Source organism: Solea senegalensis, linkage group LG17 (genome assembly GCF_019176455.1).
Source record: "Solea senegalensis isolate Sse05_10M linkage group LG17, IFAPA_SoseM_1, whole genome shotgun sequence".
Lineage (NCBI taxonomy): Eukaryota > Metazoa > Chordata > Actinopteri > Pleuronectiformes > Soleidae > Solea > Solea senegalensis.
In genome coordinates this window covers 10,908,206-11,042,635 of record NC_058037.1, presented here as the reverse complement: position 1 = coordinate 11,042,635, position 134,430 = coordinate 10,908,206, and the positions used below count along the sequence as shown (strand labels likewise).

At 39.3% G+C, this 134,430-nt stretch overlaps 6 protein-coding genes across 12 annotated transcripts; 2 read left to right on the top strand and 4 right to left on the bottom strand.

Annotated features, from left to right (window-relative positions):
- The first annotated feature begins 7,764 nt into the window (after window positions 1-7,764).
- On the top strand, window positions 7,765-17,165 carry acp1 (acid phosphatase 1). 3 transcript variants are annotated; one of them, XM_044049228.1, is made up of 7 exons: window positions 7,765-7,866; window positions 8,697-8,770; window positions 9,745-9,858; window positions 9,928-10,041; window positions 13,790-13,851; window positions 14,662-14,767; window positions 16,855-17,165. In XM_044049228.1, exons 1-7 carry the CDS (start codon window positions 7,824-7,826, stop codon window positions 16,930-16,932), a joined length of 591 nt encoding a protein of 196 aa, XP_043905163.1. In that variant the 5' UTR covers window positions 7,765-7,823; the 3' UTR covers window positions 16,933-17,165. The 3 variants fall into 3 exon arrangements, with proteins under 3 accessions (XP_043905163.1, XP_043905165.1, XP_043905164.1); XM_044049230.1 differs by lacking the exon at window positions 9,745-9,858; XM_044049229.1 differs by lacking the exon at window positions 9,928-10,041.
- A 50,585-nt stretch (window positions 17,166-67,750) lies between these two features.
- Window positions 67,751-70,016, bottom strand: tmem18 (transmembrane protein 18). The gene is made up of 5 exons (XM_044049665.1): window positions 69,749-70,016; window positions 69,474-69,591; window positions 68,596-68,650; window positions 68,393-68,486; window positions 67,751-68,282 (listed from the first exon to the last, which is right to left on the bottom strand). The coding sequence occupies exons 1-5, from the start codon at window positions 69,977-69,979 to the stop codon at window positions 68,184-68,186; spliced, it is 597 nt and encodes a 198-aa protein (XP_043905600.1). The 5' UTR covers window positions 69,980-70,016; the 3' UTR covers window positions 67,751-68,183.
- A 278-nt stretch (window positions 70,017-70,294) lies between these two features.
- On the bottom strand, window positions 70,295-73,595 carry LOC122784407 (uncharacterized protein C1orf115-like). 4 transcript variants are annotated; one of them, XM_044049666.1, is made up of 4 exons: window positions 73,208-73,595; window positions 73,075-73,085; window positions 72,151-72,172; window positions 70,295-71,151 (listed from the first exon to the last, which is right to left on the bottom strand). In XM_044049666.1, the coding sequence occupies exons 1-4, from the start codon at window positions 73,496-73,498 to the stop codon at window positions 71,014-71,016; spliced, it is 462 nt and encodes a 153-aa protein (XP_043905601.1). In that variant the 5' UTR covers window positions 73,499-73,595; the 3' UTR covers window positions 70,295-71,013. The 4 variants fall into 4 exon arrangements, 3 of the variants coding, with proteins under 3 accessions (XP_043905601.1, XP_043905603.1, XP_043905604.1); XM_044049669.1 differs by lacking the exon at window positions 72,151-72,172 and having other exon boundaries at window positions 71,088-71,151; XR_006362175.1 differs by lacking the exon at window positions 73,208-73,595 and having other exon boundaries at window positions 71,093-71,151; window positions 72,162-72,172; window positions 73,075-73,087.
- A 395-nt stretch (window positions 73,596-73,990) lies between these two features.
- si:dkey-119f1.1 (Structural maintenance of chromosomes protein 6-like) lies at window positions 73,991-83,787 on the bottom strand. Its single transcript, XM_044049552.1, has 26 exons — window positions 83,700-83,787; window positions 83,221-83,347; window positions 82,558-82,705; window positions 82,188-82,293; window positions 81,965-82,101; window positions 81,709-81,770; window positions 81,503-81,583; window positions 81,307-81,408; window positions 81,054-81,173; window positions 80,819-80,917; window positions 80,506-80,652; window positions 80,202-80,290; window positions 79,933-80,097; window positions 79,548-79,726; window positions 79,231-79,432; window positions 78,360-78,474; window positions 77,845-78,141; window positions 77,669-77,749; window positions 77,396-77,566; window positions 76,848-76,985; window positions 76,554-76,699; window positions 76,341-76,466; window positions 76,126-76,231; window positions 74,851-75,003; window positions 74,590-74,687; window positions 73,991-74,321 (listed from the first exon to the last, which is right to left on the bottom strand). Exons 2-26 carry the CDS (start codon window positions 83,344-83,346, stop codon window positions 74,225-74,227), a joined length of 3,291 nt encoding a protein of 1,096 aa, XP_043905487.1. The 5' UTR covers window position 83,347; window positions 83,700-83,787; the 3' UTR covers window positions 73,991-74,224.
- A 369-nt stretch (window positions 83,788-84,156) lies between these two features.
- On the bottom strand, window positions 84,157-95,248 carry ak9 (adenylate kinase 9). 2 transcript variants are annotated; one of them, XM_044048820.1, is made up of 37 exons: window positions 94,994-95,248; window positions 94,800-94,897; window positions 94,604-94,667; window positions 94,477-94,529; window positions 94,228-94,324; window positions 93,974-94,086; window positions 93,732-93,878; window positions 93,438-93,560; window positions 92,996-93,070; window positions 92,809-92,910; window positions 92,591-92,730; window positions 92,173-92,495; window positions 92,037-92,057; window positions 91,766-91,884; window positions 91,533-91,674; window positions 91,331-91,427; window positions 91,164-91,228; window positions 91,003-91,062; window positions 90,700-90,909; window positions 90,343-90,479; window positions 90,004-90,207; window positions 89,639-89,920; window positions 89,413-89,534; window positions 88,632-88,851; window positions 88,460-88,522; window positions 88,165-88,374; window positions 87,803-88,021; window positions 87,471-87,687; window positions 87,185-87,386; window positions 86,921-87,067; window positions 86,592-86,809; window positions 86,214-86,410; window positions 85,939-86,108; window positions 85,488-85,586; window positions 85,301-85,403; window positions 85,092-85,206; window positions 84,157-85,008 (listed from the first exon to the last, which is right to left on the bottom strand). In XM_044048820.1, exons 2-37 carry the CDS (start codon window positions 94,890-94,892, stop codon window positions 84,800-84,802), a joined length of 5,178 nt encoding a protein of 1,725 aa, XP_043904755.1. In that variant the 5' UTR covers window positions 94,893-94,897; window positions 94,994-95,248; the 3' UTR covers window positions 84,157-84,799. The 2 variants fall into 2 exon arrangements, with proteins under 2 accessions (XP_043904755.1, XP_043904756.1); XM_044048821.1 differs by lacking the exons at window positions 94,477-94,529; window positions 94,800-94,897; window positions 94,994-95,248 and having other exon boundaries at window positions 91,164-91,249; window positions 94,604-94,635.
- Window positions 95,249-95,331: 83 nt separating this feature from the next.
- On the top strand, window positions 95,332-131,974 carry fig4a (FIG4 phosphoinositide 5-phosphatase a). The gene is made up of 24 exons (XM_044048823.1): window positions 95,332-95,554; window positions 95,689-95,795; window positions 98,531-98,629; window positions 99,483-99,606; window positions 102,793-102,949; window positions 103,200-103,250; window positions 103,443-103,606; window positions 104,095-104,223; window positions 105,341-105,441; window positions 106,053-106,215; window positions 108,383-108,480; window positions 110,196-110,329; window positions 110,832-110,948; window positions 112,214-112,259; window positions 112,632-112,780; window positions 113,455-113,621; window positions 115,181-115,319; window positions 116,681-116,739; window positions 117,788-117,935; window positions 118,131-118,214; window positions 120,114-120,312; window positions 124,811-124,893; window positions 127,633-127,707; window positions 131,129-131,974. Exons 2-24 carry the CDS (start codon window positions 95,733-95,735, stop codon window positions 131,304-131,306), a joined length of 2,727 nt encoding a protein of 908 aa, XP_043904758.1. The 5' UTR covers window positions 95,332-95,554; window positions 95,689-95,732; the 3' UTR covers window positions 131,307-131,974.
- Window positions 131,975-134,430: the final 2,456 nt, after the last annotated feature.

Sequence of the window (134,430 nt, the reverse complement as noted above, 5' to 3'; positions counted from 1 at the left end):
ACTTATCACTCGGTTTACGTGTTCTAAAGACAGAGAGGGGCCACTCGGAACAAAAACTGTGAAAGTCGTCGGACTAAATAAGGCGTTGTGTGTCTTCCTTAGAAGACACACAACCTTAGAAGACGATTCAACTCCTCGACTCTGAGCGCAAAACCACATAGTGGATTTGTCACTCTGACCATCTAGCACCACAGAATAAGACATCTTTGTTGTCTTTCTGCTTGTTTGTTTAAAGGAGGACAGAGAGACGTCAATGACCTAAAGACATTGCTATTGATTCCACCTCAAATCAGTTAAGCGCACACACATTTTGTGTGTGTGTGTTATAAAACCACATCTGGGTTTTGTGTTGATTGCAATTATTTAACTGTATGACTTCTTTTGGCTGGATTCCCTAAAATCAGACTGAGCAGTCCATTTGGGGATTCAGCAGTGTTTACTTAGGCTTTGTCCTTCCTTCATCCCCGCTTCAAATGAATCCTGATGTTCTTAAAATTAATTTCAGATTTTCTGATACAGTAAAAGTCTGATCGCTTAGTTATGGTGCCATAAGCCAAGACTGCTGGGGGAACAGCCATTATGCAGCCAGCACTCACTCACTCACTCACTCTCTTTCATCTCTCTCGTCTTCTCTGTTTATCTGTCTGTCTTTCTCCGTCTCTCTCTCTCTCTCTCTCTCTCTCTCTCCCTCCTCCCCTTCTCAGCACTCACACTTTGTCATGACAATAACTTTGTTTTCTCTCCCTCCCCCTAGTTTGCGATCTTCCGGAGGGTCACACAAGGAGCTGGATGGAACCGATCCCAGATGACGTTGGGGCAAGAGGTGCCATGTACACATCTTAGACGAAATGATGAAGTTATTGATCCCAGTGGGTGACAAGGTTAAGAGGCTTTAAAAATATGAAGTGTTAAATGGCCAATAAATGGATTCAAATTCTAATATATAATTGATACAGGTGTGATCAATGTTGTATTTAAACAGTGAATGAATAAGCTCTATGAAACTACTTCTAACAGCCCACAACTTAAGTTCTTCCACCTTCACTGTTGCTTCATATTCAGCCACAGGCAGACATCTTTTTCCCAGCCAAATATTTCATAAAACCATCTGTACACTACCGACCACACAGCAGACAGTCCATTTTTTGGTATCCGGCCTCAAACTCTTTGTCAGAGGCTGGATACCAACAAATGGAGTGAATAAACACTGACTTTTTGTTCCTGAGGCCAAAACATGACTCCAAATGAATGATAATGTTGCTGTGTGAGAGATCTGTAAGTAGCCTAAATATATTTACTTTTCTCAAAAAACTATTACACCAGAATGCAACTTAATTTCTGGTTTAAACACTAATCCCAAACTAGTGTTTATGATAATGTTGATTATACTAAAATAATTTCACCTACACTTTCGACCACAAAATCCATGTTTTGAGTTTGCCCAATTAAACATTTTTTACATGTTATTTTCCACCTCATTATTTTCTTCCCTCATTTCTTTTTTTGGGAATTTCTCCATTGGTATACAGTTCCTTTTTAAAATGACTTGTCCTGAGGAGGAAGCTACAATAGCATGCACACACACCGTGACTTCAAAACCTCATGTGTCTCATCTTATGAAATATGTTGTTGGATGCTGTCTGACTGATGGCTGAAATCTTCTTAATTGGAAAAAGGGAGAGCAAGCAGCCTGTGCGAGCAGAGTAAACATGAACACTGACATATTTAGTCATTTTCCCATGAGCCCTCTCACTTTAATTTACTCCTTGACTCATGCTGCAAGTTGGAAAAATATATTCTACACTTAAATGCGGGAGTGCATCATCTGCTAATTGTGTGTTTATTGATTCATTCACAATAATTACCACCCATCCTTGAGACGTGAATGAACCTGGCTGACTCAAATAAAAATGAATTGCACATTATTAAATTTAATTGATACAGGCATCTTTTGCTTGCAGTTATTGTTTGAGTCTTATGTAAACTAAAGTGATAATTAGTCATTACGCATTCAACACTAATTTTACAGGAATATAAGGTCACCATCACCTCCCACTCAGTCAGCCACTATTTATCACAAGCGCATTTACTGTATTTCTGTAAACAACTGTGTGGATGATTACTGGACTTTTTTTAATGGCAAATTTTTTGGCCTGAAGGCAGAAACAACATAATAGTTTTTTACTCATAAACACAATTTAAAACTGATCTAATCAATATTTTTATACTACATGTACTATATACTACATACGTTGTGTCTGATGACACAACGTATGTATCACCTGATGCAGCAGAACTCTCTCAGCTCCAATGCTAACTTCAGACTGAGACACATCTGCAGAAAAGCCATCTCCTGATGTTTTTTTTCTGCCCAGACATGCAAAGCCAATCAGATAATGTCTGATTATGCAAAAAAAAAAAAATCAGATCTTTCCTGGCGGTTTGATTAAGGCGTATGAAGTTTTGTCTCACCGCTTGTATCACACACCCTTACCCTTACTTTTTGTTTTCCTCTCACTGCTCTCATCACCATTTGTTAAAGCCCATTGTGGGCTATACCACCTAGGCAGAGAACAGCAAACAGACTAGATGGTGATTCGGTTTGCTAAAGAGCCAGGTATTTCCCTTTTTATGAGTTAAAGGAAATTTAAAACAGAGTAAACAACATTCTTAAATTAAGGCCAGTATGACTTGTTCCGTTCCGCTACTTCTTTTAGAGATTCCAAACGTGTATCCACCTATGTGGACTGGGTTTCCTGTCTTTCATTCATTCATTCATTCATTCATTCATTCATTCATTCATTCATTTATTCAAAAATGCCCCTTTGGCAGTCTCCGACACAGAGAGAATAGTCCACACAAGGCTTAGTGTAGATGTCCGTGTATCCTCAAATTCGTCTGCCAGATATTGTGCTTCAAGGCTACCACAGTGCATGACAACTTGTTTTTTCCTGCCCATAATTTGTCAAAAAAGTCACTTGTAAATAAACCTGGGGTAATTAATGTGCAAGAATATGTATGGGAAAAGGGACTCAAATGGTTAAAAATCTAGCCTCTGACAATGCTACTTCCATTTCCAATCAAGGCCAACTGTTTGAAAGTAAAACTTATTCTAATTCCTGCCATATAAAAACTTGATGAAAAAATAAATATGCACTGTTGAAACCCAGTTATTGAAGATATTTGTTTTTTTTGCAGCAGGTCATTAATCAGATTCTTTTTCTTGGTGTTCACTGATGTCATGGTGTCGTCCACACAAATCCAAGTGTATGCTAATACATAACTGCTGCATTTAAAAAAGAAAAAGAAGGTGAAATCTCACGTCAGGGCAACACATGTGACATTTATCCAAATGTTGTCAGATGGTCTACAATGAATAATCCTTCCCAAAGCATTAAAATAGCATATTATTTAGATTTAAATTTTATTTTAAAGATGAATATGACACATGCACTTGATAAGATGTATACATGACAAATAACAAAAATAGAGTTTGTTAAATTGAAATGATTCAAATCTTTGATTGTGGTGATTCAATCAGATGCTTGATTGCAACAAACAGGGAATACATAAAAAAACTATAGTGCAATATCAAAAACAAACTTTGCAAGTATAATGAGAGCCAAACATGAAAGAACAAAGCCTCTCTTAAAAGAAGTCTTAAATTATTATTCATAGTAATTATTTCCTACATCTTAAAACATGGCAGGCCTGGAATTCATAACTGCACTTAATGTTTCTCTGGACAGTTCCTTTTTATATTAAAGAATGTTGTAAAGAAAAATTGTTGTTTTTGCTAACACCATACTGACCCCATCCATCACATCTGTAACTGTTAACACACCAAAACATCCTATTCTCTTAGAAAGTGGGAGACTAATAGTCACATGTTGTCCAGATTAAAACAAATCCTTGCATGAATAATGGATCAGCGAGCGCAATCGAATGGAAGCATGCCTTTTAGCCAATGGGATTTTCTGCACAAGAACATCTGTGACATTCATCATTTGAATTCTCCTAATGTGGAGCAAATGAAAAGAAAACTAAAGAATAATGACTGCGATGACTGTAAATGTCTGAGCAGAAGAGCTAAAGCCTGATGTGTTTTCCACTAATGAAGACAAATACAGATATTCAGTGAGCAAACTATTAACACTTACACTAAAAAAAGAAATGGCTGAGTGTAACCCCAACATAAGCATGGATGCTCAGGCACTGACAGGAGCAGCCACCTGTGTATGAGACACTACACTTTTTTTCATGACTCTGGTCTTCATGTGGTGTTTTTATCAAGTCGTAGTGTGGTGGTAGGGTTTGGCTTCCACGTGGAGACTGCATTCATAACATTTTGCTGAGAACACAAAAAGAGGGGGCCAGCAAATGTATTGAAATGAGATGACATCTTTTGGCAACAAATGTTTATGTTCTTTAAATTCAGAGCATGCAGAGGTTTTAGAGTGTTGATCAGAGGACGATTGTGGACGGGAACAAAGCTATTTTATTTTATGTCTCAGCAGCATTCTGTTCAGTGAAGTTTTATTATGATTCACTGTTTGGCCCAGACGAGGGTGTTGATCTTACAGCAGAGACAAGAGACAATGGACATGGTAATAAGGACATGAAAAAATAAAGACCAATTAATTGTTCTTCTCACTTGATTTGTGAGTTTTTCCAGGATTATGTCAATGTCCTCTCTGAAGAGCTCAGACAGCCAAACCAGAAACATTCCTTTTTTTTTTTCTATTGAATAGTGTGAATTATTGTCATTAGTGGGGAATTATAAAGGCTATGTATTTACCTCGAGGTATAGCCCATGGTGTAGTGGAAATGGAGGTTGACTTGTAACCGGAGCAAGGTAGGGTCAGGGAGGAAGAAAAATATGTCAAATCAAATATGTGGATCACTGAAAAAGCAGGTGTGGCGACCCCTAGAGATGGAGTACCGCAAAGAATACAAATGTATTTACTGTACCTCTATCTGTCTATAAATCATTAAACTTTAATTGTCTGCGATTGAGTAGTTTGTTCAACAGCATCTTAGGTGTGTGATAGGATGTACGATGTTCTCTGGGCCCATTTCTGGATCTTGATGGCCCTTTCTGATCCAGTGCTGGTGTTTATTGCAGTGGTCAGATATGGTTGATAAAAAGGGTATGCTGTAGTTTAGATTGTATCTATCAATCAATCGCTCTCTACACACAGCATGTGTCTTCTTGAGTTCAGCAAAATTTGTTAAGTCAAAAAGAACCTGTTGTTACGTACAAACACGAGCATGATGGTGGTCCTAAAGCAAAAATATCCACTGTCTCTCATGCCCGTCGGACACAGTGATGTCTGTCCTGCTGGGGTCAGTTATTTATTGTAGCGCTTCCAGTAGAATTACTCATTCTTAATCTTTTGTTTTTCTAGTACGAAGTGCGAAAAACGTCACCACTTATTTCCATCCACGTCAACAGGGTAGTTTAGGGATTAGCCTGCGCTGAATATAGGTGCTTTACTTGATCCTCCGCATCTGCGTCTCATTGTTGAAAGTAACAAGGTTTACCCCCGCCCTCAATCAGCATCACAGAACTCACAGACACAGAAACTCAATTAAACAGTTAGGATAAAAAAAACTGTTTTTTAAAATGTTTTTTTATGAAAACAGACACTAAGTCAAATGGTGATTTACTGGTCACATCATTTTTTTGTCAGCTGTTAAGAGACCTGCATGCCCCAGCACAGATTTTGTCTGCTTTCCGTCTCCAAACTTTTTATTTCTGTTCAGAAGGAATGGCCACCAGCACTTGAAAAGCAAGAGGTCAACACAGTGTATTCAGTCCTCACAGTTGCTGGACTTTATTCTCTTCAGTCTCTGCTAGTGCGGCAAAGCTTTGTTTGAGGCTTCTGAACGGCACTTAAGAACATCCTGAGAAAAAGTCTGCGGTATTTTTTTTTCTTCAGTTGGATCTCTACAGGTGTGACAAAACACTTCCTGTGTTTGCCTTTGTTTTGCCTTCCAGAAACCCAGATGTATGTCTGAGCATCATTAGGATGCTACGGTTACATTTACTCCAGAGGTGTTAAATGCTTTGTTTCTTTTCACATTTACTTTTCTTTTTACATTTGCTGGCATTGCAAACACCACAACCTGCTTATAAGACAAAACAATGGACAAGTGGAAGTAAAGTTAACACATCTGTGTAAACAGCTGTATTGTGATTGTGTGGTAAAGCTCTCATTCCATCTGGGTTCACAAACCCGGGTCTTTATGCTGCAAGGTAACAGTTCTAGCCACTTTGCCGCCATGTGATCCGTTTATGCGATAGTTATCACTTATATAAATTTTTGCATTCTAAGTTATCTTAGTGTTTAATTGTATTCTGAATTGTATTGCTGAAATTTTCCATAAATGTGAGACAATAGGTCATTGTAAAGAAAGAATGTAATGCCATGCAGCACTGTGTAATTACAAAAGTCATCTGTTTTGCTCCAGGATTTTCTCATGACCTGTGCAATTCCCATCCGGCCTCAGGAAATCACACCAGGAGTCTACACAAAAAGCAAACATAGCAACTTGAAATGTGCCGATTTGCCAGTATTGTTCTCTGACATCATAAGAAGTGTGGATTTCATCAATCATCAGTTTACACGTGTCTTCAACCCAGCTGTGTCTCTACGTCAACGGGTATCTTAGATGATAATCCTCCCTGTAACTTTAACTTTTGCTATCAACACTTCAAGGCCAAAGTTTACTAATCTGGTGATAAAATATAAGTGATTGTTACAGGCTGGTGAGCCAGATTTGCATGTGTTTCAGATCAGTGCAAATTTGTTCTTTCCTGTCAGGCAAACATATGTCTTTTTTTTATTTACCAAATACCTTGCAAGACCAAGCCATTGAAACAAGAACGAACCCATGCAGTTGACGAATATTAGCAAAATCAACCAAATTTGATATATATTTTTTTTCTTTCTGCATAATCCATATCACTACAGTGGACAGAGGGAAAACACAGGGAATCAAATTAATGATGGTTAAATTCCATTTTGCTGCCTCAGTTTCAGGGTGCATGCTGGATCACTGTCACAGAAATCCTGACTTACATAAACTGAACAGAGCTATTATGTTATCAGTAAGTGTATGTGTTTAAAACATGTTAAAATGTCTGTGGTGTACATCCCCCCACACCCAGTTACTGGTGCATTTACTTGTACTTCAATGTAAACAAGAATGCACCACATTTTATGAATGATGACATGGAGGATTAAATGAAAAATCTTATCTTCTAATTTTCTCGTGGCTCACAAGTAAAGATTATTTGAAGATTTTACATAGTATGTACTATGTCCAGTGATTTCCAGCAGGCTGTGCATTGAGAGACGCACAGTAATACTGTCCTCCACTTTAAGTTCTTTAAGGGAAGAATAGAATACCTCTTAAATCTTATTTTATTCCTTTAAACTTTAACCTTTAATGTTCGATTCATTTACACTTCAAGAAATGGGAAATTACAGTTTTTTAAATGTATTATCACAATAGCTGTAGTTATTATATCAGTAAATGTACATGTTGTGACCCTAGATCATTTTTAAGTTAGAAAATAAAACAATATGGAAAGTAATAAAATAAAGTAGCCGAAAGTAAATATACGGGAAGAACATTGTAGTACTACAGGAGAAACTTCCTTGACAAGACTGAAAAACAATCCATTATCCACATGTGTACTACCGACTCTCCGAGTTGCAGTTCAGTCCCAGACCGAGAGAGGCAGCAACGCGCCGCATTGCCGGAAACTAGACGGAGAAGACGAAGGAAACGAGGACAGCAAGATCCGCATCAACATGGCAGGCAGTAATAAGAAGTCTGTTTTGTTTGTTTGCCTGGGTAAGAAGCTGGTTTTAACCAATTACAAACTAAATTATCTATAACTATGTATAACATGTGTTTACAGTTCAAGGGTGTATTATTTTGTTATAATATAATCGAGTTGCGTTTCTCTTAACCGAAATGCGACTGACTTCCGCAAGTCAGTCGAATGAATGAATGTATGAATGACCTTTCGTAAAATATCGTTATTGTTTGATATTGTCTAGTGTGATAGTAGCACAAGCTACATTGTGTTTTTTTGTGAAAACTCAGAGTCACAGTTCATTGATGTCTTGTTACGCAGTTTTGTAAATGTCGCCCGGTTTATGTCAGCAGTCGGTTTACGGCAGATCAAAGTACATCCTGGAGGCTGGCAACTTCCCTGACTCACTAAAACAAAACACAGAGAAAACATGAATTAGTTAGCATTATTGCAGGTGTTTTCTCTGAGGTCAACAAAAACACCTCAAAACAAGCTCAGCAAAATAATGCTGAGGCGACAGACACAAAGAAATTTAACGTAACTTAAGTAAGACTGTTGATTAATGAAAAGAAATAAGAACACATTGTTCCTTGTCTTCCATAGGTAGTAAAATGTTACATTAGATATCACATGTCATTGTGTTAAATTAACATGAGTGTTAAATGTTAATGCAGTATTACTACTGAATGTGTGTATATATTTATATATATGTATGTGTATATGTATTATATTTTTTATCAGATCTAATGTGTAATGTGGCAGAACATAAACTAAGCGAATATGACACGTATATTGTGTATTGTAGGTGAATACCTGGTGTTTAAATGTTTAAAAATGTAAAAACTTGTCTGTGGCTTTGAAACAGGGAATATCTGCAGATCCCCCATCGCTGAAGCCGTCTTCAAGAAGATGGCAACAGATGCAGGCGTTGTTCATGAGGTAGTCACGTTATTATATTATTATTACATTGTGAAATACATGCACAAACCTTTTTCCTTGAAGTATGTTATTTAGTACAGCTATTAAATTAGCAACAGAAATAATAGTGTTGAGCACACAATAGAAACACTTAACAGTCAGAGCAGCTTTACAGGTTTTGTTTTTTATCTTCACTGGCAAGAAAATGAAAAGTGAGCCCTCATAAAGCATCAACGCACTGTGCTGACGCAAGTAACACTTTCATAAAAGTTTGCTGATGCTTTAGCTCAGATTTGTGCCTTGTTTGAACTGTGTATGATGTTGTTCCATAGCAGCTCCACTGAGTTATTGTCTGGGCTTTAACTGGTTCACTGAAAAGGCAGACTCCACTTGTGCCATAAGCCATAAGCCACCAGATTCACATACAATTAATTCAAAATGATGCAAATATTTGTGCGTGCAATAGATCATTTCTATAAAATGGTTCCTGCTTGTTCTTGCCACTACGTTTACATACAGTACATAATTAATCAAAGCAGGCCTGAGCAATATGCTCAGAAAGGTTATCGCAATAAACATTTTCAAACGTTTGATATTGATAGTTATAATAGTACGTGTAAGCTGGTAAAATACTTGTTTTTGTGACTGCATGTCTTATACCTCAAGATACATTAGTGCAATGCATAAGCATTAATATATGTTGAAACATTACACCAATAAATATTAGTCAATTATTTCACAGCCCTTAATCAAACCATACTTTTCTTGAGGTGATAAATAAATGAATGGTTATTGGTATTAAAGGTTGGCTGATGATCACTGTGATGTCATATTTATTGAGTGCCTGGTAATTTTCAGTATGTCATGGTTCCTACATGAAGTGCAGTTGAAGCTGTGAAGGACATTGCACAGTACTTTGATGTACTGTACAATGTCTGAACTTGAGTTGAACAGTTGAATCAGACTTCTTTTATTCTTCCCTGTGCTCTGACCAGTGGATAATAGACAGTGCTGCCACCTCCACCTATGAGTTAGGAAACCCTCCAGACTACCGTGGCCAAGCCTGCATGGAGAAGCATAATGTGCCAATGAGGCATATAGCCAGGCAGGTATGACCACCCGTCTCTATACTTGTTTACAGTAGTTAGCGCCCCCCTTTTTCCTCTCTGTTGTTGCAGTGGGTCATAGACAGTGGTGCCACATCTGACTGGAATACAGGCAACTCACCGGATGCCCGTGGTCTGGCTTGTCTCAGGAATCATGGCATTGAGACAAACCACAGGGCCCGACAGGTACAACCACATGTGTCATTGCTCTCCTCACATCACTGACATTGTGTATGAGTGAAGTTGGAAAACATTTTTTTTTTTGCTTTCTTTCCTTTTTTTTTCTTTTTGTTTTCTTTTCCTGCCAGTTTTCTGTTGCACCTTTGTCTTGTTACGTAATTAATTATTTTCATTGTAATTATAGCCTTGTATTTTACAGCCTTTTAAATTGCAACAGTGTGATATTAGTTACCGTGTCCTTCTTGTTTGTGCTCCTTGTGGTTTTGCCGTCACATTTTGACTGTTTTCATTTTGAATTTTGCACGCACCCCCTTATTGTGTTAGCACTGTTTGGACTTGCTTTTTACTTTTGCCTACTTTAACAGTATGATAAGCGATATGTGAATGCAGACTGTTCACCAGTTAAGCTGGTGTAGCCCAACCCTCAGATACAGTGACGTCTTGTGAGAGTTAGGTGAAGGTTTTATTGTAGCATGCAAGAGGAAGTGGAAATGTGGCCTTATCTGATGTTGATTTGGTGCATCCATACCTGTTCTTGGAGCCGTCTGTTTAGTGATCCGTCTGAGCATGGCCTTAGCTTCTGAGGACACAATCCTAGGGTTTAAGAGATCTCATGACTTGTTCCAAAAAAAAGAACCGGTTTGAATTTTCTTATTTGAGTTTTTCTTTAATGTGCTTTTATTTCTTTCCTTTTCAGTTCCTTATGTCTCAAAAGAATTCATATTTTTACCATGTACAAGTTATTTACTAGCTTTTTTTTAGGATTTCAGATCTTTCTGGCCAGTGTATTCGAACTCCACATTCTTTACATTTGGGCACAACACATTGTTGTTTAAATTTCCACCAGGAATGGCTGTAAATTTTTACTATAGGAATATAACTAGTTTTTTTCAGGTGATAATTGTATAAAGAAACATTTGTACAGCTGGTGTATATTTCATTTCAGAAATGGTTCAACACACAACAAAAACTTGCTAATGGCAAAGAGGACACATCCTGACAATTAGCTAGATGTGACAATTGATAGGACAAGTTAGGAATGTTTTGTTCACTGCCAGGTAAAATGAGACAATCTACAGTCTTAAAGGATTTAAATTGTTTGTTGCCTGACCAAATTGCTGCTGGTGTTTGTCGTTAAAATTCCTTGAAATAAATCTTAACGTCGGGATACATATTAATAAATACTCATAAAAACTATTGCTGCACCATCTTGTTCATATTTAGCATTCCAGCTCAGATTTCCCTCTTTGCTTGAAGCATAGCATACTCTTAATTAGTAAGGCAAACCCTTGCTGGCAAATGTTTGTGTTGGTACAGCAGATGATATGTATGTGATTCCTTCTCACCGCCAAGATCAATCTATAAATATGGTGGAAAGGGGATATGTTATTTTTCCAGTGGAGATTCCAGATCAGGTCTGCACACATTTGTAGTTTTGATTTGTCATCCATCTTTATCTCTTGTTGTATACTTGATTGTCTGTGAAGGACATTATGATCAGATTTAGGTCTACTTTGCTAAAATGATGGCATCTGTTTGAGGTGTGACACTGATGAAGCCAATCAATCACTGTATCACATTGCAGCATGTGTTCTAAATCCTGAAACGGGCCTGCTTTTACCCGAAGATGTTTGTCTGTGTAGGGCTTTAAACTGTTATAATGTGTTTTTATCCTCAGTGCAACTCCTACTCCCCTGTACACTTTCACACTCTCTTTATGTTTCCCTGAGAGATCTCACCCTATGCCTGAGAGCTCATCTAATCTCCTCAAAGCAGGGGAGAGGTTCAACCCTTGGCTTAAACCCAGCCAAATCCATACAATGAGCACTGACAAGCATTTCTCTCCCTCTTCTCCTTTATCACCACATGCATTTATGTCACTGGTGTTTGCTCCCATCCTCTATTTTTTCATTCTATCTATCTTTGTCCGTTTTGTCACCCAATTTATTTTGCCTGATTAAGTTTACTGAACCATTGGGACTGCCAGTTGTCAAGCCGAATTTCCAGGTGAAAAATGCTTGATTACAGATTTGATGGATTTTTGTTTTGTCCTGTGCCCAGCCAGACGTTAGATTTAGGACCAGTGTTTAGTGGCATCAAACTGCAACCAACTAAATGTCTTTGTCTAAATCATCCGTATCTAAATCTCTCATATAAGGATTTAGACAAAAATATAACTGAGGGTTGTCTTCAGGTAGCATAAAAAAGGAAAAGCCTTTCCTATTGAGCTTGTGTTTAATCTATTGATAAATATAACACATAAAACATTTATTACCTTTGTAAGAAAGTAGACATTTTAATATCAAACCTATGAGTAAATTATTTTTTAGTGAACTTCTGATAGATAGCCAGAGTTTTTGGTCTTTTTCCAACACCCTTACAAAACAGGTGAAATATTTGGCATTGATTATTTCTGACTATGGGCTATTTCCCATGGATCAATTGTCAATAAAAAAATAATGCTTTGAAAACACTGTTTCCCCATTAAGCATTTATTAGAAGTATATAGTGATAGTATTTAATGTAGGCGTTAGTGAAGTTGGAATAAAATAAAGCATCTCATTGAGAGGACCTGTCATTGTTGATGCATAATGTACTTTAATATGCACTCAAACATGATTATTATTTGCTGTTGTCTTTCAGTCTTTGACAATTTGTTTACTGAATCTAATCAATCGATTGGTTTGAGTCAAATAAGACAATTTGAGAACATCATCATTTTGAGGTTTGGGGAAACACCGATCTAATCGACATCAAAGTTTGACACTTTTTAGACCAAACCAACTAAATGATTGGGATTTATAAAGAAAATAAATTAACCGCTTTTGCACAAGAGCTGAGAAATCAACACCGTCTGCTGTGATTATCATCACCAGAGTTAACCACTGTGTGTGAGAGAAAGGGGCATGAGAGTGTTCAAATGAAAAATGCAATCATAGCCAGACACTAGGCATTTTACAACATAAAAGAGTCATAACAAACATCCGTTTACTCCACTGCTGGTAAATGAATGTCCATGATTGTCTCTCTGATTAAAAACATCTATAGTTAAACATCTGGAGCATTCAGGAGTTTTATTCATGTCTTTCTTTTGTTCTTCTCCTCTGTCATTTGTCCCTTGTTGCCCTCACTACTTTGGGGCATTCATTCAAATTGGCGCAGTGAACTCTTTGCACTACTCCCTTCTGCATCTTTCCAGATGTGTTACCTTTTGAGATTGCAGACCTGGGTAATTTGGCTACACCCATGGTTACTGTGGCAACAGCAAATGTGTTTTAACGCCAATAGTGTTTTCCCAGTCAACAAAAACAAAGTGGCATATCTGTTCACCACACAGCCAGACAACTTAATGCTCGTTGTACTTCAGATGGCCATAATTGGAACTGTGATCTGTTTTCATGCTGTGCACAGCTCAAATAGTTTTTCCACACAACAGCGGAGCAAAATGTCAGCTACCTTGCTGGTTAACAGCTCTTCATGGAACGGCGCACTGTGGCTGTGTCTTCTTGTTTCATTTACCCACTTTTAAAATTGACACACTGACAAAGAATGGCAAACACATTGTTCTGTCGGCTTTTGTAGACAAAAATGAAGTTGTTATTCAGCGGCACCAACCGATCAAAACCCATTGTGTGGGTCTTTGAGGTCTGATGACACATTTGCACAGCCACCTGTGGATCTTCGTGGTAAAGTGTTGAACTGTGTTTCTTCGCTAAGCCAAAAGTAATATTTGTCTTGTCTTCCCTACTTCCAGGTGACCAAGAATGATTTCACAAGCTTTGAATACATTCTCTGCATGGACGACAGTAATTTGAGGTACAGTATTTTATCTTGCTGCAGTGTTTGTTTTCCCAGAGTTTGGGTCACGGTGGGACACCCAGTTGCCGAAAACACTGGTGTCATGTGTTAAGTGTCTTTTCTTGTTGGTTAGTAGTTACCTTTTTTAGGGATCAAGGCTGGCGTCTTGACAGTGATTTGTGCTACTACCGCCACATACACACGAAAATGGTAGTAACATTGAACTACAGCTAACTTGAAGGTGAATGCCTCCCTTTAATGAGCAATATCCTTTCTTAAGCTCTTACCAAAGGTCATGGGTGGGGGTGGGGGGGAATTATTTTTTTTTTGCTACTTTGAACATTTAGGGATCATTTAGAAATCACATGCCCATGGCAGATCTGATCTGTAAGCAGCTTACTGAGTTCTTTGGATGCCTCGTCTATGCTCTTTGGGCAGTTTTTCCCCCTGTTTTCTCTCCCATAAATTTTTTTTCCCCTCCATAAGTGCTAAGCTGTCCAGACTGAGAAAATGAGACCTTGTCAAAGACAAAAGGCTAATATGTCCATGTTTAGTATTGTTTAACATAATGTCATCTTTTGTATTTTTTAGTGAATATTATTGTTCAAAAGCTGTGCTTTGCTAGGAAGTTTAAAAGGTGACAACAGCATTAGGGAAAATGGAGAAGTCACTCTTTTTCTTTTGAGAACAGGATAAAAAAAAAATTACATTTGACATTGCTTTGTTCCCTCCCTGTTTTTTCAGTCCAGACAACATGTGTTGCATCCTTGTGTTTATTTCCTTGTTGTGCGCTCTCATGAAGTAATGCGCTGTTGCTCGCCTTCACAGAGACTTGAAAAGCAAAGCGAGCGCCGTGAAAAACTCCTCAGCCAAGATTGAGCTTCTTGGTTTATATGATCCTCAGAACCAGAGGATCATCGAAGACCCGTACTATGTAAGTATTCGAGTTAAATACTCATGCCGATTTCATTTAAGCATAATAAATAAGACTTCCCCGTGTTAACAATTGGGACAATTGATTGAGTATTGTTGTTTGCGGCATTATTGTCCAGTGGAACGAGTTAAAAGAAATTGAATGAGTTTGGAAATTCACAGGCCAATAAATAAACATTTTCTCAGCATTTTTACCCCAAATTGATTATTGTGCACGTAAATAACAAAACCAGTTCTCAAACTCGGCTCTTGTTCTGATCTCGTGTTCTTTTATAATCCTGAACCTATGTGGTTTATTCTGAGTTTGTGTGTGTGTGAGAGCAGTGGGTTCACACACTCCTTTGACAGTGTCCGTTTAATTTCTGACAGAAAGAACAATCGTCTGACACGTGGAGCAATTAAATAAATCTAAATATTTAGTTACATCTGACACTTAAAATAAGCCCACGTAATGCATTTTATAAATAAGGAAGCTACAGCACAGACTATAACAGCTGAAAAGGTACCTACACTAATGGACAATAGGGAAATTTACAACTGAAAATAAAAGAAGTTCCACATTTATGTCAGGTTAAGAAATGAATAAGAATAAATGTCAAATAATACATATTAACACACTGCAATTGTCAGCGTTACAGTTGTAAATCGTCCTGAATTTTGAGGTGAAAAAATGTGTTCCATTTTTTTCCAATTGATCATTTTTGACATGTGTTAAAAGATTTGAATGATTGTGACCTTTCAGACATAATTGTAACTTAAACCTTGCTAAATTATGATTTGAAGTGTGGAGTTATTCACCTGTGTCTGACCCCTTTTCACCTGAGAGCAATGGGAAGAGATCAGAGGGAAAAATATAGGAAAATAAGACGTAAAATATCACAAATCTTCGGGACGTCCAAGGAGAGGAGTTGTTGGAAGACTCATTGCTCAAAGTTGGAAACCAGTTGAGAACTTATGCTTTAATAACCTAAAACTATTTAATGGTCCATGGCCAATGTAGTCTGTCAATTACCTTTGGATATAACAAAATGCCATTTTCCCCAGTGGATATGCCAAATACTACTTGTACTGTCCGTATTCCAAAAATGGTTTTAAGGACATATAATAGATCAGGATATGTTACACAGTAGGCGGTGGAGTCACTTTAAGTTTATCCCAAGTCCATGATTGTGAACAGAGCACTTCACTCCGCAGGTGCTTGTGGTGGCTGAGGAGTAAATTCACTCTCCATAGGGAGCGATGGGATGAGTTCTAATGAAATAAACAGCAACACAACAAACCGACTGCACTGTAGCTGTAAAATGGCAGCAGTCGTTACTTGCTCACACAATTTCCGCCACCATGAATTTGTATCACGGCCCTGTCAGCCCTCAAAACATCACTAAAAGTAACTGTTATTTAATTCTGTTAATATGAATGGACAAGTGCATTTTCTGGTATCAAATAGTTGTTTTCCTTTCCACGTTCCATGGCTCAATCATTGCTGTTGTGCCTTACGTGATTTTTCTGCAGCCAAATGATTTGGAACCAGGTCCTTGGCTGCTGTTTATCATCTTATAGCTTTCGAGGAGGAACAGTGGAGGGGAGTAAATGAAAGTTTGATTAGTGATGATAAGATTTAACTCCACAAACTCTCCCATTTGTCTTCTCTTTTTTTTTATACAACTCGTATAAATTAATCGTTATGTTGCTCGAAAAGTATTCATTTCCTGTGTGGTCTACACGCAGAACGTTTGGATAGAGCTTTGCGCGTAATACTTCATTTTGCCTCTTTTGTCAAACCAGGATCCCAAGATGTAAGTCATCACATTAGGGATGTGGCTAGGGGAAGAGTTTGTGGTTGACCCCGGTTTGTGACTGTAGTCATTTGTGTTAGTTTGTCTTATGCTTTTGACTTTGAACTCCATGTTTCTGGAAACAATATAGGCATGACCGTAATGTCGATCACCGTGATGAAACAATTTCAAGCAATGATTTTTTTAATAATTTAATCAGTCAGATTAATGGGAGTGCCCTGATGATTCTAGTGTCAATGAAATTAATTTTTAATTTCACTTTTTTTTTTTTCCTTTATGTTTTATCTCTTAGGGAAGTGCCTCCGACTTTGAAAAGGTGTATGAGCAGTGTGTGCGCTGCTGCAGCGCTTTTCTGGAGAAAAACTCCTAACAACGTGTGACCTGAAAAGGGTCCTTCCCTGAGTGCATAGGATACACATAAATAATCCTCACATGAGCTTTGTGGTGTGTCGCACAAGCACTCGGCAATACTGACCCTGGTGTAGCTGTCAATGAAAGTACTTGTAGTCATAGTGTTGTATATGTTGCACAAACCGCACATTGTGTATGATGACAACACCTCTGCGTGGGCAAGTTTGATTTAATAAAATAAATTAAACAGAATAAGTTTTGTGATTTTTGTACATGTGAGAAGATATTAACACCTATGTTTGATTATGCTTTTCTTACAAATGAGACAAATCAGCAATCTTCCACCGCCACCGCTGCGAATGCGGATTACCCCTCTGTGTGTTTCAAACCGTGTTAGTTTCACTATGGTTGAGGTGGAACATTGAGAAAGGGCTGTAAAACACAGAACATGGGTGGAGTTAAAGGGGAAGATGAATCAAATGGTGACTGGAAAGTTTTTAAGGTGCTTTCCAAGACCTTAAATGTGAATGATGTGTGAGGCAGACGATGACTCGGTTATAAATGGGTGATACGTTCAGTGTGAGTTATGGCAAATTAGTACTTTGATTTAAGGTAACACAAGCAAGTGTGGAGCTAGTTCATCTTCCGTACGTTCTCACTTTGAAAGAAATTTAGCAGATGTTTGTGTCAAAATGGCAAACTGTATCTTTAAGGCTCCACCCAGCACTGGATGTCTAGCGTGCAGGGATCTGGTGATGCATACAGTAGTGATGTTTCGACTTTGGCTTCAGTATGAGGAGAAGAAAAGTGCATTAGTTAAAAATGGCAGCGTCCCAGTCACCTACAGAGGCGTCCACAGGTTCAATCTGACCGAGATCCTTTGCCATACATCACCCCGTTTCCTGCCGTCTCTACTTTCACCATCACACAACCTTCAAAAGAGGCACGTATTAAAAGATCACATCAATCAAATTGCATTAAACAGCCAAATCTTTAACCCATTATTCAGTACGGCCGGCTAATCCACTGTGTTGACGATGATGTCGAACCTTCAAAAGAAACTTTTCTCTTTTCCCCCCACTGTGAAGATTTATGTGAGTGAAATATGTCATTCCAACAGGATTGCACATAAAGATGATTTTGCAACAACCTCCGTTTCAAGCAGAGCCTCACTCTGTCATTTGATCTTTTTCAAGTCTTTCTGTGTAAGCAGCGGGAATTTCACTGAATCATGCAAACGCTCATGCGCTCATTCATGGAGAATTCCCTCCTTTCAGGAAAAGTCGCCATGGAAGGGAGTACTACATAATATAAGACAACAAAGACCAGCCACTTTTGTACCAATCTTATAATTTATTGAAATATATTTAATTTTTAAATATACAGTATATACTGTATTAATGTAGTCAACACCCATTTGATAAATGCCAGTCACTTTGATTTATGGTAGTTAGGTGGAGTCCTCTTATGGTTTGCTTTACAGTTATTGTACATGTTTCTCCTGATTTAACTGGTCATGGCCGACACTGTGTGCAGTGAGACACTTAAAAATGAATAAATAGAGACTGTACCTCATTCTAAGATCCTCAGGAGGGCTGTGACTTACAACTGCCACTTATTCTTCAACATGTCTCACAAAGACGCAGAGAAATAATCGTGCAACTAACAATTCAATCACAGCACCGTGTCTGCCGACTGGGGCTCTGTGAGACCTTTTTTTTTGTCAGTGTCGTTAAGTAGTGCAGTAGTAAAACGTTTGGGCTCAACCCGATCAACTCGAATAGAGTAAACCAATCGCAGAAGGTGAATCATACTGAAAATAGTACATTTGATATTTGCTCTTTTCCTCAAAAAGAAATGAACAACATAAAACACATCTGCAATCCCTTTTTTTTTTTTAAACATCTTTTGGATGCCAGCAGGAAAAAAACAAAACGTCTCCATGTTTGTTTCTTTTGGCCTCCTCGTTTTCTTCTTCACTCTTCAGTTTCTTTATCTTTGATCAGTTCTTTTTTCTTTTGCTTGTTTGATCCTTCGCGGTGACAGCTAACCGTGGAGGCCAGGCAGAGCAGTGGGTGGCAGTAATCCACGCCTTAGCACAAGAGAGCTCACTGGATGACAATAGTGTGCATAATATCAGTTGGGAATGATCAGAGTACTTTAGGCTTCCCTCTTAGTGTCCAAGGCACTTTTTTTTCCTTCTTTTTGAGAACTGGTGTTTGGCTTCCTCCTGCAAAGACAAGCAAGTGAAATTCAGCGCGGTTTCCAACTTGGCAGCGTTTGAAAAATATTTCCTCTCCAAAAACAATTTTGAACAACAAATCAGGAAACCACAGATCTGCTACTCTCACTGTGCAGCTGCTGGGGCCTGTGTGTGTGTTGATTCTGCACGCATATTAGCCCCATGAGTGATTCTGAGTGTCTCCAGAAAAGCATGATCAGGAATCTTTCACCTTTTTTTTTTTTTAATTATTTTTCACCCTTTTAATTCAGTGAAAGTAGCTTTACAACACAATAAATCGGCAAAGTAAACATGTATTTAAAATTCAATTTAGGCACGAAAGGGTTTTTTTTATGTTATTGTGTGCAGTAATGGGTATGTAATAATCAGTGCAGGGCCACACAGTTTTGCACATGGCTAGGATTGTGGCGCTTCACAGCACAAAGGTTGCTGGTTTGTGTCCTATTCCTTTCTGTGTGGAGTCTGCATGTTCTCCCTGTGTTTGTGTGTGTGTGTGTGTGTGTGCGCATGTGTGCATGTCCCAAAACATGCAGAGGTTAATTGAACCAACATGTGTGAGTGAATGATTGTTCATCTCTATATGTTGCCCCTGTGATGGACTGGTGACCTGTCCAGGGTGTCCCCCACCTTTCGCCCCTATGTCAGCTGGCAAATAAAGCAATGTCATCTTAATCAGTAGTTTTTACTACCTTTACGACCTATAATACACAAGTGTATTTCCTCTCTCGCTGCTGCGTTAACTTGTATGTTGTGACCTCATGTCTCGTGTGCACATACTCCCTGGAGTTGAGTTGAGTTGAGTGTGCGTGATGTATATCATACCTTGTGTCCGCTACCCTTCTTTGCACTGCAGCTTGCCAGCTAGCTGTGTGAGAAGCCGTGCACATCTTTTAAAGACTGAAAGGAGGAGATGACATGGAGAGATGGATGAGCAACTGCATTTTCACACAGGGTCGACCCATTTTTCATAGTGAGAGGGTGATTTGTTATTTTGGAGGAGACACACACGTACACTCCCAAATAGCATGGTTTCTGCCTCTGCTGTCAGGGCACCGTGGAGATACACAGGGTTGTATCCACACCAAAGACAAACACTGTGTAACTGCATTGAAAGTTTGGGGGGACATTTGCTAAATTAACTTGTAATGCATACATGTTGGAAACATTTCCAATCTTTGAGTCTGTTCACCTTGCACTAGGATATACAGTCGTTGCTATTCCATCACAGTTGTTTCTTAAAAATTGGAAGGAACAGCAATCGCGTTAATGTGTGTCCTCGCCTCTCCAACTTTGACAAACACAAAACTAAATAGCTGTCTCATTAAGCAAACAGAGCAGTGTATCTGTCAAATGTGTTGCTCTCCAGCCACAATTCGGGGCCTGTGTGCTGTGCCTTTGTGCCAGACAAATGTCAGCGTCTAGTGCAATTTCTTTCATTGCATTTGATAAACACCAGTATGTTAAAAGACTGCTGCTGCTGCTTCTATGACCACTGTGGCAGGGACAAAGTAGATGAATATCTCAGCAAATAATTACCCAACAAGTATCCCACCTGTAATATTATTTTAGTTATTCTACTTTACTTATATCCCAGTTTTCTATTGTTCCTTAATCAATCGGCCAAATCCTCTGACACTTTAAGCAGCACATATAACTTTGCTTATTTGTCTGTTCATTTATTTATTGTTGCAGATATTTCAGTGGAATTTGTTTTAAACAAACACGTCTTGTGTCAGGTTGCTTGCAATATTTTGTGCTCTGGCTTGGATCCTGATGTCTTTTTAAACACTGCTGCAAACCCAATTTCTCCCTTGAGGAATAATAAAGGTCTGAAGTGAACTGAAGTGAACCCGCTCCGACAGAGTCTACATGTCAGCCTGATGGACTGTTTCCTTTTTCAGTGGCTCTTTTTGACACATGACAATTTAATCAGGCAGGGTTAAACTATGGCCGACGGCGCGTTTGTTGTGGCGCTGGTGCAGCGTCTTGTGTCAATTTATATCACATATATATCCAGTGAGAACTCTTTTGAAGCTTAATTCAAACAAAATGTTCTAGATCAAAACCCGTCTGATAAGATGGAAAATTGAGTCAAACCAGAAACTAGCCTGTTTTGCCAAGATCTAAGATATTTTCTCTAACTTTGGCCTTTTGCAGTGAACCTGCTCTGTATCTCAAATAATAAATAATTTGCTCAGTTTTATATTCCTTTCTTTCTTTCACTTAAGTTTTAATTGAAAAGTCTTTTTATTTTCTTCTGCATCAATAAAGTAGGCAAAGTATTAACGCCTCAACTAATGGTGCTATATGTAAATATAAAAAAAATCATATTTAATATAGATAAAAGTATCTATTTGAGCTCACATTTGAACCCTTTACACAAACTGGGTTGAAAGTATTTTGACTATTGTTGAAAGTTAATGAGTCTGTCATTAATTTACCCATAAATAAAGATCTCAAACTAATCAGTGATGACTGTTAAAAGTGGCATGTTTGCACAGGAGTTATTTATTAGATCATTGTGGGGAAGAAAGGCAAACTGTACAAACTGCATGCCAATACGACATTTTGAAATGTCTGTAAATGATATAAAATTATTTCTGCTTAAATGGGACCCTGACACAGACACAGCAGCCATTTTGACAGGTCACAGTAGGACAGTCACGGCTAAATCACTAAATTAGTGGTGATTGAGTTCCATTTAGCTTCTGCTGTCTCAGGGTGTGTGCTGTTTCACTGTCACACCGCCCTGTGATCGGAAACACCTGTGCTTTTCCCTGCTAAAACATGTAGAACTGTGTGCTGTGCAAAGGGACCGTTCCATTGAGTTTATTCAGCGTGGACACTTGGACAAAACAGAGACATTGCTCAAGTGTGCAGCGTCCTCTTGTCAGACAAAATGTCCTGTTCTCAGTGAGCTGCCTGACCCTGTCCTGTTTTTTTTTTGTTTGTTTTTTTTGACATAATCACTGAGCTGGCTTAAGATTTTCGCACTAAGCGATGGAGCTGTGGATCATTTTTGGACTCTAATGATGTAAAACTCAGGAAAAGGTACATAGACTCAGACCTGTGTGACTTTTGTGGTGTGTATGGCCTTGGCAAGTAAAGAAAGTGGATGAATTTTGGTAACAAGGCACATTTCCCCAGTGTGAAGTGACCAGTGTAATTGCAACTTACATGCAGGTATCGCGCAGTCTCTGGTGTGATGGTAGATTCTGTACACTTGCTTCCTGCACTTAGGGCCGAAGGAGAGTGGACCTGAAAGGCGAAAGGAGAACCGGCATTAAGAACATTTCCAGCTTTGCAACCACCTGTTTCACAGGCAGTATCTCACGTGTCAAAAAACACATGTAACACAGATCCTTGCACTTGCACTTGACAACCAGACACTTGTGCGTGAGAAACACAGCTCTGTTTTCAGGGACGCCTCTTACCTGTTATATGTTTTAAGAACTCCTTCTTTCTATGATCTTTAGAGTAAATGACTGTAGACAGAGAGAAGAAAAGGGAGGCAAATTTAACACTAAAGTTCAAATGTATCTGCTGTTTATAGACTAACTTGGGCATCAACCAGTGATCTGAATACTGGCAGGAAATTGATCGATTAGGGGGCAAAGAGAACGAGAAGCGGCCACTCACCGGGAGTCGGATTTCTTCTGTCCGTTTTCAAGTTGCGTAAATCGTTTGGTTCCATCGAAGATATTTGCACTTGCGGTCCCGTTTCCGCGCTCTGACTCCGGCTCTCCTCTACGTGTCTCATGATCTCCACGATCCGCTTGAAGCCCCGCTGCGCGTCCCTGCCGGTCGCTGCCGACGCCGGTGCCACCGAGGGCGCGCTCCGGCTACAGTGGCTGGTAAGCGTGCACATTATTAGTACCAGTCCCACGGTGAAATGCTTGCGCAGTCCGTTCATAGCTCCCGTGGAGTGGGGAAATGAAAAGGAAGACGGAATAAAGGCCGAACTCCTCATCCAGCGACTGTGGTAAAAGTGAACTGGACACCTGCGGGACAAACCAGAGACATCAGAGTGATTCTCGTGAAGAGTAACTGAGAGGATCCAGATCTCTGTTACACCCGCTGACAACAGACAGTGAGAAAACCATTCAAGTGCCAACGGACACAGTTGAAGCCACAGCAAATACTTTCAGGTCAGACTGAGTGTGGGCCAACAAACTTCACACAATGATTTCTCACAATGCAGTTGCTTCATCCCAAACACACATTTGGACTCATGTAATATCAACTAGTGCAGCGTCTGCGCAATAAATTTGAAGCTGTCATGTATTCAGAATAACTCCTATACATACTTCAAACTTTACGCATCGCATTATTTTCCCATAAAGCAAAAGTTATCCACGTAAAGATAAACCACAGGCCATAGAACCCTTGTGGTCACATCATTTAGGTTTAACTACTTGAAGTCTGTGTATGTGACATGAGTTCGGAAGGAAATTCCTGTAAATAAACTGCACAGCCTGACGCGACGCTGCCAGAAGACGTTCATCTAAAGTTATACATCACAGAGATGAATTAATACTTGTAAATGCCATTACCTGCAGATCTTTTATATAGATTCCTTAAATATAATACAAAATAAAGTCCCGTGCGTCCAACAGGGATAAGGATGGTGGAAAAATGTGCGCAACTTTGGTTATTTTCCTGCGTCTGTCCAGTCCCAAGTATGTCGTCTCAAAGTCTGTTCTCGTGTCAGACAAAACCAATGGAGCTTCTTAAGTCGTATGAGGTGTCCGCGAGCATCCGCGTTCATCCCCTGTGCGCCGTCTGTCTGCGTCAGTGAGGAGAGTGTGGGAGAACAGCTCAACGATCCAAGTCCCGCGTGCGTCCTCGCTGGAGTGGCAGTATAATCTCCGTGAAGTTACGCTCACTTTTTATTCTGTCTCGCAGACGTGGTGACCTTTCCCTCGTGGGTTACTCCGCCGTGCCTCCGGCGATAACAATATGACGCAGCACTGGCACTCTGCAAAGTCCAAATGACTTGAGCGACCAGTTATATGCGTCCCCCTCCTTCTCGTTTTCCCATTTATCTGTGCGATACGGTTACAGGAAGCCTCCCTTTCCAGCTAATACTTCCACTGAAATTTGCACTCAGCCGAGAACAGAGCGCAAATGCCCACATCTTTCTCCATGTATTCCTTTTTGTGAGTCCCCGAGCACCATTTAACGCACCTTTACGCAGCTCCGGGGAAGTGGAACACACAGTTCCACGGCGTTATAGAGTCTGGCGCATTCTCGACCTCACAACACAGAGCCCTTGTTCCCTTTGGAGATCAGTCTGTTCTACTCCACTGCGAGTGCTACAGCTTTGTTTAACTTACTTCAGGCAGTTGGCTCCCCGCCCCAACATTTCATAAACCTGAATTATGAAGAAAATGTGAGGGGAATCAATCTCATGTTTCAGGTCTTTAAACAGAAAGCTTGAATAAAGCCACTCAACTCAAACTCCACGTCTATGATTTCAAGCAAGAAAATAGTCAAATAGTTGAAGTCTGAACACATGTGTCCTTATTTTTCCGCCTTGATATGACCACTGCAGCCTCTTTGTTGTAAAGACTGGGGCTTGGTGTCGTGATTTCATGACCTGTGGTGACTGAGCCGAAAGTCAAACCTTGGTGCTGAAAGGACAGCGCGCACAGCTGTCACCTCCTCCCCAAACCGGCACAATAATGCGCTTCCATACAACGACAGACTTTAGTTTTAGTTTTGTTTTTTGATTTATTAATAATACGGAGCCCCTAAAGAAACACAAATAAAGTATTTTTGCAGTCCCTCGCAAAACTTTCAGTCATTCATTCATGTACTTCCGGGTCAGTTTGACCCATTCAGACTCTAAACCAGGGGTGTCAAACATACGGCCCGGGGGCCAGAGCCGGCCCACCAGAGGGTCCAATCGGCCCACAGGATGAATTTGTTAAAATTTCACACTAATCTAAACGTAATGTCAAATGCTCCAGATACCCGTGACTAAATGTTTGTGCCTTTATAGATCCAGTGTGCTGTGTAAATAGTACATTTAGGCATGATATTGTTGAAATTGCACTTATATTTCTCAAGAGATTTCATGTTTTGTAAAAATATCCTTCATTAAATGTAAATCAAAGTGGAAAAAAACAAAGGAGTTCTTGTTGTTCATAGGTTATTATGCTATTATTTTACTATTTTTACTGGTCCGGCCCCCTTGAGATCAAATTGTGCTGTATGTGGCCCCTGAACAAAAATGAGTTTGACACCCCTGCTCTAAACAAACAGAACAATGCAGCGCATTCACCCGTGGGAGAGGATCACGAGTTTTATTTTGAGATTGGCCTGAAATATAAAGACATCAAATAATAAACACGGTTTTCAAATTATTATTTTTTCCCATGTTTCCGTATAATTATGATGGTTCACCACACAGTTAGAAATGAATCTACATATATGTAGTCCAATAATAACAGCACACTTCATTCACAGGATTAATGTGCCCTGTCATTTGTCACTGGGTCAGTTTGCAGACCAGGTGGAGGGAGTTAGAGTTGGGGGGTCTCCACCAGAGCCTGACCTCTGACCCTGAGACTAAAATGAACGCTGGTTTTCTGTGTAAAACAAATAAGCTGGACTGTCAAGACCAGTGTCCTCCCTGTCATAACAGATGTAACACTTGGAATCACCTTTATTCACATCCCAATTTCACAGACTTGTGTTTATTTATAAATTTCATTCAGATTTTGTTAAATGAAACCACATATTTATCCTGCATTATAATATCAAACACTCTCCAAAATCTATAAAACCTTCTGTACTGACATGTGCAGCTGCTGTTTCAGCAGAGGGCGTCATTCTGCAGTCCCGCTCGTACTGTACACTGATATTGTTGTCTGCTCTTCACTCTCATAGTGAAACGCTCCAGTCTGTCTGTCTCCCTTACTCTGGAACAACCTTCCTGTTGACATCAGACTTTTGGACTCTTCTGAGGCTTTGAAATCCAAACTCACAGCTCATTTGTATGCCTGCTTTATCTCTCTAAAGCACTGCTTGATTATTTTTCAAACGGCAGTGTTTTAGTTTCCTTGGGTGTTTGTGTTGACTGCACTCGTTCCAGTGGTCTTTACGGTGCAGAGGAGGCCATGTGGCTTTGGTGCTGTGGAGGTTGCGCAGCGTCCTTTCAGAACATGTTCCTCTGTAATGTCCAACAGATAAAACGTTGTCACCCGGACTGTCCACACAACATGTCTGTCAGTCCTGGAAGCAGTTTTCTTAAATGATTCATGGACACAGGTCCACAACCTTCATACTTAAGAGTCACTTTTGGCCCATCTCACCAAATTAAATGTATCTAGAACTCCTTCTATTATGTTTAGAATAGAAAAGAATCATAAATCCTCTATTGTCATTGTACAAGACAAAATCTGATGAAAACTGGTGTAATAGAACAACATTTCAACTCAATGCACACCGACACACAATAATATAAGAACATACATTAAAGCAGTGGTTCTCAAACGTTTAATACCAAGAACCACCTGAGAAAATACTGAGCTACGGAGGAGGTAGATTTATTCCCAATAAGATCATTTGCTCTCTCATCGTCCTCCTCTTCCTCACATATACTTCACACACTGGTATAGAGACATTAGATTACGGTGGAGCGAGAAATAAGGTGGTCAATATTCCTTCAAAGCTCCACTCTGATCACAAACCCTTGTATATACAGAAGAACAGTATTTCTGATTTTCCTCCAAGAACCACCACAGGAAGCCTGCGTACCACAGGTGGTACACATACCACAGTTTGAGAACCAAGGGTGTAAAGAATAGGTTGGGCCGACACCCTCAGGGTGTATTGGACAGAAGTACTAATTGCACTTAACAATAGGTTGTAGGCACATTTGTGAATTTCTGATTGTAGACCTATTTGAATCGCTATCTTATTCAGGTAAAATGTATTAGATAGATAAATAGCTTCAGCCTTTTTAAAGGTGAGCAATCATTTTTTATCATTATGTGGATCCAAAAATAGACAAGACTTCAAATGCATACTTTTTATATATGTCAGGAATGGGAAAAAACACACGTTTTTTTGTGTTTGGAAAGGTTTTCCATATGGCTTCATTTGTGCTTCTGCTAAAAATTGGCGTTCTCTTCAAGACAGGACACCCACAAGTCATAATAAGCTGCATCGCCCTGTTCTATTTCAAGATGGTGTTTACTTCAAATTTGTGCTACATCAAAAAACGTTTTTGACTCTTATCCACAATAACACACTTAGCCAGCGTCTTTGTTTGAGTTGAGTCTTAAAATCATTCCATATAGACAGGAAAAGAAAGTGCCAAGGGAAAACAAAATACTCAATTTACAAAATACGGTGAAGGGGGCTGATGATTCAGTGTGGGTCACATCCGATCTCAAGTCATTCATGCAACTTCCCCTGTGCTACATCCTCATCCATGTCCTGTGCCCTCTAAAAAATGTTTTGACCGAAGCAGAAATGAAGTATGAGTACGTACCACTGGTTACTGCAGCTGACGCGCTGCTGTCCGTACCTTGTGATGGTCAGTGAGTCACGTTCATATGATTTGAAATGAACCACATGCAGTGATCCGTCACTGGTTTCTACACCGTGATTGTTGAAATTCTTCACTTCCTCGAGGTGTTACACATGGCCATTGTTTCAGAGAGTTGCAGTCAGAGAGAGTGGGGTCATCTGAGTTTGGCCACAGAAATGTTTTCATTTGTGCTGATAAACTGATACAATAGATGGCTATAAAATCTTGAATCTTAAACATAACATGTCTTAAAAATGTCTCAAAACAGCAGACACATACTTTGATTTCAAAATCAAGACAAATTCTAATTGAGTATCTGTTGCTGTAAGTCCACCCCCATAAAAAGAAGTCACTGTCCTTGTTAAGCCAGTGTGATGAATGAATGAAATGAATGCTTCGTCACCATGGCTTTTGCAGAGATTGTTGACCGTTTGGATGAGGTGTGTTGGAGAAACATTTGGGTCTCCAGGACCAGGATTGAGAAACACCGTGTTATGGTGATTTTGCAAAATACGCATCTTTGTGTTTGGAAGAAATATCTTAAATATTTTAAGGCAGTCACATTTTACATTTTATGTGATTCTCTTAAACTCACCTGCGACGTTTTTGGGCCTTTCTGCATTGAGAGTTTGCATGTGTGTGCGTGGGTTTTCTCCAACATGCAGAGGTTAACTGGACACTCATGAGAGGGAATGGTTGTTTGTCAGCTGGAGGACAAAGATCTTTGATTTCTTTGTAGATTTTACATTTGTGTAATGTTTTGAAATTAGGTTTATTTTTAAGTATCTACCGATATTAGCCAGATACAGTCATTTTGGACCATTTATGACATTTAACATTCATATTTAAGCATTTTGCAAGACACTTTTATCCAGAGCGACTTACAAATAAGGAATAAACTACATAAAAGAAGTCTTGGAAAAAAAAACCACTCGATGGGAGCAGTGGACTGACAGAGGGTGAGCGTGCAGAAGGAGATAGTGCTGTGAAGGGGGTAAAGGTAAGTGCTAGGACAGAAGATGCTTGTGGAAGAGCTGGGTCTTCAAAAGCTTCTTGGAGATAGACGAGGACCCCCTGTTCTGGTACCGTCCGGTAGGTCATTTCACCAGCATGGAACGACACACGAAAAGAGTCTGGATTGTCTTGTGCGGGGTGTTGGCACCGCCAGACCACAATCCTTTGATGGACGGAGTAGTCGAGGGGTAACATAAGCTTTAAGAGCATTTAAGTAGGTGGGAGCAGACCCATGAAGCATTTTGTAGGCTAGCATCAGCGATTTGATTTTGATGAAGCTGTTAACAACACATTTGTGCTGAGTCATTTCAAAGACATAAAGTGTTGTTCTCCCAAAAAACAGCCCCAAGCATGACTCAGCTGATTCTTATTTATATTTTCGCAGTCTGTGCATAGTGAAGCATGTGATACAGAGGATTGTTGGACTGTATGGGATGTGACATTTTTATCTGTCCGATATCTGTTCCACTGATTTTGAGTATCGGACTGATACTGTATCTGTTTCGCAATGTTGTGTCGCTTGGGGTCACCATATGAAACATTCATCTGAATGTTTTACATTTTTATTTATTCTTTCCTCCTGGCGCTCTCTCTCTCTCCCTCTCTCTCTCTCTCCCTCAGTTTTGAAACAGTTGTTTTTTGCTATAACTTAAACGGATTTACTGTATATGATTCGCTCTGCAGTGGAGTCACTGCACACATCTGGACGTCACTCTCACAATAAAAAGCCTTATATGTGGACACAGCTGTGCTGGAGGAATATGATTTGTGCAGTTAGCAAACAAGTTGACAGCTTAATAAATCCCTCATCGACGTTGAGATCATGTATTGACTCTTCCAATGACATGTTGTGATGATGATAGAACTTTGGGGACCTTTCACTGAGTGGGAGCTTGGTAGTATTTCTTACATTAATGATGATGATGATAAGATGAGTATTATATGTCCAGAATCATTATGTTTCAGTTAAAGGATGGATTCATGTATTAACTTCACACGTGCGGGAGCAGGAGGAGGTGGCGACGTGGAGGAGGGACCAGAGAGGAGAGAGTTACAGTATTTACCTGATATGTACTTGATTTCTTGAGGTGGGCGTTCTGCGTGGGTTTCCTCTGGGCTATTCCTTTCCTTTCTCCCACCATCGAAACACGTATAAATGTTAGACACATTCAGTCAGGTTAGTCCATTATGGCGGTGTGCTCAGTCTGATCTGACCTCTCAATTTGGTCGTATAAAGATCCACCCTGTTCTCTCTCCAACAGTTGCTGTCAGCTGTTCACTCTCACTCTTGGATCGCTCTGCATCAGACTTTTTCTTGTCAGTAGCTTTCCCAAAAATCGTCTTTCGTTTGCAACCAACACCTGTTGTTGGCACATTTTCTGCCATAGCGTTGCTTCGACACTCTCACTGGATTTAGCAAGCAATACCGTAAAAAACTCCCAGAGTAAAAATATAGAGCTGGAAATGAACAAGACACGACAAAACAGATGAGAGAGTTGAGTTAAGTCTCGATGTTCTGAATGTGTACATATGTTTTTGCTTTGATGTGGAGGCAGTGGAGTGTTCAGGGATGTGGTGAGCAGACCTTTGGTGGGATTATTTAAGCACATGATCTGCATGAGAACATGTCATTCTGTGACAGTATGGAATAAAGTTATAATAATAGGGAACTTGTCACATGTGATGTTAAAACTGAATGCAGAATGCAACAGCCTGTATACGTCTTTCTCTATGTGATTCTCTTGGCCACTGGGATGCAGATTTGGCAGAAAATGAATACACACATGTAAGCCATCACTAAATAAAGGGAGCAGTGTTTGAGTCCCCACGTGTTTTGCATGTAGGAGTTTTTATTGTCTTACATCCCAACACCGGCTTCAAGGAAAAGTACCTGCTGTGTCTTTTCATTGCTACCGCTGCGTCTTATAGCCAAACAAGCATTAATATTATTGAATCAGTAGGTGTGACATTTGTGACAATTGTCCTATTCCGGCCTGTCCGCTCGTTCAGGATCGTTTCAATGCATTTACCAAGGCTTGACTGCAGTTGTTTACCGTAGAGAGATGCCCCTGCCTGCAGGTGTGGAGACGGGTGTGCATCACTTTCAAGTGTCCTCTGGAAACACTTCTGCACTTGCTTGTAAAATGAGCAACAGAGGCCTGTTAGGATAACCTTTTTAGAATTTTGACCCTGACATGGATTTGAACAGAGGCTTGTTTTCTCCTTGTTGGCTAAATACCAAGCAAATGGTTAGTTATGTTGGTTTAGCTCAGTGTTTCTCAATCCCACAGTCCTGCATGTTCTAGCTGATTCCATGCTCCAACACACCTGATTCTAATAAACGGGTCGTTAACAGGCTTCTGCAGAGCTTGCTGATGAGCTGACCATTTAAATCAGGTGTGCTGGATCAGCGAAACATCTAAAACATACATGGCAGTCAGTCCCCAGCACGAGGATTGAGAAACCCTGCTTTAGCTGACTTAATTACCCGTCTGCATAAGGGAATCTGTGAGTACACATATTAACATGTACCCCTCATTTTTAAACAACATTGAACTGTTAATTTAGCACAAACTCAGGCCTATTTCCCCTTCTGATTGGAAATAATCTATATGTAAACATGTAAAATACTATTCGTGATGACAATTTATAGTCAAGGAAGCTGACATGAGAGTCACATGTGTCTTTTTAACAATGTCTGCTGCATGTGGTGTGTGTGTCTCCATCTTGCTGCCAACCTGTTCTCCTTATTTACTGCAACTCCATGTTGTGCGAGAGGGCAATTTGGGTCAAGTCTCGAAAACATTACTGTTTCTCATGTCAAGCTGCTCAGTCACTGACATGCAGGTCATACTGACACACACACACGGAACAGCTGACAGTAACAGTAACACTGAGTGAGCATTATTGATGTTGATGTATGTATTGAAGTTTTAAAGGCATTGTGGGGACTATTACTTTCCCTGCATCATCTGTGTGTAATTGCAGAAATGTTTGGCACAGATTTGACGCACGTTGTTCGGAGACACTTTGGATAGATCTGACAGTTTTATTGTCTGTCGACAAGGAGACTGCAGAGCGCAGGTAGGAGGGGCTCGGTTACTGTAACTATTACTATCACTGTCCTGCTGTTGCAGCCGTGTGTCCTTGTGTAAATAATTCCCTACGCAGCCCCAGTTTGTCAGTGCACTTTGCGTTTGGAGACGTTTTACTGACAGACTGCATGTCGTCTGATGGCAACTGGGGGAAAAAAGGATAAAAAAAAACAAAAAAAACCTGAATAACAGAATAAAGAAATCAGACAAAAAAAGCATCTGTGAGTGCGGACTTGTTTGTGCGCCATGTGAGGGCAGGAAAGCACAGGTGTGAACAATCACATCAATGATCCTTTCTTTCCATTGCATTCATTCACTCATTAAATGCCAGTAAACTCTGCCACTTATTGCCCTCAATTGAATGCAGCCACCATTAACATCATTGGATACACCTGTGGTCGCCCTGCTTTTGCGAGGATATCAGGACCATGGCGTCATTTGAAGCCACAGAGGATTGATTATGGGATGGAGCAACAGCGTTGAGATCCTGCTCTGCTATGACCGATTGTGAGTGTACCACCTTTTTTTATGACATCAAATAAGCTTTTTTACAACGGCCATTTTGACATGTTTTCAGATGTTACTGATCTCATTACACTACGTTCATGTAAGTTGGGACCGTGCAACAGGAAAACAACATGCATCTTCTTTTTTTCCAGTCTGAAACTGTGTGTATGTATGTAAATAAATATATATATATATATATATATATATATATATATATATATATATATATATATATATATATATATATATATATATATATATATATACATATATATATATGTATATATATATATATATATACATATATATATATGTGTATATATGTGTATATATACGTATATATATATGTATACATATATGTGTACATATATATATATATATATATATATATATACATATATGTAAATAAAATACATTAAAACATAGATAATCAGATAAAAGCAAGCCAGGGGTTAAAATGGAAGATATTGTCTTTAGGTTTAATTCATACTCTTTCAAGGAAACACAAAAAAGTAGAAAGAATAAAAGTAAAGAATAAATCTGCAAACGTCTTCTCACCACAGATGCACAGAGCATGGGAATCTCAAATCAATATCAGTTTTAGATTTCACAAAGACAGAGTTAACTGAGTAGCACCAGTGGATCATTTTAAAGGAAACTTCGTTAAACTTATTGACCAAAAGACATTTTTTATTTTCCAGCACAGGTTATTTACATGGTTGTTCCAGAGAGTTACGACAGGTGGAACAGACACAATATGAGATTGGAACAGCATGCATCTGCAGCTTTGATTATTTACACCTGTAATTTCCACACTGTGACCTGATGATTAAAATCCAGGAAGTGAGAGAAAAATAAAGAATATTAACACACACTTTAGAAACATGCAGATACTTTTAGGTTTAGAGGCAGCTCGCTTGACATTAGATAAGCTTGAAGCATGCAGGGAACTCTGCCCAGATTTATAAAACACCTGTGTGGCAAATTGTTTCAGGAAGTATCTTAAACAGGGAAAATGTAAAGATGTGATATTGCCAGCACTTTGGTTACGTATCACTGAAACATGATATATTACACACAGGAAAACAAATCACTCACTTACTCCCATGAACACACACTCTCAGTTACTCCACAATCATACTATGGAGGGATGTTGAGTCACTTGGCTTCAGTCATGTGCGTTCACTTAATGACTCACTAGAGCTAGAAAGCTGGGTCTTCTGTCTCTTTGGCTTCATGAAGGTGAAACCAAAGCCCTTACACATAAAAGGCTTGAGGAATTTGTTTGGCAGGGTCTTCACATCTGGTGCATGAAGCATAAAAGTCTCTATATCTCTATATCTTGTTGTGGTCACTCGTGCATCGTACAGCTGTACACGAGACAGCCAGGACAAAAACATCCATTTTTACCATAACATACACACTATACCACCTGTTTTTAATGTTTACATGAGACACAATGTAGTATTTCAAGCATAAGATTTTGCCTCGTCTTTGATGATCTTGGCCAAAACAAGAGCTAATCACCTTCGATTTCACATGTCCACATGTCTGCTCTGCTCTGCACATGATGGCTGAAGGTATTAGGCTTCTGCTGAAGCGGCCTTTACTGCATTTAATTCTGTTGAATCCTCATATCTAAGTCGTCCAACTTGTCGATCTGATCTGCTCTGACATTATTATTTTTCTCTGGCTGCTTATTAATTGTCCCTCATTTTTTGCCGTGTGTGTGCTCAGCGAAACATTTGTTTTTTGTTTGTTTGTTTGTTTGCGTGTACCGAACACCCTTGACTCTGTGTTCTGTTAGATGTCTTGTTCAGTGGCATGATACTTGTTGTGTTTCTCACGTACAGAACCATCTGGTGTGCGCAATACAAACGAAAAAAAGATTGTGTTTTGCTCATGTTTGTGCAGGAACCAATGTTTCACCTATTTATCGTCTTACAGTATATTCTACCTGCAGATAAGACCGTCAAAGGAAGACGGTCAACTTGTCCCCAGGACTAAGCAGTGACATTGAGGTTGGCCGTTTTTCCATTTCATCCACGATCATCCGTTGCATCAGAGCACGACAGTGCCAGACGTTTCACAGAGTGTGACAAGAGTTTCTAATGGTGCTAAAGTCCTAAGTATGTAAGTAAGTAAAGTTTATTAATATAGCACCTTTCATAGATGTAAAACCACAGCATGCTTTATGATAAAATAAATTCAAAGCCATAAAAACCCTCGGCTAACTAAAAACCTGCTTGAATAAAACAGTATTTAGCTGGGCCAGAAGATTTCCCGTGAATTAAGTGCTTTTGCCCATTTTTCCAGAATGACTTTCAATATCTGTTATTTAGAATTGACTGCATGTTAAAATGGTTTATTAACAATTTAAAATAAAGAAAAACATTACATGTCATTTAGCAGACGCTTTTATCCAAAGCGACTTACAATGGAATCGAGTACAATCAGCCAGGGGTGGAATCGAACTTGCGACCATGATGTCTTTCACACACAGGGTACCAGTATTAACCACTGAGCCACTCCAGTGGCTCAATAAGCAAAATGTTTATTGAGAAAAAAACAGACACTATATTTTGTGTGTTAAATGTGAAATTTGAACAGTATAAAATATATTTAAAATAACATTTGTTTGAGACTCAAATGTCCAAAAACAGGCCAACAAATGGAAACTATGTACAGGCGTTTTTTCCAACTCTCTCCGCTCTGGTGACAAAGTTGCTGATTTCAAGTGAAATTACAGTAATAACCATATATTGGTTTTAATATACTACTTCTCAGCTTTCACAAACCGTTGGAATTTCACAATACTGTAAACCTAATTGAGACAAGACACCCGTTTGACAACATGATAAATCAGTCACACTGATGTCCACACGTATGTGTTGTACTTTGTCGTTCTCTATTTTCTTCTAAATGGGAACATAATAAAAAAAAAATGACACCCATGTGCCATTGAATAAGACCTGGTACTGATGATTGAGCCCATAAAGATGTTTATTGACTTCATAAATCAAGTGAGAAGTAGGCAATCTTTCACCCTGTGGTGGCTATTCAGGATATTCTTCACTCAGCAAAACCAGAAGACTGCATCCACAGTTTGTATTTGGTTTGTTGTGCGAGAGCTAAGCACATAAACATTAAACGAGTGGCTAGAACCCATGTGGGAATATTTTGCGATCCTTGTTTTGATGGCTGAGGCTGTAAAGTTGAACATTTCTCAGCTTGAGATGCGGCCCCAGTGTGAGCAAAGTTTGATGCCACTTGATGCCACAAATGAAAATCGATCGGACGTCTGCACCGCGTACATCTGAGTGCCCGTTATTCTACTTTTATCCAGTAAAAGTTTTAGTAGTGTGTATGTGTGTATGTACTTTCTGTTTTATATTGGGCTTGATCAGGACTAGATGTGATGTGCTGGAATCCCCAGCATTCTGTGAAGTCTTTGATCTCAGCGCTGGTATACTGTGGACCATTATTCAAAATGACAGCATCAGGACTACCATGCCTCGAAAACATTGCTTTCATTGCGACACTTGCTTGTGGTGCCTCTTAACTTGGAGGTCTTTTGGAACATTCAGAAATAGTCCCACACGACATCCCTCTTTTTCCCACGGTCTGTCGGGTACTGGCGGCGAGACTCTCGGGTTGCTGTTCCTGTTCTTGTTACAAATGGTACGCAGAGATATTATTTCCTCAGTGTGTTAAGACATGTGAGGCCAATTCAGAATGTCTCTGGCGTGCTTAACAATTCCCTAAGTGACTCATGGATATTGTAAAGCGTTCCTTGTCTCAGTTGACATGGAACAGTGAGCTTTGCTACTTTAGAGCCTCAGATTTGGAATGCATTTCTTTAATTTAACAATCCCCTTCCTCGTAAAGTAGCTACATTTCAGGATCATCCGCAGTTGCTTTTTCCTGAACCTGTGCAGTTTTTCCACTAAAAGCTCCTCCACCAGATCATTCCTCTGCTCTACTTTGCTGTGATCTCCTGATGCAGACATACATCAGTTTGCATGTTGTTAAGTCTTACCCATAGTAGTAATCTGTGTCTGCCAGTAGGGCCGTTAAAGATGCACATTTATGAGCTTTCATCATCACTTTTTCTCCTGGTTGGAATTCAGAATTGTCTGGCCTGAACCAGGTCTTAAGGATCCACATATGTAGATTTTACTCTGCACGATCACAGCTACCAACGGCCAGGCTGTGTCTGTATTCCTATTACACCCATGTCTCTCTGTCCCTGAGTGCAACTGAGATTCTGCAAGAGCTTGCATGATGTGTGTTAACCAAACAATAAAAGTATAAAAAATATAAAACTTTATTTGAGAAGGAGCAGGATGTGGAAGCAAGCGGCTCATCATGTCCTGCCCCTTCATTTAGTGATATATATATATATATATATATATATATATAGCTAAGTGCAAATTAAATGAATAAAACCAAACAAAATAAAGCCAATGTATCATCACTAACTGAGTAGTGCTGAGCGTGCATATTCAGAAGCATGACACTGTGAGGCTCCAAAAGATCAGATCAGCATTATCATAGCCCCATCCTGGGAGACGTATTGTTTTTGGACTTGTTGGCCCAAACATATATCAGTTTGGTACAGTACAGTTACAGTTTGGAATGACAGGCTTGCGTTTCGACTGCGAACACTACCTTCACCCTGTAGGCGCTGTGTGGACTGTGCCCGATTGACCTTGTCAGCTCGCTTGGTGACTTTGTCAGCATTCTTGTATTCTTTGTATGAGAACAGACTGCGGGGCATGAATTGCCTCGACTTCCATGGGATATTTACACCGGTCACAAAAGACTGATGTCCTTCTGTCGCCCCAGTCACCTGACTGTTGTGGGTGAAGCTGCTCTAGCTCCGTCCGGACTTTACTGATCCATTTACGCTGGTAAAATGGTTGTCAAAGGATGGAAGGACTGTACCAAACTGAACCTTTCCACCCTGTGGAAACATTAGCTTTGAAGAACGATAATGTCTGAGATGCCTCATGATCATCATCATCAGAGTAAGTCTGGTTTGAACGTACTGAAACAATGGAGCTAAAACACATGGTTTGTAAAGACAAGCTGAAATAACTTTGGTCAAATGATCTCCTACTGATGAAACAATATCATTATTGAGTGTCTGCGTGGATGGCTTATTATTACTACTACTACTACTACTCGTGCTCTGGTTGCATATCACTAGGTCTGTTACTTTTGGCAGCAGTTGGTTAAACATTTTCATAAATCATGTTTACCTTTTAGACTACATCGAGCTAACACAGGTTTGCTGATTTCTTCTGTCCAAACAAAATGTTTTTGAATGTTTTTTTGTTTTTTTTCCAGTCTCGTTGCTAACATGCAAACTAGTTTTAGTGGTTGAGGTTGTCATGAAATGTGCCATCTGCTCGCCTTGATAAACACAAGACACGCAGTATTCCATGAGCAAATATTGAGCTCATACCTTTATTAAAACCTGTGTGTGTACTTTGGCTTTGAAATGTAAATTGTGACAAACCCTGGACGCAGAAACACATGTGCTAATCACTGCAGTGATTTGGGAATTGCATGTAGCCACTGAGAATAAATAAGCATGACACCCATGATGTTTTTCCAAAAGGATAAAACATTTATATAATAGTTTTCTGGATCTCACAAGAAGGCTCATTATTTATATTGTTGAAAGAGCTAAATATTTATTGGAACTTTATTTCAGGAAATACTTGCCTTCAAACATATTTGAGAGGAATAATTATGAGGCAGATTTTCTTTTTATAAATTCAGGCAAAATAAATAAAGTAAATATGTAAATTCTATTAAGAATGTGTATCTTCATGAAATATACAACAAGTAAACCAAAGATGAACTGTATGTGCAGAATTTACACATCATTTTCATTTAAATTCATTGATTTCCCACGCATAAATGCTGTTTTTTATCAGGTTAATGCTAATCTGCATCAGAAATGATAAAATAAGTACATTATCAATCGTTGTTATTTAAACGTACCGCTCAGTTGTCCTCCACCTATAAAACTGTGACCCATGACGCCTGACTGATCACAGACAACATGTGGACAGTTAAAGACTTAAGATTAACATATTGCATACTTTCCCCTTTCTTTATAATGTCAAATAAATTCACCAGTTCAAGCAAACCTTTTGCATACAGGCCTAGTAGACCCAATAATTAAAGCAATAACTGTGCAAAGTTGTACTTCTTTTGTAAATCACTTTATGAGTAAAGGCCTGGATCTCATGTTCTCTCAGCAGGCACCAAAACAAAAACATTAAGTAGAAGGAAATGATATCTCCCTGAGCCAGCTCTGTTCTGTCTCTCCACTCTGTCGGCTGCCTTTTTCTTTTGATCATGCAGTACTTTTTTTTTTTGCCTGTCTGTGCATAATAATTCTTAATGTGTGTTTGCTATTATCAGATTATTATCCCGCTTAGTGCCTGTGTGCGATTCTTGGGCTGCCCATCTCTCCTCGAGCCTGCAGACATGACAAGGATCCTGTCTTTGCCTGACGCTGACACACGTGTTTCTCGGCACAGGGTTAACACGGTTGGCTAATTACTCCTGTGGCCTGTGTTCAGCAAAAACGGTTGACTTGCCTCTGCCACATCTGCAGGCAATGCAGAGGTTCAAGACACAGGAGTGAAGAGCGAAAGCTGTGGTGGATGGTTCGTTAAGTCTACGGCGGAGTCTCACAAAACAAATGAGACTACACTGTGGAATCTGTTTGTTTAGGCAGGATGCGCCAGTGTATCCCTATTTCAAATTTCCGGGAGTGTAGAATTACCATGTTTACTTATTTTGGAGAGTTGAAGAGATGCAAGACATCAGTGCTGAGGTAATACCCACTACCCAGGAGTGAAATGAATCCTATGCAGTTAGAGCATCCCATCAGTAACTCCTGATCTCACCTCTCTGCACAGTATCCCTCACTTCTTTGGTACACGCACGATGAGTCATGCCTCATCACCTGATCCAGCGACTCCTGAAAGTCAAGACAGCTAGATGTCCTGAGAATCAATAGTGTACTTCTGTCTTACGTCCAGGATCCAGTTGTTGTTGTTGTTGTTGTTGTTGTTGTTGTTGTTGTTCCCTCAGGGAGTAACTGTTTCTAACACACTTTTCTTGCAGGGATCTAAAAGCTTGAGAGAGACAGTAAGTGAGTGGTTGTAAAAGCTAAATACTTTATTTTGTAGAGCAGTGGCCTTCAAACATGGGCCAAATAGCTGAGGCAGACCTTGACAGAGGATTAGGCAAAGTGGTCAGCAATTGGTGGCCCGTGGGCCAAAACTGGCCCGCCAGCATCAGGCCCGGCAGATGATTTAACGAATCTGATCCGAACAAAAACATTTCAAATTCATATCAAGTTCAGACCCTTTATTCTGATTCATATAGATTCTGTTGCTAGAATTGACAGTGCTGTTGTCATGTTAACAGCCCTGTTTGGGAAGTAAATGTCCATCAAATTACTACTTGTGTTAGGCTCAAAGAAGGAGCAGTAACTCTTAACATTGAAATGATGCTCAAGAAATATTAACAGTATATAGAGTATATCTCATCAACATCCACATTGTTGTTAGCTTAAGGCAGCAAATGTGGGTTTTTGTTTCTGACTGAAGATACCATGTTTTGGCCTAAATATTAAATTGATCCCAAATTGGCTCTCGATCCCTGCTCTAAATTAACCTTAGATGTGACAGAGTGAATGGTTTGTCTCTATGTGGCCCTGTGATGGACCGGCAACCTGTCCAGGATTGGCACCAGCGATCCTCATGACCCTCATGTGGAGGATAAAGCAGTAGAAGATGACTAAGTGAGATCTTGAGCGAGACAGTTAGTGTACAGTGTGTATACGTTTGGAAACGTTTGAGAGGGTGAGGTTTGTAAATGCAGTTTTCCTCACGAGAATCAGTGGTTTGGTTTTGTGCAAATTACACTGGAGTTTGTGGTGGCATTTATCCACATCTCGAGCATAGATGAGCAATGAAATGTTTACAGGAAAAGTTTCTGCATTTGGGGGAAAAAATAATAATTATGAAACACCCGCTTATGTCAGCCATATTAGTTACTTCCAAGGAGACTCTTGCTTGACAACAGTGTATTCTCGAGAAAAGGCATCACCATGACTGTACAGTAAATGCACTCAGACACGGATCAGTTACTGTGTGGCTGCAGCCCTCGACTAGGAGCTGCTTCTTTGGAAGAACTGAAGTACTTATGTCATCATCTTTGTCTGCATGATCCCAAGTTGACATTATTCACATGTACACAGTGTTTTTTATTAAAAAATCCATTAAAGATCCCATAGCCCAGAAGTGCCAATTAACGCTGCATTTTTGTGTGTATCTGCGTCATTACCTCATCATTACCGTCATTACCGTTTATGAAGCCCTAAAAGTCCATAACAATCAGTTCAGCCACTGCTGAGAGCCTCTACGAAGCGGAACGGCACTTCCGTTGACTAGTTGCGTCACTGGCGAATTTCACCACTCCTCTAAACACCAGCGCTAGTCCGGGCACTAGAGTCCAGGCACATCCGGTGACATATTTTCAACCGTAGAAGAAGAACTACTCTCGTTGTAGCTGCTGAGCTCCGTACAACCGATATGCTCAGCAGCTACAACCAGAGTAGTTCTTCTTCTTCTACGGCAAGTAGCAATATAAAGCAGGACACAGCACCAAACTTCACCTAAAGGAAGGATACAATACAATACGTATATAACTGTCTTTGTGTGCTTGTTTTGTCGTTTAGCATTAGCGATAGCCGGCTACAGGCTAAGCTACACGCTACGCTTGTGTTTCATTTGCATGTGTGTTTATCATCTCGGTAACCACAACGTTATCCAAGCTACAGGGTTCTGCAGCACTCTTTCACTTGTCACAGTGTCTTCTGACTCTGGGTCAGACTCCGGATCAAATGCCTAAGGGATTACGGCATTACTCAATGTTTTGATAATTGCTAGCGTTTCCAGAATCTGAGAGCTGACGTGCCAATTACGTCACTTCCAGGAAAATGGCCAATCACAAGACAGTGGGAACGCTCTCGTTGGCTGGCCAATCACAAGACAGTCTGTGGTCTGCGGGTGTGGTTTTGGTCTGAAACAGCACGGCTGAAGAGAGCGTCAGTAATGAGACATTTACATCGGCTCGTTTGTTTACCATACAAACGACTTCATGTTTGTAAGTACACCTCCATATCTCACATATAAGTGAGATAGGATCATGCTATGGCCTCTTTAAGTATTTTCACTCTCAGTCATGATGATGGGAAGTTTTTGTCCTCATTTGAAATGTGCACCAGTTACCTAGAAATCAGTCCAGACACAGTCCAGACATTATTTACCACATCATGGTGGTAAAGTAGCAAGTCATTTGTAGCCAGTCTTTTACAGAGAGTTTTTTTTGTAGCTGAAGTACAAAAACACGGTCAGCCCATTTAGACTTGACTAATTTACCTGTTTGTTGTCTCTATTACATGGTTCAATACATATACCTAATATAATATCATATAGATACAAGTCTGGAATATTGAAGAATTATTTTTTTTTTTTCTCACATACAGGCAGCAGAAACAAATGGTGAATAAGACACTGACATTTTTACGGTTTATAGAACTCTTAAGGGGAACAAGGGAGGATGGAGGGAAAAAAAAATTCAGTTAAGTCACTGTAAACAATACTGTTTGAAAATGAGAAGACATGTCAAAGAGCTTGGACCCGACCAGCTGGACATCAAACACATGCACTTTCCAACTTCTTTTCCTGTTTCCATTGTCATATATCAGCAGACTGGGACCCACAAGTGAGTGAACCAAATAAATTAGTTTTTTTTTAAATAGTTTCCATCCTTTTTCTTAAAAATGTATTAAATGGCACATGCATAAAATGAAAGCTTGGATAATTTATCAAATTTAAATCTTTTGAAAATGTCTTACCTGTATAAAATAATATTCAAATAGTACTAGGCGTTACAGTCTGGAGCCGCAGTCTCAATAATTAATGGAACTTAAAGGAAGGGCAATAAAATTGCTACACAGTGGCATCTATGGCTAGCACTGGGTTGCTGGTTCTTGTCCAGGCCTTTTTTCCTTTTAAATTTAACCTTGATTTATACAGGTAGTCTTAATATTATAAACAACAATTAGTTATGGACAGACAGTAAGTGCAGTAAAAGCAAAGTGCCAAGCAGAGCAGATTAAAATGCTTAGAACACAAGATTTTTCAAATGCCCTTAAAGATCGTTTGAAGTCTCCCAAGTGGAATCAAACTGGACAACTTGAGATCCTGTTGTAAAGTGTCCCAGATTGAAGGGGCAGAGTAAGAAAAGACCTTTTTGCCAAGCTCTGTACGTACTAAGGGAACACTGAAGCCTGGGAGTAAAGGCTGTGACTGCAATGCAAAGTGGAAAATGATGACCAGTTGACCAGAGGATACAGAGTGGAGTGATGGCTGAGGTGTTTAGACAGCGTCCAGCATCTGTAGAGAGCTGGCAGTGGCATTCATGTAAACTATGTCACCATTGTGTGCATGGGTTTTCACTGGCTTGGTTTATGCTTTGACAAGTTGGGCTCCAACGTATCTCCTCGAGGGTTTAACTTGAAGTTTAATTTTAATGTAAAAGTTATACTTGTTGTTGTTGAAAACCAATCTCGGACAAACAATGTTCCAAGCAGAGAGTTTTAATATAAGAAAATACACCGGTGTGATTTAGCAGTAGGGTGCTTTTGGTTTGTCCCACTGGTGATATGTGGTTGCATTACATCTGAAAACTGACTTTTGAACGCACGCCTCTGCAGAAAACCACAATGGCTGCCACTGGTCAACTGAGTTCACACAGATCTGATGATTAAGCCTCTCAGCTCCACACGTCTCTCTCGCTGTTTCAGAGCTTAACTCTGCTGCTCAAAAAGCTCGGCCGTTCACCGCTTAACAACAGGATTGTTGTCCCCACCCACGTTATGCACCGGAGCTTTAAAAGGCCTGGTTTTGTGCTGGAAAGTTTCGTCATGAAATTATAATTTCACTCAGATCAGGTTGATTTGTCACTCTTTTTTTTAAAAACATTTTTTAAACTTCACTGTAAGTGCGTGTTCCTGTGAGGAAACTTTCATTTTAAAGTTTTTGCACATGAGTAATGTGGTGGTGTACCAGTTGCACTAAGTACTTAAGTATATTATCAGCTTATGGTATGTGACATGGAAAGACATTCACAATAATTCCCATCCTCCTCCTATTTTTACAGCTACTATTCTCTCTAGTCACATGACACACAGTTCCCGTTACATGTGCTTGCCCTGACAGCAGAGCAGCAAAACCCTCACACATGAAACTGGACACCAGTGTTGTGGTGTGATGCGTACACTCACACATGGTATGATAATATGTGCACACAAACACTGAAAAACAAACGCGTCACTCTTCCTGCTGCAGTAACAGAATCCTGTAAACATGAACACCAATGCAACATATTTCCTATTCTCTAATATTCTAATAATAAACACCAATGTGAAGAGAGGCCATTAAAAACAAATGGTGGAAAGGGAAATATACTGAGAGAGAGAAATAAAAATAAGGAGTACTCAATATAAACAACGTATAGGGAGGAGCAAAAATCCGGACAAATGCTTAAAAACATCATTGCGTCCAAATCATGTGTTTACAGAAGTCAGAAATGTCTGTTTCAGTGATTCCTCTGTGGACAACAATGAAATTATAAAAGACCCTGTGGGCAGAAAGAGTGAGGAAACTAAAAATAATAATGTTTGATATAATGGATATTTCTTTAACAGCAATATACCACGATAATAATATACTATCAATTACATAGAATGCTGGTCCAGAGATTGAAGCAAATGCAACTATAGTGTCTGATACCTGCATTCTCTTGAATGGCCATCTGTGGTTACAAAAGGGAAGACCTTTTGTGGGCAAGTTTATGAGAAAATTACCTGCTATTAGCCTTTTTTGTATTCATACATGCAACTGTTATGAATGGTGTAATACGGTGACCCTCAAGTGACAAACACTATGACATTAAGAAATCACAAACACACAAGAACATTAAGTCTCTCAGGTTGCTGACATCCACCTGAGAGACACGGCCAGTCTCTCAGGTGGATGTCAGCAACCAGGTGGCACACTGTGAGTGGCTCATTTGAAGGAGATTGGCTCACTGTGAGTGGATGAAGAGACATAAACCCTGCTTAAACTGCACTTTGGGCTTGCTCCTCACCTTTTCAAATACATCTTGTGTCTGTTCCATTGAAATGATGTTGAAAGTAGTTATTAGTTGGAGTGAGTAACATGCTGTCTGTGTAGATTGTTGCTTTTGAGAGTTGTTGAGAGCCATTTTCTTTCACCTTTCTTTTCTCCTGTTTGAAGTTAGTGGGTAAGTGTTTTTTGTCATTTATTTCCTGTTTTCTTTTTGTAGATAAGATTAGGTTTGAAAAGAGAAGTTTGGTTTGTTATTTTTGTCATTGCTCCTCCCTGAAGTTACTAAAACTGCCACACTTGGTTGGACAGACTTTGGATTTATTTGGCTTTCTTATGTTGATGATGTGATTTGTGCCAGTAGGGCTCTCTTTCTCAATCAATACAATAACAAAAGACCGTGATCATGAGCTTTGACTCGCTTCCTGATCAAGTGACGGATCCTCTTGGTCTTTTTCCCCAAAGTCACTGTTGTGCATTTTTTTGTGACACCGACCAATTGACTCACCCTCCCTCCCTCCTGCACTCTCCACCTGCTACGGAAGACTGTGATGAGACGCCTCACTACAGCTAGTGAATCACCGCTCCGTCACATGTGTCACAAACACCTAGCGTATTTGTTTCCTGTCGCAACACATGCTTTTATTCAACACGGCTTTTATCGTGAACTATTTGCAGAACCAGCGGATGTGATGTACAGCTTCACACTCAAGAGTCTGGCATTTTATTGAGTACTTTATAGAGTGTTGAAAAGTGTATAAAAGTTTTTGTAAAAAAACAGCGGCAGTGTCTTAAAGCAGATTTCTATGGATTTAAAAAGAGTAATGTAAGTACATATAACAACATAAGTCATGTCTTTCACATATGTATATATGTATATATATATATACATATATACATACATACATATACATATTTTTTTTTTTAATGCAGAAATCTTATACAGTGTATTTTCAGTATTCAGTTTTAAACCTGCATCATTTGAGGTTTGGATTCATTGTCTCATGTATGTAAATTTAATTTAGACATGGCTACAATATACTATAATAGAGCTGTCGTTGGTTCTCTCTGAGTGTATTTTTCTTTCTTTAAACATAAATAAAAATGTCCCTTAAATTAATAACAAGGTTGTTTTTTAGACGTGTGTTTGTATTGGCCTGAACTATTCAACTATTCAACCCAAACAATGTTATATTTTCATGTTCAACTTCCAACACATAACTTAGTTTTGCAATCAACATTTTTTATTGCACTTAACAATTTGAGCAATACTTTAAATTTAAGGAGATACCGCTTAAGTTCTGTTTTGAATGTTGCCAAATAATTCCATTTCAAGATCCTTTCAGGTATTTAAATGGCTTCTCTTGTCCAGGAAAAGTGGAAGTGGGGAAGGAGTATATGAGTGTGCTCTTGTGTATAGAGAGTCCTTGCGTGCACGCACACACACACACACACACACACACACACACACACGGTGAGGACATTGCATTGACTTGCATTCATTTCCTGGAGCCTTACTTTAACCTTAACCACAGTTACCACTGGCCTGACCTTTACCTTAACCTTCCCCCGAGCCTAACTTTAAAACTCAAAATGTAGTAATGCACGTTATGGGGACTTGATTTTTGTCCCCAAAATGTGACTGTGTCCCCACAACATAAAGAATACCAGGTACACACACACACACGCACACACTCACACACATGCACACATGCAGTCCAACATTAAGTGGACATGGCTGTTGTCAGAGGAATGTAGTGGGTGCACAGAGTGGAGAGAGTGGGAGGTTTCTCCCTGCTCTTTCAAGAAGATTCATTGAAACAGACACAAGTCATGTCATGAATCTCCACTGTCTAACCGCTGTGACTCCTCAGTGTCAGAGGACACACATGCAATGCAGGTGTTCCACTTTGCACTAGAAATCTTAATGTACACACAGACAAAATAATCATACAAGGGAGTTGACCAGAGACTTGGAATGACATGTAGGAATTTAAGGGAGGAGGAATAATCCTTGTCTGGATTTATCTGAGCTGCAGAGCAAGTGATGAGGAAGTAAGGTAATAATATCACCCACAACAAGCTGAAATGCTGATCTGAAAGCTTTGAAATTTGCAATTTGGCAAGCGACATGTTAACACTGACTATTGGACACCACATCATTTTGAAGAAGACATTTTCCCTTAGACTTTAATTCAAAATTTTAATTCATCATATTTAGTACTATATGCTGTCTATAATCTAGCTACAGGTGGAGGAGGTCGTGGGCCAGTTCTCTTTATGTTTGAAATGGTCCTAATCCATTCAGGCCTATTTATCATCTGCTAGAGATTACATTTATACAAAAATCAGATTTGCTCATCATATTTTCTATCAATATAATCAGGAAACTATTTCAAGTGACTTGTGTTTCAAGTCACAACATGTGTGCAAATTAAAATGTGCACTACAATATCTTAAAGTTGGGCTTCTTGCAATAACACTCTTTAAACATTGAAAATGTCATAACGCTGTTCTGAAACCACGAAACATCTCTAATCTAAACCTCTGTGGCAGGGGTGTCAAACTCATTTTTGTTCAGGGGCCACATACAGCACAATTTGATCTCAAGTGGGCCGTACCAGTAAAAATAGTAAAATAATAGCATAATAATCTATGAACAACAATAACTCCTTTGTTTTACATTTAATGCAGGATATTTTTTACAAAACATGACATTTCTTGAGAAATTTAAGTGCAATTTCAATAATATCATGCGGAAACTTACTATTTACACATCACACTGGGTCTAAAAAGGCACAAATATATAGTTACAGATATCTGGAAGTGAAAAATATTGTATTGGACATTACGTTTAGATTGTAATCGTAGAGTGAAATTTTAACAAATTCATCCTGTGGGCCGGATTGGACCCTCTGGCGGGCCAGTTCTGGCCCCCGGGCCGTATGTTTGACACCCCTGCTCTGTGGGGTTATTTTTTTATTGACCTAAGCTTAACAAACAGGTTACATGGGCCATTTCAAACATGTGATGGTCAGTTATGAGAATAATTGATTGAATCATCATGTATTATGTGGAAACAGATTTGTTTCCATGTACTGTATATCACATATCCCATGTGTAGTTTTACTGGGGTCAGGGTTAAGTTTATAACATGCATTACAGCAAACTGAACTGCATCATATAGTTGCATTGTATGTCCTCGCTTATAAGTCAGTGCAACAGTGCAATAACATTGTGTGTGTGTGTGTGTGTGTGTACTGTGCAGATCTGAGCTGCTATAACTAAAGCTCCTGCTGTATTTTAATCATTTGCAGTGGTCAAAAAATAATGAGCAGGCAGATGGTTTTGGAGAACCATGATATGATTTTAACAGCTGAAACAGGAAACATGATTTTATAGTTAATATTTTCTGTTTTTTTAATCCCGTAAACATTTGTATTTCAACATTTTTTAAGTAAACATTGTGTAAAAATAAAAAATGGTACCAAAAATAACAGATTTGATCAACAAACAACTGAAGGAGGTGTAGAGGTGACCGTGAATATCAACTGTAAATTGTGAAATCTTAGTGAATTAATTTAATTAGTGTTCGTATTAGAATTGAAAATGAGTGATTCCCAGTGAAAAGGACATGAAGGCTCTGATGGATTCACCACGTACACGATGATCACAGTACGTGAGCAGAGGAGCCAGATCTAAAGTGAACGGCAAAGAATGCTGATTAAGAGTCTTGTGATTGTCACGGCCATGAGGTGCAATAAAATATACACATACAACGAGGAATCACATGATTATTTTCTTTATGGCATATTCTCTGAGGCGAAAAGTAAAGGAAATGTTGTCGCAGGAAGGCGAGATTTTAATCTCAGCTCGGTATGTGTGGCATCCACTCGGTCACAACTCATTCATAATTCTTTTGCCGTTTTCTGTCATCGGTGACAGGCGCAGTGTCCCATGACAAGAGCTAATCGACACATGAGAAAGTAGCACGGTGAAGTGTGAGTGCAGGGAACACAGTGTTCTAGTGAATTAAATATTGAAGATAAAATAAGTGCAATCATCTGAAATTGGAAAACAGCTAGAAAGCAGAATATACTGTACATAATCCAGCATTCACCTCATGTCTCTGAGTGTACGTGATGTAAACAATCTGAAGAGAATTTAGGTTCCTCTCTGAGTCATCGCCCTAATCTGTCATTTTGCATATTAACAATCGAGAAGTTATAAAAAGCCCTGCAGTGTAGTATGGAATCCCCACCAGTGACTCATTATTTATTCATGACAGGTGGTAAAAATGCAGGAAGTCAGATGAGGAGATGAATAATGTAGAGCAACAAGTACAAGAAAAAATGCACTCCTTCAAGCATAAACATACATGTATATATCTATATCTATACAGCTCAGTTTTGCTGATAAATATTCTATTAGGATACAATTACTGTGTAAAAAGAATCTCTTGCCACAGAAATATGGCAGATTTGAGCCACCGCACTTGCTTTTTCACTGTTTCCAGATGTGATTAGTTCTGTCTTCATATACGAATCAAATTAGTGCCCATCTACAGAAGAGACATTTTACAGTAATTTGTAAGAGACAGGGAAGGAGAGGCGTCTCTCCCTCTGCTGTCAGTCTGTCCCGATCTGTTGCTCAAATCATTCTCTATCTCATATCAGCGCTGCAGAATGCTCTGGCTCCCTTTATCGTTCCACTTTAGGGACTTATATGGATATAAAGAAATCCTTGGGTGGCACTAGGATGTGCCAGAGCAGACTCTTTATCTGAATGAATGGGGTGAGAGCTGTTATTGTATGTTCCGTGGTCACCAGTCAAATCTGATCAAAACTTAAATATCCATCCATTGTGCTTGGAATAGTTGGAATATGAACTGATGCATTGCACAAGTTTGTGTTTTCATGTACTCATCTTTCACGCCTTAACAGTTAACAGTGAACAGTGAAAATCTACTGTGTCCTTTTGATTTGCTATCACTTTATGAGATTCAAAGTGATTAGTCTTCTACCTTACAACATCTCTGGCCCCTTCAGCAGAAACTCTGCAAGAGAACTTCTTTTGGAGAAGTTTAGCAGAAAGGAACCACTGTCAAGGTTTCTCCATTAGCCACCAAGAAATCTGTGGAGTCACGGAGCAAAAATGACGAGAGGAGCAGAGAACGTGGGGAGAGGGAACCCTCGTCCACCAGACATCTTCACACTTTTAATATGCTGTGGAGAAATGTATCCTTTCTTTTCACCCTAAAGCTGTCTTACTAGTATTAAAACTGTTGTAAATCTTATGGTTTTATTTAAAATGTGTTTTATTATTAATTGTTGTTTCTTTTATTTGGAGTTTCTGAGTTTTTATATTCTGGAAGGGACTTTGCTTTTTGCACTTTCACCTTGATAATTGTTCTATAAATAACAAACATGAGATTGATTTGTATGTCTGCTTGTGTTTAAAATAAAAATAACTAAACTAAACAGTTTGTGCTCCATATTTCCTTAAACCAGGGTTTCTCAATCCTGGTCCTGTGGAACCACTGGCCTCCCATGTCTTAGATGTTGCCCTGCTCCAACACACTTGATTCACATGGTCAGCTCATCAACAAGCTCTGCAGAAGCCTGATTACGACCTGTTTATTTGAATCAGGTGTGTGAAACTTGTAAAGGGCAGAGTGTCCCAGCAGGACCAGGATTGAGAAACACTGGACTAAACCATCGCATGAAGTAAATGGACAGAACCCATTAACCTCAATCCTATGGAGCCCCAGACATGACACTGGCTTCATACATCAAACTTTAATTTGTGGCCATGGAACAGCCACAATTTAAGTTTAAAGTTTTGTCTGGGGCCCCGTACAATCCTACAAACATGTGAAATGTTATATTACAAAAATAAACAGGAACAAACATTATTTCACTTGCCTGTCTTTATTTTAAAATCACATCTGGTGACTTCACTGAGCCTGAGCAGGTGAAAATGGAGAAGGGAACTCTTTCACAACTTCTCACCTTTTATTATCCCCCCCATACATTTGTGTCCTATTTCACCGGGACACTTCCTAACATCTGTTTGACCTCCTCCTTTTCCCTGTAGATAAGCCAAATCACTTTTAGTCCATAGATCAGAGGCGCAGGCAAACCACGGGCACCAAGGACAAAGACAGTCTCTTGTCAAAGACGAGTCTTTCTGAAGCCCCTTTGACTGAAAGTCTCTCTCTTCCTTACAAATGTCTCAGTCGTAATAACAAACGTTTGCTTTGATTTTAACCTGCTTGCTCACATTTTACAGACTTGACGAGATAAAGGGAAGACGTATGAAGTGAGAGCTGAGATAGCAAAGGACAGGAGCTGAGCTGAGTCTTACAAAGTGACATGATGAATCAACACTAGACGGCAGCCTAAATCCTCAAATCTTACAAGTCACTCATTTGCTAATAACATTTTTCTTGGTAAGTCAGTCAGTTTCCTGATTTTGTTGACAGGTTAATGAAAGATTAGGCCTTTTTACATGACAGTTGCTTAATCATGACAAATTATGTGATGTGTTTTTATTGAAAATGTTACATTATGTCTTGCTTTTTCCTCTTAAGTCTTATGTTGCATGAAATATGTCAAACATGTTTGGTTTGTTGAGTCTCATCCTCAGGATGTGTTAGTACTAACAATTTAATATGAACACATATGTGACAAATGACTCAAGGCCAGAGGTGGAAAGTAATGAATTACATTTATTTGTGTTTTTTATTGTTAATAATAATAATGATAATAATAATAATTAAGTAACATTTACTACAGTACATTTTCAACAAACTACTTTTTTACTTTAGCTTGAGTAAATTTTCAAACCAGTAGTTTTACTTGTACTTAAGTAAAATGTTATCAAAACAGTGGTCCTTTTACTTGAGTGGAGTATTTCAGTACTCCATTGCTCCATTCCAGCATTGCTAAGCTTATTGGTGGACTTTCTTTGAGACTCTTTTAGATTTTGTCAGTTTCCCGTCACGGGGGAAGACTTTCCCAGGCTGGAAACGCAGCCTTTGAAGATGTGCAGGAGTCTAGTTCTCTCTCAGCTCACTTGATTTACATTATGTTGAGAGGCTATAGTGGAATTATTACCCAGTAACGTGCACGCCATGCTGCCTTTACCTCACATTTAAAAGAACGTAGGGTCATGTGGACCATGATCTCACTGCATAACACGAGTTCTTTGTGGCTTGAACCCAACGCAGAAGAGCACACTTGTTCAGTTGATGCTACTTGTTTATTAAAATCAATAATTCATGCAGGTTAAAGTGCAGGTTAACCAAATGCACACACTTTAAAGGCTGTGGCGTGGAGAACTGTTAAATGAAACTGTATGAGCAGCAAGCTCTTAAGCTCTTAATCATCAATAATGGAGTAAAAGATGGAGTGACGTGTATCTCTGTGTAAAATGGGCTTACATGCTTACATGTGTTTCTTTGAGATACTTTTGTGACTTCTTTTTGTTGTGTCATCATACGCTGTCAACAATTTACACCGCAAATTAAGATGGCCGCTTTGGCTTATCGTTTTATCAGTGACATCATTCCTGCGGCGATCATTCGTTTGAATTTCGAAATACATTTCTCCGTTTTCCCAGAAACAGTTTTTTGTCAGAAATTCTATTATGGTATCAGCGGTAAAGGGTAAAACGCACAAAGATTATTTGTCTTTCATTCGATGACAAAGAACAGAGGGGTGCATTGTACAAAGCTCAAGACGGGGCTTGTGAGCCATTCATCCACCTTGCATGTGTTCCATATGTGCATGGCTGACAAACGGGACAATGCATCTTTTGCAGAGGCAGATGGTAATCTTGTCATAACTCATCTTTAAATAATGCAATAAAGTCTTCTTTAGAAGAACAGAAAATGGTTGTGGTGGTTTTTTTAAGGGCCTGAGCAGTCTTCTCATCGCTCCTTCCCTCTCCGTTTCTAGTGGGTGCAGACCCAGGCCTTTTTTTTTTTAAGGTTATGAGTGTTTGCATTAAGTCTTGTGATGGGATATTGGCCCTTGGTGACACAAATGTTGTTTCAGGGGAAACATCAGGGAGAGAGTCTCCACATCCCAGACGGACGTCTCAGCAAACATGGGTGGTGACAGCGGCGAGGACACGCAAGTTCATCTCCCCAAGGTTTGAAAGATTCACATACTTGAACCCGTTGATCCTTCTTTATTTGGCATCAGGGATAGAGAAGTGTAACCAGTCAGTTATAGGGGCTGGAATCACTGCTTTTCACTGTCTCCCTCAGACATGACCGATATTAGCCCAATGGTTTTATTGGAGCCAATGTTAGTGTTATCCTGGAGAAAATAAACTGATTTTTTTGGATCAGATATAGAAAAATAAGCTTATGTTGTTGTTGTTTTTTAATCAAGTGGACACAATCAGGTCAGTTTAATCTAAAATAAGTTTACTTCTCAATAGATTTATAATAAACATTTTTCCTGAGATATTCATGGTCTAAATGAATAGTTTTTAGAGGATAATACAAGCACAACACATTTTTAAGTGGACACCAGTGTGACTGACAGCTGGGATTGTCCATGAGGAGGCTGGCTGCAGATGATGGTGCCGTAGTCAAATCTCAAGGCTTCAAAATAGGAGATCAGATTTGATTTGATGTCAGTGATCTGTGTTTTTCCATTATTTATTTGTCCATTCATTTATAATATTTACGGGTGACTTGAAGGCATAATATATAGCATTTCTCCATTTAAATATCAAAAAACGACAAGACTAATGTTATATATTGTGAGAGTAGTGTATTTGCATTAGCCAAAATGTTCCCAACGCTCTTTCAAGACATTTCTATTGAAGGTAACCGACTTTTCCAAAGCTTACTTTTCACTGTTTAATGTGTTTCACATAAGGTTTTGCCTTTGAAAATAAACCTTTAAATGCTCCTCTGTGCTGAGTAAAACACCAACCCACTGTTTATGTCACAATAAAGCCTTGTTGAAGAATCACTCAGTCAGTGTCACACTTCAAACAAAAAAACAGAGAATCGGTCACTAAACAGGTGTTTGTCAGAAGCTCCTGACACCGCTGCACCCCGTCGTCATCAAACTGGGTTTTCTTTATTTTTGATTTGATTGAGAGAGAGATAAAGAGAGTCATTCCGAGTGGCAGAAATTACGTACTTTGCGTTTAAGCTTGAATTCAGGCTGCCCAGAACAAATCTAACCTCAATCACTTACTGGTGACTAATGATGTCACATACATAGTTTCATACCAACAGTTGTTATAAAGCCATCTGTGGAGGTTTATAGCCAAAACCAATGACAGATTGAAGCAGTTCACCATACAAACATCCTTGTAATGTGCTTTTATCTGCCTGCTCTGAGTGGGTCATCCTCACGTGTGTGTGTGTGTGTGTGTGTGAAGCTCAAACATTGAGACAACTTCCTGACGACACCCCCCGGTGATCTGCGGGGTGCGTTCAGCTTTAATTTAGGTGACTCAAGATGAGGTGAATGTGGAATAGCACTGTGCATTATTATTTCTACATGGGCTAGAGTGGGCACCCAGCAGTCTGCCTGCAGCGAGGAAGAGGAGTCAAGCTGAGAAAAAGCATCCGGCCTTGATCGTGTTTTCCTAAACCAGCCAATCTCAGTGAGACTGTGCTGTGTATAACAGGGAATTAAAACGGCAACAATGACAATGATAAAACGATGGAAGAGACAGCAGTTGTAAGCGACTGTGTTGTGTTTCCTGTACGTGGAATATGTGCGTCACACATTTGTATATCCTTATTACATCACTGCGCTATCATGTGCTATATCTGATTTGCAAAAGCAGGAACATTTCGATGACCATTTTGTATGTTCTCAAGCCGTTTAAGTGATTGCCGTGTGTTGGGAGACATCTCGTCTGCCCAACAGTGACCTGTGAGTGATGGAAAATTCCCTTTTAATGCGTAGTTTTGCCATGTGCACAGCAAGACTAATTTAATATGACATAGAAAATTGACTTACAGTTGTTTGGATAGGACATAAAACAAAGCATAGTGTATTGTTAACTTTGCTCATCAAATGAATTGCTTCTGGGCCTTTTAGTTTCCTGATAGCAAAGACTTGGGTTTTGGCCCCCTTTGCTCCCAAACTTAAGTGCACTGAGATCCAGAAACCTTTTATTTTGTTGTAATTTGATAATACACAACTTTATTTAGAGAGCATGTGAACATCAGATAAACTAAAATATAAAGGTCGCTGGGCTTCTCAACAAGACAAATGCACAAGTAAAACCAAAGTGACAGAATTATATATATATATTATAATAACAAAAAAAAGAGTCATTTTGACTTTTACTAGAACATGGCACTGCAATGAACCTTTAATTTTGAAGACACTCGGTCATGACCGAGTCCACTTTCTTTAAAATGTCAACTTGGAGATTTTCCTCTGTGTCACAGATCCAGGATATTATTCAGGTTCCTTGAAGTTTGAAAACGTAGACAGAAATCATAAATCGGAATCAGTGGAGCAGGTAATGCTTTCACCGTGAAAACCAGGCCTTTATAGTTTTTCCCAAATGTTTAAACACATTTCTTGAAATTATGGCTCAATTTCTCAAAAACTCAAACTGAAAAGAGTTACTCCTTTTGTCAGAACTCCACAAATTATTGTGAAATTAAATACAGCACTAGGAACCGTGTGCTTGTGTTATTTTCTCCAAATCTTTCTCCAAAAAACAAGAGTTTCATGTATGTCTGAACTTCATGTGGCTGTGTTACATAGTCAAATGCATATGTTTTCTTATTTTACTGAAGCAAGATCATTTACAGTCCTGTGTGCACAACGTACAGTACTATACAGATGGGCATTCCACCACAGCCCGTCACTGGCCCACAAAATCTATAAATGTGAAAGAAGTGGGAGGAAGTATAAACTTATTTATTCCCACCCCCTTTCCACAACTCAACATCATTTACATATTTGTATTTTTAGCTTTCTCGCTTACCCATTCATACCCATTTTCTATAAAAAAATTGTATATCCTTTTTTGCAGATAAAAGGAGAGAAAAAAATTACTTCACATAAATATAATAGTGTATAGTATAATATATAAATATAGCTATATAAATCCACAGAATGCAACATGGTAGACCAGTGCAAAGATATTTACACACATTCTTCTTTCAAGTTTATACATTCTTTTAACTCCACGTTCAAAGTGTTGCGTGGTTTGACTCCACATACAGATACAGAAAATCTTATTTTTGTTGTACGCACATTCAAATAAGAAGTCTTTAAGTGTTCTTCCGATTGAGTTTGCACAGGTGTAACGAATTAGACTAATTATTAATCAGGGAGTTGCATTTTAGAAAGTAATTTGTGGAGGTGGGCGTGGTCTGCTTCAGCTGAAGCAGCACCAGGTGAGTTGATTAGCTGATTAGCTCAGCTGGGGTGAGTTGACTAAAGCTGGAGACACACTAAGCAACTCTCACAGTCACTACCGCTTTTGAAAAGACTTGGAGTTCACACTAACCGACTGCTTTCAGCAGATTATTACAATCATTTTTTTTTTATGACGACTGAAAGACTGGGGATCACACGTTTTAACGACTCTGCCTGATGATGTTCACAGACGACATGATGTTTCAAACCAACTGCACGCATCAAACTCGACCATGTCTACAAGCGTGACAGTTTAAAGGGTAAACATCTTCATCTTCTAACTCTTTGTGTCCTGTGTCCCACCTGCTCTTTTTCATTGCCTGTTGGCAACATGTGTTTGTGACTGATGTCGGGTCTGTGACCCTCACACACGTCGAGTTTTTACAGCTCTCACGCTAACAGATTTCTGTGCCAACTAGCCATGCTGACTGTCCCCCATCAGTGTTGTCCCCTGGCTTAATCCGCCTCTCTTTGTCTGCAGTAGTAACAAGACCAGAGATGAAGTGTAGAATATTTAAGTTTGATGGCTGTCTGTGGTATCTGCTGATAAAACCCCTGTGTGGCGGTGACTGTTTTTCTACATCAGTGTTTCTAGGTGAACAGAGTGTGATAAATGATGCAATTTGTGTTCAGAGAGTTTTAAATGATGACAAAGTGGAGACGCTGTTGCGTGAGTTTAGTCAGAGAAACCTGCTGTTTGTTTGATCTGATGAGTTCAACACTTTTAGTTCTTTCTCTTTATGATATGGGAACAGTTTGGTTCAAAATGTTTGCTGTCATAAAGGCACAGAGTGGATTTGTGCTTCTCCTGGATAGAAACAAACATTCTTCAGTGGTTGCTCCTCAAGTGCTCTGACCATTTCATTTTACCTTTATTCAACATTCCTGCTGAAAGTACCAGTCACTATAGCGGCTGACAGATGACAAGTTGGGGAGAGTGGATGTGAGGTCCCGAGTCCTGGTCTGTGGTTTATGAACCACAACACCCATACATTAGCTGCACATTCACAATTAGGTTTTGTACAATGTAAAAGAACAGACACAGTATCTTTTATAAATGCTATCTGATGAAAGCAAAAAAAACCCATATTAGATTCAAACAAGTTCATCTATAAATGTCACCAGATATGAAAGTGGTGACTGCTGATCTAAAGTGATATGAGGATATGAGACGGCCAAAGCCTCATCTGACCCGTGGGACGGGGAAATAATGAGGAGTCGTTCTGGACCAGCTGACGCACGGCGTCTTCTTGGTTTTCAGTAAGCCAGCCCGACTATTTCTGGTAAGCTGTCAGGCAATAATGCAAAAGATGTTCTGTAGTCGGCGTCTGCAGAAGTTACAAGGTGTGTTTAACAATGAATTATAGAATTTAGCAGAGGCTGTGTACAGAGGGACGCAGCAGTCATCCTTTTGTCCTTTCATGAGGCTTAAATTTAAACGGCTTTTTCGTTTCAAGTAAGTTTTAATCACAAAGGACAAACTACAAAAACAACTACTGAAGAACGGTCTAAATGTTTATGTTCTATATTGGAAATCTGAAATCACTAATATTACCTTTTTTGTAAAAAAAAAAGGTCCGAATTTCCCCTTAGCCACACCAGCCTGGAAGTAAAGGAGCTCAATTACATTTTAGTGGAAGTTGTAAGTGACACATCAGGCGTATAGTGTTACATCTGCTTCTGATTGTTTCAGGTGTGCCGGCGAACAGCTGCATCCAATCCTGCAATCACCTACCTTCTTAAACTCAGCCCTGCCACATCTACATCCACAGACAGTAATCCACGGTTCAGCCTCGAGACCAGTTTGTATTTCATGCCTCTAATTCAGTTCTCAAACTCAGTCATCTGCCTTGCCTGTTTGGAACTCCTCCCCTCTCTGGTCTCCTTTGTCCCTCGGACCTCTCCATCCAGCCCTTCCTCTGCCTCTTTTGTTAAATAAACCAGTTTTATTTTTGACACTGACCCATTGTTGCCTTGTCTGTGTCTGGGTTCACAACCCTGCTGCCTGCTTCACTCCTTTAGTACTTTAGAAATATAAATAATATAATTAATGATGGGCCACATGGCGGCGTAGTGGCTAGCACTGTTGCCCTACTGCAAGAAGACCCTGGTTTGTGATCTGGTCCAACCAGGGGCCTTTCTGAATGGAGCTTGCATGTTCTCATCTGTGTAGGGCTGGTGTCCCCAGATACTCCTGTGTCCTCTCACAGTCCGAAAACATCCATTCATCCATTATCTACCGCTTTATCCTCCACTGGAGGGTCGCAGGGGGTGCTGTGCCAATCTCAGCTGAAATAGGGCAAAAGGTGGGGCACACCCTGGACGCCAGTCCATCGCAGGGCCACACAGAGACAAACAACACGCTCACATTCACACCTATGGTCAATTTAGAGTCACCTATTATTTTGTTTTATGTCATGACAGTCGGAGGCAATAGCAACACTGCAGTAATCTACTGAGACGAAGTAAATTGTACTGTTCAAATAACCTGGTCATTCCATAGTTTGATAGGATAAAAGTCTCTTGCCCCCACCTGCCCCTGTGCTGCCACTGTATACACACAATATACAGTCAGGTCTGATAATATTGCTTGACAGAGTCTGTTTTCAGATGAAAGAAGCAGCATACAAAAAATATGACTTTGTTTCTATTCACAAAGCCCAAACAGAGGCACTATTTATTGGTCATATTTTAAATAAGCATGTAATTTTAAGTGGAAAAAGTTCTATAATTCATCAGGATAATGGACTATGACTCATGCATTCCAGATAGGAGCATCAAATTGGCATAAGTGACAAGTGGGACACTGTCCCTGGAGTGTACACGTTGTGCAGACAGACGTGTATGAATGGACATTAATAAGCTTATTTTATTCAGCAGCTCCTCCATCCATGGTTCCATTTTTATGCACTTGGCTATTATTCCACATTCATGACTCAGGAGGACTGTGTGTGAAGTTGACTGTCTTCAATTTCCCTTTGATAAATGTACAGTTAGGGCTCAGATATTTTTGATTTTGTGTGTGTGTGTTTGTAAAAGTTGTTTTTATGTGGACGCCCATGGATTTATCACTTCACATTGGGAGTCTTAGATGTTTGGCTGATATCTCATCGAAAGATATTTATCTTATACATAATCTGTGTGTTTGAAAACTAGGAGTGAGTGCAGCGTATGACCTCTGTTATCTGTTCTTGGAATTTCAACATTTCACTCTTATAAAGCTCCCTTTCTTCCAGTTCCTTCTATGCTCCTTCATCTCCTCAGCAGATCTGGTTCTTTTTCTTTGGCCATATATTTTTCTTTTGATGATTGATTGATGATGCTTTTTGGTGACCACCACATGGATCATTGAGTCTTCAACTCTGGTAGATCAATTTGGTGTGGGGCAGTGAAAGAAAAACTCACTTAGAGACATTGTGACGCATCAGTGCCAGGTAGTTTGACACTAAAGCAAAAACTGCAGATAATGTATTGCTATGTAACTTCACACATGCAGTACTGTGCAAATGTTTTAGGCCACCATTAGATGTGTGTGTGTGTATATATATATACACAGTATATATGTGTGTGTGTGTGTGTGTGTGTGTGTGTGTGTGTGTGTGTGTATATATGTGTATGTATATACATACATACATACATATAGAACACATCCAGAAAATATGGGAAACATGTAAGCAGTTTTAAAATAACATTTCTCAGCGTTTAGCGTTTAGTGTGACCTACCTTTATATTTGAACAATAGGATGACCCTGACTCTCTTAAACCCTTATTGTTACCTCCCAGCTAAAACCTGTCAGCATGTATCTGCTGTGATAAAAGTCGCAAGGTATTATATTCATGACCCGCTGGAGCATTATATGCACATGTTGTATGAGTTCAACTATAATATACAAGATCCACTTTCAGTCACGTCATTCCAATGCAAAAGCCAACGATCACATCATTTGACAGACATATTCTGCACCTGAGACTTTTACACGGTATTTTATCTGCTAATCATTTCCAGGACTTAAGTGCCAATTTCAGGCAAAATGAAAAGTGTGTTGAATTATGTGCCTCAGAGAACTTGATTCCAATTAATTGGCGACCACAGCAACCACCCCCCATGCTAATAAAACCCCCACTAATAAATCAGTTCTGAACAATTGCATTTCAGAGACATTTACACTTTCCAGTTGTTTGATTTCACATGAATTGTAACCCATTCTGCTATAGACTTTAGAACTGATTTTATTTCTTGTGACTGTCAAGATATTTTGTATACACAATCATTTCTGAGAAGTAAAGTGTTATCCATCTAGTTCCTGTATATTGCTCTAAGAGTTTTACAGCCCATAGGGCAGTGCATGTCCTCATTATACCTCAGATGCTTTATTACCACACGGACTTGCCAAAACTTTGAAACACTTAGTTAAAGGCCTTCTATTGGTTCCAGACTTGACTGAAGACTTTATTTATGAAACCCCTTGAGGAAACACTGTAGACTGTCCGCAACATCTTTGAAATCTGACATTAAACCATTATTTTAGAGTCCGTATTGTGTCTCTTGTGATTGTGATTCTTTTAATAAGGAAGGTAAAGATAATGTCATGTGAAGATCTTTGCAAAGTAAAGCACGTAACTTCTTACATATGCTACATATAAATAGTGACACCAACACTTTCTAAAAGCTGGGGTACACCCACCCCAACTTTTGGTTCACCCCATTAATTATAACTCACATAAAACCATTTTATACATTTTTCAGTGATGATGATGACCATTATCTTTAAAAAACAGTCTCTTTTAGATAAGGCGCACCAAACCAGTATCTATCCATAAATCTCACATATATTTAAAATGTGGTTGGTCTTACTTTTGACATACTAATGGCATAATGCTGTCAATTTTTATTATTGTGCTTTTATTTTTTATTTTCCTCTTTTTTCATTATTGAATTTTATGGCACTTCATAGAAAACCACGGTCCTCTTAAACTCGTTTGAGTGTGTTTTGAGAGGGACACCACCTGAATGCAGTTATTGCTGGGATTTTTTTCCTTCATATTATTTTAATTCAAATGTTATGTTAGATTTGTTATCAATAAAACTGAAATTGTTCATAATCTGATATTGTTGAGCATCGTGATCTTCATCAGACTCCAGTATACGCGTAACAAAATATCATTAAGAGAAGATTTTCTCTTAGATGACATTGGGAGAACCGTGTAATAATTACACAGTGATGAAAGAAGCTGATCATCCACTATCTGGACACACAGAAACTGATACCTTGATCTGAGTGAGTCACTGATTTCAAGCCCCACAGGTGTTTCAGTCTGTATCCTGGAGACTGTATTATATTTGATCAAGCATAAAATGATTTAATTAAGGCTTCATTGATATCATTTAGATTCAATTTGTGTAGGTTTTTTTTAATGTCTGTCAAATATAAAACCGTATTCTACTGTAACTCCTGCCAGTTTTATCGCAATGTTTGTCCAAAAACAGGCACATTCATATCTCACCAATCTGCAGAATGCATCTAATAAAAATATATCTTTATAATCATTTAGATCACAGTGACTCATTCATAAGCACACACGGAGTGAGTCATGTATTATAGAGCGTGCAGTCACACTGTGACTCAACCAGCTGAAAGATGCTGCTGCTAGACCTTCACTGTCCAAACCCAGTATTACTCTGTATTCATGTACCAGCACATACACACATACTGTACATGTAACTCTCCCAGAGTCTGTTGATTTTCATAAACATGGAACCTGTTTGGGCCACATGGTTGGTGTAGTGGTTCGCACTCTCGCCTTTGTAGCTAGAAGACCTGGGTTTGCGATCCAGTTGGAACAAGAGTCTTTCTGCATGGAGTTTGCATGTTCTCCCTGTGTGTGTGTGGCTTTACCCCCGGGTTCTCTAGTTTCCTCCCACAGTCTAAAAACATGCCGATTTGGAGATTAGGCAAATTGGACACTGTAAATTGACTGTGAATGATAGTGGGTGGTTGTGTGTCTCTATGTGGCACTGTGATGGACTGGCCAGCTATGTCAGCTGGGATTAGCATCAACGCACCCTGTGACCCTGGAGGATAAAGCAGTAGTAGAATTTTAGTGTGTCAGCAACAGGTGGAGATAGGGAGTGAGGGTATTCTTCAAAAACGACAGTAATAGACTGCAGAAACATTATACCTTGAATTTATCTTTTGAAAAGTGCATGAGAGGGAGGGAGAGAGACATTGTTAGATAACCTTGGCTGAATTTCCCTGTGTTTTCCTGTGTGGGAGAAAAGTATCCACACCAGCATGTCTACCACTGTTGTCAGCTTCCTCTCCACTTTCAGCTGTCTGTATTTTAATGCATCTCCTCTGCAGACCCTCATTTTGCTTCTAAGACAATCATTTGCTTTTCTTAATGTCATGTAAATGCGTCAGTCTGATTAAAATGGAGCTAGTCTTAGTTGGACTAATATTAGACGGACTGGAGTTGGACTTGGTGTTCTGCACATGAAAAATTATTTTGTGAATATAATGGCGGAATCATTGCTATCAGTAAAGCTAGTATTTTAGTTTAACATGTTCCCTCATTCTCTAGTGACTCATCATGGTCCTTTTTATAATGTCAATACTATGCATTTCTTGCATATACCACCTTAAAGATAAACATGTGATATGCGTTTCAAGCTAACTTAATGAGTAAATAAAAGAGCATTTCGTGTGTTGATTTGAAGGACGTGTTAAACTTCTTTTTCTCTCCTTCCCTCAATACATGAAACAAAAACTTCAAAGCTGAGCTCATAAAACCTTTGATACTTGATCTTGTAAAATCAAATAATTAAGTAAAAACTACTTTGTCTTTACTCCAAAACCACTGCTATCAACACACAAAAGCCAGCTAATGCATGAACATTACTCAGCAATCATTACACACTACATAAATAACTGCAAAAATGCTGTGCATAGCAGGAAATAAGTCTTAATTTACTGTGGGATATTTGCACATTGCTGCATTAACACAGCCTGCAGCAGTTCACTGATCAGTCATTCTGCATCAGTTCCATGGTTTTTGTCCACGCTGACCAGTTGCAACTTCTTCTTCTCCTTTTCTTGACATTGAATCTTGGTTCATCTTTTCATAGAGCCCAATTCAAACCTGTACACAGTGAAAAGTGATTAAAATTAGTTTTAGTTTTGTGCTGCTTTACACATGACACCATGTTAGTGCTGTAGACTTAATGTAAATGTTCACTTACATCCACATATTGACATCATGACATCATCACTCTTTCTAATTTTTGTTACATTTGCTATACGCTTTAGTCTTCTTTCATCCTCATCTTATTGCATTGCACAGTGTGGTCAATTGTGGAAAAATCCTCCTTTTAAAATACCTCACACAGTTAAAGTGCATTATTTTTGATGGACCATATCAACAATGAGTCTTCTGTTTAGTTAACTGGTTCCACACATCAGTGATGTAACCTTTGCGGCCTGCATGTGTCATTCTGGGTTTAGGCTGCTGAATGTATTAAGTGTGAATAAGAATTGCTATAGAAATAAGAAGTTTAGATGGGAGAATGGGGAGATTAACAAATTGTGTCCTATCAGATAGACAGTTTTTAGGATGTTTCAGTCTGTCAGTGAAGGAGCATATGTTGTCCTGCAGAGAGTGGGAGAGGTTTTCCATCGTAGACGATATAGCTTTGCTATCACTCACTGCTCTCCCACCAACTTCACTGGGTCAAGAGGGCATCCCAGGACAGAGTGTTTTTGTTATCAGTCTGTCCAGCCTCTTCCTGTCCCCTATTGACATACCTCTGCCCTAGCAGACCACTCCAAAAATATGGCTGATGCTACTACACAGTCATAGAAGGTCTTAAGGAGCGTCCCCTGCACCCCAAAATACCTTAGTCCCCCAAACAGGCAGAGTAGATCTGCTCTGACCCTTCCTGTAGCGGGCAGCAGCAGAATGGCCAGTCCAGGTAAGATGTCACCATCTCAACAGGTGTTGGAGTGTCTCCTCCTTATTTAGTTTACCCTGTTTTGATCTGGAGGTGGTTCTGCAGGCACAATTCCACAAGGTTTCCTCAGTTTTCTGTAATCCTTGTCATCATCAATGATGAGACCAACAATTGCAGAGTCATCAGAGAACTTCTGCAGGTGACATAAGGGGGAGCTGTAGTAGAAGTCTGCAGTGTACAGGGTGAAGAGGAACTGAGCCAGAAGAACCGTTCCCTGTGGGGCCCCCTGTTCTGCAGACAGTCATGTCCGACACACAATCCCAGATCCTCACATTGTGGGGTTGATTAGTCAGGTAAATCCACTCCAGCATGCTCCAGTTTGTCCTTCAGAAGTGTTGGCTGTTTAGTGTTGAAAGCACCGCAGTGTTCTAGCATTGCTCCCAGACTTCTCCAGGTGAGAAAGAGGTCTGTGCTGCAGGTAGATGACAATCATCCACCCTGATGTCAAGCTAACTGCAGCGGGTCCATCACTGGTCTCACCATGGGGCATACTCCAGGGACTTCATCAGGTGGGATGTTAGCACCACCATCCTGTAGCTGCTGCCATACCACACAGCTGTGCCACAGCTGTAGTACTCTTCCCAGCTTCAGGCTCATGTTGATGGTGATCCTCATTATCCTACACAGCTGGTCTGTTCAAGGTTTAAAGAGCCTGAAGCTGATGCCATCAGGACCCACAGCCTTCTTTGCCTTGATCTTCCCGAGCTCATTTCTCACCTGGGTAGGTGTGATGTGTGGATTGGGTCAAGGCCCTCTTTTTCTCCTTAATGTCAGGATTAATCCAGGGTTTTATCGTTTGAGGAACGCCACACTGTCCTGGTGGCTACAGTCTTCTTTACACAAGAGTTTATATAGTGTGTAACTGTGAATGTCCTCCCCATGACCTTTGCATAGTTCCTCCCACACAGTGGACTTGACACAGTGTGACTGATTTGATAAAGATGCTTTAGCAGTTTTAACAGTGTTGTTTAGAAAACAGGGTTTAATGTTTTGGCCATTGTGAAAAATTGTAACTAGCATATACTGATAATTATACAGTTAACACAAGCTCAACAGGTGTAATTCCTGACAAAAGGTGCATACAACTAATAGTTATAAATATGTTTACATATGAGAAGCACATGATAAAATATAAGCAGCAGGAAGCTATAGCACAAAACATACAGGACAGGTGTTGTGTTACTTCAGAAAACATGCACAAACTATACGAACATCTCCTTTGCTATTGCATAGTATTTTGTTGCAGCCATTCATTTTATGCTGCTGTTACGTCTTCCAGGTGGGTGAACAAATACAGCTGTACATACATAATATATGGGGATTTATTATATTTAGGACTGTCATCACTATTGAGTTCTCATTACAATATTGGCCCCCCATTACAGAAGAGATGTAAACAACATCTCGAATGTATGTCATAATATTTTATTCCATTCACAACAAATCTAACAAAGCAAAACATAATTGATATTTGAGCTGTGTTGATGTGCACAACTGTTTCACAACTACTACAAGATTCAAAGACCAGCAGGAGCCAACATAATCAATATAGAAATTGACCCATGGTCAATACATGTCATCATGTGAGCTCATCTCATCTCATCGCCACCATTGAGGCCTTTTACAACATCTGTTTACTCTCACTCTTTCATATACCAGATGAATGAGATGACAGTTGGCAGTTAAATGTCCACTGCAAACAGAGAAATCCACAAGCACTCAGACACACTGCTCAAGTGAACAAGTGAAAGTGAAGCTTCACCAACATCTGTTAGTGAGAGCATGAGATCTTAAATCATCTGGGATGGGATAACCCCTTTGACAAACATCGACCCAACGGTGGGTCATTTATTTGGCCACAAACTCAAAACATGTTGCCAAACATTGTTCAAACCCACAGAATTTTATTTGCAAAAGTTTCCAAATCTCAAACAACACTTGGGGAAAACTGGTATAAAATTATAGATTCATGGGTTAACCTCATCCAGCTTCAAAAAAGCATAATAAACCTCTAATATCATCAAACAGTGGAATCTGTACAGGTCTCTAAAACTTTAATGATAATTTATTATATTTCATTTAGGTCAGGTGCCTTTAATATAAATACTGTTAATTCGTCAGGCTTCAATCCCCCATCTGTAAGGTAAGCTAGTGTGAGTCTCAGCTCACATGCCATAATATTCTGACACCATTTATCTTGATAGTGGACGAGTGAGTCCAAATGTTTGTGCTGTTATAACTTCCCTGCTTTTTTTTATTGATTTTCAGCCTACCACACGTTACTCTTTATCAGTTTGGTTGAACTCTCTTCAAAACTATAAACTATGAGGCTCCAATTTAGCTTAATGTCATAAATTTTCTACAAGGTTCTGTAAGTGTTTAAGAAAGGTCATGAGTCACACACATCAGTCACTGTGTCTGACTCATGGAAGGATGGATGTTCCACCAGACTTTTCCCTTCAACACTTCAGTTGGTCACCTCTTCACTCGAATGTCACTCTCTCGTTAGCGTTCCTCATCTCCCCGAAATGTGTGATGAGGTTAAAATTGAGTTTAGACGGTGTGTTTGGCCGTCCAGACGTCCGTCTTACTAGGTGGTGTTTCCTTTATGCAGTGTGCGGCTCAGCATGGCAAACTCACAACCCACGGGTTGGCTGCAACTTACACCACTTACACCAAACAGACCCATGGCACTGTTAAACTTTAATGCTTAATCTTTGTAGAAAAAAGGTCAAAGAGCAACTGGTTGCATCCATGTCTCCAGACTTGTCCCCTTTGACCCCCCTCCCCCCCAAAATAGATAGGTCAGAGAGCAACATCTAATGTTCATCCCCTTCAGAGATGATGGGTTCTTCTGTCAAAGAGAGGCAGAGAACAAAAAGATGGAGCCTAATCCAATCATACGCCTCTCAACAACACACACATACACAAAATTTGCCACCAACCCCACCACCACCACCATAACACACCCACCAACCACCATTTCTCTTCCTCCCTGTCAAAACTGTAAAGCAATCACTCGTTCACACATAGTGTAACTATAGTATAGTATAATCATGGTGGCTCACGACAGATACATTCAGGCAAACAGGCATGAAATTCAAATAACTACACGGTTGCGGTAAAATTTCCTGTCAAGTTGAATAGTTTGAAATTAAGAAAAAGGTCTCCCATGACGCTCATCTATTGGCAAAGACAGCACCTGTCTCTTGTCATTTAGTCCGCACTGCCCTCTAGTGCCATACATGCAAAACAGTGTAAAACATTCATTCATTCAGTTATTGCATTTTTAGACGTTATATAGTAATTTTTTGTTTTTGCATCTTATAATGTCATGCTTTGATTCAATGTTTTTTCATTGAAAATGTCTAAAATGTTTAGTTTTCAGTCTGTAGTGAAGAACCCTGCTATAAGGAAGGATCAAACATGCCTTGCACAAAAATAGGTGAACCCAGTATCTGGAAAGCTTTGGAAAAACCACACCACCTCCCCGAGAGGCTGGTGGATAAGTTAATCCTGGCTCATTAAGTCAGTTTGGTTTGTTTTTCACAATTTTACTCTTGTGAGGGATCCAGCCCCCAATTACCTGTTTATGAGTTTGAATAGATTCAACAACTAATTTTAATTGCTGTAGCTGCTGCAAAATTTAAGAGTAACCCACATTATAATCAGCACTTTGTTTCAGCTGTTGTTTTTTTAAAGTGCTTTATAAATAAAGTTGGATTGGATAATCTATACATACACATTTCTGTCAATGAAATGATGAAAACAGATGATTATGGTTTACTGGTTCTAGAAAACACTACTTTATTTCTTCCCCTCTCCCTGTTTCATAAATAAATACCCATTTCCCTGGTGGATGCTTGAATTTCTGGTAAAGATATTCAACATTCCCCAGCCATGAATTTAATAAGTCAGAAAATGCTTCATGTCTTTTGTACATGTCAACACTGTGTAAACCTACATTAAATACAAAACAGTAACTGTCCATTGGTCCTTGCCAATCTCATAGTGTGCAAACATATTCAGCAGCCCCGTCAGTCCAACAGTCGTTAGCAGAAAGAACGGCATCCAGTCCAGACATCAGCGAACAATCCTTTTTATAGTCACGAGAAAGAATCTGCCCATCAGCTCCAAAGTTCAGGATTAGAAAAGGAGAGGTTGTCAGCTCCTCTCAGTGAAGCCCATTAACAGACATAAGGAAGGAGATCAGTCATTCTTTTCCCTTTTCTCTCTGCGGGCCTTTCGCTTCAGCTGGAGTGTCTTAAGTTCAGTCATGGTAGAAAAGGTCCTGTACACCCACACCATCTGCAAATATGTAACACAAACAGATGTTATCAGTGGAATAGCTTACACCAAATAGTGTTCTTGACATCTGATCTGATGTGACAAGTTGGACAAAAATCTGTAAAACATACCACAATGATGACTGTATTGAGCAGAAGTGGGATTGAGAACACCAAAGATATGAACATGCCCTTGGAATCAAAGTACTGGAAATTGGAAAAAGACCTGCAGACAGTAATAAAGCTTAATGAGCGTTTGTTGATTACACTTAATTTCCTGTTCCAGCAGAGCATCTACACACATTAACCCTTCTGCAAGTGTTCCTGCATCTTACCTCCAGTTCATGGCTGCCAGCTCATTCAGATGTTCAGCACCATACACTAAAGCAACTGTGGAGAGAAGGCATGTCAGACAAGTCAGATCACACACACACACACACCCACTCCAAAATTGGCACACAATATACACAATATACTACACACACACACACACACACACACACACACACACACACACACACATACACACACATCAGAGCAGGGAGCTAGAATACAATTATCAACAGTGAAATACATACATTTATAATCTTTATTCACATTCTCATCTTTCTAGTGTTGTGGACCCCCTTTTACCTTCAGCACTGCCTTCATTTTTCGTGACGAGGATTCAACAAGACAGGGTGGATACATGCATTCATGTTGTTGCAGCAGAATTAGAGAATCATCGTTGTTTTCCAAATCTTCTTTTGTAAAATTGTGTTGAGTTTCAACATGTTGTTTCTTCATAGATAGTCATAACATGAAAGCATTGATCCATTCTGCCTTGTACATGCTGGTGGTGTAGTAGTGTTTGGGATTGTTCCTTTGCACACTTTTAAGTCCATTAGTACCAATTCAGCATAGTTTAAATGCCACAGCATACCTGAGTATAGTTGCTGATCATGTCCATCCCTTTAAGACCATCATGTAATGGCTATTTCAAGTAGGATAATGTGCCATGTCACACAGCCACTAGATCTCAATCACCAAATAGCACAAAGAGCAACTTGTCATAAAGACTTAGCACTGTTTTGAAGGCAAAATGGGGTCCAACCTGGCTGCAGCGAAGTGAACCTATCGCAAGCGGTTTACTCGATAGACAAGATGTTCGCTATTAATATCTGCAACTTCATTCTTACTAAAAATAATATACAGTAACTTCTTGTTCACGTACCCATGAGCAGAAAGTGACAGATCTGAGCTCTGTAGTATCTGCAGGTCACCACCGTTACAAACAAACACACTACATGGGACACCATCAGTACGATGAGCCAAGGCTCCGACCACTGAACCTGGAGAAAAGACAAATAAATAAGACATAAATAAGAACACGCAATCTTGAAGCTGTTCACAGAAGTGAGTTTCAATTAAAAGGCCGAGTGCGTTGAGGTTCGTTCAGCTAGCTGTGAGAGCTAGCATCTCGAATCAAGGCTTAAACGTGGGACTTACAGACATGAGAAACGACCATATTGACGTGATTCTTAAATTACTGAATCCATCAATCGGGATAGCGCTGATGTTCTCTGGTTTAACGTCCGCCATTTTCACAAAAAAGCTCGGTTGTTGACGGACTGTGCCAACGCGTACGTAAACGCGACAAGAACGCGGAAGTAGCTTTACTGCATTTGAGGTGAAGTGAGTTCTAGGTTGGAACACAATCAGACTTCGACTTATGTTCATCCTGAAACTAACTTCGCCGCTTTCTGTCGTAGTTTTAAATACGTCATGTTTTCAGTTTCATGGTTTAAAGCAGTTTTTCACTTGAGTTTAATAACATTCAAGTATAATATTATCGACGTTTTTTAATATACAGATATATTTTTAATGAAATAACATTTGACATTGTTATCATACATGGAATACAAAATATTTGCTTCAGGGGCGCTTCTGTGAATGGAAGTGGCAGATATTGCATTAGTTATTTAATTTTTACTTCATTATTATACATAGTCAGAAACGAATTAATAATTATGGATTGACCCTTTTCTGTCTGTATTTGTTGTATAACTTTGACAAATTTAATGTTTTTTTATTTACTATTCCTCACATTCAGATACATGAACACAAATGTAATATATACATACAAAAACACTGATATACAGTACAATTAGAATTAAATTCACAGCTCAGTGACAGCCTTCATTGAACATGACACACATTTCTAATTTTTCATACTGCTCCAGCTGCTCCACACCAACTCTATTCACATCCTTTCAGCCTTCTTTACCAGGGCTTTGCTCATTATCGCTTCCCTGTCAATGCTTTGCCTGTAAATATTTTAAATAAATACCATCCTGATTAACTTCATCTGCGAGTACAGTAAAGTGCTTTTTTATTATCTATCTGCAGACATGCAAAAACCAGCTGCATGCCTGAAAAGAAACATTTTCCAAATGTAAAAAGGCACTCAAGTCTTTTAGTATCTTATTAATCATTATATAAAAACAAATCAAGGAGTTTGTCTACTGTTTAAAATGTCTATTTTACTGAGAAATAACTTGATATCAAAATTAATTCACTAATTAATTCTTGATTATTACTTATGAAATATATATATAAAAAAAGATGTAATTTCAAATGTATAATCATGATCAAAATTCTTTGGTCAGTGCCCATGTGATGCTGGTACATGCAACACAGTTTAGTCAGAAACCGGAGGAGATTGAGTGATTGATTGATCGAGATCGATCGATCGATTGATCGATCGCTTCAGCTCAGGTCCCGTTTCTTCCTCGGTGAAAATCAGGGACAAAAGTCGCAGCCATGGCCATTGGAGTGGAATATCCAAGAGCAAAATTGTAGAGACCAAGCATCAGACACTTCCAACTGGAGCGCAGTGCTTTGCCAACATTCTGGAAAACAAAGAAATTGATTGTTGATTGATTAGAAAATCTGAATTCATGTCAATCCATGATACATTTAACATGAATGATGGCTTAGTCACAAACATGATTGATTAGGTTTTCCCTGGAAATCATGTCATCACTACTTGTATCCTCTAATCATAAGGAGTGTTCCAAAGATTGAATTGATTATTTTAAGTGAACTATGGAAATGTTTTTTTTATTATTTGTCAGCACACAATCCTATTCAGAATCAGCATGAACGTATCCCGCTGTGTGTGTGTGTGTGTGTGTGTGTGTGATAAAATAAGAACAATGGCTCAGCAGGGAGAGTGTTTTTAACCCTGAAACATAAATAGCAAATCTTGTGAACCCTATTGTATCCTGTCCTCTTTGAGCAGGAAAGGGCTGACCGGCTGAAGCAGACAAAGGAAGACAGTTTGTGTAGGAAAATAAAGCTGCTTCCTCAATGTGGCACTACTTGAACTGGTATGAAATTGAATAACTGTTTCATAATAAGCTGATAGCAGGACCATGGGTTAATATTTCTTTTTAAAATCTTTTTAAAACCTGAACTTACAGACTCAAGTACCCATCTCAGACTGTCGCTCATTTACAATTTGTTTACCAGCATGTTTTTACAGATGCACTATGTAGGCCACAATGGACTGATAAGAGACAGATAATGTGTAGTATAAAAACAAGTGCCTAGTCACTTATTAAACCTATTGAAGTAATTTTGGTCACATTTTATTTCCTTATAAATCTTACATGATATAAAGGGTTATAAATCAACATGTGAGCTGAATATGTTGTCACGTTGACCCACTCCATCATAAAAATAATTGATATTTATTATTAAATTGATCATATTGGATCAATAATTGCATCTGAAATTATTTCATGATTGTGAATCTAATGTTTTGATTAGTCATTCCCACACCACCTTTGCAGTTTCTCTATGATTATGATATGAATTATTTCAATAAGGGCAATTGATTCCATTACTTTTAACCTACCAGCACTGCACCTGCAAGAAAAGACATAGCATGTTCTTCATTACAGTAGCATACTTTGCCATTTCTATTCATTAAATATTAAATTAAATATCAATTCCAGAGGAAATCACTTAGAGGTTAAATTTCAAATACAATGGTTTCCTTATTATACTCTGTAATTGTGCACCATTGTGGAAATGTAACCCAATAAACTTCCATGATATGAAATATAATAAATGTAGTCAATAGTTAACAGTAGTCAAAGAGTCGTTTATGATTTGTTTACCCAACATTTTACAGCATGCATTCTTATGTGAAGCCATTAGATAAAGCTTGTTATTGTCCAACACAAGGACGTAGTGTAGAAATAAATCACTTGTGTGGGTTATACAGCACTCTGTGCAGTAAACGGAACAATGGTGATCCTTCCTTGAACTCTGTTTCTCTTCATCCAAAAGACCTCATTAGTTAGTGCTGAATCACAAACACACACCCGGTCCCTGTATGTGTGAAACGTGCAAGTGATTGGTGACTGATAAAGGACAGAGCAAGAAAGTGGAGCAGCACATTTGTCTCCTGCAGCAGCAGCAGCAGCAGCAGCAAGCAAAGGCCAAAGATGTGACACATATGAATCTGTAAAGCTCTTTTAAGAACATAATCTCAGTTTTCATCTGACTGGGTCAGACCCACAAGTCTAACATGATCTGGAACTGATGGCCAGTAAAAACAAAGCTACAAAGTGGGAGCAAAACACAGGTTGACCAGCAACTCAGAGACCCAGGCCTGATTATTATGGAGGATGCAGTTGCAGAAAAATACACACAATTACAAAACAGTTCATTAGATGAAAATAATATAATTAAGATTCCACCAGAAGAAATTGAGGCTGATTAATGCCATATTAATGTGACGTGTGATTCATATTTTAACTTACCCACATTGATCCTACGAGGAAAGGACAAAAGGGAAGGAGATCAAGTATCTATTTAAGGCTACCACCTAACTATCCAAGTTCATCATTTTTGTTTCTGAACATTTTAAGCAAACTGTGAAAAAGGAATACCAACCTTCTTTACTTTTTTGTACTTTTCTTTCTTTCTCTTCTTCCTCTCTTGTTTTGCCTCATCATCCACCAGAGGCTCATATCTCTCTGGCAGAAAGGCAAAGTGTATTTCTCTGTGGCACTTCTCATTCTGCCAGCTGTTGCCTGCCTCTGGGCAGCTGTCACCGTCGGCACAGCTCTCCTCACAGTCCACATGTCGCTGATACTTGCATGCTGCTGCAGGACTCGGAGTCTCACCTGTTGCTTCTCCTGAGTTTCTGTTAAACAGCCTTGACGGAAGAGATTTGGTCTTCATGTCGTCTCCTCATAGCACTTCACAGGGAGAGAATGAAAAAGGCACTCGTTTCCACAGGAGGTCAGGGATGTTGTCAACAAACTTTACATCCATGAGTGGAAGTGCATTCCAGAGGACCGCCTCGTGTGGGAGATTTGGCTCAGAGCCCTTAAAGGTGCAAATATCGCCCCACATGACTGACCTTAATAGTTCTGAGGGTTTCAGGTTAAAGGTTTAAAACATGGATCTAAATCAAAATGACTTTTATCCAGTGAATCAGTAGAGATCATGGACATTCATCAAAGATTATGTGTGTCATACTGTGTTCCAACACATAATTAAAAAAAGTATACCTCTCTTAGTGTAATCTTTTTTAAATTATCCATCCAACCTTTTAAGTTGACTTAAGTTGGAACTCAAGTGAAAAACACTTATGTTATTTTCTTATATCCATTAAAAAAACACAACACTGAATCTTTTAACTAATTTATTCATTTATAATGAAAAACAACAAAAGAAAAAAAAAAAGATACAAAATACTTGCGCTCTGTACAAAACCCTGAATGTAATCCAATCTTATAGGAAACATTTAATATGCTATCTCTGAACAGTAAACTTATTTACTAACAAAACCCACAAAGCCCACTTTATGAATAAAATAGATGTGGCTGCATTTCTTTTTTTTTTTTTACAATGATAGGCTTTAAGTATTAAGCAACTCTCTGATGGTGAAATAAACTAGCAACGCTACTGGTGGTTGTCATGATTTGTTGGCGAGTCATTGTGGCTCCGGTCTGGATCTTTCATTCGTAAGATGTGGGTGTTTTCGCTTACAGGAAGAGTGCTGCAGAAAACAAACAAACAAACATGTCAACAGAGTCTTACCTTTGAGGGTTCAGGTGAAGAGAATTAAGCTTTTCCTGGGGCAAACAATTCAAGGATGGCACTAAAACTCACACGGCATTTGTTATTCCTGAAAGGATTATTCCAGGGGCATTAAATTCAAAAGTGAGCTTGAGACCCCTGGATTAGTCCATAGTTAATTTACAGAGTTAGTTAACAAAGAAATTTGATATACACTACAAACAGAAGGAGGTTGTATAAATGATTACCTCATGCTTTGTGGAGTGAGGAATATAAACTGCCTTTTGCGTTGACCAGCAGCCACTTTCAGCATCATGTCCATTGATATCCTCCTGTTCACCATGTCCTAATTAAACAAAACAAAACAAAACCCAGGATAACATTTGGTTGTTTGATAAATCAAGCTAGACAAAGAGAGACCGTTCCTCAGTATTTACTTCATAGTTCAGGAAGTTTTATTGTCCAGACAGACTCAACACAACTGATTAAAAAAAACATTATCTTATTACCATGTAAACGTCAAACTCATCGAGGCAGCGGAAAGGCGCCTCTGTGATGGCCCAAAGAGAGAGCACGAAGCAAACAGTGGAGAAGGAGCGCTCGCCTCCAGACAGAGAACGCATGTCTCTCAGGTCAGTCCCGCTTCCCTGGCCTGGCTGAACCTACACAGCAGTGGATAAGAAATTCATTTTGTACAAAAAAAAAAACCCCATTTGATGCCATGATTCCATGATCTCAGATGACATTGCATTGACTTCCTGGAGACTTGTTCTAACCTTAACCATAACTACTACTGGCCAGATTCCTAACCTCAACCTAACCCTGACCTCAGTTTAACTTTAAAACATGTCTCCACCTTAAAATGTAGTCATTTACGCCATGGGGACTTAGGTTTTTGTTCCTATAAAAGGAAGACAAGTGCCCATAATGCGAGTGTGTAGACAGATTTAGGTCCCCACAGCATAAGGAATACCAGGTACACACAAACAGGATAACGACTCCATCCCCGAGTGTCCCTGTCAGTTTGCTAACATTACTCCTTACCACCATGTCTTCAACTCCACTTTCCATCTTAACCTCAATCTGTCCCCACTTGGCCCTGTCATGGTCTCCCTGTCCCTCTTCTTCAGTTTCCTTCCTGTTATGTTCCTTCTCCTTTCTATGGCCAGCCATCTCTCCTTCTTCCTCCTGATGTTTCTGCTGCTGGTTTTCTGGTGCTGGTGGCACCTGCAGTAAACATGTCCGTTATTTTGGAGCACTTCTGGGCAAATTGCTTCCGTGTTTTTTTGCCTGCCCTGGCCGACGGTTGCCTGCCCGGCCTCAAGGGGGAGAAAAAAGTCAGTGTTGTCTAGTGGAAGGTGCGTCGTCCCACTGGGAAGAATACCATTCCAGCCCTGTGACAGAACAAACTAGTAGCCTAAAATACAGATAGAATTCTATTTTGTCTCCTGTTTAAAGCCAGAAATAAACTATTACCAGAAAGTCAGCAGGCAATATTTATGTTGAGGTCAAATGAGGAAGGAAAAATGTCACTGGTCCACTTGCACGTACCACTCTAAGACAAATAACTGGAATTTCGTATTTCGACAATAATTTCAAGTTTGGTTGACTTTCATCTGAATGATAAATGTTTTCCGTATGATTTTCCATGCATTGATGGTGTGTTTAGTTTTTAAAACCTGTTAGTGGACAATGAGCAAAATATAAATGAATAAATGAACTGGAATATGCATTATTAAAATGATTATGTGTTGTCCCACTAATTGATCAAATTACGTTCTTACTGAAATGGAGAGCGTTTCGTTCTTGTGATCAAAGGTCATACTTCCAGTGTAGCCCCTCTGTTTCAACATGCTGTCAAAGTAGTATTTACAGCGGGCAGAGAGGAATCTAAAACAATAAAGAGATGGATCAGATGGACAATGAGGGAAGGATCAAAGCATGAGAATAAACCAGTCTGACCATGGTCACATTATCAATTTCAGTTTTGACAACTTGCCTCCTGAGCTCGGCGTAAACATACAGTCTGCGGTTCATCACATTGTCCAGGCATTTGATGAAGCTGTTGAGGTTCTTCACTTGATGTGTGAGGTTCTTGTAGCTCTCCAGAGCCTCGTGGTACTGTCTACATGTGAGAAATGTGAAGGGAGAAGAAGCTTTATGGGTTTACATGCATCAGCCGTTGCTTGGAACAGGAGTCAAGACAACCTACCTTACAATCTCCTCACGGTCACCTTGTTGTTCCTGCTGGGACGAGATCTTAGCTTTCAGACGAGTGATCTCACTGTCCAGACTTTTGGCCGTGCGACGCACTTCCACGCGCTCTGGGGAGATTTCTGTAGCCTTGGCTACAGATGCCTGACCCACAGAGTAAAGCGAATCGTCAGACTCTGAGTTTTATAAAAAAAACTCCCACAAGCCACAGCTTAGAACAGATTAACAATCTTACAACATAATCAGATGTCTTTAAGCCATTTTGAATACTAGAACTCACACCCTTACATACCTGATGTTCCTGCTCCTTGCTTTTCACGTTGGCTTCGAGGGTCTGGATGTTGTGGAGATGGGTGCTGCGCTTCTCTTCGTAGTGTTTTTTGTGATGCTTGCACTTCATCACATCCTGGTCAGTTTTACTCAGCTCATCCTGTGGCAGAACAAACGTTTAATGTTGATTTGATTAGAACTAACGATTATTATTATCTGTCGATTATTTTCTCGATTAATCCATAAAATATCAGAAAACCTTAAATGTTGATCACCAAACCTGGAAATGATGATGTTCTCAAATGATTAACTTTTAATGATTTCTTCGTTATCCAGAGCAAAGAAATTACGAAAATATTCACATTTAAGAAGCTTAAACAATCGGAAATCTTGTTTTAATCATGAAAAAAGCTTCAAACCGATTAATCGATTATCGTAATAGTTGTCAATTAATTTAGTAATCGATTAATAATCGATTCATCGATTAATCGTTTCAGCTCTACATTTGATCTTGTGCTTGTGGAAAAATAATGCAATAATAAGTAGACATCTTAAACCTTGCACTTGTACCTTGATTGGATCAGCTTCCTCTCGGATGGTGTTGATCTGCTCTTTGTGTCGCTTGTACTCCTGCTCTGCCTCCTCGTAGGAAGTCCTGAGGTTGGCCATCTGATTTCTCGTCTCCTCGTACTCGGCACGCTTGGATGCAATCTTTGTAATTATCTCCTGAAGTTCCTCCTCCTGTGGTGAAATTGTGTCACCAATAGTTCATCATTTAAAAGTATTGCATGTTGTGAATGACATTTGTGTATACAGATACATCTTTGTCTGTTTTGTACAAACCAGAGGGTTTAAGTCCTCCGACTGAGGCTCTTCCACATTCTGCAGGTCACTTAGCTCCAGCTGTAGTTTTGTGGCTTTATCCTAAATATTTAAACATGTGTCATTATCAAACTCGTAGTCTGAATATTGTGTCAAAATAAGATTAATACCGATTTGTAGGAGGTAAAAATATTTACTTTAGTCGTCTTCTGCTCCATGTAAGTTCTCCTCAGCAGCCCTTCATTCTGTTTGATGTCTTCATTTATCTTTTTTATCTGTTGCTGGATACGAGTTGCCTGAGCTTTCTGGTTCTCTATCTCCTTCTGCAAATGTCTGATTTCCTCTTCAACATCTCCAGAGAGGTAGTTGGCTCTGGTCTGATCAGCGGTATAACTGCGGCTGTTGTCGATCTGATCTCCGTCTTTAGAGAAGGCCAGGTAACAGTTCTGGGGAGGGTTTCTGCTCTGCATCACTCGCCGAGCCTCTGTTCGATTCTACAAACCCCAAAAAAACTAAAGAAATCAGTGTACCATACCTTCACAATACTAAAACACGTCATCATAAGAGTATGAGTGTGTGTCTTAATATATGACAAAATGGATAAAATCACATCATCACAGACTTTGTAGATAGTTTGACTTCATATAATATGGCTGCGTAGCATATTTAATTTTTATTGTACTTTTATTTTGAAAAAGAAAAAGGCTTTTACCTTAATGAGTAGAATACTTTCTATGCCCCGCTGATCTATCAGGCAGTTTGCGACAATGTGGTCCTCAATCTCCAGAGCTTGAAGCACTGAGGGATATTGAGGGTGATTCACAGCCCTGTCACATGAGACACAACAAACCAATATCACTTAAACATTATAGGGATATTTCAGGCTTTAAGAACTGTGGTCCTGTGAGGAACATAGAGGACACAGAGTCAGAACCTTACATACAGCTGTCTGCCCTGTGTGTGCCTAGATTATGTATCAGAACCGGCAGACACTCAGTAAAAAACACATGGAAAAAAATAAATGTTAAGCCACTTAACAAAAGGCTCACAAAATAAAGTTCACAATATCTTAAAAAATATGTTTACCTCTTTATCTTGGCATGACGGCCAGAAACTGAAATGTATAAATCACTCACTCTTTCGAACCAAAGTCCACAAAGAAAAACATCACCATGGTCAAATGAATAAATTTAAGTGACTGATTCTCGTCATCTACTTTGGTGTGGGGGAGTGGCTGTCGAACGGTGGGAAAAGTAACAAACATATTGCAGACTTATGCAGGATTTTATTTGGCAAGTCCCTTAGTGATTGGTTAAACCTCCTATCTTTTAGCATCCATGATATCAGTGACAGCGAGTGTCCACAGAAAGCGCACTGCAGCAAAATCAGTGTTGTCAATACCTCATATGGGTGTGTTAAACAAATTAAAATGAGCTTATTCCTGCAGTTACTAATATACCAATGTTATTGTTGTTTGTAACAACAAAACCTTCAAGCCCAATGCTTTGTTTTGGGGCAATGTTCTACCATATAGTTAACAAGCTCTTAATGTATGTTTTCGTGAACAATGTTCATGTCCTCACCTCCTCGTCGTATCATGGAGTCGAGGGATGAATTGGCTGGTAATGATGGTTGGTCTGCGACCACCTTGGTACGCTCTAGCCATGAGTCCCTGTAGTACCTTCTCATCTTCATAATTGTCACAGGTGAAGGCCTGCAGCTGCCCTTTAAGACAAACTTCTACAGCCAAGGCCAGCTCAGGATCCTTTAGGCTAATTAGGTAACCTGTAGGAGACAAAAGTGATCTTAAATCATAGTACAGTACATCATAAATAAAGTACTTATTTTACAATAAAAATTCACTACACTACTATTTGTAATACTAGACACCAAGTCTTACCCAGAGGTCCTCTGGGTTTTTGCTTGAACTGGCCCCTTTTGTGAGCCTCCTCAATGGCAGTGAGCAGTGCAGGCATGTGCTCTCCGAAACGCCGCAGCCGATTGGAGCGACTGCTTTCCAGAGTCCGCACGTTTCTTTCGTTGGCATCGATAGACTTTTGCAGTACTGCCAGTTCTCTCCTGAGGAGAGATGGAGGTGGACAATTTGTTGTGTCAGAGGCTAATGCAGCGGTAATGATTGTTCTGCCGAGTTTAATCTGCACACCAGCAGGACTTAATTATAAGAATTACTGAGGGAGGGATTCACATAAAACGTATCTGTGAATAATTTTCTCTTTTGTCCCGAGATCATGATTCACACGTGATCTTGTTTTTGGCATCCCTACCCAATCTTTCCATGTTCTTCCTTTAATCGGGTGCAGGCATGTTGATACTGGTCAGTCTGCTGGCTCAGAGTGGAGATGTGGTGTGTTATGTTCTCCAGCTCAGCCTTTATCTGCTCCATATGCTCTGTCCTGGCTTGACTCTCTGCTCCTGTGGTCTGACTGATGCTAGAGAGACAAAAAAAAGAAAAAGGTGATAACATAAACTAGACAAAAGATGTGAAAGACATGGGAATGGTCACACAAGAAGAGCAAACAAGATGAAGTCAAACCTTAGCTTGAGATCATTGATCCTTGTGGACAACTGAGCCTTGTCCTTTTCCAGGTCCCTCAGGTTAGCTTTGCATCGGTGGACAGTTACCTAAAGTGCACACATAGATAAGGAGCAGAAAAATGAAGCCATTTACAGAGTTTCACACAATTATAACAGTGACTTCAAAGAGCTGGAACAAACAACAAACACACTACAGTATTTAATGTAAAAAACATGCAAGTGACTGAAATTGCAATGTTATGAAGTTGATTAAAAGGAAATGTGAAATAATACCAGAGGTATAAAACAATATGGACCCTGACCTCACAGGACTTGAGAAGAGTATTACGTCTTTGCGCCTCAGCCTTAAGCTCGGTGCATCTGGGCTGGAGGTCCTGGACCTGTTGGGTGATCCCCTCCAACTGTTCCTGAATCTGTTTGTACTTCTTCTCAGACTCCTCAACCTTATGCTGCACAATCACAGTCAGAGATGTAGTCAGTTTAACGTTACGCATGGTGTGAGCAAAGTACTTACTTAACAACTACTAATAGTAGGTAGAGCCAAGAATACACACTTTTGATAACTCTGGTTTTATACTAACAAATAACAATGTTTTCACTAATTTACTCTCATACCTTCCACTCATCAACTTTCTCATCATATTTCTCTGTGGACTTTCTGTCCAACTGCAGCTTTTCCTTCATCGGCTCCAACTCCTTCTCCATTTCGGTCACCTGCAAATTTTACCACATGCACCAACAGCCATAAATATTTAGATGGACGGTCTTTTAAGTAATGAATGCACAAACCCAATATCATTAGCACACAGGCAGAAAATTGGTTCAAGAAAACCGTTAGAAATGATCTTACCAAAGCCCAAGCCATCTGCTTCCGTAACTCCTCCAGTTTGGTGGACATTTCGTCAAGAGATGTCAGGCTCTTGTAACATTCCTCTTTTTCACGATAATTCTGCTTTATATCTTTCAAGTGCTGCAACAGTCATAATCAGACATGGCCACACAAAATTAGCTAGTCGTAAACTGAGGTATTTCAAAGTATATCCAAAATAGGAGTCTAAAATATAATTACGTAAGATAATGTATTAAGCGAAAAACACAATTACTTCACTGTGTTGCTCCACTTTATCAGCAGTGACATGCTTGGTGCTTTTGATGTAAACAAAGTCCTCTCTCATCTGGTCCAGTTGTGTGGCTTTCATAAAAAACTGAGCAACAGAAAAGAAAGTTAAAAGAATCTTACCAGACCAATAGGAATAGGCACATTTATTATTATTTTTACATTTATTATTTTAGACAAACCTTGTACTTGTCCCCTTCTCCTTTTGAATGTAAGAAGTATTTGCTCATCTCTTGAGTCAGAACTGAAATAGGATTGTTGACCTTTGGAGAAAATTTAAATAAATAACAGGTTAAAAATGACTCCTGCTCATCAAGACCCATTAGATTACACACCGTTATAATTATGTTAACACCTATGTACTGAATAAGACTTGTTTTGCTCATACCTGAATATTAAAATTGTCCAGCATGGACATAAGCTCTTCCTTCTTTGTTGAGACAACTTGACCTGAGAGAGCAAAGAAGATTTTATAAAAACATTCTTAATGTGTAATGAGAGGAAGCAGCTACTGGAGCTCCAGACTAATATGACAAGATATTGCCTATTGTCATCTTCAACAGTGTTTTGTAATTGTTATTTTGACGTGATATTGCGATCGCAAATTGTAGCAGTGGTTCCACATAGCGTTTCATGGCTTTTACCTGACTTGCTCTTCAGTTTATAGGTTCTCAACCCCTCTCGTGTTATTCTGAGGTCTACAGTGATGGCTGGACCAAACACTTCAGGTTTGTAAGCATCCTTTCCTCTGTTACGCAGGGTAACCGACACATCAGCTGAGCTGAGGAAACAGGGATGACATGTGTGGTGCAACAAATTAAAGTGCCAAAAAACAATGTCTATTACATAGTGTTGATAATAATTTACCTTTCTCCTTCTTTGACAAAACCTTTGAGGGATGATCCTCTGTTTGTAGCCTGTGCATTGCCACCTAGAGCAACTATGAGAGCAGTCAAGACGGCACTCTTCCCACCTTAAAATAATACAAAAGTGAGTTCAAATGGAGCTTGTGTACAATGACTGTTGTCAGCTCCTTTAAAATACGTGACGTTAATGTGACAAAAGGCTATAGTATGTGACATTAAATTTCTAATCTGACAAATTAAGTTAATGCACCAGTTGCCATGGTAACTGAAAGATTTTCAATAAACCTAGTTGCTGGGGAAGGAGACAGTATCATTTCTGTTATTTTCACTTAATTTCTGGAACACCGTACTTGTTTAATGTTTTCACTTACTTCCATTGTTGCCGACAACAAAGTTGACATTGGAACCAAAGGCGAATGGGCCGAGGAGTGTGTGGCACATGAAGTTCTTTAAGGTGATGCTCTCCACAATCCCTGCATCTCTCACTACATCATCACCACCACTACCACCATCTTGGACCTTAACACAAGTTTTATTTCTGTCAAACCACTCATCAATTTCCTGCCACATATCCAAATACGTGTATGTTTTCGGAACACATTTCAAAAGGAAACAAATATTAAATACTACAGATAAATTTTTCTCATCAAGTTTCATGCACAAATGTGCATGAATGTGCATGGTCTTTTGCTGCTGTAGCCCATCCACCACAAACTTTGACATGTTGTGTGTTCAGTGATGGTGTTTTACATAACACGGTTGTAAGTGACTGGTGTCTTTCTACATGTTTGAACCAGTATGCCCACTCTCATATGACCTCTGGCATCTGCAAGGCTTTTAGGTCCAGAGAATGGCACTCATTTTACCATAATCTTTACCATTCTCATGCAAAAAATTCCCTGTAGATCAGCAGTTTGTGAAATACTCCAAAACAGTTAATAGTGTAAATCCCGCCATTGTCAAGTTATCGTGAGGGGTATTATCGCGATACAAATCGTATTAATATGTTGTAACATGTTGGTGAACGTACATACCTGGCTCAAAACAGGGTCGTCCTGGTCGTTATCATCAACATTGTCATTATCGTCATCTTCTTCCTCCACAGCTCTGACCCGTTTGTTGAGGCTTTCACTGACAGAGCTGTTTTTTCTTTTAGACATTCTGATCACACGCACACCACATCGTAGGGGAAATGAAAATGAAACTTAATACATGTTACAATCGCATCATCGAGTCATGCAATGATGTTTTAGTGATGTTAGTTGAACATTCATTGCTCACATTTACTGGACTTTGAGATGCTCAGAACACTGACCGCACATGAACGTATAGGCAACAACAACGGTGTTCTATCGCTAGTAGACATAAGTGTACATAAGTCGCACGGCTAGCTCCCACTACATGCTAAACGTTAAAAAAAGTTACTATGTCGTTGCGTATTTCCGTGTGTTTCTGTAGTATTATAGAAGCAGAAAAGGGGTTACCGTATCCATCATAGTTAGCGATTGCTTACCTAGACTAAAGCGGTCTCACACAGCCACACAACTCTCTTCACAACACAGCCGTTGAGTGTTGAGGACCCCTCTCTGGAATATTTATCGAATTCGCGCTCACCGCTCCCGCACAAGACCTCGCGAGAGTCAACGAGTTTATTTCCGGGTTGAGCGGCTCATAGAGCATGCGCATGCGTGATGATGTTTACCGTGACATAAGATCATTTATTATAAAATGTTTTGATTCATGGTATTTTAAAGATGTCATGTTTAGTATTTAGTACATTTGTAATGGAAAAAAGCTCCTCATTTCACGGGTAAGTACTGTATGCTAATATTCAAAGTTGCTGTAAACTGGGAAAACAAACTACGAAAAAAACAGAGTGTGTACATTGTGGAACATTTTCTGTTAACTATGTTATTTGACATCAAACTAATATGTAATAACAGGTAAACACATTTTAAATATTTCTACAGTTTTATTGCCAACAAATATTGCTTTCACAGAATATAAAGTGTATCATCATTATAGTAATATCATTCTTACATTGATATTATATTAATATAATTATCAGAAAATATAAAAAAATTAAGTCATGCCAGAAAAACTGCAGACTCATGATCACATTATAAGGAACAATAGTAAAGTAAAGTAGTTTTATAACTCCAGATTATTGCATTAAACCTGTTTATCTTCAAATAAGATTTTTCTGGGCTGTTTATGGCCTTTAGAAAAGTTTTACAAATATGATGCTCCATGAATTAAAAATATAGAATATAAAGATCTATAGATGCCTATGTACATGTCTTGAGGTGTCCTGTGAACAAAGGTGTCTCTTTTATTATTGTGGTCAATGGGAAAATAGGGTTTTGGGCCACTTGAGTATTTTTGTTGCAGTACCACGAGTGGCCACTGGGAAAAAATGTCAGATTCTATTATACAGAATATTCTTTATCAATTCGATACCACATCAGTTTTTTTTTCAGTTACATTTATTATAAAGTGGTAATTCCCCTGACTGTCTTACATTTATAGATAAGCTACACAAAGACAAGAGTGCAAGACCATGTATAAATAATCTTGAAAGCCACAATAATGAAGGATGCTGCGGGCAAACAGCTACAGCACACAGTTGATTTTTGGCAGGTCTTCCAAGGCCAGGAACCTGTTCAATTTGAATTCAAAGTCAATGGGACGCTCTCTAGGAGGCTTGTACTTCCCTCTCATGGTTGAGGTCAGGTAGGGAATGAGGGCACAGTTCTCTTCAAACAAGGCAAGCTTCTTTTTGTACATCTGACGAGTGTAGTCTGTGCTTTTGTGGTTGAAAGCTAAAAAGAAAAAAAAAAGTAAAATATATGTACTTTGATAAATGCTGTGAACAATCTAGTTGTCAACCTTGTCTTTTGTTTACCTTTCAGATATACGGCCACATAGACGAGTGCTGATCGTTTTGTACTGAGAAAGGGATACTTTGGTTTGAGACATCCAACAGCTGTCGTGGCCTTGATGACTGCGACTGCCACACCCTGAAAATACATCAGACCAGGTATCACACAAAATCACTTTTTGGGCATCTCTTAAAATGGTGGTATTCTTGGGGTGTGATTGAGTGTGTTTGACCTGTTCCAGGTAACCCAGTGTTGGGAGAGAGGTGAGGGGCACAGGCTCACTAAGAGGAGGAACTTTACTAGGCAGGGTCTGGTCCCAGTAGGTCTCAGGAGTCCTTGAGAGACAATGTGTGAAACAAGCTTCGGTGATTTATATTAAAAAAAATGTTACAGTCATGAAACATGCAAAAGTATAATACCTCAAAAACATTTCCCGTTCCTGTTTTGTCTTGAAGATATAAATACGTTCTTTGTATTCCACTGCATATTCCAACTTTCCTTGAACAAGGGCTTCATACCTAAGACAAAATAAACATTCAAGAATACACAATATTAAATATGGTAAAAAGTGACAATAAAAAGAGATGTGACAACAATTTTGTCCTTTAAGATATTTGCTTTGGCTGTGTGAGATGTAGAGTGAATCTCTATATTTTCCAGTCAGTATTGCTTACATTGTGTTTACATTATGTGCTTACACAATTTACATTAGTTTAAAATCAGGTAAAACCTCTCTGATCACTCATCAATTAAAATGAGTTATTTTTACTGTGGAGCTGGAAAAAAACAATAATTAGTGTTTGTAAATGCAGTATCTTGTCTAACAAGTCGGGTAGATTTGAACTTTTAAGAGGATGAATACTACAGTACCTTTGCTTTCCCTCCAGGTAAGTGACAGGGCAAAAGCCCTTCAACTCGACTTGCTGTGGGAACCTGTCCTTCACTTGTATCTCAGTTAGCTTTCTTGGCAGCAGGTGGGGTTGCGGGTGAGTGTGTGGGCAGCCAGGAGGCACAAACTGATCTGGAGTGGACAGGAACTTCTGTCATTGAGAGAACAATACATTACTGTTAATAAAAATTTAACAATTTTAGTAAAAACACCATGAACACACAAAATAGCTGAAGAGAAGCTTCTCAACAGTTACCTCAACATGGTCTCCCCCACACATTTTGTAATACTGTCCCCTGTACTGGGCTGCGTGTGTCAAAGCTGCAGTTTCTGAGCAGTCCACTAGGTGGTGATGTAAAGCCAGACAGACAGGACAGTACAGGCCAAACTCTCCAAGCCGACAGTGCAGCTCCTGTGGTGTGACACACAGCCTGTTGATGCAGGCTGCTTTACCTGGAAAGCAATTAAATGCATGTAAAGAATGACCTGATGTTTGTCATCTAACACTTAAACAACATTTGCATTTATTTTATGTTTTAAATGTGCATTAAAAATAGTAATGCATCCCCTTAGAATAGTGTTTGACTTCAGGTGTAAAAGCCCTGTGGAGCCGATGTCTGATAATGCTACTTACCGCTCCATGCTCTTTCAAGGAAGTTGTGGATATATGTCGTGCTGATACTGACTTCCTTTAAAAGGCTGCTCCATATCCACCATTTGCTCTTTAGGGCATCAAGCACAATCCAGTTCTGATATTGTTGCTGAAAGTATTTCTTCACCTGCTCAACTTCCTGTTTGTAATGAGAGTTACGAATGTGTAGGATCTCAGTGCTGTCGTGCATCAGGTGAGGCCTATAATGAGAGGAGGAACATCAAGCATGATACATTTGTTTGATATTAACTTTGAAGGTTTCTACAGGGTTGGAGTATCAGTCTTGTTATTTGTTGTGTGTGCTCTCTCACTTGTTGGATTTCATCTTGTCCAAATGACCTCTTTTCAGCACCTCCACTGTGTCCAGCTCTAGCTCAGTCACTATCATGGGGATGATACTTCGAGAACCAAGGAGTTCTGCCTGTTTAAGTGTCATCGGAAAGCCGTCCAACACATACCTGGAGTGCCAAGTAAGGAAATGCAGATAAACCTTATCTTAGTAAGATAAGGTTATTAAGATATCTTAAATTTCACGGCTCAGGATCTTTTCAGGTCTTGAGTGTTCACTGTCTCACCCTCGTGTGATGCAAACCGAGCTCATGAGCGCCACCTCCAGACACTGAATGGCTAGTTCATCTGGCACAACAAGGCCTTGGGAGAGATGCTTTTTCATCTGGACTGCCAGGTCAGTGTGCTCCTGTGTGTCAAGCACCATACGCATAACACTGCCAATGGACAGCCGCGCCACTCCATATTTCTGAGCAAACATCTGTGCCACTGAAAAAGAACCAGGCACGAAGATAAGCATACTAGACAGTGGCGACTTCGAGGCGATAATGTTGCAGTTGTTGTTTGTCATACCAGAGGTTTTTCCAGATTTGGGCGGTCCAAGGACAGCCATTTTTACAGGGAGGGATGGCTTTGGCTTTGGCTGCCTGAGATACTTCAAAGGGTTCAACGTAAATGTCTTGCGGTTTTCCTTCGATGCAAAGAAGTAAATATACTGATTGAAGATCAGTGGATATGTGGTACTGAGCGGCCACTGCAGAGGCTGGATTATGTTTCTCTCTTTGTATAACTGTGAAAGCAAGATGTGTAAGGATAAAGAATAGGTTACTCCTAGAGCAGTTATTTATGACAAAAATAAAGACCTCATCTCCCAGGTGATGAGGCCATTCCTGAATTACACCTGCCTTGATGGGATCCCAGCAGCGGAAGGCACTGTGGAACTTGTAAGAGGAAAGCAGCAGCTTCTGTGCCAGGCTGTATGAGATTGGTTGACACTTTTGGAAAAGTGACTCCCTGTTAGTCAGCAGAGGTTGCAATTTCTGGAGGAGCTGATGCCGCACATATCGAGGCTTTCGAGATGCACTAATTGAGATGCTGGGTATGTTTTGCTCACTTAAAAGCTCCTGATTATGGACAAGCACAAAGCAGAATATATTAAGTACAGTAAAAACAATGTAAAGCTTTTTTTTTTTCTAAAAATGACACAAAGGCAGGAACTGTAAATGTCTAGTTGAGTGTTTTCATGGGTTTGTGTTTGTCTTTGTACCGTTACAATAGCAAGACTGTTTTCATCCGACACAAAGCGCTCCTCTATCTCCATCTCCAGCCTCTCAGTAGCTGCATCCTCAGTCTCCTCACTCTTTGCGTCTTCATTATCCTCCTCTAAAGGAAACTCATCCTCCAGAATGGCCTCTATTTCTTCCTCTATGTTATCTTTAACCTCTTCCTCTTCATTGTCTTCTTCATCCCTGTGAAACTAACAGATTATATGATAAAGAGTAGAAGGAATAGTTATCCAGTGAAGGGCATAGAATCCCAGTGTTTATGGTGAAACGGCTAACCTTTGCTGATGTAGCACCTTTCTCTGCCATTAGTTCGGCCTTCCTCTTGACAATGTTCTCCTCCTGTACAAAAGTATAACTGATATTCACACATCTGCATTGACTCTTGGAACTAATTGTTCACAGTAAAATTGGCAGAAAAACTTTACTCCCAAACAAATATAGTACTGACCTGTTTTTTCTTACGCAGATCATGAAGGACGTTCAGCTGTGTGTCCTGGTGGTTGCGGTGCTCACGCCACTTTTCCAGGTATGTCGGCAACAGACGTTTCTGAACTTCCGCGACGTCCACTGACATCATGACCACAATGTCAGGGTAAAGCTGTTGCTGCATCATGTACTGCACTTCATCAGGATGATGTGGGAAGCCCTCCAAGATAAAACCAGTGGACCTACAAGATAGAATCTTGAGGTCAGGGGGACACAAAGATAAACACACTACACAACTCTGTGAAGGTATGTAAATAAAAAGACAAAATCCATATATAATAATTAAATTCCATAACCATATTTTTACAATACTAATCAACACAGGTTAATAAAAAGTAAGATATAGTGTATTTCAGTATAAATGTGACATGGTTTGTATTCAGCAGGTTTTAAAGAGATAAATAAAGGGGTTAAAGGAAGTTCAACATTTTCAAAAGAAAATGCTTATATATTTGATTGACATCAGCCATCCCAACTAAAACTGGGGTATTGGATGTTTTTGTGTGTATTATAGAAATAGTGATTATATTGGACAAAGGATGCTGAAGCTGGAGCAAAGGAAAAGGAAAAGAGGACGACCACAGAGAAGGTTCACAGATACTGTTTAGGGGACAGTTATTGTAACAGAAGAGGACACGGGGTAGAGGATAAGATGGAGGCAAATCCGCTGTGGCAACCCTTAAAGGGAGAAGTCGAAAGAAGAAGAAGAACTTAATTTGTGCACTGTGTACAGGTACACGCACATGTATGGCTCTTGTTTCCAGTAAGGTGCAATAACCATGTCCAAGACCTGTGGACTGAGTGGATCTCCATTTGATAGATAGGCTTTGATGGCCATTTCCTCATCAGTCAGTACCACTTCCGGCTGTAGACACACAATAAATACACAATCATTTTATGTTAGACAAAATCATAATACACCAGTTACTCGTACTAACTAGAAACTGATTTTAGTTTATTGACACTGACCTCAGTGTTGTTCATGTTGGCAGAAGTATCCTCCACAGGCTCCTCCTCTCTGTCCTGCCTCTTGGCCTCCTTAATAAGGGCATTCAGGTGTTTCAGAGACTCCTCTGAGTTATCTACCTCATCAGCATAAAGCACCTGCTTCTTTGTCTTGGACATGATGAGCATTTGGAGCTGCTCCCTGAACTGAATATGGAAGAGGCTCAGCTGTTGTGCGAGCCACTGACCATGGGAGGTCTTTCCTGACCCACGAGTGCCAAGGAAAAAGACCCGCAGAGCAGGAGGCTTGGATAGAAAAACAGAATAATATGTGAGAATTTATCTTTTATTTATCCACATCTTCTTTCTGGGCTCATGCCATCTCGTACCTTGAGTGGCTCACTCCTCGCAACAAACTGTGCAGGGTTTTGAAGAAAGGCATCCCTTGCTTCAGTGCTGGAGAAGTAGAAGGTTTTCTCGCGATACCTGGCTGATATTTCATCTGTACAGGGCTTCAGGACGTTATGGTTTTTTAAGGCCACAGGACAGAAATGATGAGTATCACCGAGTAACCTCTTGGCTGTTGTGTCCACCTATGGTTTATTTAGAAAGATGAAATGCAGCATTTTCAACATTTGTTCATATTTCAGCAACTCTGCGTCTTAAAAAGTAACACATAATGTCACAGAATGAGGTTGGAAAGTGAAAAGATTCTTCACTTCACTAACTTCATCTTCCTCCTCTGATGCATCATGATCACTAGTGCTGTCCTCAGCTCTCTCTAGCTCTGCTAAGGCTTCAGCATCCTCTGCCTCCTCATCCAGATCCATGGCTGACAGCTCCCAGGGCACGTACGTGAAGGGCTCTGAGGATCACGCATCACGTTATTCACAGACTGATATTTTAGGAATAGACTGGAAAGAGGGCTTTGACCTAATTTCCTAAACATGAATAATATATATATGTGTATATATATATATATATATATATATATATATAATTATTATTATTATTATTATGTTAATTTGCGGTGTAATAGAAAAATAAAAGATTGCGCTTGATACTTTGAGAATAGCAACACTCACTCTCCATGTGACGCACCATCTCACAAAGCAAGTCTTCAGGGCTTTTGCCATCAATCTCCAGTTCTAAGTAGGGAACAGTCACAGCGCGCTGCATTTGCTCCCATTCAGACACAAACTGTAGCAGTTCCAGTTTAAAGTCCTTCATCTCTGGGACATCTGGATAACCCAACTCCCAGTGATCAGGTAGTGTCACAGCTTGAGCAGCAGAGGCTGAAGAATATTACATTTGTAAAGTGATTTTGTGCAGAGTGAGAACAATTCGTATTTGTGATCTGGAAAACCACATTTAATAAAATATCTCACCTTCGTTTTTGATTATGTCAGAATGTACGGGGCCGCTGGTGCCCGATTGCTCAGGATACTCTGCAAATATAAGCAATGCAACAAAAAGCAGCGCACGTTTATTTTTACTGGCTTGTGTTTAACAACAGAATTCATGCTTCTTATAGACGGACAATACATACCTTCAGTCTCCTCAGCTACTGCCTCTAGATTTGAATGTTCCTCTGAATTGGGCTCATTTTTGCTGCTAAAATAGGGGAAAGAAGCACTAAAGCAACAAATGCAAAATCACCTTTGCTTAGCTATAACAAACTGCAGAATGTTACAACATAATTTTATACACACATACAATGCCTCTTTCTCCTTTGCAGACAGCTCATCCTGCATCCTCTTCATGAGTGCTTTGTCCACACTCTCTCGGTTCATCTCATACATTCTTTTCAAAACTGTTTGACAAAGTGAAGTGCAATGGTACATGAACACTGACAAATGTCCATAAGTTTAAATGAAGCAACAGCTTGTTTGTGATAGTTTGTTTCGGTATCTCCTACCTTGATGTCCACCACTGTCTTTGAGACAAAAAATGACGTCTGGCAGGGTTTCACCTTGAAGTAAGGCATCCATTTGGGAGATGTTTTTGGGAAAGTTGTCAAGCACCCATTCAGTCCTGGCCTCTGTGTCTGCATCTTGAATCTGTAACGTCAACCTCGTAAGCGTCAATTGTGGTTATGTATGTATATTTTCTTTGGATGAAAAAGCATCATGTTTTAGACCTTTGACTTACATTTTGTATGTATTTCCCCAGGACCCCAGCATACCGGCCAAGGGGAGACGTACTCAGTTGTTTGGTTTCCTCCAGGGCACTTTGCACCATGGCTTTAACCTCTGGGTGATCCTCTGTCACTGAGTAAAATAGAAAAGTAGTACACAACTTCTGATAGGAAATACTAAAAGTCGACACTCAAATTCAGAGACCAATTAGTACATAATTGTACTGAATGAGTGAATGAACGAATGAATGAAGACAGTAACGTAAAAAATTTTTGTAATTTTACCGTCTGCAGAAGGGCTTTCATCTGATAGAATAAAAACACAAGATTCATTCAAATTTGTCAAATAAAGAAGGTGAAAATCTTCTTTCATACAGTTATTATACAGGTGAAAAAAAAAAATATATCAAGCTCAACTTGCCTGAATTCTGTCTGCCACTCTCCTCCATCTTCATTGTGATTGTCTTAATGGCCAGCTGTGTGGTCTCTTCTTCAACTTTGTCAAGCCTCTCCCGTTCAGTCTTAGTCAGAACTGGCTGCACCATTTCCTCCATGTCAGCAACCAATGTGTTGTAGTGTTGGGCTAGAAGCTTACACAGGGTACTCGTTCCTGATAGAGGGGGCCCAATGATGGAAACCCTGCAAGGGGGCCTGGGCATTGGAGGAAGTAAGTACTGTCTAGGGTTTGCGACAAACTTCTGGTAGGCCTCCTGAGATGAGAGGATGTACAGTTTTCCCTGGAAGCTGTGTAGGGGTTGACATGATAGTTAGCTGGCAATTTTGCTTTTGTCTAACTGGACAGTTTTTCACTTAGCTATAGGTGATATAAGATCCCTCACCCTACAGATAATTCAGGCTTGCCAGGTATGACCTGGCCCTCCTTCAGAGCAACAGGACAGGTTTGGCCCCAGCGGCTCCTTCTCCACCTAAAGCCTGGGGCCACTGTCTTGGTGGAAGACATTTTTCTCATTAGGTCCTCCTGGAAATAAAATAACACCAGGATTAAACTACTTGTGACATCACATACTTAGTGGCATTTTTCAAGGTATTCATTCACCATGTCAATATCTTCTGGTAATTCTTCATCATCACTTTGGTGGAGGAGGATGGGGACTGAGGCACGTGTTATTGCCATGGATCCAAGACGGGACATTACCGACTACAGCCAAAACAATTAATTGACAATAATTACTGCTTTTACATGATAAAAATGTTTTATAGTCAGAAGAATATTGTGTCTTTACAGAGTGTAGCTCTTCAGGTGTTTTGTTCCCATCCAGTTCCAACAAATAGAGGGGGTTGTGCTCTGCCATGAAATCCTGTAAATATTTGTTGAGAATGATTTCATGGTGAGTGCCAGTAGACTTTTATTTTCCAGATTTACATTTCAGAAAACAGAAGTATTTATTGTTCCATCATTCTGCTTTGGCATTCAAAAAATAATGTTGATTTCCTATATTCAAAGTCAGTAACTTAAAATATATACATAATAATACATAATAATTAAGAATGAAAATGTAATCTGGCTCGAATTCTGGTATTACCAGAAAAGTGACTCTGACTTTGCCATACTGAGTTCACAAATAAAGTTCACATTTTATGTTGTGCTGGACAAAGATGACCAAATTGAAACACTTAGCTCATCTACTCACTGCATCATATTGGGATATACCTGTGGTAACTCACCTCCAGTGGTCTGAGAATAATTTCCTTATACATGTTGATTCGAGTCATAGCATTGTTGGCCAGATTCTCTGATGGACACACCATCTGGTCAACAATGTCCTTTTTGGGTTCCTCTTCAGCAGCCTGCAAGCAAAATAAACCCAAAGAATATGATACAATTAAGAAAGTATAGCCTGGCAATTACTACATAAAACTGGGGAACTGCATGAAATATTGATATATTTATAATTGCTGTAAAAACCAAATTAATAAAGACACTAAGGGTTGAATAAAGGTGGTTTCCTTAAATCATACCAGCTCCTCTTCATCTTCCACTTCCTCATCCATGTTCTCCTTGATGTACACCTCTTCATACTTCCAATGGTCTGTGGTGTGCACCTGCCCTGTCTCTGGATGCTGCTTCAGGCCTGACAACCTCTGGGCCAGGTCCTTGTCTGCACACTTGTAGAAGAGAGTTAGGGTAATAATAATAATGACACATGGCATTAAAAAAGAGCATGTATTTAATCAATGAAGACAGACAATGTGATGCTTACTTTGATATTAATGATGAAATCGACAGTAAGCTTGAGGTTTTTGATCACCACAATCTGCTCATGTACTTTCAGACACTCCTCCGACATAAACGGCAGGCAGCTCAGCACATATCCTGAATCACAACACACCAAGACATCAAAAAGAAGTTATGGCGGAGCACCTACCCTGCTGCTTATAAAAACACAAAAACACATTTTATTTGCATGCATGGTCACTGATCCAAGTAAAATAAGTTGTAGAATAAATGTCTTACCATAGTGCGCCACATCTGGTGAGTTCAGTCTGTCAAGAATCAGCTGCAGCACCTTGTCTTCTGGTATGCTTTTCCCCTCAGATAAGATATTTAAGAGCTAGAATTGTTAGATAAAGGCAAATGCAAAAACTTAATCGCAATAGAGAACAGATGGAAACACTCCATTCATCCATCTTCTACTGCTTTATTGTCCACATGAGGGTCGCAGGCACATGGAAACATTGTGATACACAATACAGAATTACTCACCTCTTCCCCTTGCTTTGTTTTATTTTTTATGTGTGTGTTGAGCAGATCTGTGTCTGAAATAGTGTAAAAGCAGATGAGGAATGTCATATAAATTGTTGGTAGACAGACAAAGGGAAAAAGGGCTTACCATCAATCAAGATACACTTCCAGGACTCTGCAATTCTTTTGGCTAAGGTGGACTTGCCAACACCCTGAAGTATAAAATGCACATGTTAATGATGTTAGGTCAAATGATATTAAAAAGGGTCAAAAGTTACGTTTGACCCACTGGACATGCAGTATTTATGGGTATTATTTTTGTTTTAAAGAGAGAGATAAATTACCGGTTTTCCAACTACAATGAAGCAGGTGGGTTTGGTCTGAAGACTCAGTCTCTCAGCTTCATCTTCTGTTAGGTTGTCCACAAATCCCTCCATTTTAGCTTATTAAACATTAACACAGCGGGAGAACGAAAAGTCACCAACATTTGTAACGCCATTTTAAAGTCATACTCGTTTTTCAGCAGGAGTGTATTTACCGTTTATTCAGGGTAGTCCTCTATCCCGTTTTAAAACTTGTACTATTGTTTTGTTAACTAGTACCAACCACGCTCATCTGTGTAGCATTACTCAACAGAACCTTGCAAGGTTGACAGTCACGGAATACGGTTGTCATAGTAACTAACAAACTAAAGAGAGGGGGGTCGTGTTACCTTTTTGATACTAGCTGTTTTTATAGTCCTTTTGCAGAAACTGCGTAAGTGAGAACCTGGTATATAATACACGCATTTAGTGTTGTTAGTGAGCAGCACTTGGATATTTGACAACGTCACACATTTATTAATCGCATTTTCAGGGCGCTTCGAGCATTTGATCTCTGCGAGCCACCGTATCAGCTGACGGCAGTTGCAGCATGACAGTCACCTGACTCAAACAAATCCACAGTACACGCTCCTACATGCTAACCGGAGCTACAAGGACTTAATGTCGACTTATTTACGAATACGTAAATATTACATACACGTTTGTAATATGTAGGTTGATGTTTTGACCGCCAGAGAAGATGCAAGCTATTATTTCAGGAGCTAGCTAAACAAGTGGTGAGTAACGTTAGCTATAGAGTTGCAGCTACAAGTTTCACAGTGGGCTTTTTAGTGTTTACGGTGGTTTGTGTACTCTTTTTTGAAATGGCGTGTGAACGATTAACATGTTATGTTCGCGTTTACATCTGCAGCTCGTCTGTGGTCTCTGCTGGTTTGGAGAAAAACAGGAATAAAAATGCCTCAGACGGCGGCTGTGATCAGCGGGATCCAGAAGATGGTTCTCTACGAAACCAGAGCTGTACGTTCATTATCACTGTCTTATTACATCATGTATAACATTTACAATTAGAATGTCTTCTTGTTAGCATGAATATCAAGGTAGTGAAAGATAATCTGCTTTGAATTGCTTCCCCAAAAAGTTGCATCCAAATCTGTTCTACTCTGCAGTTGCTGTAGGTGACTGGACTTGCTTGAGTTAAGTTTCAACTTAAAGTCTGTCCCACGCTAGAGGATAATTGGCCAGATTTCACTCCTGATCTGGCCCTTCTGACAGTTTCCTTCAGATTTTAGGATGATTTGAACAGATTATCTGTCTAAATTATCCTTCCGTGTGAGGGGTTAACAGACGCAATGTTAACATCATAGGATGCATCAGAGTCGTTATGATTTCAAATCATAAGTATTGAATATGTTTGATATTTATGACTGAGCAGCGATGTGGGCATGAGCAGAACCCCAATAACCAATGAGAGTGATTTGACCGGGAAAGGGATTCTACACACTTTTGTTTAGAAGAAGTTGATTCTGTCTTCTGAGCCATGACTTCGTCCACAGTTTTGTGTGTTTCTCAGCACAAAACATAGCGCACACACAACAGCAGTCCACCTCCATGTCTGTTTTATATTCTGAAGTCACGTTATGATGCCAAATCCCTGGAATATCCTCCCTGAAATTGTTTGATTTAACTCCAAGTGTGTGGCCCTGCGTCTTGACTGGATCTGGTCTGTGCTTTCTCAGGGTTAAAACATTAAAAATTGGTCAGAAAGTTCATTGTGTCTGTGGTCTCTCATGTTTTAAAGTCTAGTCGGAGTTGAAAAATCCTCTAGTATGAGGCAGGCTTAACTCAAGCAAGTCCAGTCGCCTACAGCTAACTACAAAAGATGACTATGCCCTGGATGATTTGGAACCTTCACAGGCATCCAGATCTGTTTACTTTTTTAGTTTTTCTGTCCACAAACAACAAACAGATAGGCATAATAGTTTCGGTTTGATTAAATTACAACATTTTTTGGTGGAGTTAATACTAAAAAAAGATAAATTATGTGTAGACATGAGGATGGAACTTGCACATACGTATATTCAAACACTAGATGGCAGTAACAGTGTTTGTGATGATTTGCTGGCCAGTTACCGTAATGCCCCTAAAGTCAGTTAGAGGAATTTGCATTATGGTCTAGACAGTCAGTATAATAACATTTTATCCAACAATCTATAAATATTATGGGTGGACTAGTTTTGTGCCCATTTGGTATAAATGTGTGCAATCTGTTGTCTACTACATTACATTATAAAATGTTGATTTAAATGACTGACAGAATGATGGTATGATTAATGGCTCTCACCATTAGTCACATACCTTATAGAAAATAAGATTTAAAAACAATTGTCACAGTTGAGATGTCACAAAGTCTTATTAAACATATGTCTACTTATTTTACTGAGCAGTGGATAAACAGCGTGTATAACTATTGTGCACAAAGAGATCTCCACTGGATACTGGGAAGTGTGGAACAGGACAAAATGGCTTTTAATGGTTGCGGACTGTACTGATACATGATGTTCCAGTTTAACAGTCTTTTAGCTATCTTGCAGCCCAGTATGAGAAAAATAATGACATGAAAGAATACAAAGGAGACACACATCTTAGCAGTGCCTTTTGATCTTTTGATGAAATATAGGGCTGTCCTCCTCTAATATGTACTGTGGACTGTAGCTAGCTACTCCAATTCTCCCTCAACTCTAAGTTATATGCAATATGATGCACGTCCAGCCTGAAAATTAATGTCACAGGTACCTGTTTCGAATTCTGCAGGTTACTGTGTAGCAGAAAATATTGCACGTTATAGGAAAAATGTGAGACTTTAACAGGAACAATGCTGCCTTGTCACAGCATAGATGGATCAGAGATCCAGACTGTGCCAAGTGACAGCTGGTCGTGATGCCATCCATAGCAATCTGAAATCCTGTTGTAAAGTCTCAATTTAGACTGTGCCATGTTGACCTGCAACCACTGGTGTCCACTCATATGAGCCATACTTTTATAAATTATTATCCTCTTAATGGGAACAGGATTTACAAAATTGGGATCATGTTCTTTTGAAGAGCTATTGAGACGGTTAACCCCTCTGCAAAAATCGAGTTGGCTGTTTTTCCCACAGACTTCCATTCAAAAAGAGTTCTTTTTGAATGGAAGGAGTCGCCTCCTGGGAGTCGCCTCCTGGTGGCTATTCAATATATTTTGACTTCCAATTTAGCTTTTGGAGGAACCTGGAAGACTACATCCGTTTTTTAATATACGTATATCTATTTGATTGTCTTTACTAGGATTGGCACGATGCCACTGTTATATGTTCAATACGAATATCTCAAACTTGATTATCTGCCAATACTGATATTAGTCTGATACAGTCATTTTAGAACTTTCAAGCCATGAAGCTGTTGACAACACTTGTGCCATTTCAAGCCAGTTCAAATACTTAATTCTCCTACTGTGTATCAAATGTTCTTCTCCCATTAAGCAGCCCACAATATGACACTCAGCTAAAATGCTATTTTATTTATATTTTTACACTGTGAAGCATGTGATATATAGGATTTTTGTATTGTATAGACTTTTACATTTTTATCTGTCCAATATTCGATCCAGTGGTTTTGACCAGTATTGGACCAATAATGATACTGAGTATTGCCCGTCCCTTGTGATAATCTGTAGCAAATGCATGAAATTGTTCATTGTTTCATTCTTTTTCGCAGAGATATTTTTTGGTGGGGAGCAATCAGGCACAGACCAAAAACCGAGTCCTGAAGATTGACCGCACAGAACCCAAGGACTTGGTCATTATTGACGACAAGGTGACTGCAGTTTTCACCGGTGTTGATACGCAGCAAATTTATATGCTTATGTAATTCTGTACAGTACGCCTGGGGTGAAATTGTGCAATCACTCAGCTGAAACCAAGTCTGTTGAGGATGACAGCTCAGCTGATGAGTCTTGAGTGCACCTCCTTCTCTTCACCGCTGCCCATTCCCAGGATCTATGAGCTCAGAGTTGATTTGTTTGTTTGCGTTGCTGGTGATTGTAGTTATGATGTATTTGTTATTAAGAAGCAGCAATCTGTAAATATCCATCACCTCACGCTTTCATTCCTGCCGATATTGTGCTGACCATGGAAAATCGTGTTCATTTAATTGGTAATGTAGTATTTTATAAGCAGCTTAAGAATGTGACGAAGAAATGGAGGAGAGATTGTGTCAAGCAGGAATCGAGTCTCGTCTTTCTTTATCTCTTATATGTATAAGTAAAGCTGACACGCAAGTAATGAAATTCAGATGTGTTCTTCAGATAAACAGCAAATGAACAAGCAATTACATTGTAAACATTGAAAAATTATGTATTTGCAGTTTGGGTCTTTCTAAGTGAAGAAAAACTAGCACATTCAGTGTTGATGTATTTCAACATTGCTGTAAGAATCTAGATTGCAGCTAATTAGTGTTTTGATCCATTATTAAACCAGGCCTGTTAGTCATTCACTTATTATCGCACAGTTTGCTGTCTCACTGGCTGTGAATTAAGTTAATAGCAGAAAATGAGCTATGCATACTGTAAGCAGCAGGTTGTCTTTAGAGAAAGAAAATTGTCACACACCATGTGTTCTCCTGTGACTGCAAAGTAAAAGGATCTGCATGTGTGCTTGTGTTTTTCTAGCATGTGTACAATCAGCAAGAGGTTAGGGAATTGCTTGGCCGACTGGACTTGGGCAACCGCACAAAAATTGGCCAGAAGGGTTCCTCAGGTCTGTCCAGGGCTGTGTCCGCTTTTGGGATCGTAGGTGAGCAATGTTCTTCTACCATCTTCCTCAATGGCACAGTAACAGCTATTGTGGGGGTATGACAACTACATGGATCGCATCGGCATACCATATTTTTTTTACAGCTATGGGAATCAGTTTGCTTTTACATATTAAAGGAAGGAGATGGAAAATCATCTGGTTCAAGTTGCATTTAGCTCTTTAACAAAGCCTAAAGCACCAGTGTGTAACACTGTGTTAAATATACACAGTTCAAACCATTGTTAAATGAGCTGACCGTTCTGCGTTGCTGCACGTTAGATGTTGGATTCCTCCATTCATTGCTCAACATCATCATCTTATGAAGCATGTGTCATAATGTGAAAAATAATGCTGCTGACCTAAAGAGATTATTTTATACACAGAGGTGTAGCTCTGTCAAAAACCTTTTCCCCAAATGTTCATTTCTGCAAATGTCTTTGAAAGCAGAAAAGTAATTTGAACATTTTTCTTATTATTGTCTGCTCTATTCTATGGAAATAATCATTCCATCCAAGGCCACTTTAATGAGTCAGAACCAAACCAAACATTTAACTCAAACATATTTTGAGTCCAAAAAGCTACGGTGGTGCAATGGCTAGCGTTGTTGCCCCACAGCAAAAAGGTCACCAGGTTTCCAGGGTGTGCTCCACCTGGGATTAAGCAGTAGACAATGGATGGATATTAGTGTCCAAAGGGACCAAATCTCAACTTCCTAACACGGTGCTGCCAGGACAAAACCAGGTTAAATAAATATTAAAATGTAGATAACATGACAAAGACAATCACTGGCATTATAGGAGCTCTGTGACATTGTAATTTCATGAAATTTAAAGTTGATTGAGTGACAAGAAAAGTCATGAGATGTTATTATATTTTTTTCATTGGGGACTTGACTGTTTATACCAGACTTTTAGGAAAATAAATTCAGTAAATGCAGAGATACTTAATTGAAAAGCTCATATATCTTATCAACAATTTTTTTTCATTTAATTTATTCCATTCCATTCTTGTAATGCACAAGTCTGTTGAGTAACCAAAAACAAACAAATACAGTTGTTGCTGTGGTACTAGAGAAAAGTTAGGGGCTCAGTAAAGTCTTTCGTATCATCAGGTGAACAAGAATTTATATTGATTCCATTTTAGTCTGGTAGGTGACTGACTGCTATACTCATCATCATTGTCATTTGATAAGCAGTGCTGCAGAAATACTTCAAAACTGGTGTTATATTCTATTTTCCAGTTACCTTTTGTGTCTAGAAATATCAATTCCTGGCTAGGGTCGATACTAGCAACTGTCACAATATCAGTGAGGCTTTTCAATGCATGAAAGTCACATTTCAAAGATGAAAATCAGCCCAGCTCCCATTTAAATAAGTGCCGTAATAGCATACTATTCACATTAAACCCAGCATCATTGTTGGGACTGTGTTGGTCACACTGACACAGACAATTCCGACTCTAATGTCTGCTTAAGGAGATGAGATGGTGTGTTTTTCCTCCCCTCCTGCACAGTGACCTAATGCCATGTTTGTTCTCAAGCTGCTTATTGTCAAAGTCAATGTGTCATATGGGATAAAAGAATGAAGTAGCCTTATTGAGTAAAGTGTGTCCTGAGAGCCTCTTTGCCTTGATCCCTCCTTATTACAGTATGTAATGAATATTATTATTGTAAGTATATTTTTATTCACTTCCATCTGCCAGTTTTGTCAGTTTGACCCATCTGTGGCAGGAAGAAACACCATGAACTGACATAGGTTTTGTGAGTTGGCAAAGCCACATGTGACCTGCCCTGTTTCAAGGAGGGTAGTGGTTTTTTTTTTATCTCCTCTCAAAAGACACTCAATATGTGCGGATGTGTTTATAACAACGTCAGAGTTGCCAAAATATTACAAAGCAATCATTTTCCTTTTAGGTTGTAGGCTGTTGTCAAAATGAAATATTGTACTATGAAATTGTGGTATGTAAAACTGTAAATATAAGCATGTTTAATAAATGCTTTATATCAAAGGTTAGATGTTTGATCGGATAAAACATTCAGACATATATGTGAAGCAGATCTAATGAAAAACAGAGGAAACGTTTACTCCCTGGTATGGTATGGAAGTGCCAAAAACATATGATAACAGCTGGATTTGTTCAGTAATCATTTAGCATTCATATCAAACCAAAACCAAAATGGTACACTTCACAAGTCAAAGGTTGTTTTTCGAGTTAATGAAACGTAAATTTACTTGAAGACTAAAGACCTGTGCATACTCCGCGAGAACAGAGAAATGTGTTATTTTTCTCGAGGTGGCAAGAACAAGATCAATGTGAGTTCTGGCCAGGACATTTCATACTTCAAGAGCAACTCAAGTGCAGAACTCAGTGAGGCCCTCATTAACCACGCCCACTTCAATTTTCTGGCCACTCGCACAATGGTTGTCGGACACCACACAAGGAAAAAAAAGTTCTTCCCAGATGCCGTGTCAAGAACAAGCTGCAATAACTCCATATAACAAAATAACAAAAATAATTACGTCATTCTTTTCTCATAGCCCTAAGAGAGAACAATTTTCTATGTTCTTGCTGCGTATGTACGGACCTTTAAAATGTAGGCACTGGAACCTTGTTGCTGACTTTGGGCTCTCCTTGCCTGGTAAACATGTCCATCTTTCATACACAATCACCTCTCTCTCTATCTGTTTTCGTAGCTTGCGTGACTTATGTTGTGTCACTTTATCCTCCACATGTGGGTCACGGGGGCACTTGTGCCAATCCCCAGCTGCGAGCAGTCTTAAAATACAATTAATTGTATTGTTTCTTCTTGAAAAACTCATCAACCTCCTCATCTTCACGTTGTGAATTGCGTTCGTGACTTTTACGAAAACACACAAACATCATCCACTTCAATCTATTATTTGCTGAACTATAGCACATTATGGACTATGTTGCGCTATCTGGGTCAGATTGTAATTATGTAAGACCAAATAGACGGGAGCCAATAGGTTACGTAGAGAAATATGACACACGCACACACTCATGATCCACCTCAACAACTCTGTTTACATCATCAGCTGTAGAGGATTTGCAGTTATTAGGTTAACCTTCAGCAGCTGTATGTTATGTAATTTATATTGGGCAAAATATCTTTTAATCTGTTTGTGTAAAATGTATTTCATCTTCTTCTTTTGTGTTTAAAAACAGGCTTTGTTCGTTTCCTGGAGGGCTACTACATTGTGTTGATCACAAAGAGGAGAAAGATGGCTGACATTGGCGGCCACTCCATCTACAAAATTGAGGACACCAGCATGATCTACATCCCCAATGACTCAGTCAGGGTTACACACCCCGATGAAGCAAGGTGCTGTATATATACATATAGATATATATATAGCTATATGTATATATGTACAGTATATTCTAAGTTAATGGATAGCATTAATGGTGTATTGGTATTGTATGTTGTCATTTTACATGGTATTTTGTTTATCCCTTTGGTACTTTTGGTCCAAGTTCATTTTCATCTAATGATGCTGATAAAAATATGTGTCATTGACAATCATTTTTTCCAGCTTACGGCTTTTAGAGTTGACTGTGTTTTGCTTTTGTAGATATGTGCGGATCTTTCAGAATGTGGACCTCTCCAGCAACTTCTACTTCAGGTAAGAAGACAAAGTTTTATTAACCCAGCTTCTCAGAGAAGATGTGTGATTGCATGGTGTCATCTGATATTAAATATGCAAAATACCCCCAATTACCCAGGTTTATTTAAGTCGGTGTGTCTGTGGTTTGACAAAATAAAATCCATTGGACTTTTTGCTTGAAATGACATAATTATGTAATGTATCCTGCAGCTACAGCTACGACCTGAGCCACTCGCTGCAGTACAATCTCACTTTGCTGCAGCGGCCTTATGAACTGTGGCTGTCGGAAGCTTCTTCTGCCAAGGAAGAGGTACACACGCAGAGCCGACAGGACAGCTTTGACATTTTTGAGGACGAGGGTTTGCCTACACAGGGTGAGTAGAAGTTGATCAGTGATCAGTTATTTGTTTTACTTTTGCCTTTGAGAGTCATCTTTCTCAGGGCGCAGAAGGGAGTTTAAAAATCAAATTATTGGAAGCAAGATACTGTTAAACCAATGTACCATGTATCTGTATTAGTATTCAATAAATTCATGCAAATTTGAAGCATGCATTTTCAATTTTACATATTGGAAACAAATGATTTTATTTAGCGTTAGTTTTAACTAGGTCTGGTTTGCCTTCACCTTGTTAAAGTAACTGAAATTCACTGGAAAATGTCTTGTTTTGGTTATGTCATTTCTTTCAGTTATTGGTTTTTGATAATAAACTTTTTTATTCTCACTTTTGTTTCACAGCACTTGTCACTTGACCTTGTAGTCTTTCTTCCATTGCTTCTTTTTTTTTAACTAGTAAACTGCTCTGATACCCAGTTCAGTAAAATAATCCAGAGGCATTTTGTGTTCCTCATCCTTCCGCCACAGTTGTTTATGGCCTCCGGAACGAGCCGTACTTTAAGTACGTGTGGAACGGGAAGCTGCTGGACCGAGTCAAGGACATAGTGCATCATGACTGGCTCATGTACATAATCCATGGCTTTTGTGGCCAGTCCAGTATCCTTTCAGCTTGTCAAAAGAATATGATTTGGACTTGTTTGGATGTTTCTTTTTTGTATTTTTGTATGTTATGTTGTCTATTTTAAATGGCACCGTCCACTTATAGCTTTATGTTTTAAAAGTAGTAAAAAAAACATGCCAGGTTCAACGAGGTTATCATGCTATAAATGTACATGAAGTGCCACATTTGACAGCACCTAAAAGTGGACACTCGCAGTATTCATCCTCCTTCATCCCCAGTCATCATCACCTGTTGAATTCTGCTCAGTCTTCATCAGAGCATGTAGATCACACTTGGAACTTGAAAGTGTGATTCGCCACGAAACCACAGAATCATTTTGTGTTTGCTTTTCGGGCTTTAGAAAAGAAAACAAGTGCGATGGTTATCAATGGTTACGTATGTCAACACAGGCACTTGCATAATCTCTCCATCTGTCATCTGCAGGACAAAAGCAGTGCCAGGCATTGTGCATATTTAATCACATGAGATTTTGAGATGGCTTTTCCTTTTTTGATTGAAGACAAGTCTGTGTTTTGTTTTGTTTTTTGGATGCACACATACCTTCTGTCCGTTTTCAATGCTTTTGTCTTTCATGTCACTGCCACAGTAGCTTTTTGCTGTGAAGTCTTGACTAGACACGGGTTGTGTACCAGTTATTCAAATCAGTTTGCACACTGATCATCGACTCAGGATTTTCTTGATTGAATTTGTTGTATTGATGCATGGGTTACTGCTGCAGAGGGACTTTGGGCTGGAACTGCATAAACAGTCTGATTTATTATGTTAAGGTTTTGCCTTGGGTTAATTGTACTTCCATCAGGCTTCCATTAAGTCTCCTTTACATAAATCACACTATGCAGTGTAAACTTGTTGGCTTCTAAGTCATTAAAGCAATATTTTTTACATTTATGTTTTGCCAACATTGTCAATTGACAGTGTTCCTGGGGAGAAAAATTATTTAAAAGTCAATGTAAACACATGGTTCGGGTTAAAAATGATTGACAAATCTTTAGAGAAATTATGTTTATGAATCTATATATGTGCCCAAGAACAGGTTGTTGTGTAGTGCCATCAGCGTTGTATCATTACCCTTCCTTTACATACCAACTCCAGAGCTTCTGATCTATGGCCGACCGGTTTACATCACCCTCATTGCCAGACGATCCAGCAAATTTGCCGGTACCCGCTTCCTCAAAAGAGGAGCCAACTGTGAGGTACAGCTGTTGCCAGGGCAACATGAAAGAACAGATAGTGGAGGCAGGGCTGTGGACCAGTGGCATGATTGAGATGACTCAGGTTGATCACAGGGGGTTAATTCGACTCCCTGCCTCTTCCTTGAGTATGCATGAGTGTCTGTGTGGGAGAGTGACGGGTGGAAGGAGGAGCTTTAGGACAAATCACAGGTTTCATGCATCTGTTTCTGAGTAGTATATTTAATCATACCTGTGATTTTATTTCCTGTTTTTTGATGTCAAGTTGTCTTCCTTGAAAAGTGTTAATCTGCTTAAAAGTGTGCATTTACACAGTGAAACCCTGCAAATAGACTCATTGTTGACCTTGGAAACATCAGCTGTGTAACAAGTGTCACCACAAAGTCCCTTTACTTTACAAGCTTGTAATAATAGTTATTTTTTAATATTTTTTTCCAGAGATATGTAAGAAATTCTTGCACATGTTGATCTTTGATAATGTCCACATCCATCTGCTGATCATGTGACATGGTCTAAGCACCACAGCAGCTACTAAATGGATCATGTGGCGATGTTCTTTTTTTTTTATTAACCTTGCTTAACTTTTCTTAATGTGGTGTCTCTTTTGTTTCTAGGGAGATGTGGCTAATGAAGTGGAGACGGAGCAGATTGTCCATGACGCCTCAGTTATGTCTTTCACAGCAGGAAGTTACTCTTCATATGTCCAGTTACGAGGTTCAGTCCCGCTCTACTGGTCCCAGGACATTTCCACCATGATGCCCAAACCACCCATACGATGTAAGATCACTGTTTACACCTCACATCTGTCTTACTTTGTACACAAGCACTGTCTTTGTTGCCCAGTTTCCTAATAATTTGTTATATTGTATAATGGCTTAGCTTCATGATGAGCAACCATAGGAATGGCAAAGCTGTACAGGATTTGATGTCAGGCTTTTCTTATATCACCTATCTGTATGCATAAGGACCTACGAGAATTTATAGATATGGATATATTCTTTATAGAACACAATTTCACAGCACGTACGTATTATAACTATTCATATTCATAATGCTCAGTGGAGTGCCCTCATTGACACAGAAGAATGTAATCAGAAAAAAAAGTGCATTAAAGCTAGACAGTGTCTTTCTACCAGGGTCTTTGTTCTCTAACCCTTGCACAAAATTAAATAAAAAAAAGAAGTAGGTGAAAGTAGGACAACTCCTCCCTTTTGGTTTTTATCTTTTTATCTATTTTATCCTGTCTGACAATGAGAGGGATAAAAAAAACAAAACCAGGGCCAGAGGGAGGTGATCAGGTCCCTAAGACTGACACCGGAGACGTGTGTGTGTGTGTCTGTGTGTGTGTGTGTGTGTGTGTGTCTTTGCATGTGTACAATGTCTGTATTGAATCATAATCCCCCAGTATGCCCTTTAATTTATCCTTGGATGACATTTACCTGCGTGAGATGGATGAACCAAGCATGTGTCCCTAAGATACCTCTGTGGCTCAATTTACCTTATCATCTTGGCCCCACTGAAAAAAATAAGTCCTTGTTTGACAAATGTTGTCTAATTTGTGCACAATCAGATTATCGCTCACCGTGTGACTCCCTGCCGAGAGTCAAATGAGAAGATCAATAACACTCTCATGTCATTACAGCGTGTATGAATCAACCACAGCAGCTGGTTACACCAGGGAGTAACTGCACGTGGTGAAGAAATAGCATTTCTTTACATTAAAAGTCAGAATTCCTTTGGTGAACTGTATGTGTATTTTCATATAATGCTCAGTGAGGACAATAAAGCAGCATTTAACCCACAATATTTAAAGTATTATTTACCCCATATTGACCTCTTCATGCTTGTTCTCCCCGTGTGTGTGGTTTTCTCCGGGTTCTCCGATTTCCTCCCACAGTCCTACAACGTGCAATATGGGAATTAGGTACATTGGTTACTCTAAATTGACCATAGGTGTGTGTGCAAGACAGTTGTATACAGTATATTTTTCTATTCCACCACAATCATGAAACTTGACAACAATTGAAAACTCACATGAAGCCTCAACCATGCAAAACAAGGCACAGCATAAATCAGACTATGTTCACTGCGACAACTGACAATTGGTTTTATTTTGTTGTGAGCGATGGCAGGCAAATCTAGGTCAGAGATGTGGCTGAGAGACGTTTGGAGGGACGTTGAATTCATGGGTCCATTACACAGTATGTGTTTGTCCCCTGTCTGTCTCTGCCATGACGGCTGACATTATTGTTGAGCAGGTCCACATATAATGCTTTTATGACTGACCTGAAGTAGGCAGATGTCTTGGTTGTGATGGAGATGACCTTAATGGTTTTGTCATCATCATTACGAACACATCATTTCCAAGGTACAATAAGAATTTTATACTGTGCCCTTTGAATGCTGTCATCACAAAGGCCTGAAGTGCAAAAAAATGAATTTGTAAAGTGTGCACCAATGCTCATGTTTTAATGTCAGATTTGAGATGCAGTACCTATGATCAACTTTGTGGGATAGACGAGAATGAACTGACCTATTTCACCCAGTCTTTTCTTCTGGTTCAATTTACAGCAGGTTACAGGTGTGCGACTTTGTGTGATTGGCAAATAGAGGCATTAAATATGATTTTAAAATAAAGAGTGAATAGGAGAACGAAAATGGTTGTGGGCACATTAACCAGTTGGGTTACGCTTCATGATCCAGTTTAGCCTTTTATTTGTTCATTGCTTTATTAAACACACCTGCTCCTGTTTACCCACTTTGTCTCATCTGTACGTGGTTAAGATTTGAAAAGAAGCCTTTACAAAAGATATCAGTTTTTCTGTTTAAAGAATGAGCTAATTTCATAAAGTTATCCGATGTTGACAAGAAATTGTCTCTTTTTTTAATCCGTATAGTAGTAACGACACAATATGTTAAGCGACCAGTTTTCCCTCTCTTTCAGTGGACCAAGCTGACCCATACGCACATGTAGCTGCCCTCCATTTTGACCAGATGCTGCAGCGGTTTGGCTCTCCTATAATCATCCTCAACTTGGTCAAGGTAGCACACATCAACACTCACCAGCAGGAACACATATTCTTTATATATTTTTTTTTAATTGTTATATAGATAAATTGTTATATAGATGATGGAAAAAGGCTCTACTAAAGATTTTGAAATGTGTTCACATTCACCTGCTGTACAGATAGGAATTGTCATAATTGTGGATCTTACTGATGAAACACTACTATGTGTATATGTATGTATATGTATGTATATATATGTATATATACAGTATATACATATATATATACTGCATATATATAAGTAATTAAAAGTAGTTTAAACAACATCACAATATACAATGTGTCAATGTTGTAGTTATTGAAGTATACAGGCCCTTCAAAATAGTTGAATTGTTCTGTTTTGGCTGTAAAATAGCTGAGCTTTGAATGAGCACATTTAGCAGAGATCATGCAGCACCTAATACCTGCTTAATGATATTTCTCAAAACCATAATTTAGGGCAGTTTCTACAGAGGCTGTATACAATATGCAATCTCCAACGCAAGAAGGCAAATGCTATTGAAGATTTCATCACTTGTTTTTCTTTTTTTGCAACTAATAAATGCTAAAGGCATTTCCCTAGTTTGTTTCTTCACTAATTGATTTGAATTTGTGATCCTGTCAGTGAACTAGTGAATTATATGTTGCAACATTTGGACTGAACTTAAACTCACATTTGTCATATTCATGTTGTAAAATACTGTTATGTTGTCTTTGTGAAATGTGAAATGATGTTGTGGATTTGTGTTTTTGGATGAAATGTACTGTACCACGCCTGTCTAATCAGTCAACGGATTGTTATTTAACAAGGACGTGATTAACCAGGCGCTCAATTTAACATCGGGGGTTAGTTGTTGCTCGTGGCTCGTGATTAGCGGCACTTGAAATGCCCCCTTGACTATTGATCACCCCGTGCCTCGCACTGAAAACACACAAACAGAAACTGTGATGGTGAAAGCATCACTTCATTACACAAACACAGTGTGTCTTTGCGTCACCCCCACACATGAGCGTGCATCCACAGCACCGTAGCTTGGGCTGCAAGCTCACGTTGTCACTCACAAGGGGAGCTGTGAAACAAGGGGCCAATCACAGACCTCAGAGGTCCACACAAGCTGCAGCCATGTGATGTTTGCAGAGTGGGGTGTAAGGGAGGGGGGGCCTCCTGCTTATACACCATGTTCTCTTACATCCTAGTGAGTTAACTGTAGTAACATGAGAGTCCATTGTGCAGACTGGGGCAGAGATTGGGCATCATTTTCTCAAGGAGTAGTATGCACGTCTTTTGTTTTGGTCATATATACACCTGTGAACAATACATGTATAAGAATATGAGCATGTGTATTTTGATGTGTGGGTGTGCTCACACATCAAGGTGCTCAGACTCAGGAACAGAAACATGATTGTGCTGTTGCACTCGTTATTATATATTCCCTTATACATCTATAGTTCCTTAACGCTGTCCAGTTCTGCCTGGAGAAAGTTCTGCCTTGAAATCGTTTCTCTTGACTCTATTTTTGGCTGATGTTGGAGGTTGCGGTTAGACGCACTTAATGTGCCTTGGTGAATACACCAAGGACTCAGCCACGTGTCTGACTGTGCACTCAGGGGATCTCTAAGCAACTTGAATTCTATTACAGCTGTACATTATCACCTTGAAATTGTTTTGTTTTTTTTGTCAGTAGAATCTCTGTCTCTCATGTGCTACAGAAACGTGAAAAGAGAAAACACGAGAAGATTCTGAGTGAAGAGCTCTATCCAGCTGTGCTCAACCTCAACCAGTTCCTCCCTCCAGATCACTGCATCGACTACATTGCCTGGGACATGGCACGCTACACAAAGAGGTTGTTACAGTAAATATGCCAAGATAGTGAGCTTAAAGCCCGTTTTTGTCATTGTGGTATTTTCTCACTTACACTTTATTAGCAGGACTAGAATTATAAAAATAAAATCAAATTCAATTCAAGCTATGATATATAGTTTTATGAGATCTTATGTGTCAGCCCATAAGAACAACAATGAACCAACTTATTGTGATTTTAGTCCAAATGCAAAAAACACATAGAGACCAAGAGCATGAGCTGGTGCAGAGGATTTTAGAAAGTTTCTACAGTTTTTTTTCTACAGTACAGAACAATGCTAATAAGACAAGTTGTTTTTAATGTAGTTTTGAAAATTAGACCAATGTATACAGCTTCTCTATCTACCAAGGTTGATGAATCATTTGCTTTTCTGCTAAAAACCTCCTCATACAAATATAACCAGGATTTAACCTTGTTCACATTATGCCGAGATATTAAATAAGCGTATTACATGAACAGAGACGCCTTCTCTTTTTTTCCTCAGTAAACTGTGCAATGTCCTGGACCGTCTGAGTATGATAGCGGAGAATGTGGTCAAGAGAACAGGTTTCTTCATTAACCAAGCCAATTTCTACTGTCACACCCTCAGACCAGATGACAGGTGGGTGTCCCCATTGTTTCTCTTATACGTTCATGAAAACTGCAGAAGCACAGTAGTGATCATGTTACACTTTCAAATGAAGTAAACCAATGTTTAACATGTTTCTACACATGATAGCAAACTCTTTTTTTAATCAAGAACAGTTTAAAAACTAACAGAGTATGCACAGTTGGTTTTTGGGGAATTATGTGCAACACCACATCACCATCTTCTCTGCATTTTCATATGAGAGTTGCATTCATTTGTGCATTCGTACCTACTTAGTAATCATACATTTACTGGCACAGCTTGCACAGAAATTGTTGAATTCTTAATGGAAATGACACTTGATGGCAGTTGTTTTATGCTAACGAGCTGAATATATTGCCGTCCATACACTTAATGCATTGCTCTTCCATTGTCTGCACGTCTCAATCACTTTCAGCCGACATTACCATTCTGTTACATAAGCTGGCAAACCATGGCATGGTCAGTATTTATTACCCTTTCTTTTGCATTACCCAACACTGTCTCACTTTCTTGGTAATACACTCTCACTTCACAGTCATGTGAACCCAGTGTTCTGCTCCCATGTACGCAAAAAAAAAACGCAACCCATGAGCCTTTCATATATAATATGTAGTAATGATTATGACACTTAAAGTCTTAATCACATTCATACATTATCCCATGAATAATACATTTCAGACTCACTGCTTTTTCTTTTAAATCATTTTCTCAGACACTTGATACATACTTAAACTACAATTGTTCATTGCTCCTAGTTTCCCACAGCGTTAGTCTTCCTTCTGCTTATTGCTGTTTTTTCCTCGAGAAAAATGTCATAAAGTGATGAACAGTGGGGTGTTGAATTTACAGGGAGACTGTCGCACACATAACATGCATGACAAACATACAAGATAGCAGAGAGTTGATCCTTTTGTTCTTCAAAATGAAATAATTGTGACCTAAAATTAAAATCTGTGAACTACAAATGAGTAAAAAAACTAATAATTAAAAAGGACCAAACAGTCTTTGGGAAGCGTGATCAGATTGGTAAAGTGAGTCTTGAGTTGAATTTCGGCAAAAGTTTCTTTTATTGTATAAAAGTGCAGTCAGCTGTGATGTTTTCACACATTGTTTAAAGAGTGCACTCCAATATGTTCAGCAGGGGAACGGCAGACAGAATTGAGTAAATGTGCTTCCAAGGTATTAGGTGCACTTCAGTGCCTTGTTCTGTTTGCAGTTCTTTATCCGTGCAGTTGGATTTAATGCTCTTTTTTCAGGTGGGGAGATGTAGGTGGACACATTACAGCCAGTGGACGAGTGCAGGTACGTGAGCACAAGGTTTTTCACATAATTTACATTTAACTCACCTTGACTTTCTCTAACCTTGTCGCCAAGTGGCTTGCTGCTTTTGCTTATGTAAAAGGTAAATCGAAATAAAGACACATTATTTACTAGTGCTGAGATATCTGGGCCATGGAAACCTTTATTATTGTAGTTGCAAAATGAGGCCAGTGCATTGACAGTAGTTGCATAATGTGTTTTAAGTTGAGCCTTTTTTTGACACTGTGGTTATAATTTATAGAATGTAAAAACATGTAGATTTGTTTAATTGGGATTTGTGTCTGATTATCATAAATAAGAATACACATGCATCTTGTTCATTATTGAACTTAATAAGTTTCCTTGTCATTGAAGACTGGTGTATTGCGGACCAACTGTGTGGACTGTCTGGACCGGACCAATACTGCCCAATTCATGGTGGGGAAGTGTGCACTTGCCTATCAGCTTTATGCACTAGGAATGATTGACAAGCCCAAGCTGCAATTTGATACTGACTGTGTGAGGTAAAGTTCTTTATTTCACCATATATTTTCCTTCAAACTTTCCGTTTTACAGTATGTACTTCAGACCAGTGTTTCTCAATCCCACTGCCCTGCATGGTGTGGATGTTTCCCTGCTCCAGCACACCTGATTCAAATAAAGGGGTCGTTAGCAGGCTTTTGCAGAGCTCGTTGATGAGCTGCCTATTTGAATCAGGTGTGCTGGAGCAGGGAAACATCCACATGCAGGGCAGGCAGTGGCTCCCGAGAACCAGGATTGAGAAACACTGCTTTAGATCAGTTTTTCTGAATGTTTCACATGGCGATATTGAGACTGCTTTTGCTGCCATTTCTTGCTATAATTTTGAATGAGGAAACCAAACATTTCCGTAAAATATATTTAATGAATTAATCACAACTTTGCATGCTCGTTAAAACATATACACATGAAGTAAAAGACTGGAAAACATTTTGCAATTTTATATGGTGTCCCAAAAAGACTGGGTTCCAAGCCATTGTTTGGTAATAACTGCTTTAGAGAACAGGAAAAAAATGATAAAATCACACATTAAAGCATCTCTATTGTCATGTAGAAACAGAAAGATTTTGTGTAATTCTGTTTCCTTATTACTAAATTGTTACTTCTGTCCCATATACATGTGTCCCGGTCCTTACTTGTGTGCATATGTGTACCCAAGGTTGTTTGAGGAGCTCTACGAGGACCATGGAGACACTCTGTCACTGCAGTACGGTGGCTCCCAGCTGGTCCACAGGGTCAAAACCTACCGCAAGATCGCTCCCTGGACTCAGCACTCCAAGGACATCATGCAGACCTTGTCCCGCTACTACAGCAATGCTTTCTCAGGTGTGTGTGTTTTTTACACTTGCACTTACACTTGTGCATCAGAAAATGTATAAAACACTGATAAAACTTTAAATAAACCAAATGTTGTTTGTCTAGCTCTGCTTATTAGGAACAAGGATCTTCCTAATCAGTGGTTGTCAAAGTGGTTTTGTTGGGCCTGCAATTAGATGGCTGTGTGTCTAAAAGTGGGGTCACAACACACTGAAAAGTCACTGCTCCACATCAAAGGGTGGCATTTGTGTGGCGGAAGATTGCGCTTTCTTCATTAAGCCAGCTGTAATAGAGCTGTACTACTTGACCTACAAAGACGACTTTATCTCTGTTTTGTTTTTTGTTTTTTTTTTTTAAATGGGATCACTGGCTGGTTGCAGGTGGGAGAAGCAACTGATTTTTTGTGAAATGTCAAGTGACAGAGGCTCAGAGATGCAGCACAAGACACAAAGTACTGTACTCACAACTACTGAATATTCCGTCAACCACACAGTCACTGTTGAGGTGTGATCATTGATAATTTTGGACCATTACTATTACATTATTTTAATATTATCTTGCTACATATTTGCATTTTACAATACCCTAGTGTAAAACCCACAAATTACCGGATGCACAATGTGATGCAAAATGAAAGGAATTGGAGATGATGGATGTGTGCAAAAACGTGGCAGTACAATTACAAATGCACAGTAACACACTAGGGTCTTTTTGTCAATGATTCTGCTGCATCAGTTTATTACGTCCGGGTGGAAATTGCACAGTGATTACACAAAGGCTTTGTTCTCAGGCTTTATGACAGCCCAGTTTAGATTCTATTTTTCTGAGGTCAATGTTAGAACAACGGGCATGTGGCTTCGCGGTTGGCGACAGCATTAAATGGCACCTAACTGGGCGGCATGCAGAACACGTGCTGAACACACAAGCACTCAGAGATGATCTCGGCACACTCGCGTGGTGGTTCAGGACAAATTAATTGGTATGATTTAGTTGAGTTATTTCAACTTTGTCTGTGTTTTGTTAATTGGCACCTTTGCCGTCACCACTATCAGTTATTATATGCAGTGTATTAATTATTACGTCTATTATTTTAAAATTAATTTGCTGACAAAGTATTTATTTATTTATTTATTTATTTTCTTAAGTAATATTTAATTGGAGTGAAACGGCAACATTTTGGTCTATACAGTATAATTTGAAAATTCCAGTTCGTAGCCTAAGCCGGGCAGAATACATCTGTTATTCGAAATAATGATCATTACCTAACTTTTTATTAACATGTTCTTTTTACAGCACATATGCTTCATTCACCGAGGCCTGTATTTATCACCACATGTGACAAATTATGACAAATCATCATAAAAAGTAACACATTATTATACCGTTGTCATCTTTAGGAGCTTGCTGTGGACAACTAGACTTTCTTGAGTTAATTTTGAAGATATTCAAATTAACCTACTTGTTGCCTACAGCAAATATCTGAAGACGACTGAGAACCTTCACAGACATTATACCTCTGTGTTTCACTATGTCTCTTGTCATCATTGTGCTCGTTTTTGTTCCACCAGACGCTGATAGACAGGATGCTATCAATTTGTTTCTTCAAGTCTACCAGCCATCGGAGTCCAAGCCGCACCTGTGGGAGCTGCCCACTGATTTCTACCTGCACCAGAAGAGCACCATGGCTCTCTTTCATAACAGACACAGGTGAACTCACACACACTTAAAAACACACACAACCACTAACACTTTTGTGTTTGTTGTTTTACCGATTTAATAGCTCAGTTGGAAATCTTTGACAGAGTATTAAACACATAGAGTACTGTTTTCATGTAAGTCCAGGTTGTTCATGATGTTCCCCAACTGCTAGGGTTGTGGACGTCTGTCTGGGTTTGCGACGGTAGCTCAGTGGTAGAGCGAGTCATCTTTGAACTCGAAGGTTGTGGGTTTGAGTCCTGGCTCCACTAGTCTATGTGCAGATGTGTCCCTGGGCAAGGCACATAGATGTGCTGTATGAATTTGTGAGTGAATGGCAAAATTGTAGTGTAAATACAGACCATTTTACCATATTTTCATTAGATCTCTGAGATCAGTCCAATAGGTTGTTATTGAAACCTCTTCATTACCAGGACAATGTCTTGTCTACATTACTACATTACATCCTGTACTCAGTACACACTGAAGGTGAGGTTGGTGAGGTTTTAAAAAAACTTTCCATATAAAAATTGCTTTTGTGAATCATTTTGTCAGTGTTATATAATGTTTTCTTCAGAAACCAGATTGTGTTGCATTGTCATCAGTTCAATGGTATAACAAATGCAACTCTTTTTCTGCCTTATGTTTGACGGATGCTGTATCACAGCATTTCTTTTAGAATATCAGTGACGCATACGGATATACAGAAAATACGAGTTGACTTACGCTTGTGCTGAACACAGGCCAAATATGTGTAAGCTAAGGCGAAAAATACGTCTGCAAATCACTGTATTAATACTTCTTTCTGTATTCTGTACAGTATGTTTGCATTTATTGTGATTATAGTTTGTATTTAGTGTTCCCCCAAGTAGCGGCTTCCATAATATTTAAAAAAAAAATCATTAAAGCCATTAATAAGTGCTGTTGAGCTCAGCTTTGTGATTGTGTAAAGTGTTGCTTAATGTGTCCTTTTCTGAACCTCTTGTCGTCGTGTGCATGTTGTATGTTGTTTGCTTCCACTACCCCCATGCTAACCTGACAGCAGACCTAGTTTTTGGATATGGCCAGACTGCGGTAACACAGCAGGCTGCGGTAACACAGCTGTTATTCTAAGAAATTAGCATGGGCAGAGCTGAATCCAGTTCAGCTGCAGCACATTGTGCTTTTGCTCTCAAACCTGTCTGAGTAGCACATCACATACTAACTTACATGATTGCTTACATTGGGCATATTGAATAAAAGCCTAATATATTCCGGAATTCTACAAAAGGTGGTCCAGTTAAGTTAATTTTCATATCTAGGTTAAGTGAACATGCAGTGTGAGTTTTCCTGAAAGGTTTTAATGCTTTTTTTTACGTCTTGTCTGGTTCCAGCTACACAATGTGGTGGTCAGAGGGAGTCCTGTCCTATCTTCCTGTACCCTATGATGAAGGTAACACGTCAATAACATGAGAAGAATATTCACTATGTCTGCTGTAGGATAATGCGATTTTGTGTTTTATTCATTTTGACTAACCCCATAAAAGAAACAAATCAACAAAACGAACACTACATTAATTAGTTTGTCAGTGCTTAATCAATCACTTACAAAGCCTCCCACCCATTCCTTCCTCCTGAAGATATCATGTAAAAGAAAGAATTTAAATTATATTGTATGTTGTCTATATGCATCTATTTGTGGTATTTATGCTCAGCTATGCTGTTTAACATTAACATGCTATAGCAGGGGTGTTCAGGGGCCACACAGCACAATTTGATTTTAAGTCGGCCAGACTACTCAAATATTAGCATAATAACCTATTAACAACAAGCACTCAAAACGTTTGTTTTGCATTAATTGAAGTATCTTTTTTACATAACATAATGAGCAACCTGACATTTCTTGAGAAAAATAAGTGCAATTTCAACAATATTATGCCTAAGTTAATATTTACAGGTATCTGGAACTGAAAAATATAATATTGAATAGTCATCCGGGGGGCCAGATTGGACCCTCTAGTGGGCCTGGTTCTGGCCCGCGGGCCATATTTTGGGCACCTCTGTGCTGCAGCATGCTCACAGTGTCAGTTTCATACTGGGTTTAGGTTGAAACAAAGCACACCTGACTTGAATCTAATGTTAATTTAGTTTTACAGTTGTTTTTGTCGTAATGAATTAAATTTTCTTCATGTGCTACTAGAATAAAGTCATATTAATTCATTCTCATTCATATCTCATAGATGCACCCATTTCACAGCATCAGGTATATTAGTCTAGATCAACAATGGAAAGCAACTAAGCAATGGATAATGTCAGCATTTGCAAGTAAGAGCTGGGCGATAAAGTCAAAACTGTCGTCATAATTGAAGCTTGATTTTGGTTTCTGAAAGTTGAAGAATCAAGTACTGTGTATAAATATGTTGTGTGTCAACTATTTTATCTGTATAGCACCTTTTTAAAAAAAAAAACTGTTTCTCCTGTGTGTTGCGGTGTGGATTTAGCTCCCTGTGAGGACAACATGAAGAAAGTCAAAGTAAAGAGAGTAAACCGCTTTGACGAGGGTATTGACATCTACACAGAGTTCTTCAAACCATACGAACTCACCTCCTTTGATGACACGTTTTGCATCGACATGACCAACTCTGCAAGGTGAACAAATCCTTTATGAATCTTTCTTTTTCAGGTACGTAAAAAAAGTCCAAGCAGAGATTTTTTTATTTATTTTTTGCTGCAATCTGTCAAAATCGCTCAAAAAGTTGACGCAGTAAACTTTTCTCAGCAATTTTTGTGAGGGTTAAACAGGGTGTGAGTTAATGGATTTCCTTCCACTCTGTCGTCCAAAAGGGAGTTTATGCCAAAAACAGTTGGATTGGATCCAAGCCCATTCACAGTTCGCAAGCCAGAGGAAACTGGGAAATCAGTGCTGGGGTGAGTAAATCTCAGCCAGTGTACGCATCCATGTTTTTGATGTTTTCATGTCACGGTGCCCTCATACACACACATCTGACACTGTGTTCTCAGGTAACCAAAAACAACTCCATTTTCCTGTCGTTGTTTAGAGCACTCAGTACTGGTTATCATGTGTGTGTTTGTGTTCTTGTATTTGTCGCTTTGTGAGGAGCAAAAATTGTATAAACCATACGGTGTGAGGACATTTTGGCTGGTCCTCACTTCTTTAAAGGGCTTTTTTGGGGGGTTTTAGGTATAGGGTTAGAATTGTTAGGGTTAGGGTGATGATTAACCCTTCAGTTACCATCCTGTTATCGCCGTCAGGGTTTGGCATGCGTACTTCTCATTACCGTAACTCCTACTCCGTTAGTGATATCTAGCAAATTCAAAAACTATGGACCTCATGTGGAGGATAAAGCAGTAGAAGATGGATGGATGGATGGATACCAGAAAGCAGAGAACTAGAACTTTGCACCCGTATACAGTACTTGTCATTACTGTAGCACCCAGAACTTCCGCAGAACGACAATCAAGAACGACAATCAAGAATCGCCAGCGTGTCACGGTTGAATAACTGCCAGATACTAAAAGTGAAAGTTGTCTTGGAAAAAGGGGCAGTAGCACACACTCACTGAACATTTTTTGGCAATTCTACAGCCATAAAATGTGCATGTGTCAGCGTGAATAATCACTCCTGCACTAACATACACACGGTGTATGAGTGACTGAAGAGCTTCTCTTTGGTTAGAAACCTCATATGCCAGTAGCTGCACAGCATGACATCCTATTCTGTTTTGATGTTTTCATTCACTGCAAACCTCAGCCTTCTGATGGATGATCTGACTCACTGGCTCTGAACTTGACCACATCACGTGTGCTTTCACACACACAGACACGCACGCACGCACGCACGCACGCAGTCCTCTATTCATCCATCATCTGAGCACACTTTCTTGGTCATGTTACTGTGGTAACATGGTGAGCAGAGAAAGAACCAAAGGACCTTATTGCCTTGAACAACTTCAGTCTCCCACTGGATTATCACCAGAGTCTCTCAGGTCCTCTGAAAGTTGTGCCTGGACAGATTAAGGAGTATTGCCTAGCTGGTAATAGGTTTCCGAAGAGTACGGAAAAAAAAAAGAATAATTTCTGGGCTATGCTTTCTCTCTTTCTTTTTTTATTTACATTAACGCATCAACGTTTTTGAAAATGATCCCTTATTGTATGGTAGCAGTGTAAAAGAAATGTGTCATATTTCATGGCATGATACTGTTTGTATCTGTATATCGGAAATATTCTTTTAGGCGATATTCTGTTGTCTTTAAGCCTCTGACTCATAGTTTACGGCAGGCCTTCAGCTATTTGACTTTCTTTCCCTCCTTCCACTCCTCTCCCCAGACAAAGAAAACTGTATTTTGTTTATGTATTTAAGATTACATTTACTATGAGACTATTTGGGGGGAATAAATGCCATTTATTGCATTGCCTATAGTGTCTATTGTTTCACCAGATTCGTACTGATAGAGACATTTTGTATTTGAGACATACATTTTGTGCCACTTTTTTTTTTTTCTCGGAGAGTGAGATGAGATAAGGCGTCTTCTACTAACAGCTTTCACATTTCACAGTCTGGTTCCATTGATCCCTCAGAAGCATACACTCATTTTGGAGATTCACAAGTTTTTTCACAGAGATAACGAATGACAGTCATGATACAAGTCTCAAAAATGGAAAAGATCAAGTAGGATTAGATTTACACCCTTGTTGTCTGTAGGAGGATGAGTATTGTGTGGTTACTGGATACCAGAAAGGTAGTTTCAGGTGTTTCAAGTGTGTGAGTTTGTGTGTATACATTAATCGGTCTGCATGTATTGGCAGCAACAAGACCAGTAAGGAGGAGACACTGCTCCAGAGGAAAACTGCAGCCAGTGCGCCGCCTCCTCCGAGCGAAGAGGCCATCTCCAGCACATCGGAGGACGACTCGGAGGAGGACCGCGATGACGACGGCGGCGTGTCCCAACGCTCCACCCCAATCAAACTGCTCACAGAGTCGGGAGAGAGCACACGCACACAGGAGGTATGAAAATAGAATACAAATTACGGAAATAAACACTTACCTGGAAAGAAAAAGACAAATAAAACTAAACGTGTATCCCTAAAGAGACTTATTGCTTAATGTGGAGGTAAAATGGGAGCCCACTAAATGAGATCCTCCAACAAGTCGAGGAAAATTCTAATCTTCTCTAAGGACCTCAGGGAAATGTCATCAAAGTTCAGGCTGAGATTTTGCCTCTGTTGTTCATTTTGGCCTCCAAAGCGTCCTCCACTTAATTACTTGAGAGAGACTCACTCCTTCAAGAAATAATTTTCTGTGTTTCTGTTTGTGTCAGACAGAAAGAAAGACATGACAACTAAATGGTCTGGCTCTAAATAGCAGAGGCGCTAAATGGTGTGGCTTTGTGTGATTTATTGGAACACATCCAGAAAATACAGGAAGTCTGCCCCGCACTAGAGGGTAATTGGCCAGATTTCGGTCCCAATCGGGCTCTGCCGACAATCATGGGTGTCTTCCGATTTTAGGCTGATTTGAGCAGATTATCCTGTAGTGTGTGGGGTTAACAGATGCAATTTTAGTTTGACATTTTTACGACTGCTCACGAAACTTGTATAAGCCAAATCGGTTCCAGCCATGACTATATACACAGTCTTTTGCGTTTCTCAGTACAAAACCGCTGACAGTCAACCTCCATGTCTGTTTTTATCCTGAAGTCACGTTAAATCCTGAAGTCTGTGAGAACCCAAATCCCTGGAACCGTTTGATTAAGCGCCAAGTGTGTGGTCCTGCGTCTTGACTAAATCGTCTAGTCTGTGCTTTAACATTAAAATAACAAACTTTTTTCATCTACTACAGGATAAAGTTTCAAGTTGTTTTTTAAACTTAATGTAAAAAGTTGTGTTTGTCCTCGTGTTTCACAGTGACAAACATCTGCTGTGAAAAAGATCCATGGTGTCAGGTTTAGTCAAGACATGTCTGACACGTTACTCGGCACAAGTATGTCACTGTGTTAACTGGAACAATCAGTAGCACCAGACAATGACTTCTGCTCTTAAATTCTCAGAAACACCTTAAAGGACATCTGCCAGTGTGAGGTGGCAGCTCCCTTAATTTGACCCCTTTGTCCTAATTAACATGTATAATGACTGTGATTCAATCACATTCAGAGATGTTTAAAAAAGAAATGTTGCTCAAGTGCTTTGTTGGCAGTTGTCGTACAACCAGGCAGGTGTAGCCACAATCCAGCCTTTATGGAGGAGCAAGGTCTTTCATTTTGAGAGCGATTTCTTTTTGTGATTTCTTTTAATATTTTACTTTGCTCAAAACTTTTTGCACTCTGCTTTGTTTCTGCACAAATGTTAAGTCTTCTTCACTTTGCACTCCGGCTGTGTCTGCTCATTTACACCATGTGGGGCATGTTTGCGTTACTTTTTACCCCATCCATTTCATGTGGTTACCGATTATAACCAGGTTCATCAGGTTGATCCTGCGTGAACATGGATCTGTGGATTTTATTTAAATGACACTTAATTGGTGAATCAGGATTCATTCATGAGTGTGCGCTTTGAGTGAAGGTAGTCAAGGTCTGAGTCAGGATGGGCGACCACGTGCTGCAGCTGGTTTGAACTCTCTCCAAGATGTGATGTCAGATATGTGTGTATATATGTATGTGTATATATGTATGTATGTGTATATATATGTGTATGTATATATGTGTGTGTATATGTATATATGTATATATACACATATGTATATATACACATATGTATATACACATATATGTATATATGTGTGTTCATATATATATATTATATTATATACATGTACATGTACATAATATGTGTTCAAAAATGAGAGAATTTCAACAGAAACAAGCAAAAGGACCATTTTTCCTTCGTCCTCCTCCATCCATCTCTTTCCTCCCCTAACCCCCCCCCCCCCGCTTCATGATGTATTTAGTATAGGTTCTCTTTTTGTCTGTCTCTCCCCTGAGCTCTGAGCTGGTCATGAATATTGTGGGCTGAACAGCAAGCGCACGTGTTTGGTCCACACACTCGCTCTCGTGTGTCTCATGTTGCTGCCTCTCAGCCTGTCGCTGAGAACGGATTGCCTGGGTGCCAGCACAACACAAGTCTGTTTAAATATTTAAGCAACAGATCATTACCGCGTTTGCCATGTAATCACACATGCTCTGTTTATAGTCCTCCTATAGTTTGAATATGTGTGTGCAGCAGAGATTTCTGTGTATGTGCTTTCATACCCCCGGCCCCCCCGCCATATGATTGTGTGTGTGTTGTGTGTCCACAGCTGCTGTTTCTTGGACTTGGAATACTTTCATTCCCCCCTGTGCCGTTCAGATCAATACAAATACAGTAAAAACTCAATGCGCCACGTTATGTTGAGCATACTCTGGGAAGCAGTCAAAGGGAAGGGCGGCAAGTCGCCTGCTTTAATGCCACTCGCCGTCGTTATGTCACACACTGTTGCTTAGCAAGCTTGTCGCAGTTCCCTTAAGTTTATGGAATGACATAAAATCATAAATATGTTTCTTGTGAGGTATTGTTCATTTCAAACTAGAAATCTGTGTCTTTAAAATCTAACTTTGAAATAATAGTCCACGGATGTATAAGCTGTTCCAAATATGACAGGATAGTAGAACAGTATATCATATTATGAGAAAAAATTAAACCTTGAGAACAGGGCTACTTTAATATAATATAATACAATATAATATAATACACAGATTACTGCTCAAATTGACTGTCTTTAATTCATCAAATATTATTTCCAATGTTGCCTTCATCATAAATAGTAAAAAGAAACTAAATATGTCAAGTTTTAGCAATATTTTTTGTTCTTACTTGTTTTTTTTTTTGCAAATTTCATAATGGAATCTTAACCTATGCACGTCTGTAAATATGAACATTGCACTAATCTACATTAAAAGTTAATTTTCTGTTTCTAGTAATGTGTAGTACAGTGGTCACCAACATGGTGCCCTCGGGCACCTGGTAGCCCGCGAGCAGCCAACGAGGTGCCCGTGGGCACATTTCACTTCACCTCACTTGCATGTATCCATATGATCACTGAGTAAAATGTCCTTGATATTGTTTATACAAACTGTGATAATCATTAGGAGTAAGCACTGGAATTAATGTGTATGCAATTGAATGCATAATATTCATCATTTAAATGGTAAATTGCACAAAATAATAAAAATGAATATGGTAGCCCTCCATATTATTCTCTACCCTTCAGGTAGCTCTCGGTCTCAAAAAGGTTGGTGACCCCTGGTGTAGTATATATCACTCAGTTTAGTTAAATATCATTTTGGTCTTTGAATCCTTCAAAACAACTTGTGTTACTCATTGCCGAGCTCCTTGGCCAATCTTGAATAAAACGCTTCTGCTAAATGACATCATCTGGGTCATATCTATCCAAAATAACATTTTGACGTTCACAATTTGGGACAAACCACCAGCACATTGTCGAGATTCATCAGACCTCAGGTTTTTTTTCCAGAGCTTCGTGTTTGGTGTACTGAGCTATGGTCATTGGCCTTGTACTGTGTCTATAATGATCCAGTGACTGTGTCACACGGAGTCTGTGCTCCGCTTATGGAGGAAGTACTGAACACATATTTTTAATGAACTGATTCTAGTGATTTGATTCAGTTACACTGAAAACAACTGCTTTACAAATCACAGTCGAAACGAAGTCACCGCAGTTTCACATGCCGTGCTGAGGCGAGTAGAGCCGGTGGAAATACGTCATCCAAAAAAATGAAAGCAAAATATTTTTATAGCTATAATGTGGCGTAGCTTTTCATTTCTGAAGAATATGAAAAACATCACAGAGATCATAACACGTGTTCTGCTGAGGAAATAATAATCACAGCATGGTCTCATGACACATTATCCTTAATATTTCTTTTTACCTTTTGAAGTGATTGATTGCCATTAGGTCACAATCATCTCATTGGTTAAGTGCATCTTCTTTTGGTTTTTAGTAGTGTTTTTATTTATTTAATCCATAAAGAGTGCTTCATTTAAGAGAGATTCACATTGTGAACTTGATGCCCTGCTTTGAATCTGCCATCTTAAACTGGTCTGACCTCTTGTATCAGTTTCTTTTTTATGAATATTATATCTCCACAACCATGGATACTGCAAAAACCCCAGGAGGGCACTATCTCTGAGCATGAAGTCACCTCATCAGGCGCCGACAATCAAATTACATTCAAATTTGCTCAAATAACACTCTTTGGATGGCCCTAATGTGTGAACCAGTCGCACGGAAGCAGCTGAACCTGGTGACTTTGTCCTTGTGTGACTTTTTTTTTTTACATTCCGAGTCATAGCAGATTGAATGAACTGGCTGTTAATGACAAGCTTCACCTGCTGAAGTTAATCGCATCGTGCTGTTTATAACAGTCCAGTTGATGTCATGTTTTTTTTTTGTTTGTTTTGTTTTTTTTAATCCTGACTCTTTTTTTTCCTTCCCCCTCTCACATCTTTAGGAGCAGCAGCAAAGTGTAAAGGAGCCATATGGACTCAACGTGGCCAAGTGTCCCACTGATAAAGACATGCTCATTTATGAAAGGTAATGTGGTACACGCATACATATGCTGTATATAAGAGCGTTATACTAATATCAGTATAGTTGACTCGCTTATTTAGGGCTTTTAATAAGGTTTTAACTTAGATTTACTACGATAAATAATGTAGTAGTTGACTACAGTTAGGGCTGTCAAATGATTACATATTTTCTTAATCACAAATGTTTAATAGTAATATTAATTAATAGCATTTTTCTTACATTTATTTAAGTTTTTTTTTATAGACTTTATTTTTGGAAGCAAATACAAAACAGAGCAGAGAAATGTGAAAAAAGACTTCCATTCCTCAAATTTTTTCACATTTTTTACCCCTCCCACAATCCCACCCCATTCAAGGAGAGCAAAACTCTGTCCAACAATGAACAAACAATTATATCATAACATTTATTTAAGTTTTTAAGTTTTTTGTCATTCTGTTCTGATTTTGACATCAAATGAATGCAAAGACAGTTACTTTATTGAACGGTGATTATATCAGATCAGAGGAAGTGCACAAAGCCTGAAGTAACACAACATCTACTTCAGAAAGGTTTATGTGTCAGTATTTGCACTTTGCAGCAGTTCCAGTTTCCAGTTGCCTTCTCTGCTTCTCTGTCTGGCGTTAACATATGCAAACAGACTGAACTGATACAGGCAGAGTGATTCTGTTATTTCTCACCGTCTCTCAGCAGCTGCAGCATCATTTATTTATTTATTTATTTACTTCACCTACTGACTAAGTGAATGTTTTCCCAAAGTCACATTGTATTCCAGGTTTATTTTTTAGTTCCACACGTCCATCATGTCACCGGCCGACCTGCTCTCTATGTGGCCACACAGGAAAGAGAGGGGTGAGGGGAGGAGTTCTCTTTTTGCTAGAATCTTACCAGTAGACGGCATGGATTTGTACTCACTGGACCTTTAAAATGTCGTTTTTGCACTGAATGTGAACAGTTATTGCCAGACACTGTAAGTCAAAGAAAGTAACATGCACAATTCTTCTTGATACTATTTACGTTCGTTTGGCCCTCAGCTGTGAGTGTGTCTAACATGTTTTCAGTCCTGCTTAGAGAACGCCAGTCTCTAAGTCCAGTCCTATTTTCTTATCTCACTGGTCCTGTGGAAAATCTCCTTTTTATTGTTATCGACAAAACACCCAAAACAGAAATGGCAGGAACAAGCAGTCAGTGTCACCAGCCCCCTCAAGGGGTATGGGCCATTGTCCAAAAGGGACATTGTCAACTCTACCCTGCTGTCTGCATCACACTTCTGACCTCACTGCTCTTTGTCCACCTCTAAATTTCATGTTTTGTCTGTACTTTCATTCATTCCTTTCACCCTTCTATGCTCTCAAAGCTTTCATCTGGCTGTGAACACAACTGTCTGTTCTCTGGATACAAACTGTACATTTTGATGAAGCCTTTTTCTCCTGTGCAGCTGTCCTAAATCCACGCAGGATTGCTCTGGTTTGGCATCTTTTTTCACTTGCACATTAAGGTCATGTCTCTATATAGCAAATATCTACCGTTTGTAGATGAACAAGCGAACTTTTTGTGCCAGTAATTATATTAATAGTGTAGTAGAGTCGATGGATAACATAAATTGGGGCATTGTTCACTTTCTGGGCCTTCATCTTCATCACTTTTCATAATATTAAAATCACAGACTGTATATCCAAAGTGGATGAGGCCAAACTGGAAGTAAAAGATATATTGAATTGCCAGCAGTTGGGTGACACCTCTGTTTACAAACAGAACTCATGAACGCACTTGATTTACAACATCAGGTTTTCTTCAGTAGCAAATCATGTGCATTTTGTAAATGAGGCCCCCGTTTAAAGGAAAATAGACTATAAAACACAAGACACCAGTGTGACAGTAGGTGCCCGGTTGCAGATTTCCATGTGCAAAACCTCTCATGGTTTAAAAATGATAGTTTAGGTTCTTGTTGGTGCCTTCTTATTGCATCACTACCAGTAGACGTCATTTTTATATTTTCAAACCAAAAAGTGAGGGGAAATATTCAATTTTCAAATGAAAATGAACAGAAAAGGCTACATCATGAAATAAACATAATTATATGTAACGGAAATGTCTTTTTACTTTCTTTATGGCTTTATTATCTTAGATTTTTGGACCCTAAAACTTGTGGTTTTCACAACTGCTTATGTGTCAAGACACAGAATCCCCGTCAGCGCCATCACATTTACAGGTCCATGCAACAACAATAAGAATTAACTTACCTCTTTGGATGAAACTCTACAGTACACGTGCTTGTTCTGTCTGCAAAAGAATGAAAGTGTTGTTCCAACAGCCAATACCGTATTTCTTGTATGTGTGTGTCAACCTGAATTCAATAACAGGCCGGGGTTTTGAGGTGTGATTAAATCAGGCGAGCTGACAAAGAAAATACATGCGTAACTAAATTGCTGTGAAAAATGTTGTTTGTTCCCACTGTTGTGGCACGTTGTGAAAATAAAAGTGCATTCATTATTGAGGCTGGAACAGCTCCAGAGCTCCAGAGATGATAGCTGGAGCCGGAGCTCGTCTAATCAATGCATTAATATTAAAAATCATAAGCAGGAGCCAGAGGGGAATTCTCAAATATTGCATATTGTTGCGTCATTGCAGGAGAAAAATGACTTGTAAGGAAAAATTTGACACGTGAGTGAAGAGCAGTTCACCAGGTACTGCTCTTGACGTCATGATCATTGTAAAGATTGTTGTTGTTTTTTGTCTCTGCAGGTTTGCACATCTGGGCGCGAGCCAACACAAAGTGGAGAGAAGTGAGGACACAAACCTGGCAAACATCATCTGCTTGTGAGTAAAACATGTGACACATTCAACCAAAACCAACAGCCATGTACCCAAACCCTTACTGACCATTGTTATAATCTACCATTTTAAATAGCACTCTGCAGTACAGTTGTTTGGACTAAGTGGTCTCTGGTGGAGGCTTCTGTTACCAACTGCTCTTTCTTTACTTCTTCTTATACCTGCTATTTCTCAGTCGGCCCAATTATTGCTGCCGCTCCCTGCAGTGTGACCCGGCGACAGGGCTTTTTCCAAGCCAAATCAAAATGAATCCACATGCTGGAAAGCAGTTTGCAGCCACTTTGTCCTGCTCTTTCTTTCTTTTCTTCCCCTTTTCTTTCTTTCCTCCCATCCTCCCTCTCTTCCTTCCCTGTTCTTACATGCTCAAGCAGAGCGTGTCAGACAGGATTCCTCACTGGGGTTCCTCTGTCTGTGCGTTGTGTTGAATTCTTTATTTCCCTCTTGTTCTTGCTCCCTCTCACACAGAGTTTACAGTTGGGCTGAACACTTGTTTGTGTTCAAAATCCAAGTCACAAATTCAGACGTTTGATGCCGATTACAAATTAAATACATACGTACATGTCGGTGTGTACGTTTTCATATATTTCATATTTTGGTGGTGTCTTGTGTGGTAATGTTCCTTAAAATCTGTAGCACAGTGAATATTAATTGAAGTGATTCAGGCAGGTTTTTCCAAATTAAACCACCCACAATCGTGCGCTGAATTTGAACGGCTGTCGTCAGGCAGATTTTCTCATCTTTACACAGCTGAGCTGTATGAGTCTTCATACTAAGCTAAGCTAGGCTAACCAGTTACTGTTTGAAATACATTGAACTCTGGTCTACCCACTAGATTAGCATACATTAATGGCAATGCAAGAACATACTGATGATGTGATATTTTATGAAGTGCACAACAAAGAGGCATGGAAATGATATGTTTATGGAGTTATGGTTTGAGGAGAGGTGAAGGGAGAGGTGCTGGTGAACAGATGAACCGCTTAGTATCGATTAGTAAAAGGTGTTTAGAAATCCAGATTTAAGGAAGGCAGATTGTGTCAAGTTAAAGAAGGTTTTAAAAAGCAGGAAATGACTGTTCCATCAGACAGAGGGAAGTGAGTGCAGTTTACTAAGAAGGGCTGAGATTAAGGGTAGGAGACTAGGACAAAAGATGTGGAAGCAAATATTATTGATTAGAACCTCTCAGTAAGTGAGGCAGTGGCAGGAAATGTGGGAAAAAAAATTGGACTTGGTGTGCACAAGAGAGAAACCAGCAGGGAATCCTAGCATATTTTTTTTTTTTACATCTCTCCTCATCTAACTGCATCTTCACCTCTCATCACTCTGCAATGGTTGAATGGACCAATGAAGGAGCAGTCATCCTCACAATAGGTCCACGGGGTCCGGAAGGTATGTCCAGGTTGTTGTTGTGTAATAGTGCTATTCTGAGAGGTGTTACAGCACCCCAAACATGTTTTCACCGTTTGGTTCCCCAACGCTTGACACCTCCCTCCATACAGATGGAAAGGAAAGGTGAAAAGCATATGAATCATGAAGATGTCACTCATCCCCCCTGAAATTTAAATGTGCTTTTAAACTACTGAGCCACATTAATTGGACAATTCGAGTGTACTTTAGATTCTGAAGACATTTGTTATGGTTAGGGGTCTCAATCAAAAACAACACCACCAGTGTTGGGCATCTTACTTTGTAAAAAAAAAAAAAAGTTATTAGTTATAGTTCCAAATTACTTCTCCCAAAAAGTAATTGAGTTTGTAACTCAGTTACCACATTGTAAAAGTAATTAGTTACTCAGTAACTGACATTGTTTTTTATGTTCTATAACGCTATTACATTCTTTAACATCCTTTATGTCAAAGATGTTTATAATACCTGAATGAAGAATACAGACCCTATGTACAGTATTTGAGTTGAAGGGCACAACTGACACACAAATGTTAACTTAGGTAAAGAGAAACAAAGGAAAAATTTGGCCTTTCAGTAGTGCAAATCTGTGTATCTTTATACCATTGCACTATAAACAGGGCACTATCCAACTCTTAAATATTCAGTAAAGTAACAAAATTAAATATTGAAAATAAACGATATTCACACACCTTGCTTTCAAGTACTAAACCAATACACACAAATGCTTCATTAAGTTAGAGTTGCTCCAGGTTGACGTGGACAAACTCCTTTTCCGCCGGACATAGTGTGCACGTTGTAATGTTTAAAGCTACTGACTTTTATTTTGATACACCGGAAATAGGAAGTACGTGATGACATGCGAGGATTGTAAACAAACAATAAAGTGTGGCTAGCAGAAGCTCCCAAGGAAACTGCGTGTATCTGAATTTATTGACGACATAACAAGTCACAACACACGTTGCATATACATTCTTTCCTTTTGCCTCGGTAAGAGAGAAGTAGTGTCGATATTTCCACTTATAAAAGTACAGCGTGAGCAGGGCACCCGTCCACCCAGCCTATCATCATCGCATTTGCAACGATGGCGTCATCGACTCCCCTGCACTCTCCCGGCAAAGTAATTCATTAGATTACTCCGTTACTGAAAACATAACGCCGTTAGTAATGCCTTTAAACTTAAACGCTGTTACTCCCAACACTGAACACCACACAAGACGTTGTTTGATGAAGTCAGAAAGCAGCATGGGATCATGGGAATTGTGTTTTGTTGTCTTGTTTGGTTCCCCTGTGCATTTGTGCTTTACAGAGAGATCTTTGGGGGCAGAGTAGGGTGACCACATGTCCGCACAGCATTTGCTTCACTTGTCCCGCACACTGAGACGATGTCCCGCATTTTAATCAGCTCTAGACTGATGCTTTTGTAAAAGTAAACCTATGGTCTAATGGCTGTGAGAAACGGGAGCTGCTAGACTGATGTCAATCAACCTGTCCGAACCCGGGGGGAGTTGTGCATAAAAATTCAAAGTTGAAAAGAAAAAATGGGTTTTTTCTTTTTTCTTTTTGAAAACTCAAAACTGAATCCTGAAACTCATATGTTGCTCTCAGCCTCTTGTCAGTGCCACCGTGGGTCCACTCTGTGTTTTGGGATAGCGTTTAAAAACGTACAAATCGCTGATGCATTTGTGATGCAGTCATGTGTCTGAGCAGCTGCTCACTGGGGCCACAGCTGCCGTTCAGCTGGCCGACAGTGGGTAATGCACTCTGAAGACGATGAAACGTGCTTTAGTGTGCATAGAAAATATGAGTAATTTCACAGTAACTGCCTTGTCTCTGCCGTCCCCATGTTGTCTCCATTAACCGCCCTCTTAATGACCCACTCTCTCCTGCAGAGATTCGACAAGATAATGGTGGAATTACAGCATTTTTCTAGTCCTTTCTTCACGCTTACTTTGCACGTACGTCGTTTGAAACATGCTTTCCTCTCACCTCCGTCTCCCAGAGAGCCGGTGTCCTGCTTCGCAGAGGACAGCATCTACAGTGTGTGTCCCCCGCTGGTCAACCGAGACAGTCGAAATGTGTTTGAGAGCCACGTGGTGACGGGTCAGGGCCAGGTGAGGGTGCTGTGCAGGGATGACATGCTTATGTACAGGGAGTACGTCAAGAACAGATACATGTGAGACGCGGCCGGCGTGTGTTTCATTCATCATTCCTACATGAAGACTTTGTAAATTCATCTGTTTCCTGTTTCTGTTGCGAGACAACAGTTTGTACTGAAGACACACGAACAAGCAGAATGTTCTTTATTTGTGAGTTTTAAGAGCCTCAGATTTGACCCAGTCATGTCAGGTTTTAAGTCTTTTAAGGAAGTTTATTTAATTATGTACTCTCTATTTCAAACTGTAAATATTTTTGTCTTAATTAAGCATGGCCAGCAACAAATTACACCAAATTATTATTACTTTAAGTTTTCATTTACACCATTTTGTTTTGTATTATTATTCATTGTCATCATCATATTTTTGCCTTTACGATGTCTTTTAATAACGTGATTGTGTGTTAGTTTCTTTTTAATTGGTCAGAAACTGTATTGTAAATCAAGGCCCTGGTCATTTTTTTTATGTGTGTTTTTTTTGCCCAGACCATAAGTTTTTATCATGAATATTGTGCATTTCATTATACTCCAGTCCTTGTTTCATATAAAGACATGTCTGTGTAATTTTTGTGTGTAATTTCTTCCAAATAAAACATTTATTTATGAACATGGTGGGACAGGTTTAGTTTTCTGCACTCTTGCTAATCATTCCTTGCTCTTTATTAGAAGCTAAAATAAAAAGTGTTCCTTTCATGTTGCGTATGTAATTGTTTTTGCCTCCTCCCTCCTCCACTGTCAGTTCCTCTTTCGTTTGGTTCCCCATTTTCACCTCCTTCCCTTTTATCACACTTTCTCTCTCTGTTTCTCTACTGTCTCACGCAACTTGTAGCCAGCTTTTATCCACAAGTGCCAGGAAATGTGTAATTAAGGTACGCGACCACTGGTCTCTTCATCTTTCCCCTCGTGCAGCCATTGTGGTTGCATCATGTGATATTTTGGAGAGAATGGAAGGGACATAAAATAAACTGTAAAGAACTTAAAGGTAGAGGAAATGGGTCTCATATTTATCCTTTGCCTTTAAACCTTGTAGCACTGCCTTAATAGAATTGTACGCCATCCCAATTCACAAAATCTGGGTTATTCTTCCCTGAACTTGTCCTGTGCAGTTATTATTTGCACTCTGTTTCTCTGCATCATTTCTTCATGGTAGAAAAATAATGTTGGAAATGCCACGATTTTGCAATTTTAACAGCAGTTTAAAGGGGAATTCCTGTAGTTTTTGACCTCGGCCCTATGTTTACGAATGTAGGTGTGCACGTGAATAGCACTTTCAAAGTTTCAAGTTTCATAATTGGTGCATAAAAAGTGCTTGTTTTCGTCAATAAATGGTAGTTTAAGTTATAAGACTGGTGGGGACACTGCACCGCTGTCTTGTCAGAGAAACACATCTCTCGTCTCCTCTGACTGGCAGCGTTCACTGATGCTCGTGAAATCCTCTTGCTCTCCTCTCGCAGCATTCCCACACATGTACAAATCTCCTCTAATATTGGTAGGGACAATCTGGCTTTCTCCAAACTGGCTTTCATACGCAAATCTACGCCCTTGGAGAGGAGAGTGAGAGTGAGCGAGTGGATTTTACGAGCATCAGTGAATGCATCACAGCTGAGCAGAAACGAGAGAGATGTGCCGTTCTGACACAACACAGCGGCGCAGCATCCCCAGCAGTCTTACAACCAGACCTACATCACTTGCTTCATTTGACTAATGTTTCCCTTTCTGTGAATATTTAATTTCATTCTTGGAAATTAAACACAACAGAAAAAAAACACGTTGCCCGTCACGTTGTAGAATGTAAACTGTTCCCGCCAGTGTTTAATCTTCTGTTTCCCAGAAACAAAACGGAGGACACGACCGCGGTTTGTCCTCATTGGTGGCTCTTGATGATCACACAGAAAATGATCTGCCAGCTGTTCCAGGCATATTTCTTTAAATTTTGACACATGTTTTTTTTAGGTCAATCACCTGTGTTTACAGCCAGGTTTGAGGTCTACACCCAATGTTCTCTCTCTATACTGTATATATAGAGCTTTTCTAGTCTTAATGAGCTGCTTTACTCTATAGTTTTGCCATTGAACCATTCACAAGCTTCAACATGGGGATAAATGTCTTGCTCAAGGACACACATACTGTAGACTAGCAGAGCCAGGAATTTAACCCACAACCCTCCACTTGAAAGACAACTCACCCTACCACTGATTTACCATGGCTCAACCATAAGTCCTCACTTTTTTAAGTACATTTTATATCAGAAAATTAACTTTTGATACTTAAGTACAGTAAATGTCATACACTTTTAAGACTTTTACTTAAGTAATATGTATATATATATATATATATTAAAAAAGGTCACTTTAACTTCTACCAAAGTAATTTTCTGGTAAGATAATGTGACTATTTTTTTGTTTTGTGAATGTGAGCCAGTCATTTTTTAAGTAGGTCAAGTAGGTCAACTAACCGATTATAAAATCATTTTTCTTCTTCTGTTTGCCCGTGTCCCATTTCTTTCCATCTTTAATTATATACCTTGTCTTTGACTCCTCTCCCATGTTAATGGCCAGTCATTGGTTTAAGAGACATGCTCAGTTATCCCTGAGTAAATATCTCAATAAGTGTATTCTTGCATTTAGGCACGTGAGTCACGGAACCCGTGTGTTTGTGTGCGAGCATGTAAGAGCATATGTGCACTCTTGAAAATGAGAGCTGTTTTGAAGGGAAACGTGGTCTTTTATTAATAAGGGCCCCTGTTTTCCCTCATGTTTTTATGTCCCTAATGGCAGGTGTCTCATTACAACGAGATCTCTCAGCACACACAGATTAACATGAATAAATGCACCCAAGTCACTGATATTTTTCAGCAGCTGTTGTTGGTCGTCGTCACAAAAACTTGGTTTGTGTGTGTGATATATATTATATTTATATTTATATTTATATTTATATTCATATTCATATTCATATAAATAACCTGTTTAGTTGATTTTGGTCCATTTTAATGAAATGTTTGGTTTTTTTTTCCTAGTCCTTGTTTGTGAATGTATTTCAGTCCATGTCTTTGACATGAGTCACTCGGCACTTCATGTGACCATTTAGCTTATGAATGAAGACAATCCTCTCTCCAGCCCCTGGTTCACTGACGAAAGGTCAAAACAGCT

Bases quoted from the DNA above. Each gene is read 5' to 3' on its own strand.
- acp1 (XM_044049228.1), top strand. From the start codon at position 7,824: ATGGCAGGCAGTAATAAGAAGTCTGTTTTGTTTGTTTGCCTGG. The intron at 7,867-8,696 runs GTAAGAAGCTGG...GCTTTGAAACAG, and splicing joins TGTTTTGTTTGTTTGCCTGG to GGAATATCTGCAGATCCCCC. The intron at 10,042-13,789 runs GTACAACCACAT...CCCTACTTCCAG, and splicing joins CAAACCACAGGGCCCGACAG to GTGACCAAGAATGATTTCAC.
- tmem18 (XM_044049665.1), bottom strand. From the start codon at position 69,979: ATGAACATAAGTCGAAGTCTGATTGTGTTCCAACCTAGAACTCACTTC. The intron at 69,592-69,748 runs GTAAGTCCCACG...TCTTTTCTCCAG, and splicing joins TATGGTCGTTTCTCATGTCT to GTTCAGTGGTCGGAGCCTTG. The intron at 68,487-68,595 runs GTAAGATGCAGG...TACTGTCTGCAG, and splicing joins CTGGCAGCCATGAACTGGAG to GTCTTTTTCCAATTTCCAGT.
- LOC122784407 (XM_044049666.1), bottom strand. From the start codon at position 73,498: ATGAAGACCAAATCTCTTCCGTCAAGGCTGTTTAACAGAAACTCAGGA. The intron at 71,152-72,150 runs GTAATGGAATCA...TTTGTTTTCCAG, and splicing joins GCAGTGCTGGTAGGTTAAAA to AATGTTGGCAAAGCACTGCG.
- si:dkey-119f1.1 (XM_044049552.1), bottom strand. From the start codon at position 83,346: ATGTCTAAAAGAAAAAACAGCTCTGTCAGTGAAAGCCTCAACAAACGG. The intron at 80,918-81,053 runs GTAAGATCATTT...TAAAATTTGCAG, and splicing joins AGCAGATGGCTTGGGCTTTG to GTGACCGAAATGGAGAAGGA. The intron at 79,433-79,547 runs GTAAGACTTGGT...TGTCTCCTACAG, and splicing joins AAAACCCAGAGGACCTCTGG to GTTACCTAATTAGCCTAAAG.
- ak9 (XM_044048820.1), bottom strand. From the start codon at position 94,892: ATGGAGGGATTTGTGGACAACCTAACAGAAGATGAAGCTGAGAGACTG. The intron at 94,087-94,227 runs GTAAGACATTTA...GTTGTGATTCAG, and splicing joins ACCAGATGTGGCGCACTATG to GATATGTGCTGAGCTGCCTG. The intron at 86,109-86,213 runs GTAACTGTTGAG...TCTCAATGACAG, and splicing joins GTGGGGGAGACCATGTTGAG to AAGTTCCTGTCCACTCCAGA.
- fig4a (XM_044048823.1), top strand. From the start codon at position 95,733: ATGCCTCAGACGGCGGCTGTGATCAGCGGGATCCAGAAGATGGTTCTC. The intron at 112,260-112,631 runs GTACGTGAGCAC...TTGTCATTGAAG, and splicing joins CAGCCAGTGGACGAGTGCAG to ACTGGTGTATTGCGGACCAA. The intron at 116,740-117,787 runs GTAACACGTCAA...GTGTGGATTTAG, and splicing joins TCCTGTACCCTATGATGAAG to CTCCCTGTGAGGACAACATG.